The sequence below is a fragment of the Schistocerca piceifrons genome, chromosome X (genome assembly GCF_021461385.2).
Source record: "Schistocerca piceifrons isolate TAMUIC-IGC-003096 chromosome X, iqSchPice1.1, whole genome shotgun sequence".
NCBI classification, from domain to species: Eukaryota; Metazoa; Arthropoda; class Insecta; order Orthoptera; family Acrididae; genus Schistocerca; species Schistocerca piceifrons.
This window is the reverse complement of record NC_060149.1, coordinates 823,801,985-823,946,163: the sequence shown is the minus strand read 5'-3', so window position 1 is coordinate 823,946,163 and position 144,179 is coordinate 823,801,985. Positions and strand designations below refer to the sequence as shown.

Here is a 144,179-nt window from a genome sequence, read left to right as displayed (position 1 = left end):
TCTCAAGCTGAAACTTTACATTATTGGGACATGCGGCTTTTATGATATCCTTATCCTACTGACACATCGTCTCATCACATTTCTGAAGAGATGCGTGCAGGAAGTGAAGTGAATTCAGGAAGAGGAATGATATTTTTGGCGTAATTCGCTTGGAAAAAGAAATGAACATTTCAACGGTATCAGGAATGACACTGACATCATCATCATTCAAGTTGAAATCACCTAAATGCTAAATGAGAAATTGGGCATCGTAAGCATTCCAGAAGTGAAATAAGACAGGTCCCTGCGATGGCGGTTAGTATTTCAAGCTGCATCCATAGTGAGCTGCGCCGTGGAGCCTCCCCGGAAGATGACAATGGTCTCTATTTGGAGTTTCCTCTTCTGTATCCAGTGGCAGCCCACAAGTCTGACATTCAGATACCTGCTCATATGATGCATCATTCTCGTGTGAGTCGGTGATGAGAACCTTGATGCGATAAATCTCCTTAACTCCCAACACAGATTTTTCGAGCTTTTAAAGGAGGGATTGTTATCTTCAGAACGCTCCACAGCAGCTCAGAGGTGCTCAGAGTCAGCATATACAGTGAAGGAATATTGCTCCTTGTGGTGAGAATTCTTAAACTACAAGAACTTTTTATCCTTGGTAGGCATTTCCATACATCCTGGTTCCTAGTCAGTGAGGTGCCTTTCACGATACTCTGTCTTGGTTAATGGCTTGAGACATCTACAGCAAAAATGTCTTATCCCATTCCTTTTACTCAACTGGGCAAAAAGTAGGCGGAACATTCTTTTGATCCACACATAGTGTTGCTTCTCAGAGAATACCAGCAAGTCCACATGTTTGGGTTGCTGACCGGCTACTTTGTAAAAGCAGTGAGATCCAACTCAGGGGCATGCGGTGATATAGACGGTCAAGCGAAATTCGCACACTCAGGCTTCGCAGCGTGGCTCCTCACATGCCAGTGATAAAAAAATGCCTCTCAAAAAATTTCGTGCGGCGAGTACATTCGTCAGAAAATGGACCTTAAAGAGTAGCAATCTAGCAACACTGTAACCACATGTATGGTAACTAACTCTGTCAGCACATGCTGCTTGTGCTATGCAGTTGGTGCAGTGGATAGAGTTTTGGGTTAGTGTGCAAGCGAGCGAGGGTTCGATCCTGGGATGGAGTGCATTTTTTTTATTTCCTAATTTCTTTCTGACATTTCATACTGTAATGTACACCGTTTCTTCGGTCACATGTATCCTAAATTTACAACATTTTGTAACGCTGAACATAACAAATACGTGGTTAGACAAATAAGAAATAGACAGTTGAAACAAATAACCTGTCACGTTACAGAATAACTACAAAAACAATATCAATTTCGAGATGCTAAAGATGATAGCACAGTACAATAATACATCTACTTGTCATTTATACTACATGTAATATGAGCGCTCAGATGTCGCACATTAACAACCAGTGACAATAATAATGTCCATATTAATGAATGCATGACCTTCACAACAGAATATGTTTTCGTCAGAACAACAGATGCTCAAAGCGACCTCCCTGCACGTCCAAACATTACGCAACCCGGCAGATCATACAGCTCTGGATCCTTCGCAGCATGAACATGTGCTGCCAATTCATCTTTCGGGTGTCCCCCAAGGATGAAATCCAGGGGACTTAGGTCACGTGGCCTTCATGTCCGAGCCATTTCCCTGGAAATTTACTGTCCAAATACTATCGCACATTAATTCCAGAGTGTGGAGGTGTATCATCATGTTGGAACTCTATTCTCTGTCGAACATGTATTGGAACATTTTAAAGCATCAGGCAAATAGTTTGAGAGGAATGCATGATACCTTCATGCGGTCCACCGATCAGGCAACGTGTGGGGGCCCAAACACCTGTCGCCCAATATTCTGGCCCAGACGTTGATACCAAAGCGAACTTGATATCCATGGTCACGGGTGACATGCGGGTGAACCTCACACCAATAATGGACATTGTGCATATTGAAGACACCCTCACAAGTGAATGCTGCTTCATCCAACCGTATAACGGTGTTTACGAAGCCATCGTTGGCTTCCTGTTGTTGTTGGAAACATTCAAATGGTTCAAATGGCTCGGAGCACTATGCTACTTAACTTCTGAGGTCATCAGTCGCCTAGAACTTAGAACTAATTAAACCTAACTAACCTAAGGACATCACACACATCCATGCCCTAGGGAGGATTCGAACCTGCGACCGTAGCGGTCGCTCGGCTCCAGACTGTAGCGCCTAGAACCGCACGGCCACTCCGGCCGGCCGTTGGAAACAATCACAGAACTGCATCCGCTGATGGCGATCTGCAAGATGCAGGTGTTGCGTGAAAGCATAATGATAGGGGTGCAGCCCATGCTAGTGCAGCACATTAACGACCGTGTGTTGTGAGACACGCAGCTGCCTTGCTACACTACGTGTACTTCGTTGAGGTTCTTGGTGTATGACCTCCAGAATAGCTTCCTCAGTAACTGGAGTACGGCGAATCCGTGGACGACCTCTGTTACACGATGGTGGAAGGAGAGAACCTGACTCCTGAAGACGCAGCTCCAGATGACGATAACATTTTTATCTGGATGGCGTCGACGAGGACACCGACCAGCATATTCAAGAGTGGCAACACCATCCCGGATATCAGATACAGCAAGCACCAAAAGCATATCCACATATTCATCTTCTGTGTATCCCATACGTCTGCCACACTGGTTTAGACGTTTACAATGTGAAAATTCGATACGTGTACACATGTACATAGGAGGCTGTCACAGGCGCATTACTCTGCTTGCAACTAGTCCCTGTCTGGCGGACAGTGCATACAGTATAAACACACCATCAGTCCTGCGCGCTGTTCCATCTAACGAACATTACCCCTCTGACAGATATTGTTCTGCATGATTCATCCCAGCACCACTAATTGTGAAATGTTCGGTTTCGAATTACACCATTTCCCTAATGGTAATAGACGTTATGTTTCCACAATCCCATCACTAGAATAACAACAACAATAATAATAATACTGCATTGAGATATGTACTACACAGCATGCGGTTACCAGCCTCAGTGCTGACACTCATAATTAGTGGGATCATTGTGATAACACATACAAATAGTAACCGAGTATTACGGCACGACTGACAAGAACGGGTGAAAGATATACAGTAGAAAAAGAATGGGTAGCTTTGAGAGATGAAAGAGTGAAGGCAGCAGAGGATCAAGTAGGTAAAAAGACGGGGGCTAGTAGAAACCCTTGGGTAACAGAAGAAATATTTAATTGATGAAAGGAGAAAATATAAAAATGACGTAAATCAAAATATAATACAAACGTCTCCAAAATGAGATAAATACACTAAGCAGATTCATAAGGATGTAGGTTACAGTGGGTACTGGGAGGTGAAGAAGCTTGCACAGGATAGAGCAGCTGCATCGAACCAGTCTCTGAACTGAAGACCACAACAACAACAACAACTACTCTATGCTACCATTGGAGGAGCATACAAAGAAAACAGGTCTCACATCTAGTAGATGAAGTGGTGCCAATAAATTCACACACACGACGAGGAAAAGGCTTCTTTCAAAGCTGCTCTATCTTCTGTTTCAACGATTGTAGTATGTAAGTGCAAATTTTTTCTAGAGGACACGCTGCAATCGCTGTTGACGATTAAGATGCCAGATACCATACCACCTGGACTACATTTACTAAATAAAAAACATATGCCTCAACCCAGGACCGAACGATTGACTTCCTGCAAGCTACCCTAACACTCTACCCACTGCACCAACCATACAGCACAACCAATATGTGCTGACAGAGGCAGCTACAATACGTGTGGTTACAGTGTTGCCAGATTGCCACTCTGTAACGTCCTTTTTCTGCCGAATGTACTTGCCAGACGAAATTTTGTGAGAGGCTTTTTTATCGCTGGCATGTGAGGAGTCGTGCTACAAAGACAGAGTGCGCTAATTTCGCTTCACCCTATATAATGCTGGATACATTTTTAGCTTTAAGAAAATGTATGAAAAGGATCAGAGATGAGATTCTATTATTCAGACATAACACCATGTTTATTAATACATGTACTTGACAAATTTCAATTAATGAACTATATTTTACAATTATCTATGTAACTGAATTAATATTAATTTTTATTTGTGTGTAAACTCCATTCTTCTTTCTTGCCTGGTGAACTCAATGATTACGTCATCATAGAAGGTATGCCTACTTCTTAGATTGTGAATAACATTCGCTTCTATGGATGGAAGTGCCAAACCAGAAAGACACTGTTGACTCTATATACACCTTTGGTACTATTAAATTCTTCTTAATGCAGAAAAAGATCTTTCTACAGATGCAGTTGTGCTTGGGACAGTGACAAGTAAACCTAGTTTCTACACTTCAGGCAGAGCTGTATCTAATTGTCTGCTCTTCAGCAATTTCACAAGTTCATATGGGTGATCATTACTAAAGTTTTCATATGCATAAAAAATACATAGTTCATTTTTCAGTCGAACGAAATCAAAGACATCCTTATGAGTTTGTCTCAGTTTTTCAAATGGTGATGTAGGGAAATTTGTTCTGTAAGTTTCATACATCTTTGGGTCCAACAAAGATATGAATTCAAGTTAATGCAATAATTCAAACGTTTCTTCAATTTGCACAACTAAATTGTCAACAATATCACAGTAGAGGGACCTTCTTAAAATCGAGGGATGTACATTACAACGCTGCCATTTAGCAGGAGGTTCATCTTCAGCATTAACATGCTGTGCCTGAGTGTCACTTCACACCAAATCAACTGGTTTCTAAGGTTCGGTATTTCCCTTTTCATATCTTGAATCTTTTGTGAACAGTACAGAATATCTAGGTGTTTAGACTGAAGAATATTACAGAGTGCATCTGTGAAACAAAAAATTCTGCTGAATGACGTTTCAGGGCTTGTCATAAATTTCAAAAATCCTTGAGCTGCAGTTACTGTTCCATTGCCCCAATTTGAGCTTTCACCAGTAATGTTCAAATAATTCAACAAATGAGCTTTGCTGATCTTTCACAGCGTGAACCAAACGGGATAAAAAATTCCATCGTGTTGAGGCATGTCTTGGTATTCTTTTTACTGTAAATTCATTTAGCGCATGCATCCTTTTTGAGGATGAGGAGAAGCTCGTGTACAGCAATGACACATAAAACATCAATTAATCTTTTCAGCCCTTCTCTATTCTCCTGGACAGATTCATTATGATTATTACTATCAGTCCATAACTGTGAATCAAGCTGAATATCTACACATATTGTGCCGAAAGTTTTATGTTGCAACATGGATAAAACGTATGCTGAGATTTCTCATGTTTCTGTGTGGCATTGTGCAAAATTTTCAGGTTATTATATCTATTGTTTGACCATACAGTATGTTCTTTTGCAAACAATAAACATTGGCAGCAAAAAAGTTTGTTAAGCATCGAATTCCCTGCAACCCAGTTTGTCCTGCTATATTGAGACATTTGGAAATGTCGAACGTATTTTTGACTTTTGTCTTTATGAGCTGCCTTCAGATTAGGCAGTTCTGGGCAAGGTCTACCAGATTGCACAATTTCCTGTTTTTCGTTTAGATCCCTTTGACGAAACGGTCTTCGCAAAAATTGTTCTTCTATACACTCCACCTCCACCATATTGTAATTAGAGAGAATAAATAAAGATGTAATCAATAAATGAAATTTTTACGATTCCTGAGACATATATCAGTGATATATGTACGAGACTAAAGCAAAAAAAAATAAAATCTTTGCTAATGCCATGATTCGAACCAGAGTCTCCAATTTACGAGCCAGACACACTATCCGTCACACTACCCCCACACTCAAAAACAGTTTTGCATGGAAGGGAATTACAAATTTAAAAAGCTCTGTGTAAATACTAATTTGTCGTATCAGACTCATACATTTAAGACTGTAATTGTTTATCGTATCATAATCAACAAACCAACACAATGAAACGTAAAATAAATAAATGAATACCATACTTACATTACACTGATATTGTGTTCTGAACTTCGAACATCTTCACACAGCAATTCTAATTCAAACTTCTCTTTCACTCCAAAAAAAATTGTTTCCTGAACTTGGAATGTCTTCAAACAATAACTTGACTTTCACTTGAAAAAATTTGCCGCGATGCATTAGCTACAGTGACCGGCACGAAAGAGTCCACAAGGTCACGGCTGCTGCCTGCCACCAGCAGGGGCTGTGGACTGTGATTCACCCACATCTCGGCTTTGCTGCCATGTAGGTAATGTTAGCAGTGCGGTAGGTCTGAGCAGCTGAAAACTCAGTGTTACCATTCTATATCGAGTGTTCATGTCTGATCTCAGTGTCTTACTATCTTTAGAAAGGTGCTTTGATGTGTGTTCGGTGGTGAACAACAGTACAGGAGCAACGGCCTACTTGCAGTACTCTTGCGGTCTGTGTGCATAAAGGGCGGAAAGACATTCGTAAACAATCGAAAATTAACATATCGAATGTACTCAAGTTTTTTGAATCCTGTTCCAAATTGAGGTACATTCTTCATAACTCTTTTTCCCAACTGCCTTTGAAGATTTGAATCCCTCTTAATCAAATGAATGTTCATCAGTATACCTTGTTTCTTGGAGTGCTGTTTTATAAGATTCATTAACGTTTTAAGTTTTTCTGTGATTAGAAGTGAGTTTACATCGAAAGTTGCCATATAGTTTATATTTTGTGTTTCATTTTATTTGTTGCTTGCTTAAGGAAGGTTTCAGGATGCTCTGACTCATCCTTCGTACATTGCTGTAGGCCCCCAGTATCCGAATGCCTACTTTTAATTTCCTTGGAAATTGCAGATTGGTTACTCCCTGGAGTAAAATCTCTTACAAGATGCGTGTCCATTGTTGATTGTTTGTTGGGTTAGGGGAACAAGTTCCCTAAGGATTCTACTCGAGGTTGTTAGCTCCGAGGAACGGTTTTCAGCCGCACCACTGGTGGACAGACGCTGCCCACTTAGCCGCTTGTTCCAAGATAGACGCGAAGTGGATTTTTTTCCTTTGGTTGCCTCTTCCGCTAGTTACGCCGTACCGAGAACTATTCCCTCCCCCTTCACTACCGTTGAGGTCTTCACTGTAGTCCTAGCAAGGAGCCCTTACAAGGTACTACCACCCGGGCCAGATGAACCTTGTTTTTTTTTAACTAGGTTGTTACTCCTATCCCTTCTCCTTCCTCACCTCTTGTGTGGTGAGGCCCCAGGCTTGCGATCGGCGCAGCGGAGTTACCGTCATACATTGTTATTATTTCAGTAATCAATTACACTCATGCTATAAGTAGACCTGAGTAACTCTAAAGCTACTTTCCTCCATTACTATGCGTTTTGGGTAGTACTATGCATTTAGAAAAATAAAATCATATCCATAATTCTCCAGGCCCTGGGGTGTCAGTGTCGCAACACACACAGGACATAGTGTGTAATTTCTTTCAAACTTAGTGGGTATGGCCGAAAGTGCTACCATCCTGAGCCTTTACCCAGAAGTTTTTTCTTCTACCGATATGAATCATCGACTAAACTGTGTTTGATAGGTGGGGGTCTAATGCAAAATATTATCCACCTGTCTTAATTTAAATAAAGTCATTCCAGTCTGACACTTGCTAGCAGCAAAATCAACAGAGCCAGCAGAATCGGCAGAGGTGAATTGCCATAGTGGAAATGATGGTTCACCAGGGCTAACAAGCGATCCTGATTTGACTCCAGTGACCCTAAAGGTATATATTTATGATGATTTTTTTCGTTTTTCCGCAAATTTTGTGCGCTTGTTACAGCTACATTCTGTTGAATAATTTCTTCTTCTTCTATTGCAGGTGTTATGGACATGTGTAAACTTGTAAATGTGCCTGCAACACTACTCCACGACCCGACAAAATGATGTGTTCATCGCCCCAACCCAGTTCTTTTTCAATGTATTCACCATGTCTGCAAACACTACCACAACTCAGGCGATCATCATTATTGTAGTATGGGCTAATGACACCAGATCATTTACCAATGCAGCTATGCCCTGGCACATCTTGCAGTCACTCAATGAGAATGTTGTGATGGACCAGCAGGATATGATGTTACAAGACACCACTGCAAATAGCAATGTGATGAGGAGCTTGTGGACTTATTCGGATGCCATTAATTAAGAAGATCAACAAAACTACAAAAAATGCCTGAATATATCATTTTTAACTGTACATGTTAGTTATTAATTTTTCTTTCTTCAGAGCTGAAATTGAGGCCACATGTGGATGTGGACTTGCATCTCCAGCTAGTACACCCTACCAGACTACCACGAGCTCGTCACCCCAGCCTTGTTTGTCGACAATGTATTCGCCACACTCACTGTCGGTTCTGTCATCATCATCAATGTGGCATGGGCTGATGACACCAGCTTGTTTGCTGATGCAGCTGTGGCCAGGACCATGTCACAATCGTCATGCAGCATCGAACATCACTTTGGACTTACCATCAACAGTACAGCCCCCATCTTCCCTCCCCCCCCCCCCCCCCAAAAAAAAAAATTCTGTGTATAACCAAGTACCTTCTGCAGCCACATTGGACTACTGTGTGATTGGTAACACTTTCAGAAACTGAATCTCACGAACTCATACTAGTAACATGCGTGCATGCTACTGAGATCCTACAGTTTCTCTTGATGCTCGTTAATTTGTTCTGGAAAGGATGCTCCTCAGAATTGTGAAGGATCCACTGTAACCTACCATTAAACGTAACACCTCTCTATACTGTGAGCTCATGCATCCCCCCAAAAGAGTGCAGTCATGCTGGCGAGGAGAAGAGCAGCATCCAAATTTGGAGGCTACTTGGCATGATTTCGTGGGGTGATTCAATCACTGATTGATGTGGAGCTTTTGTCAAGAGTGTCATATTCGGCCATATTTACAACATGCAGGAAAGAGTGTCAGGTGAGACACTCAGCTTTCCACTTATCTCACTATATACTCTCATGCCTACAATCGAAATAATGGGGGTTCCAGTTTCATCCTTCTTACGAAAAGATATTGCCACTTAACAGGCATGTGTTAATGTTTAGACTCTAGATGTTGTTGTTGTTGTGGTCTTCAGTCCTGAGACTGGTTTGATGCAGCTCTCTACGCTACTCTATTCTGTGCAAGCTTCTTCATCTCCCAGTACCTACTGCAGCCTACATACTTCTGAATCTGCTTAGTGTATTCATCTCTTGGTCTCCCTCTACGATTTTTACCCTCCACACTGCCCTCCAATACTAAATTGATGATCCCTCGATGTCTCAGAACATGTCCTACCAACCGATCCCTTCTTCTAGTCAAGTGGTGCCACAAGCTCCTCTTCTCACCAATTCTATTCAATAACTCCTCATTAGTTATGTGATCTACTCATCTAATCTTCAGCATTCTTCTGTAGCACCACATTTCGAAAGCTTCTATTCTCTTCTTGTCTAAACTATTTATCGTCCATGTTTCACTTCCATACACGGCTACACGCCATACAAATACTTTCAGAAACGACTTCCTGACATTTAAATCTATACTCGATTTTAACAAATTTTTCTTCTTCAGAAACGCTTTCCTTGCCATTGCCAGTCTACATTTTATATCTTCTCTACTTCGACCATCATCAGTTATTTTACTCCCCAAGTAGCAAATCTCCTTTACTACTTTAAGCGTCTAATTTCCTAATCTAATTCACTCTGCATCACCCGACTTAATTCGACTACATTCCATTATCCTCGTTTTGCTTTTGCTGATGTTCATCTTATACCCTCCTTTCAAGACACTGTCCACTCCGTTCACTGCTCTTCCAAGTCCTTTGCTGTCTCTAACAGAATTACAATGTCATCGGGGAACCTCAAAGTTTTAATTTCTTCTCCATGCATTTTAACACCTACTCAGAACTTTTCTTTTGTTTCCTTTATTGCTTGCTCAATATACAGATTGAATAACATCGGGGATAGGCTACAACCCTGTCTCACTCCCTTCCCAACCACTGCTTCCCTTTCATGCCCCTCGACTCTTATAACTGCCATCTGGTTTCTGTACAAATTATAAATAGCCTTTCGCTCCCTGTATTTTACCCCTGCCACCTTCAGAATTTGAAAGACAGTATTCCAATCAACATTGTCAAAAGCTTTCTCTAAGTCTACAAATGCTAGAAACGTAGGTTTGCCTTTCCTTAATCTTTCTTCTAAGATAAGTCGTAGGGTCAGTATTGCCTCACGTGTTCCAACATTTCTACAGAATACAAATTGATCTTCCCCGAGGTCGGCTTCCATCAGTTTTTCCATTCGTCTGTAAAGAATTCGCGTTGGTATTTTGCAGCTGTGGCTTATTAAACTGATAGTTCGGTAATTTTCACATCTGTCAACACCTGCTTTCTTTGGGATTTGAATTATTATATTCTTCTTGAAGTCTGAGGTTATTTCGCCTGTCTCATACATCTTGCTCACCAGATGGTAGAGTTTTGTCACGGTTGGCTCTCCCAAGGCTATCAGTAGTTCTAATGGAATGTTGCCTACTCCCGGGGCCTTGTTTCCGACTTAGGTGTTTCAGTGCTCTGTCGAACTCCTCGCGCAGTATCGTATCTCCCATTTCATCTTCATCTACGTCCTCTTCCATTTCTGTAATATTGTCCTCTAGTACATCGTCCTTGTATAGACCATTTATATCCTCCTTCCACCTTCCTGCTTTCCCTTCTTTGCTTAGAACTGGGTTTCCATCTGAGCTCTTGATATTCATACAAGTGGTTCTCTTTTCTCCAAAGGTCTCTTTTAATTTTCCAGTAGGCAGTATCTATCTTACCCCTAGTGATATATGCCTTTTCATCCTTACACTTGTCCTCTAACCATCCCTGCTTAGCCATTTTGCGCTTCCTGTCGATATCATTTTTGAGACGTTTGTATTCCTTTTTGCCTGCTTCATTTACTGCATTTTTATATTTTCTCCTTTCATAAATTAAATTCAATAATTCGTCTGTTACCCAAGGGTTTCTACTAGCCCTCGTCTTTTTACCTATTTGATCCTATGTTGCCTTCACTATTTCATCCCTCAAAGCTACCCATTCTTCTTCTACTGTATTTCTTTCCCCCATTCCTGTCAATTGTTCCCTTATGCTCTCCCTGAAACTCTGTACAATCTCTGGTTCTTTCAGTTTATCCAGGTCCCATCTCCTTAAATTCCCACCTTTTTGCAGTTTCTTCAGTTTTAATCTACTGTTCATAACCAATAGATTGTGGTCAGAGTCCACGTCTGCCCCTGGAAATGTCTTACAATTTAAAACCTTGGTCCTGAATCACTGTCTTACCATTATATAATCTATCTGAGACCTTCCAGTATCTGCCGGCCAGTGTGGCCGTGCGGTTCTAAGCGCTTCAGTTTGGAACTGCGTGACCGCTACGGTCGCAGGTTCGAATCCTGCCTCGGGCATGGATGTGTGTGATGTCCTTAGGTTAGTTAGGTTTAAGTAGTTCTAAGTTCAAGGGGACTGATGACCTCAGATGTTAAGTCCCATAGTGCTCAGAGCCATATGAACCATTTGAACCTACCAGTATCTCCAGGCTTCTTCCATGCATATAACCTTCTTTCATGATTCTTAAACCAAGTGTTAGCTATGATTAAGTTATGCTCTGCGCAGAATTCTACCAGGTAGCTTCCTCTTTCATTTCTTAGCCCCAATCCATATTCACATACTATGTTTCCTTCTCTCCCTTTTCCTACTCTTGAATTCCAGTCACCCATGACTATAAAATGTTCATCTCCCTTCACTACCTGAATAATTTCTTTTATCTCATCATACATTTCATCAATTTCTTCGTCATCTGCAGAGCTAGTTGGCATATAAACTTGTACTACTGTAGTAGTAGTGGGCTTCGTGTCTATCTTGTCCACAATAATGCGTTCACTATGCTGTTTGCAGTAGCTTACCCATAGTCCTATTTTTTATTCATTATTAAACTTACTCCTGCATTACCCCTATTTGATTTTGTATTTATAACCCTGTATTCACCTGACCAGAAGTCTTGTTCCTCCTGCCACCGAACTTCACTAATTCCCACTATATCTAACTTTAACCTATCCATTTCCCTTTTTAAATTTTCTAACCTACCTGCCCGATTAAGGGATGTGACATTCCACGCTCTGATCCGTAGAACGCCAGTTTTCTTTCTCCTGATGACAACGTCCTCTTGAGTAGTCCCCGCCCGGAGATCCGAATGGGGGACTATTTTACCTCCGGATTATTTTACCCAAGAGGACGCCATCATCATTTAATCATACAGTAAAGCTGCATGCCCTCGGGAAAAATTACGGCTGTAGTTTCCCCTTGCTTTCAGCCGTTCGCAGAACCAGAACAGCAAGGCCATTTTGGTAAGTGTTACAAGGCCAGATCAGTCAATCATCCAGACTGTTGCCCCTGCAACTACTGAAAAGGTTGCTGCCCCTCTTCAGGAACCACACGTTTGTCTGGCCTCTCAACAGATACCCCTCCGTTGTGGTTGCACCTACGGTACGGCTATCTGTATCGTTGAGGCACGCAAGCTTCCCCACCAACGGCAAGGTCCATGGTTCATGGGGGGGAGACTCTAGACAAGATATGTATATTGCTTTGCAGTGTTACTTCTGGCTAACCATATAAATTGCCCAAAAGATGCATACAACTTAATACGAAACATCTGATGTCCACAGGCATTACAATTTCCAAAGAATATCATTACCTACAAAACTCCAGGACCTATCAAAATTCGAGCAGCAGAACCCTGATTATTCAGTTCACATATACGACCAGGATGCTGATGATAGCAAGCCAGAAGAAGATGACCATAAGCACACTGTGCAAAATATAAACGTCCAGCATAAAGTTGTTGGACCTTTCACTTTTCCAAATTAGCTGGTCATTGCCCTAAACATGTGGACTCATTGCTGTGCACTGAGGGTGAGAAGCAACACTATGTGTGGGTTAAAAGTATGTCCCACATACTTCCTGCCAACAGAGTAAAAAGAATGGTGCAAGGTTTTATTGCTGCAGATGTTACGGTGTAAAGACAGGGCCAGCACGGTGGAGAAGAGAAGGCTGTGAGAAGAGGTCAGCCAACCGCACGCTGACCGGCCTTCGTCCAGAAAGGCAATGCGACAGCAGCGGTCCCTATGTGAAGACGACATAAGTGCGGCGCCCGACTGGTGGCACTCACTTCAATAGCAGCTTCAACGTCAGTCACTTTGTTAGCCAACGCATCATAGCCTCCTCATTAGCAATCTCTACGTAGCACAGTTAGAGACCAGCAGTCACTGCAGCTCATTGACAGACTTTCATTACTAGCGGTCACTAGGACCAGAAGTGTTACTTGTGTTTGTCTATTCTGAAGAAAGCTGATTACTTTGTATGTCGCTCTTTGCTTGCGACACATCTGTGTAATTGCACTTGTGGATGATCATGTATAAACGACTACAAGAACTCTCAGATCAAAGTTAAGTATTTGTGTTTGTCTTGCTGTAATAAAACTCATTAATACGAGTTATTTTATTGTTTGTCTAGGGAACCGAGTATGAAGGATTCCTAGACACAACAGCAAATGTCTCATCTCATTTTCCAAGCGGGAATAACTTGAGAGGCACCTCATTCACCAAGCCCTGGTACACGAAGAGATATATACTAGAGATAAAAAGTTCTTATAGTTAAAAGATGGCCACTACCAGCGGTAATTTTCGTTGGCTGCATACATTCACTTCAGGTGTCTGTTAGCTCTTGTGGTTCGTTGTGAATAAGTCCCCAGTGCCACCCATACAACTTTCACAGAACAGCATGTACAGTAAATGGCAGTGTAACAAGTGGTATTCTCGTATGACTCCAGTGAGAAAAATTCGAATCATACCTCAGGCACAATCCAGCAAGATAGTTGCTCGCTGAGCTCGAAAACTCGTGTGGGTAGTTGTCTGGATTTGTCACAACAACATTCCCATGAGCGACTCACACGAGCAAGATACATTGTAGGAGTGGGTAGCTGAGTGTCACTTTTGTGGCGTGCCATTGGATAGAGAATCGGCAACTCCGCATTGAGACCACTGTCATCTAACTGGGAAGTTCCATGGCACAGCTCACAATGCATGCAACATGTAGTACCAGCTGCCATGAGTGGTTGTTGCCCAGGTTCTCATTCAGCACTTGGGCGATTTCAGTTTGAAAGATGATAAGGTCAGTGTCATTCCTGATACCGTCGAATAGTACATTTCCTTTTCAAAGCGAATCACGCCAAAAATATCGCTCCATTTCCCGGATTTTCTTCGCTTCTTGCATAGGTCTCTTCAAAAACTTGCTGAGATGATGTGTCAGGAGGGTACACATATCATCTGTGCAAATTTTCAGCGTGAGACAAAAAGGGGTCTTCCATACGATGGAGTGACTCCAGGAATTCTTATTGCTCGACATAACTGCATTCTCCAGTAAACTGACATTTACTGCCATAGTTGATGTGTATGAGCACACGGTAAGTGTATAGCATGAGTCTGCCATCCCTAATTTAGGAGAATAAGCTGGACTCTACATTAACGTTGATGAACACCTGCTTACGACTATTTTCAAGAAATTGTAGAGTGTATGCCTGGGCACATACTATCTGGATCCTGCCTCCTATTACACTATGCCAGGGCTTTCGTGGGCTGCAATGTTAAGAAGAACACGTGTCATTATCGAACAGTTAACCAATGCTGATAAGCTGCTCTTGTTTGAACCTGGGATTCGTGGGGCACTTTGCCAGCGCATTCACAGGTATACCAAGGTGAATAATCAATGATTGAGTGAGAGGGGTGTAGAGGCTACCTGACAATTTAAGTTACATCCTTTACCTGGATGTAAACAACCTCTACGGCTATGCCATGCAAGAAAGTTACCATCTGGAGTCTTCCATCGGATGTCCAAAGGAGAATCGCCAGATCAAGTGGAAAGATTCATGATGAGGCTGTGGAAGCTGGTGGAAGATATGTTCTGGATGTAGAACTGTCACATACCCCCATTTTCATGCTATGCACTAAGACTTGCTGTTGTGACTGGAGCACATTGTCCTGCTAAATGGTTCCATCTCGAAGCTATTGACAAAGGTGGGGAACAAGCAGCAGTATATTCTGCATTACAGAGACCTCCAGCGTTGTCTCAGTTTGGGCATGCACGTTGTTAATATCACCTGGGGCATCTCCTTCAAGCAGTGTTTCTGATTAAAAGAGTATGTTGATGTAAGCACCATACAAAGAGCTCTCGTGACATGTGATATTGGAAAAGGTTTTTACAAGTTAATGAATAGTTCTGATTTCGGAAAAACCATGGAGAATGAAAGAGAAAATTGAGAAATTCATTTAATTTACAGGAAGTGGGAGAGGGGGCGATTGTTTTGGCTGAAGAGATTACATGTCCAGACCGAATTTCGTGGGGATCACCATCTTCAGTGAAGATGGCCAAAGTTTCAGTGCAGTTCACAAAGCTTGAATACATCAGTATATCTTTTCTGGAGATCTCCAAACTCCACATCTACCAACTCCACTAAGAGTCTGCAAAATCATATTTCGCCAGTCCTTAGTTACTTTATGTGGACACAGACTGTTTTACCCACTGGGTGAAAGGCTGTGATCCAGAGAAAGTAATTAGGTACCATCCTGAAACATTCGACACATCTGTATTTGCTGCCCGCAGTTCTTTTGGAATAACACCACGAAACAAGATGGTTATCAGTCTGATGAAATATTATTGGAATTTGTGGGGCTCATATCGAAAATATATGCATATCGTATAAATGAGGTTGCCACCAACAGGTGGCCTCTCATTATCGATGATTATAGGAGGTGAGTGCTCGAGGGCGTTAGACTGCTCCTCATATGGTGTGCCAGGTAATCTTTCAGTCCTGTTACCAAGAGGTACATATTACACTGCAGCTGAAAGTAGGGCTCTCGCTTCATTATGACAAATGGTTAATCTCAAGTAATGGGATTGCCCCCCCCCCCCCTGTGCTCTCACTATTTATAGTGTGACTGAGTGTATGGGGCTGGGTATTTATCTATATGTAAATTGTGGGTGGGTATGTGATTGTGTCTGTAAAAGGTGGATGCACTGCTTGCCGTGGTTCATGTGTGTGAGTATGCATATGTGACTGCACATTATATGTGTATGTCAATAATATATATATTGTTGTGACTTGGCAGGACAGCCAAGCCACTATGAGATAGCCGAAAGGCACGCGTTTAAGCTCACGCAGGCTGGCGTGAGGTCTGGAAAAGTTAAAGGAGTTGAGTCTAGTAAAAAAAGTACGTAGCTTCTGGAATACTTAACTTTAATCCATAATTGGTGAACATCGTTCTGACGGTACATGCATCACAAGATAAATAGCAAATGATAATGGCGCCTTGCTAGGTCGTAGCAAATGACGTAGCTGAAGGCTATGCTAACTATCGTCTCGGCAAATGAGAGCGTAAGTTGTCAGTGAACCATCGCTAGCAAAGTCGGCTGTACAACTGGGGCGAGTGCTAGGAAGTCTCTCTAGACCTGCCGTGTGGCGGCGCTCGGTCTGCAATCACTGATAGTGGCGACACGCGGGTCCGACGTGTACTACCGGACCGCGGCCGATTTAAAGGCTACCACTTAGCAAGTGTGGTGTCTGGTGGTGACACCACACACACACATATATATATATATATATATATATATATATATATATATATATATATATATATATAATGTGTGTGTGTGTGTGTGTGTGTGTGTGGTTCTTTTTTTCTTTGTCTGGTGTTGCTAGTCCCAATTTCCCAACATATTATATACAGAAAAAAACGGTATATAGAAATAAATACCAATACTGTAGATAGAAAGAAAATGTAAATACTGAATTTGGAAAGAAAACACAAATTTTGTTTACAGAACCTAAATGGGAAACAGTATTTAAGTTGTGCTCGCTTTAAGGTGCCTAATACTCATAAGCCATGTGAAAAAAATTACTTTGAATTTGTGTTATTCCCTTGAAGAGCGCATTCAGACTAAACTTCATGTCCATTTTTCTGTTGTTTTTCCTTTACGTTCTGCCCAAACTTCCCTCATTCATGTGCTGTGTTTCTGCTTCCGTTCTTCGGCCCACTTTAGGTCCTGTGTTCTCTTCAGTTTCTCTTTTATCCTGTTCGCCCAGTGTTCCTTCATCCTCTGGCTGTGTTCTTGTCGTCTCTGTTAGCTCGATTGTATTCGTTTGTTGTGTGGTGTCTCTTGTAGTTTGTTTCTTCTAATCAGGTTCCTAAGGAGTGTTTTGTTCTGTATTGTTTCCTGTGTGATGTTGAGTTGTTCCATGTCATTTCTTACTTCATTCATCCATTTGTTGTTTTTCCTTGTGCTAACCCAGTCCAAGATCTGTCTCCTTATCCTATGCGGTGCCGTAAAACTGTAGTCTTCTTTTCCTGATTTGATCTGTTATTTTCTCTGTGTGTTCGTATAGTTCTTCAACTGGCCTCTTTATCCATACTCCGTCTTTTTACGTCGCCCCGAATATTTTCCTGAGTATTTTTCGTTCTGTCTTCTCTATCTGTTTGATTCGTGTCTGTCCTTGTACTACTATGGTCTAGGATGCATATAGTGCTTCTGGTAGCACCACCGTCTCGCAGTTTCGTAGCTTGACCTTTCTTGAGAAAGCTTTCTTATTGTAGTGATTCCAAGTCAGTTTCTAGGCCTTCTCTAGTTTCGCTCTTCTCTCTTCATTAGATATCTTATTTCTTACTGTAATCTGTATTTTTTCTCCTAGCTACTTAAAATTTTCTGTTCTGTGTATTGTTCCCATATTTTGTGTGTAGTGATGGGTGTTTTTGGGTGCTCGTGAACTGTGTTTTCGCGTATTATATCTGTAGTCCTGTCTTGGCTGCAATTTCGTGTAGTTCCGCTATGGCTGTTATTGTTTCTGTTTTTCGTACCGTTACAATGGCTAAATCGTCTGCGAACGCTAGGCACTTGACTCTTACTTTTCCTAACAGGACTCCTTTCTGTGTATTTTCTCATTCTTTCACTATTTTGTCCAGTACTATGTTGAACAGCAATGGCGAGAGGCCGTCGCCCTGCCTGACTCCTGTTCTGATTTCGAATTGTTCTGAGAGCTCTCCACAGAACTTCACTTTAGATGTCGTGCTTGTTAGTGTTTGCTGAATTACAGTTAGTGTCTTCCTATCTACTCTGTATTATTTCAGGATTTTAAAGAGGGTGTCTCTGTCTATTGAGTCGTAAGCCTTCTTCAAGTCGACGAACGTGATGGTGTGGTTCTGTTTGTGTTGCAGTATCATCTTAAGGTTCCATATCTGTTCAGCGCACGACCTGTGTTTACGAAACCCAGCCTGGTATTCCCCAATCAGGTGGTCTGTTTGCTTCTCTAATCTATTTAGCAGTGCTTTCGAAAGTATCTTATATGTGATCGGTAACAGTGAGATGCCCCTATAGTTGTTCGGGTCCAACTTATCCCCTTTCTTGTGTAGAGGACGAATCAGTGCTGTGCGCCATTCCTTCGGTATCTCTTCTATTTCCCATATCTGTTTCGTGGTGTTATGTATGTGTTCTGTGAGATCTGGGTCTTGCAGCTTCCAGAATTCCGCGATGACTCCATCCTCTCCTGGTGCTCTATTGTTCTTGAGGTCCTTGATGATTTATCTTACCTCTTCTATCAATGGCGGTTCGCTGTCTGGGTTTGGTGCGGGTTCCTCTGTGTCCAGTTTGTCTGTTGGTGATTCTGTGTTTAGGAGTTTCTCGAAGTAATTCGCTAGGAGGTTACAGTTGTTCTTCGTATTGGTCTCTAGTGTGACGTCTGGTCTCCTAAAGCAGAGTTCGGTGGTTGGTATTTCATCATGTTTTCCCTGAACGTCCTGTAGAAATTCCTCGTGTTGTTCCTTGAGAAGTCTGCTTCTATCTCTTCTAGTTTGTTTGTCGTAGTTTCGTTTTTATTTATGGATAATTTTGCTTGTCTGTTAATACGTTTTGAGAAATTCTTGCCAGTTTTCTGGTATCTTGCTACCATTGAACTTTTTCCATGCGTTGATTCGTCTTTCGATTGCTAGGTGACATGTATGGTTCCACCAGTTGTGTTTCCTGGTTCTCCATGCTACTGCAAATTTCATGGCTTTCTGAAGCTTTCCTGGTAGCTGTTCCCAGTTTTGCGTTGTTCCTATCTTAATTTTCTCAAGTATTTTCTCTTGGTTGAGTGTTAGACATTCTGTGTCTGGTCTAATGATCTTAGTTTTCTGTTGTTTCTTCTTAGGGATTAGGCGTGCCTTTACCTGTAGTAGGTGATGATCCGAGACAAAGGAGCCCTTACATGTGTTGATGTTCTGGGTTTCCCTCTGTGCTTCTCTTTGTATAATGACGTGGTCGATCTGTAATTCTCTCTTGCCATTTGGGAATTTCCATGTGGTTAATGTTTGTATGGGTTTCTTGAAGTTCGTTGACATGACTTTGAGGACATAGGTCTCGCAGAATTCTATCAAGTGTCTCCCATTTAGGTTTGTGTCATGGTGTGGTGTGTATTTTCCTGCAATGTGTCTGTATTTTTGTTCTTGAAGTCTCCTAGAATAATTTTAGTTCGGTGTGTAGGTATTTTCTTGATTGTCTCCTCCACTGCTGTCCAAGTCCTCAATGGCGTCCGGATCCTTCCTGCTGTGGTCATTTCCTGGTGCGTGTGCGTTTATGATCGTGTATGCCCTGTTTGCCGACTTAATTGTCAGTGTGCTGATTCTTTCGATAGGCGATGTGAAGTCCATTACTGTGTCTGTGATCGTCCTGTGAACTGCGAATCCTGTGCCATAGAGCCTGAGGTTCTTCCTGTGTACCGATCGTTTTCTCTTGTATATTCTGTAGTTCCCTGTATTGAAATGGTCTTCATCTGGGAATCTTGTTTCTTGTAGTGCGCAAATTTTGATCCTGAGCCTGTATAAAGTATCTGTGAGCTGTTTCATCATTCCCGTCTTCAGTAGTGTGTTCGCGTTGAGTGCTGCGATGTAGTGTTTCTGTTTTGTCTTGAGAGAATTTGAGAAGTTCCGATTCTTCTCATGACGTCCGTGAGCCCCTGGAATCCGATGCTCACGACTGTTCCAGTCTACTGACTGGGGCCTAGGGTAGTGAGATTTTCCTCGTTGTTCCATCATGATGTTTAGTTGTTGGATTTTTAGCATGTTGCCGAGCACAACCTGATCTTCCAGATCAGAAGGTTGGTAGAGGTCGCCACTAACATCTGATACAGACGCCTTTTGTAGCAGCCCATTGTGGGGAGCGACGCTACTGATAGTTTTGGTCCACCCCGAGTATTTCATTTTCTCGGTACCGCCTATATCTAGGAGACAGTCCCCTATCCGCCACCTGGGGAGGCACCCCAGGATATATATGTATCTGGTACTGGAAGTCCTTATCTGTGACTCTAAGATAACCCATACTCCACTGATAACCTACTACTGACCAGTTACAGCATTATTATATCACTGGAAATGATGTATCGCATGATGTTTACCAGTGCTTATTCTCTCCTTACTATAGTACTTGTGGCATCTCCTTATCATTCACTGTGATCACTCAAAATCTGATGCTGTTTATACCCCTTATATAGCATTCTAGACTTGGTAACAACACTAAATAGTATCAACACTAATACACCTTGGCTCTACCTGTCACTGATAATAATTGTAACTCTAATCACCTTCATATCCACCAGCATTGTTTATGTGTACGAAGCTATATTGACATCTGCCTGTTTTCTGGGTCCTTCATTTCTTTTACCAGGCAGTCTATCTTAATAAAAATATTTTAATTTTGTATAGAAAATGTCAGGTGGAAGTATATCTGCAACTGGTCATTATTGTGACCTTATTACAATGCAGTAAACTTCTAGTTTTGCTAAGCAAATTATGGCACAGAATCATTCAAGAGTATACAAGAAAGTTATAAATTGTGCAATGTTGCTTAGAAGATTTGGCAGAGCACAAAGTACATCAGTCAGTACTTACACATGATCGAGCTGAGATCTTCTCAGCTAGGAAATGCAATACTTTTCCATTTTAAAGCTGATTGTCTTTTTTAACATCACAAGTGTATTACCATAAATCTCACCGTTTTTTATTGATAATAAATACTGGACGATGACATACCACTTTTTCATTTATTATTAGTAGCTACTTGCCATCCTATTTAAAGCTGCAGTTTATTATTTTGCTGCGTACTAGCGCTACTGAGTGCAAGGACATCCTCAGAAGAAACTGCATCACAGAGCAGATAGGAGAGTGTCTAAATGCTTGCTCAAGAAGTTAATTGATGTCTGAGCTCTCCTTACTTTACCTCACTCTGTGAAATGGTTTTACACAGAATATCTGTTCATGGGTGAAATGTCTGCTTGTAAATAGCAATAGTAAGGGCCAGGCATAACAGGTATGTAGCAATGAGAAGGAGCATAAAACAATAATTGGAATGTATGAGAAAGTTCCATATTCTCAGATAATTTTTCAGAAATAATTGTTTCTATGAAACTGTAAAATCATATTATGCAGGATTACATAGCACATGTTCCTTGATATGACTAATTGTAATATACATTATCTTTCCAAGGAGTAATATATCTTACAATGCTATAGTGCATTTTTGGTCCTCGAGCTAAAGGGTTTCTAATTTTGGGCAAAGTTGTTTCCTAATATTCAGTTGGAAAAAAGAATTGCAAATTTAACTGAAAGAAACGCCCTTCTCACTTAGGTTATTTTCAAGATTATTAGAGTTCATACAAAATCCAAACAAAAAACCTCACAGACATATGGAACTGTATGCATAAAATACTTTAAGTTAAGCTACCATTTGCAACAAATCACATAACTGTATCTAGCATAGTTCCTTAGAAATATATTTTTTTGTAATTGTCGGAAGATTCTACACTCTGTCCGTATATTTCTGAGCCAGAAAGCCAATTTGTGAAAAATAATGAAAGGAATCAATAAATTCAACATTTTTCGAAACCCATTAGCTGCCACTTCTGAAGTAGCACCTCTGCAGTGCATTCATCCCATAAGATACTGAGTTCCCTTGAAAGGATTTGATTCAGCTAGTACTCTAGTTTGTGAGAATAGAAAAGCATGAAAGATTCCATGAAAAAAACATCGAGAGGGTGGAGGCTACGTGTTGTATGAGGGTGTCAGCATACCAATGTGACTCCCTTTTTTCGAATATGAACAAATGAATGTACAAAAGCAGTAGGATTGCCATATAAACTTATTTTTAATGGATTCCTCGGTTTTCTGGCTTTGATTTCACCCCTCCATTTTTTCTTCAGTCGGCGTCACTAATTTTCCATTTTTTTAAGCTGTGAAAAATGTCAGATTTAGCATGGCCCATAAAAGAGGAGACATTTTTCAGCCTGAAATGTGACTATCCCTGGTCAGAGAGGCTCTTTTGTTATACCTGCCAATAATGGCAACAACTGTAAGCAAAAAAAGGAAGATTGGTTAGAAAGTAGCATCCTTCCAGTCCTTGCCTGTAGTGTTTTAATCCCCATCACCACCACTGGTGTTGTTTATATTCTGTACTCACCGCTTGTATTGTGTTCAAGCAAATGCCTGAATCAAGTATACAGTCCTTAATACATGATAATTAGAAATCAGCGATGGTGAGAACGATGTTTCAAAGGCTTCTCTGAACAACAAAGTAAAATCTCAACATCAGCAAGTATATTAGAAGAAGTGGGAGAAGATATATTTTCATAGGTAAATCTGGGGAAAAGTAAATATAGGACATATTTCGTGGTGTGCAGAAAGGATATTCATGGCCCACAAGTGACCTCAAACAACATTCTATATAGAGGACATAAACTGGAGGAAAGTTCAAGTGTAGGCAGTTCTAAACTCTCAAACTGTTTTGTAAGCTTAAATAACAAAAATTTATGTGATGGTGTTGCTGCATATGAACTAGGTTTAGCTTATCATGCTGTAAATCATAATTTAAGTCATTCCAGCATTGACTGTGGGAATAAATTAGTATCCCATATTTTCACCTATTCAACAATTGCTTCAAAACTGAAATGTGGATTACAAAGGCAGAAATGCTTGTGAAAAATGTACTTGCTTCCAAGAATGTTAAAGACCTTTTAGATGGTTTAAACTGTGCAGAAAAGACTGCCAAATTCTTTCCTCTGGCAACAGTTGCATCGAATAGACACAACAGAAATCTGTTTCCAGTATGCATACGCTACTTTAATCCACTGCAGAAAGTTCAAAATAAAGTACCTGATTTTGTCAAGAATGCAGATGAAACTTCTCTAGCAATACTGGTAACTGATTTGGTGCTCCAGAGCTTGGGAATCCATAATATGAGAGTAAATCAGGTGCTGACAATGCACATGTTAATTTCGGAAAAAAGTTCATTGTCTCAGTTTCTGCTCAGTAGAAATGAGAACATTTTTTAGGCTAGTTGTTCTAGCCATATTGTGGAAAGGCAGAAATGCCTGTGAAAATAAATTTGCTATAGATAAATTAGATACTGATGTGGAGAACATTGAACTGAAAATTTATAATCATTTGTGGGCCTCAGCCAAGAGCAAAGACTAGTTGAAATCAGTTTTTCAATTTGTGAATTCGAAATTCTATGCATTATACCCACCAGGTGGTTTTTGTTGACTCCTTCTATAACCAGACTGCTAAACAACTGAGATGCAATTAAAAGCAACTTCCAGGGCACTGCTAATTGTCCTAAGTTATTGTCAACAGTTTTCTGATGGCCCAGAGCAAGTAGTTTTGCCTGAAATTTATTTATTTTCCTTTGGGAATGTGAGAAACCGGTGGGAAATAGGAACTAAACCTCTGGAAAGATGTGATTTAAGTATTTTGAAATATAGAAACAAATGAAACTTCTCGCCACAAAAATTCAACAAAGAAAGAAAGATAGTTTCTATGGCATTACGACAAAAAAAACTCATGAACTGGCTGTCTGTGCCACTGTGAAAGAAGACATCTACATGTTTCACCAGTTTCTACACTTATGTATGAAAGTACTTTGGAGATAAGGGTAGTGTAGTGGTTAGCACATCTGTCTAGTAAACAGGAGACTCAGATTTAAATCCCAGCCTTTGTACAAATATTCATTTGTCACTTGCGGCAGCACATACACATTGTCAATGTTTGAGTCTTGAAAAGCTCTCTGGAACCCTGTAGTTCACTTGAAAATAATACGTATGCATCTTCAGGTAAGATCCTCTGTTTTGTTCAATGCTGAGGTGCTATTCCAGTACACTTGAAGAGGCTCTGCAATGCTGTTCGAGTTTAAGGGGAATACCAAGTACACGGAGGTGTGAATGGTAATTTGGACTGACGAGGGAGGCTGCTAGGGTAATCCGTGCAGTTGCACAAAGCCTCTCAGCCAGAATGGCACAATGATTAGCGCACCTACCTTGTTAGCAAGAGATCTGGGCTCGAATCCTGGGTTTCGTACAAATTTTCATTTCTCACTTTGTACTGCATATACACAACAAAGATGTTTGAGACTTGAAAAGGTCTCTGGAGCCATATAGTTTTATCTGAAAACAATAAATATACATCTTTAGAAGCATTTATGTGTGAAACCAAATTTTCTTTCAAGGTTTCTAGAATGCAATGGAAATTATTCATTTTAATGATCATGTGTGTGCTGGAGATATACATGTATGAAGAGTTCGGCAGTTACAGTGACAGTCTCTCAGAAAGTGTGAACCAGGAGCGTTGTGACATATCAAACTTGCTTCATATTTTCTCAGCAGCACCTGATAATAATGTCCCAAATTGGTTTGAAGTTTTCAGTTATTGGCTTAGTCTCCTGGGCTCCAATGTCTTTGTGTAGAAAGTTTTTGCACCTATGAAAGACAAGCGGAGTGACAAAAGAAACAAGTGTACTGTAGACTTAATCAAAGCAGAATTCCATGTAGTGGTAAATTAGGATAGTCAATCTTGTGAAGAGCTTTTCAAGTTTGCAAAGGATGGTAGAAAATTGTTAAAAGATGTCAAATTATCAACAAAGTATGCCTGAACAAAAGTGGAATACCGAAAAATATCAGGATTTACTCGTATGTTGTAAACTAAATATCGACAGATAACGTCTTGCCATTTTATTGTGTGAAATGATAGTATTTATGTGTTTAGTATTTATCTAATTTTTTTCTTTTCATTTAGTTGTTTACTGAAAAATGTGTCCTGTATTCATGTGACCCCCAAAGAACAAGTATTAATGTCATCAATGTCCCTGCTTTAGTTTATGTGTAACTGTAATGTACCAATGTGAGCTGCGAAGAATGGTCATTAAAAATGCCAATGGAACATTCCTTTCTTTATTTTTGAAAATCTGGCACCTCTAGAGAGAAGTGGCTATCAACACTGTGCAAAGCCACTTATCCAGCTGCTGGTTTCACATTGTTTATTAAATGCTTTAACCATTTGGTGAAAATTGGCTCTCGCATCCTAACCAATGAGTGACATTTGATAAAAGAATCTGTTGGAGTCCATTTCTTGAAATTTTCGTCTATATTATTTCTAGAAAATATTACAAAAAGTAAGACGAAATGGCCAGTTAGTCTCATATTTGTCACAACAGTCTTAAAGAAGATTGAAAAATGAGTTCACTTTCCCTGAAATGATGCTTTGGCCCTGGCAATTCAGAGCTGTTCTGGCACTCAGAAAGTGAGCTCCAAGTGTCATTTTAGAAAGCTATTTTTTATCTACAAAACTTTCATTTTTGTTAAATATATTTGCAATTTTATTTTGTGATGGGAACTGAAATGCTAGATATCTAATCTGTATGGCTCTTAGACCACAATATCATTTAGAGGACCTAACATTCCAAATGTGCTAAGTACCATTTTAAAAATTTCATTTTTTCCTTCTATCGATGCTACGTCCATGAGAGCATACAGTACTAAAGGCAGGTGATCAAAAATCTTGTGTAGACACTTTAACAGCAACTAATGGATGGTGTAGGTGCAATCTCCATGGCGTTTATCAATCTGAAGGTGTCTCGTAATAAACAGTGAGTTTCAGCAACTAAATACACACCCGCACTATCATCTATTCTTATAATCGACACCCAGTTACAGCATTTTCCCACCTTATCTTATTGTTCTTGCCACTTCTGCTGTGTTGTGAATGTGTTTAGCCATGGAAGAAGAAAATGTGCTAAATGCCGTGCTTCTGTGAAGATTAGACATAAAATTGCTCATGTTAAAGACGCAGAATATACTACAACTTCCAGGAAAACAATTCCACAAAAATCAGGAGTACCAAAAGTAGATATTGTTCTTTCGAGGCCAAAAATTTTTTACCGTGAAAACCATCAAACCATTTTGCATGGTCACTTTTTATTCAGTTTGATAGGTAGATTCGATCTGACATATCAAATGTATGCTGATCATGCAAACACTTATTTTCGTGTTTGATAAAGTGATAACAGTGATGGTTAAGGGTGATTACATTTCCTTTACTTTGCTGTTCTACAATGAACCTGTACATGCTGTTATAATGATTTCCTTGGGAGAACTTTCAAGATGTGATGTACTGGGGGCAGGACGTTCAGGGAGAAATGCAAGGGAGTGGAACCCTGCAACAAGGGACAAGAGGTTCTGAGAACTGGCGAGAGGCTGCTCAGGTACAAGAAGAGGGGGGACATGTACACTGTTCACAGGAAAGCAGAGGGCTGACATGGGGGCAGTGGCGTCCACAGGCCAGAGTTTGTGACTGGAACAAAATGAACCAAGGTCGAAAACCACAGTAAAATAGACAAATTCCAGCTAGTAAATGATGCTCTTTGTGGCTGATATCCTGTTAGAGAAAGGTGTACAGCAAGGAATTTGGCGAAACAGATGGTGGCAGTCGGGACTGTGTCAAAACAACAGTCTGTGGGATAAACACCTCTTGGCCTTCCTAAAATACATGAAAACAAGACTCTGGAGAAGTTTAGCTTGCATGTGGCTGACAGGCTGTTGCAACAGGCTGACAGGTTGTTGCCAGGAAATGAAGCTATTTTTTCTTAATTCTTTTCCCACAACCAGAGAAAACGGTGCGAATGGATAAGGAGACCATTCATTCACGGCTGCAGTGTGATGACAGTTTGAAATAACGTTTGAGTTGACTTTTTCGAGAATATAGGATGGAAAACGAGTTAATTGGATCTGACGTTTTACCAGTGTTTGGTGGGAGATTTTTAACAACAAAACAATCACAATATTGTCAGAGAAAATTTCAACTTTTTAAGGAATGGGTGACCAAGTTCTCTTGGTGCAAATGCAGACAGGCTTCTCTCTAACCTCTAAAAATGGACACTTAACTTCTGGTTCTTGGAGACTTCACTCTTAGGTTTCAGTAACTTATCTTTAAGACTTCACTTCATGGATGCACAATGACAGACTTTTAAGGCAGTCCTTCTCAGCAGTGGAGAGTGATGAAGTCCAATGTTTGAATTCACAGCAGTGCACTCCTAGGGGCACATTTCATGGCAGCTGGCCATGCCATCAGTATTCTCCTCGCATTACATCGATAAGTATGGTGAGAGTAACTTGCACTTGGATAAACAGAACTTAGGGATCCAGCGTCATTTACGGTTCAGCCTTCCCATGTTTGAGAGCCCAGTTCCAATTGCAGGTGCAGCTATAGCTTCTCTTTCTAGTCACACAATCGTTATTGATGCATAAACAGGTTCCGATAAATTCATTAGGAAAAACAGCATATCCCCATTCCTCACACATTAACTTTGTCAACTGTTTGTTATATTTTCTCTCTTTCTTTTTATGAGGTATAATTGTGCATCAAGTAATTTCATATCATATCCTTTTCATCTTTTGTGCATATAAACTTTTGGACCACATTCAGTCACACAGATCATAATTTTGATTAAAGTAGTTAGCAAACTCTTTATCATGATCAATGTTTTTGAATAAAAGAATTTTAAACACCACATTTTAAGTTTCACTGCGTGGACTGAACACTTCTAAAGCGTTAATTCAATCCATTCTGCACATTTAATCCACCACTGATTCTTAATGGTGTATTTGTCTCTTAGTTAATTCCAACATATATTCTTCCACACACGAAGTTTCATCTAAATTGACGTTTCTACTGCCAGGCTCGAATTAAAATGGGAAATTCTACAATACGGTCAGGAAATTTAATTATTCAGTGATAAAGTTTCTTTAAATTTCTGAATATGTAGAGCCATGGTATATTTTAAGAACAATTCCTGCCATGAATAATTGGCATATGTCCTTAGTGGATTCTGTTCTACATCTTGTTGATTATCAGTGTCATTATTAGCAGTGTTGCAACTTTTGGAAGAGTTTCATATATCTAAGAGAAGCAGGAATAATGTGTGGAGAGTGTGACTTACAATAGGTTTGAGTTAACTGTTGTGTCTAGGTTAAATAGTTGTATGTGCAGACAACATTAGAAAGGGATGGCTTAACTAAGAAACTTCAATCATGGAAGAGCAATGATGTCTCGGCATGTAGGGCTCAGCGATGAGTTGACAAATCAGAATTCAGGCGACGTGTATAAAAAATTTCGAGAGCCTTGCAAGAAGACGGACGCAATTTACATCCAGCTAGATTTATGCAGTGAAAAAAGATGGGGCATTCTGCTTCTTGAGATCAATTTTTATGGCTAGTTTGCTCTACCTGCCGGAGGTATGGACACCTGGCGGTGGACTGCAGAAACTGCATCTGGTTGGCCAGATGCTATCAAAAACAGATGTAACAAAGGGAACTTGTGACGCAGGAAATACGTAAGGTAGGTGCAGGCTCCTAATGAGCAGACCAGTGTCTATGGTAGAATCCCTGTAGATGCAGTTGCTGCCTACTTTGAAACAACAGCAGCTCAGCATCAACCTTTTACGGTGCAAAAAGCAAGAACACTGATAGAAGGATGTTGTTCAAAACTAAACAGAAGTGAACTATTGCCTACAGAAGAAACAAAACGCTGAAAGAGTGTGAAAAGATGTGCAGACCATGAATAGGTATGCACCACAAACTAGCGGTGTAAAACCCGGTTTTAGTGGCGCAGGTTTTGACGTTGACGACATCAGTGAGCTGGAAACAGACAAAGGTTGCACGACAGGTCGGATAAATATGTCGTGATGGAAGGACAAAATGGACTACAAGTTTTACATATAAGTGTGTAGATTCCAAGACTTTAGAGGAAATAGCAAACTGCAGCACCTGAAGGTCTGGCTTCAAAAAATGAACAATTAATTTCCACCCATATGCTCGACATGATGTTGACTAGATTTTGTGTGCAGTCAGCATGACACTGATGCATTAGAAAAACTCCATCCTATTATTCAGCAATGTTCGTCGGTTGTGGAATTTAGAGATAAGTTTCTACCGCTATTTTGGTCAAGCATGGAGAAGGATAAGAATAAATAGGAAATGAATGACTTCTGAGTTGTAAAAGACACGGATTTCTATAGAAAGGTCAAATTGTTGAACAAGCCAGAGAATAAGAACCTATGTCTTGACGAACCATTCCCTCCAACTAATATCATTTGGGTGTGCTATAACAAGTTTCCAGCGAAATTTAGATGGGCCTTAATAGGGTAAAAGAAAGATAACATGAGAGAATTCGAAGAGCAATTGGAGGAGATGTGGAGCCTACAGCGTAAAGAGAGGAAAGAAAGAAGGAGAGAGAGACACCGTGCCTATCGGTATGATCTGTGTAAATGGGAAAATAAGCAGTTTGCTCATGAAAACAATGAACAGAGTGAGCTCCATGGGGTGGGGTGAGGGGGGGGGGGGGGGTGGGGGTGTGCCATGAAGAAAAGAGTTGGAGAACCACAAGTAGTAGCAATGAAAGTGCTCAGTTTCGAACAGTAAGATTTGACTGGGACACATTGAATAGGCAGATTTTTACTAGGCATCTGGAATAAAACCTACATTGCTAACATATAAAATGGACCCAAGTTCTTTGTACCCAAAATTTAATAACCCACTGATACCTGTTAATAGGAAACATGACCGAGTTTATGCATACCTGAACTAAAATTGAATGGCTGTGCAGATAGTGGTAAACTTCAGTATAAAAGAGAGAACTTCCAACTGCAAAATAAAAACGTCTACTTTAAGACTATAGCTTAACTTGACTTTCCAATTAATGAGTGTAAAAATATTATTTGCTTCAAAATCATAAATCTTTCGCTACAAATTTCAAATTTATTAGCACTTCATCAGATTCAAAATAGCAGATTCCTGAATCTTCACGAAATAAGTGATGGATGTGGCTGCAGAGTGCACCATCAAGCTGTCAAATACAGCCCTACCCTCAAATTAATAGCAACCCAGAATTTAGACATTTTACCCTATCATGCACCAAAGATTTATATATAATTAACCAAACAAATACTTTTCTTTGAAATTAGAGAAAAATAATGCACCTATCCAGTATGCGATCCTTATTGGACAGAATTGATGGAGGACATTGAGAAAGTCAAGAGAAGGGTATTTCGTTTTGAATTATCACGATATAGGCGAGAGAGAGAGTCACAGATAACGATTTGGTGCCATAATGTGACAGCCAGTGTGAACTGACCTTTGGATTTGACTTTTCCACTGAACATGTTATTTAACGAAAATTGTTTCATTGACTTATGTTCTTATCTATATCGGATGTGTGCTGTTATCCTTAAACCCAAAGAGTTGTTCGCTTTCAGGTATCTGACCTCTCTTGTGGAAGAACACTCAGTGGAAAACATATCCAAGTCTTAGTGGAACATTTGTAATTTGTCCAGAAAATTAAGAGCAAAGTAGTAAAACAAAGTAAATTCATAGCTAAAATAAAACGCAGAATAATAAAATACATAATATGAAGCTACAAAATAACAAAATCCAGTACTAGAATGAACGAGCGTCGTGAAACTTCATTAACTTTCGAATGGGAGATTTACCGTTCTGTTCCGCCAAGTGTGAATCAGCCTTCATATAGGCTATTTGAAATTCAACAAATAAGAAAGTGATTTTTCTGAATTTATGAGAACAGTTGTTGCAATTTCACATAATAACCCGATGATACAACCAAAAAATTAAGATCTGAAAATAATTTACATATTTAATTTTCGCTGCGCACGTATCGATGCTGTGTGTTGCACCAGTGTAAAATTACCGACTCCATATTGAAAGGAATAACTTTGGTTGTTCCGTATCTAAACAATCTTTGGCAATTGATTGTACTATTTTTGTGATTGTATTTTTTTGAAAGTGAGATGGAAAACAGTAGCGTACAACCCTCGCGTTGTAGGAAATTCTCAGCCGTAAGAGAATGACTGTGACTGTGCAGCGGGGAAGGAGCCTGTTTCACGATGTGTTGTGCTGTGCTTTAATTTCGTGTGGTTAGTTTTAAGCTATGGCTTCAGATGAAGCAGACAGTTACCCGTTACATGAATGTGTGTTCCGCGGAGATGTTAGGAAATTGTCGGCGCTCTTACGGACCCATGATCTGGCAAAAAAGGATAAACATGGTATGGTTTCCTGATGATATGTTTCTTAGTTTTTATGACTTGTTTCACGCTGTCTCTTCTCCGCAAACTTTGTGTGTGTTGTGTACAAGTATTTCCCACAATTATACAAGTTTTGTATGGATGATTAACTTTGAGGTGAGTGAGTAATAATTAAGTGCTAATCGCAATTGTTCTGAACATTATATAGTGATATTTGGAGGCCGATAAACACTTGAAGTCGCCCCCGATAAAAATCGGAATGTAAGTACATTGCGAGCAAGTCGTCGTTTGCAGAACTACACAGTACACTTATGTTAGTAGCAAGTGAGCAGTTTGCTATTTAATTTGTGCATAGCATAAGCTTGTATATCTTGCTTCAGGGTAACAGGTACAGGAGATGATAAAAAAAATTGCCTGAACTGCACTATGGAACACACGAACAAATTCTCACAAAGGCTCATAACTTCTTTATGTAGATGAATCGCAGACATTTACGAAATATGCTTAGTAAATTAGATTTATATTGTAATTTGGTCTTTAGCCGCGCTGCCGTGGCACTGCTGCCGTCTACATCAGTATCGAGAGCTTGTGCATCGCACATTAAAGTATGTTTTCCTGTTACATTTTAAAATCTTATTGACATTATCACTTCACGTGTGGATCTTACCTTTTAGGACTACAGCATTCATGTATATCTTTATTGTAATTGAGGATGGTTGATGGAATTTTGATTAAGATGCTGGACTCTTGTTTTGAGAACTGAGTTGAGATTTCCATCCAACCATTCCAAATTAGATTTCCCATGGCGCTCCCAAATCACTGCAGGTTAATGCCAGCGTTAAAAACCGTGTCGCCCAGTGCTTGGTCATGTGGAACTTGTGACCAACCTCTAATTATGTCGTTTTGGACAGGGTGTTAAACCACAATCTTAATCGCTTTTGATGTAGTTTGTAATAATTTGATCATTGTTTGTGTTACCTGAAAATATAAGTAACATAGAAACACGTAGGCCAATTTTTTATGGTAAAAACATAAATAAAAATAGTCCAAAACAAATGTCAGGGGAAATATTTTTATTTTTTACTATATTCTGAAACAATCTTTACATTTTCTGTGTTAAAAAGTTTACAGCAATAAACTAGGATGTAAAGATGAGGCTATAGTCTGTGACCAATTTGTTAACTAATGGGCCTAACTCCACGATAAAATCCGGGAACTGTGCAGTGCTTTTATTCAACACGTACTTAATAATATGAGTGTGGGATCATAAGGTGCCAGTATTGGGATGAGATGGTGTTTAGCACAATGACCCCAGCCATGATCAGTGCTGTGAAAAGCAGAGGCATCCACTGAAATATTTAAACAGTACATTTAATTTTATTTGCAATGAGTGGGTAATATTAGCAGTTTTCTACAGCTCAAATGAAAAATATAAAAGAAATAAGAAACTCACAGACTGTACCATTGTGAAGACTGTTTAATGGAAAATCTGTATTGGCAGTGTGTTATTGGGCTACACATTTTAAATTTATTGGGTGTAACACCATCTATATTACTATCAAACATATAAAAGACAATGTGCGAATATTCTTTAGAATGTGCAGTGCAAAGTGTATGACAGAAATTCTTAAAACAGTTGTTATTGGGCCTCCTGTTTAACTTGATAGTGAGTAAAGTAAATATCTGAATAAGGACCTATCACCTCCCTACAAGCAGTGAAGAACTGATTTAGAATATAGTCTATAAGTAGGAAGATCTTCAGAGTAGGTACCTCTGTATGTGAAATTCATGGGCACTAAGAACTTTCTTTGTGGGTATCCAATGCCCCTTTACTGTTTCTCTGCCCTTCATGTTTAATCGGGTTTTTATTAATTGGATCTTCATTTATCACTACTTTGTTAATCTGCAGTTACTTGCAAGGTGTTTCAAACCTATAGGATCAAACATTTATAGTTAGTAGAGGATTATAAAACGTGTACTTGGAGATGAAAAACCAGTGGTTGAAAATGAATATTTCAAGAGAGACAAAGCTTTGAATGAGTAATGCATGTAAATCACGCATTTGCAAACTGCTAATGTTTTTGCATCGGCATTGAGATGACAAGTGAAAAAACAAAGAGCATTGTTGGTAATGGATTTTTGGCAGATTGTTTTTAAATAGCAACCTACAATAAGCCGTTTCCAGAAAAGGTGGTGCATGAAACAACAAAACTGTATAGAAACTAGTTTGTAATGTTGTAGCTATTAGTTTTATTGTACAGCAGATATAAGGGATATTTGAATGTTTGGGTCTGTATTTGTATGTGTTACTGATGTTTTTACGGAGTTTGACAGTTTTTACTTGGCATACTGTTATAAAAGTGTAAGTTGTTTATACCAATAAAATAACTACTTATTCATTTCTGACTGTTAGTTGCATATCTCATAATACTTAGTTCAGCATCATCTGCTAGCTGTATAATTTTGATCCTTAAGGTTTGAGTCGACGTGTATATGGTAGTAAGTATGGATGTGCAGGATATTGGTAAAAGTTACATAGTGGACCCTCTTTGCATTTTTTATAGTTTATGTGCATGAAGTGTATCAGAATACCCATAGGAGACTTGTCCATTGTCTGATATATGTTCTCTGAATTTATGATGAAAAATGCGTTAAATGTGGCACAAATGTAAATATTGGGCTACAATACAGGCCAGTCTCTTACCACAGCCATTACTGGAAATTCATGTTCACTGGCTTTGCCAGTGCAACCAAATCATCTTTCATCCTAACCTAGACCTCTGGCCTAAGCTACAGATCAGTGTTTCATCACTATCAAGAATTCAGGGGTCTGGGGAAGGTATTTCCAATACCACACTCTAGCTGGGGTATCGGTAACTTAAAAATGTATTGTGCTCTATGCTGTGTATATAGTTCCAAAATGTATGTGAGTAATGGAACAAGTAAAAGTAACAAGTCACTGCATAATTGAGCCATTGAATCGTCATTTGGCACATAAACAAGACTGAAAGCATTGCTAAGACTGCAGATGATGTCTTCGATGGCCACATTGCCCTGTCTGGGACAGTGTTTGTTGTTACCTTTACATTTCTCATTATTTATATCCCACCAAGAACTTTCTATCTTTAAATGGAGCCATGTGTTACACAGTGGTAATACACTGGACGGCAGTTAAAATCCCCATCCAGCTATCCAGAGTTAGTTTTTCCATGATTTCCCTAAATCTCATATGGCAAATGCTGCTTCTTTGAGAGAGCATAGCCAGTATCTCCCCCCCACCCCCACCCCCACCCAACAACACACCCACCCACCAACCCTCCAAGTGTGGCTCTTTCTCTAATGATCTTGTCAATGAAATGTAAACCCCTACTCTTCTTTCATCCTCTTATCATAATTCTGTGATCTTACATTGCTGAAGTGTGAACCAGTGGTATGAGATGTAGGAAATAATTCCACATTCTTTAATATGAAGTTAGTAATTATGTTACTGCATTGAAAGTCTACAAGAATTTAGTTTTACTTCTATGTAGGTGAAACATGACAACCTAAGATTTTATTACCCATATAAATTATTTTTAGCCTTTGCATTTGTTCTTAAAAGATTCATCGTCTTTGGTGATTGCCATTTTTAACTGCCCTGCTTATGTTTATACTGATCCATATCATATGTTGTATTCCTATAAGTATTAGGAAATAAAAGAACTTTCTTTTTTTTTTTCAGGAAATACTCCACTCCATTTGGCAGTGATGCTGGGCAGAAAAGGTATGTACATTTTCCAGTAGGCTGCTTTGAACTATTTGTAATTTTAGTCACTAAAGTAACAAGCAACTGCACTTTGTGTATGTGCATAAGTATCAGGCTATTGTGGGTACAAGCAGCTTAATTTGAAGTCCTCTCTCACTTTTTACTGACAATTTAACAGTTTTATAATGGAATGTTCATGAAAAACTGTTTGGGCACTTGACCTCAAAGTACTTAACATTTTCCTAAAATGTTAAAAAGAAATGGAAATGGTGTAAATGAAAAAAAAATTAATCAAAAATATAGAAGTTCTTTACCATTTATTTTATATTTGTATTGTGTTGGCAATTTTATATTAGTTTCTAGTGTCAGATTTAGGTTGCAATTATCTTTCAGAGCATTCTGGAAAATAAAGGAGATTTATTTGTTTATCTAAAGAGTGTGAGTTGTTTTCCTACAACTTTTGACTAATGGTAACAGTGTTACATGGTATCTGTGTATTCCATTGCAGTATCTTGCTAATGACTCTTAAGGCGTATTTTAGAGTGCTCATGATCACTAAGTGTTAAAGCATATTCTTATCACGTAGTCAGTGGTAGAAAATTATAGAAGTATGTGACAGCTGTGAGAATCATTTTTCAACTAATCACTGACCATTTATGTAGCAGTATAATATCTCTTGCATTTTCAGACATATGAGCAGTATTGAAATTTAAATGTCAGTGAGAATAGCTCTCGCAGATCTGTGGCCTGACATGTTGTCCTTCAAATGTATTAACTGCATGCTTCCACATAGTGAAGGATATTGTATTGCTGTATAAGACTGAGATGCAAGTCACACATATTTGTGGAATGTGCATTACAACTAAAGTCTGTTGCTAAACATTTTCAGTTCATATCTGTAATGTTATTGATACATAGTAATTGTGCTAGCCACTCTCCTGTTACTGGGTAAAATTCACCATGTACTGCTCCTTCTGTGACAAAGTAGGTGGAGGAGGAGATGAATCTAGTTTTAAAATTTCAGAAATTTAGTATATTGCAAAATATGAGATGTGATATTGGTATCATAAAGACTACGGGAATAATTTTGAGGAAATTAATGATAATTATGAGGCAGTAAATATGTGAACAAGCAAAAATAGAAAGCTCATGCTTTCCCCACACTAATTTCTTTTTAGTGCAATGTCTTTTGATTAACTGGCCTATGTGGGACCGGATCTCAGACCGGATAAAGAAATGGCTGGTTAATCAAAAAATTTTACCTAACTCACAAAAGAATTTATTTATTTAGCTGAAAGTTGAAGTTTAATACTGCATTATTATTATTATTATTATTATTATTATTATTATTATTAGTATTATTATTCCTATTTCCATATCAAGAACTTCAGATTAAAAGATTGCACATTCACGTAATGACAAACCACAAACTATCCAGACTAAAGAATCAAATTTTCAGTAGAGGTCTGATTTCTGCAGTCTGAGTCGCTTTTTCATTAGCTTTGAATAAATCATTCTTAGTACAGGATTTGTAGAGCTTCGTGCAGACATGAAGCTGGTGGTTGCTTGCTGTTCCTCAACATTCACAATGTGGGTTCGTGGTGATTTATCGATAATGCTTTGTGTTCTGTTCATACTGAATAATGCCACTCCTGCATCTCATGTATGCTACAAATTTCACATTAATATTGTTGGTTTGTCCTACAAGCATTGTACTTCATCTGAGTTGTATGTGGCAAGATTTAGCTTTCTACCCATTGGAAAGTTTCAGTCTTCCAATGTGTTCTTCCAACTAAGGGTTTCGACTGTCATTTTCCTCTTGTTTTTCTTCTCAAGCTCTGCCAGTGTCTGATTTCTGGCAGTGTTATGTCCATAATATGGTACATAATTTTGATGAATTGGTCATGGATTTTATATTCAGGTAAGCTTTCTCAATCAGAGCTGTTTCAATCTGTCTGGCATGAGCTAATCCTTAAAGAATGGTGCTGCATTTGCTGCTGTGGAGAAACACAGAGCAAGGACTGACGTGTAACTAACATGTGGGTCCACATTAGATAATAAATGTGAGGCATGAATTGGTTTGGTAATTGGTTTGACAGGAACTGAGAGATTTGACGTAGTAGAAAATGCAGGAATTAATAACCAGGAGGAGCCCGGTTAAAATATTGGATTACCCCTCTTTATTGAAGGTTTCTATAGTTTGCCAAAATCACTTTGGAAGGATATGTTCATTTACAGCATTGGTGGTAAATGTCTGGAATGTGTTGCATTGTTTAAATGTTTGTGTGGTAACCCTATGAAGCAAGTAGTATGCTTTTGCTAGAACATGTGAGACCAGTATTAGGAAAAGCTAAAAGAATACTAAGAATTTTTGAGAGAACTGCAGGAAAGTGCAATACTTCTATTAGAGAAACTACTTGTAACACTAAATCAACCTGTTCTTGAGTATTGTTCCAATCTCTGGGGGGTCATTGTGATATTAAATAAAGCCTTAGAAGCACGGTTAGGATCATTAACAGTTTGGTTGGTGTGGCCCAGAGGTGGTCTAAACTACAGATCCATAGGTCATCAGTTCAATCTCTGGTCAGAACTAGGACATTTTATCTGTCATTTATCACTTCTTTCACCTCTGGCAATGTTTGTTAACGTGAAAATATCTTGTACCATGGTTCAGAGTCTACATTAAAGTGTAGGTCCCAGTATAACTGGCTGGTTAAGTCAGCCTAAAGGCCAAAGGAAGGCAAGGTCATACCGGCTCCAACATCCATGCTAGTGAAGCACTGTAGTATTGAAACCAATCTTTTTTGTAGCTCATATTTAAAGGTAAATGTTAGACAGATGCTATAGAAGTCTGTTAATGGGACTTGGTGGAAGAAAGATTATATTGTTTTCTATCACACTTGATAAGGGAGGGAATATGAGGTGAAGATGACTAGTGTAAGAAAAAGCAGATTAGAAATACGTATGGAGACATACACGTGGCAGGCAAATTTTAAAAATCATGCCAGTTTTGTTGTACATGTTTTCTTTTTCCTTTTTTTTAATCAGTGTTGGGAACACTAATTGTGAGGTGTGAAAGAAATGCAAAATGATATATCAACAGTTGGTTTTAACTAGCCAATAAAAGCACAGCAGGCATATGACATGTTTTGTTGAAATAAATATAATTTTACCTTTCATGTTCTTACCTGACTGCAACATGAGATGCTATTGCCTAATTTCTTGTAAACCAGGAGAATGTGAAGAGAGACTTCGATGGTCCAGAGCCCTGGAATACTGAGAAATAGAAACATGTAACTTGGTCTGACGAGTCTACTTTTACACAGTTTCCTTCTACAGGACTTGTTCCCAAAAGTAGAACATCAGGAAAAGTATATAACGCAGTCTATGTTCTTCCAACTGTGAAGCACTGTGGATATTTTGTAACAGTTTAGGTAAGTAATTCAGTAGTTTCCAGTGGATTTTATGGTCAGGATGAAAGAAAGTGTTACCTCATAGTCAATGAAACCGTTTTAGTTCATCATATTCATTTAGTTGTGCAGATAATCTTTACAGCAGAGATTTGCATATCCCTACTCACAGCCATTGATGATGTACATGCATCAATACACAAGATTATTTAGGCTTCATTATATCAGGTGAATTTTCATCTTATTTTACCCAACCCCAGTGGAAAGTCAGCTCATGAATGGAGACAGTGTATTAAAAATGCAATAATAATTGAATTCATGGTAATCATATGGACAGTTTATTGTTAATACTTAAAATAATGGAACTGTTAATTGGAAAGAAGTTTACCAGCTCATGTAGTGTAACACACATTGAACTAATCTGTGAGATGTGGAGGTGAGCCAGACCTAAATTGAATCCACGTGTCAGATTAATGATCATGAGTTGGTAATCTGGCCAGTCTGGGTGTGGTTTGTAGGCAGTTTCCCATGCATGTTTAGATGAATGCTGGGCTGTTCCACCCAGTCTGCCTCAGCAAATATGATAAACAAACAGTTGAAATATGAAAATTCAGAGACAGGTGGCACACACAGTTTCCATCCCTTAGGTTACCTTGATGGCTGTGGTACCAGGAGGGGTATAAATTTATCGTATTCTGTGGACCCCTTAGTAGATGGGATGCACGCTAGGAGAAGGAAGATGAGGAAGAAGTTAATAAATAAAGAAGTTTAGACACTGTAGTGGTGGTGAGGAGAAGAGGGACCTGGCATTAGTAGCATCACCCACTTTAATTAGCACAAATATAGCTGAGTATCATGGGGCATGGTGGAGAGATCTGTGTGCGCCATAGACTCCCAAGCTACAAAAATTGTGTAGAACATTAGAATAGTAAGCATATACAAAAGCAGGTGATGAAGCAATGTACAGTAGCAGGCAGAAGTGTACCACATGATGTGACAGTTAAGTGTCCTCCTACCAGTTCTGTTTGTTGTATGTTTTCTCAAAGTATTTCTTAAAATTTAACAAAGTTTTCACATTAATGTATATTTGGTGTTGGCTATTGTGTTATCATAGTATTCATTGTGTATGATAGAAAATATACCTAGTGTTGTACATAAAACAATATTTTTGTTGCTCATTTCTGTATTAATATTTCAAGAGAACACAGAAACAGAGTCTCCATGTGGAGCATGAGCCAGCATTACCATTTTGCTAAGGGTGGAAAACCATCCCAGCATTTGGCTTCAGCGATTTAGGAAAACAACTGAAACCTTAAATCTGGTAGGCTGAATGGAGATTTGAGTATTTGAACAGCTTTCCTGTCCTCCCATATACAAGTCCAGTGTCTTATTGTCTTGCTTACTATGTGCGCTGTGCTGCACAATGAAAACAGCCTATGACACACTTTTGTGTTGTTACTGGATTCATATGTCTCTGTAGTTCATTAACACTGCTTTATGGAGGTCACTGGTAAATCTATTACTGTATGATATAATGTTGCATGTTCTTAATAGAGGGTATGCCAGAGCAGTAGGTTTTTGAATTCCAATCAATATTTGAAAATTATTTCCTTGCTGTAATAAGGAGGAGGAACTGTATGATATTTTCCCTCAGTGATACTGTGTTTGTACGCATCAGTTACAAATATCAGCTTCCAAAATGCATGCAAAAATTTTTCGTGTCTGAGAATTATCATAATCAAAACAGAAAATCAAACTTCCCACAATGGAACTTGTCACCAGTCCACGTATAATTTGCTGTATTTGTGCACCCATTGCAACTTTAAGCATTAGCAGTTGAAAACTGTGTTCCCTCCAACATTTTTTGAGTCATAATATATAGCTCCAGGTGTGGTATTAAGCACCACAGGTAATCGTTAACAGTCATTAATATTAAGAAATGAGCAATCACAACCTTGGAGCAGTTGTAGATGAGACAGTCATATTCCTTGTCCCAGCATGTGACTTTTATAGTTATTAGATACAAAAACTGAAAAGGATGATTCCAGATATTTTTGTAGTGAAAAAATAGCCAGCATTTAGGCATTGCTTAGAAAAACTACCCTGGCTCTGATCTAAACTGGATCACTTGGAAAGCTGTAACTCATCTGTTCGGCATAATAGCCAGGAAGAAATTTCATACATGCAAGTGAGATTTTTCCAAGGAGGGAGAAAGATCATGCCTATGTTATGAAGAGTAGATTGTACAGTATCCCACAAACTGCTCTGGATGTCCTAATGCACATACGGTGGTTGACCTCATGAGTGCAAGGACATGTGGCCAAATTTTGGTCTAATGTTTTATAACTCTACTTCTTATTTTTAGTTTATTGTTTCTCATTTTATATGTATGTAAAATTGTTTTGAAATGTTCTGTACTTATTTTGTATGTAATTGCATGACATCATCTGTATGAATAAATACTGGTGCTAAATTCAGGCAAGGTACCTCATGACATAGTGCCCAGGGTATTCTCAATATGCTCTCACCAGAATAGGAAACATTTCTTTTTGACTTACTCACTTGTCAGCCATGTAGCCAACCAGAAACTCATGCTCTCTCATCTCTAAGCAGCGTTTCTATTTCACCGTGCTTTTAAAAAAAAAAAAAATTGGGATGTTGTTCAGTGCCTATGGCAAATGCTCTCTGATGTCATAAACGGTGTCAAAACAGTATCCTTGCAGCACAGATATTAATTTTGTAATAAGAAAGTCATATGGAGTGAGGTTTGGAGAGTTGTGTGGCTGAGGAGGACAGTTGTCTACATTTTAGCAGGCATCGTCATGATGAAATAATCACAAATAATCTTGCTACAAGTGTGTTCTCTATTTTTGAATTTTCGCTTGAAACCTGTTCAACAATTTGCATAGTAATAATGCTTGAGTGTTTGATGTTTGACGTGAACAATTCCATTGACACTGATGACTGGACTTTTATCTCAGAGTCATAACTGTATTCTCATTCAAAGTGTTCCTGCTGCTCTGTAGTCAACAAATGAGGAATGAAGGCTGTTGAAAATCTATACCTTTCTGAGCAAGGTTGGCTGTTGGAAAGACACTGCACTGGTGGTTTGGATCTCGGTCTTACCATCCAAATTTTTTTCTTAATTCTCACCACATTACACAGTTGGGGTCCATTGTCTTCTGTAAGTTTTCTGTTAGTTATTGGTGACTTGTGTACCAGATCTGTGATTTAATTAATGTGAGAGCTGATTGCTGTGGTCTGAACCGTACCCAACTGAAAATCGTTTTCAAAGGATTGATGACCACATTTTAATTGGGAGAACACTTTGGTCCTTGCACACCACCTTCATATTATTGCTTCTAAAGCTCAAATTTGTCCATAAACATTTTCCTTGCTTTCAGCCGAAAAAAAAATTGCGTTTGTAGAAATTTCTTTCCTTAGGGCAACTATTTCATGTTATCTTTTATTAGAGCATGGGCAGCTGAATTTGTAGAAATTTCCTTCTTTATGACAACTACTTTATTTACTTCATTCTTAGAGGATGACTGGTTTCAAAATATATAATGGCGTAGTTTCTTATTGCTGCTTGAATGATGCAGGCTCATAGTAGAATATGTGGAAATGCATTGCAACAATTGCATTGGCAGCATTTATTTACCATCTAGATATTATTATGAACATAAATCTGAATTGCATCCTGATGTATGCAACGGGTGTAGGTGATTTGTACTCTTTCGGTTACAGTAAGCATAAAGTGATGCGCAGGTGAAATTAAGTTGTGTGTTTCAAAACCAGTCATGCTCTAAGAAACAAGTAAACAAAATATCTGTTGTAAACAAGATGTTGTCAATATGAAACAATGTGGTTACTTGAGGAGCTGTGGTAGATACAGTGCTTTAAATGGCAGTTTTTGATAGATGTCATTTGTGGCATCAGTTGCATTTTCTGCTACAAACTACTTCTTTTTCTGCCCAGCTATATACAGGGTGTATCAAAAAGGATGGCATAAACGTACACGGCTGAAAGTACACAATAATAGAAGCACAAATGTCAAGTAAACGTGGGCTCTAAAACGCATACCTTAAGAGCTATGAGATATTGTTGATTTTCAGTATTGTGAAACAAATCTCTTCTACTGAAAGCTCTTTGCTTTCCATATTTTGGGAAGTGCTAGTATGGCCCAAAACAAGAAAAAATGTCCAGTAAACATGTGCTCTACATTGCATACCTTGAAAGTTATGAGCACTTGTCCATTAGAAGAATTGTGTTCCAAAGTACCCAAGATGAACTGCTGTTGTAGCTGTTAAGATATGCATTTTAGAGCACATGTCAATATTAAACAATGTGGTTACTTGAAGAGCTGTGGTAGATACAATACATTGCTTTCAATGGCATGTTAGTGCTTCACTACTATAAAAGAAAAAGAAGAAGAAGAAGAACAGTTTGTGATAGACTTCATTTGTGATATTAGTTGTATTTTCTGTCATAAACTTCTTTTTTTCCTTCCCACCTATATACAGGGTGTATCAAAAAGGATGGAGCAAACTTACATGGCTGAAAGTACATGATAATAGAAGCACAAATGTCAATTAAACATGGGCTCTAAAATGCATACCTTAAGAGCTATGAGATGTTCTTTTCTTCTTGTTTTGGTCCAGACTACCAGTTCCCAAAATATGGAAAGCAAAGAGCTTGCAGTAGAAGAAATTTGTTTCACAATATTGAAAATCAAGAATATATTGTAGCTCTTAAGGTAGTGTTTTAGAGCCCATGTTTGCTTGACATTAGTGCTTCTATTATCATGTACTTTCAGCCATTTAAGTTTGCGCCATCCCTTTTGATACACCCTTTGTATTAAGTGTTACAGACAGGATTTGCTGCTCAAGCGGCATATGTTAAAATCAGTGTTTCCCAAAATGTTCTGTGGAACTCGGGTGTGCAACAAGTTCTGAGAAACACTGTTAATAATGTGGTGTTCTTTTTTTCTAACATTTTGATGATACTATTTTTTTGTTTTATTATGATTTCTGTGTTATTAGTTGTGATTTAAAATTGAAATAAGCACTGAATAAAATAAGTTTCCCTCATTTTTAAGTATTAATAAAAGTGAACAAAGTGTTCCATCAAAGTGCCCAAATTCTCAAAGTGTTCCACCAGAAGAAAAGTTTTCAAACCTCTGGTCTAAATGTCCATGTATGGGCTGTGGACAGCATGGCTTCTGTGAAGAAAATGGAAGATCCGTGTTTAACCGCCCATTGACACCAAGGTCAATAGAGATGGAGTACCAGGTGTACCGGTATGAAATGAGCGTTAAGATACAAATGTGTCAATAGGGAACATTTGTTGTGAACGAGCCTTAATTTTTTATTTTTTTTGTTTGGTTGGTATGATATCTGTCAAAGATATTTAGTATACATCAAGTCATGGAACAAACATCATCATATGTTTTCATCGTGTTAACAATGTCGAATTTTGTACCAGAAAGTGATGATTTGCGGAAAGCATTAATTTTTTGGTTTTATTTGAAAAAAAGTGGTGCAGAGTTGCATCAAATGCTTGTCGATGCGTATGGTGATCGTGCTCTATCAGAAGCAACGTGCGAAAGATGGTTTCAACGGTTCAGAAATAATGATTTTGATGTAAGAAATGAAGAATGTGGAAAACCACCAAAAAGTTCGAAGACGCCGAATTGCAAGCAATATTGGATGAAGATGATACTTTGAGACAGAAGCAAATGGCAGCAATGCTAAATGTTGCACAACAAACAATTTCTGATTGTTTGAGAGCTATGGGAAAGATCCAAAAGTGTGGAAAATGGGTGCCTCATGAATTGAATGAAAGACGGATGAAATACTGAAAAACCATTTGTCAAATTTTGCTTCAAAGACATGAAAGAAAATGAATTTTGCATCGAATTGTTACTGGCAATGAAAAATGGATTTATTTGAAGAATCCTAAATGCGAAAAATCATGGGTTAATCCGGGACAGCCATCAACATCGACTGCAAAACTAGATCGATTCGGCAAGAAGACAGTGCTCTGTGTTTGGTGGGATCAGAAAGGTGTGGTGTATCATGAGCTTCTAAAACCTGGTGAAACTGTGAATACTAATCGCTACAGACAACAAATTATCAATTTGAACCATGCATTGATTGAAAAAAGACCAGAATGGGCCAGAAGACATGGCAAAGTAATTTTTTTACACGACAATGCACCTGCACATGAAGCTAAATTGGTTCAGGATACAATCAAAACACTTGGCTGGGAGCTGCTACCCCATCCGACGTATTCACCAGACTTTGCCCCTTCCGACTACCATTTGTTTTCATCAATGGGACATGCATTGGCTGAGGAACACTTCGATTCCTACGAAGAAGTCGAAAATCGGGTGTCTGGTTTGCTTCAGAGGCGAACATTTCTATTGGCGTGGTTTTCACAAATTTCCATAAAGGTGGTCAAAATGTATAGAAAGCAATGGTCAGTACTTTGAATAAAATGTTTTTACTTTTCAATTCAAAATTAGTGTTTCATTTTCACAAAAAATGCTCATTTCATATCGGTACACCTGGTACATACTTGGATTTGGAGAAGAAATTCTGCCATTCCGTTTTCAAAGGAACCATCCTGGCATTTGTTTAAGTAATTTAGAGAAACCAAGGAAAACATAAATCTGAACTACCAAATGGGCATATGAGCTGCCATCAACCTAGAAAGAATCCACTGTCTTATCACTGCACCACACCCTGCTTGTTCCTGCCTGCTGCAAGCTCGCCCTGTAGCTGCTCAATGACTTTGACTGTAATGTCTAACTGAATCTTTAGTTTGTTGCTTTCTGTGACCTCAGCCCAATAGAACAACTGTTTCCAGTAATGGGAAAGAGGAAATTGATAAGTGAGCAATGTGATGTTCATTGTGCACGATTCTCGATGATGAATCCTAAGCCGGATTATCCATAACTTTGAAAACAAGAGACTTGTTCATGACATGGCACAAATACCTGTCACAGAAAGATGGTACATTTCGGAATTTTAGTTGTACCGATGTGTGTGATAACTGGAAGTACAGCATCTTCTGTTTAATGTTCTCTCATTTCTTAGCCGGAGTGGTGGTTGGTGATTTTTGTGTGTGTGGGGGGGGGGGGGGGGGGGCGGAACCAACAACACTTGAGAGGCCTTCATAAACTTAATACAATTTGGTTATAAAAGAAAAGAAAAAAACCTCAGAATTGTTGAAATGATCATCAGAAGAACTGGGAAAATTCTCAACACAATTCTAAACAGAATCAAATTGAATCTGTTTCAGTGTTTGAATAAGATGTAATGACTAAAATGGTGTTTCATATTTTATATTTAAATAAATACACCATAAACTGATAAGAAGATGATCTTTGAAGATATGATCAAATAAATCCACAAGCATGTCCAGGAATAAAAATTTAGTTTTCTTTGAAACAAAGCGCTATCAATTGCAAGAACTTGGTTTCTTCTTGTTGTCTGTGTTTTGTTATCTCTTTCTGTTTGATTTATTTGTAAACGAGGTGCTGGGAAGCGATTCTGGTTGGGTATCAACTTATTGTCTGTTGTGTAAAATGAAGCTAGTTTGAATATGCTTTGAGGTATGTGTGTGTCTTCCTCCTCCTCCCCTTTTTCCCCCTTTCCCCACTCTTTACCATCCAAACGCACATTTGCAGCTGTAAACACTGAAATTAGTATTTGACAAACCATTTAATATACTGTATACCACACTTCATGTTACCCCATCGAGGATATGTGCAAATGGATGAGTGAAAGTGCCTATCAAGACAAAATCCTAGTGTTCAATTCTCCATCTCTTACACAAGAGGACACAAAAATTCAGTTTTCTTAATCAGTCAAACATGTAAATAGCTGGACAGTATTTTCCTACATGTTCATTATGTCTTAGCAGACCATGGAGTACACATACATCTATGTAATTACTCTGCTAATCAGAATAAATTGCCTGGCGGAGGTTGTCAATGAACCACCTTCAAGCTGTCTCTCTATGGGCCCTCTATTTTTCCTTGGGGAATGCCAGATACTACTTCTATTTTTCTCGATGACTTTCTGTCCATCACTATGAACTGTGCCCCCCTGTGGATCCGGGGGTTAGAATAGGCCTGTGGAATTCCTGCCTGTCATAAGAGGCAACTAAAAGGAGTCTCTCACGTTTCAGCCTTTATGTGATAGTCCCCTGTAGGGTTTGACCTCCATTTTTCAAAATTTTTCTGAAGAGTGAGCCAATTGGGGAAGGGCGCCTTACATGGTGCATTGTGTCCATCGTGCATTGAGATCCTTAGCCCGTTTTCTCATTGTTGCATTGCAATCCCGCTCACTCTCCGTCTCTTGGGCGAGGATACATTCCTGGGTGCAGTTTTCACAATCCACTATGCTGTGTCGCTTTCTGCACCGACAACGACCATGGACTGCTTTGCACCTGATATCCAGCACGGTAGCCAGTCCGTTGTGGTGGGGTCGCCATATACCCTGTTGGTTGTAGCCCCCGAAACAACACGGGAATCGCTCTGCTGATGCCTGCGCTGTTAACTTCCCATGTATGCCAAGAAGTAGATGCCTATCTCCCTGGGGCGTTGCTATTCCCGGCAATGGCTGTCCTGCCAGGTGGCCGTGCTGCAGCTGGGTGGCACCCGTGGGGAGGGTCCTTGGTCGCAGTGGGTGGCATCAGGGCGGATGACATGCAATGAAGCGTGGCACATCCTCTCTTGCTGGTGGCCAGCCGCCAGCAGTCTTCCAGGGCTCAATTTAATGCAAAGACGTATGACCCCAAATCGTTTCCCACTCTAGCCACACCATGGCAGGAATGAAAGGCTAAGAATTTCAGTGAAGCTTATTTGCCCCGGTACCTAGTATGTGCAAGAGCTGATGGGGAATCCTTTATGTCCATGAAGCCTCAGTTCTTTGTACAGCATTTAGAGGACAAGTTTGGGGAGGTGGAGGACTTGTCCAAAACGCACTCTGGGTCACTTTCGATAAAAACAGCATCCTCTGCCCTGTTATGGGCATTACTCGCTTGTGACAAGTTGGAGGATGTTTCTGTCAGTGTCACACCCCATGAAAGCTTAAATATGGTCTAGGGTATTATATTCCACAGGGACCTTCTTTAGCAGTCTGATGACGAGCTGCATGCCAATTTAGAGCAGTGAGGTGTTCATTTCATCTGGCACATTCATTGGCATCCGAGGGATAATCAGGTTGCCACCGGTGCCTTCGTCGTGGCCTTCGAGGGTGATACATTGCCTGAGGAGGTCAAGGTAATGGTCTACTGCTGTGATGTCAAGCCCAATGTCCCTCCCCCGATGCGGTGCTTTAAGTGCTGGAAGTTCGGCCATATGTCTTCCTGCTGTACTTCCAGTCTCACATGTTGAGATTGTTTATGCCCATCACATCCCAATACTCCATGTGCCCCACCTCCCATCTGTGTCAACTGTGGAGAGCATCATTCATCTTGCTCGCCAGACTGCAGGATTTTACAGAAACAGCGGGAAATCATGGAATATAAGACCCTGGACCGACTGACCTACACTGAGGCTAAGACTCCATCCTCTGCGAATGACTTCCTCTTATGCCACCACTAGAACAACAGTGATAGTGCCATAATTTCAGCGAATTCCAGTCGGTTCCCCGAGCCATAAGACTACACATGCCCCCTTGACCGTGGGGGGCACTACTGTCCCTGTTGCTCCTGCACCACCTACTTCGGGAGAAACACCCCCCGACCCATTGGAGACGTCTGTCCCCACTTCTAAGTCAGAGAAGCGTCCAACTTCTTCGGCTCCTCTTGCTCGGAAGGGGTCCCTTGGGTCCTTCCCCCCTCCCTTCCCAGGTTTCCACCAGTGAGAAAGATGACACCAGCCAGTGGCATAAGTGCCCACAAGCAGCTGGTCATAGGGCTTCATGATCCTCCTCAGTCCCGGAGACTGAATCAGTGAAGCCCTCCCAGCCAGTGAAACCCAAGGAACAGCGAGAAAAGTCCAAGACGAAGACCAAGGAACTTGCAGTGGCTCCCACCCCACCTCAACCTACAAGCTCTGTGTCTGAGGATGGGGTGGATATTCTGGTGTCCACTGAGGACCTAGATCTCGCCGGACCCTCAGACACCATGGAAGTCGATAGCACGGGTACTCAGTTGGTGGCAGCAGCTGATCCAGTGGGGTAATCTGCCTCCTCGGTTCGTTCACGCCTTTTTCTGCCCCCAACAATGTCATCCTCCAGTGGAATTGCAGTGGTTTTCTCCACCACCTTGCTGAGCTCTGACAACTTCTCAGCCTTCACCCTTTCTTCTGCATTGCTCTCCAGAAAACTTGGTTTCCGGCAATGCGAACCCCCGCCCTCTGTGGCTATTGGGGTTAATATAAGAATCGAGCAGCTTATGAGAGGGTGTGTGGTGGAGTCTGTGTCTTCGTCCTTAACTCTCTTTACAGTGAGTGTGTCCCTCTTCAAACACCTTTAGAGGCTGTCACTGTTCGGGTCTGGACGCCTCAGGCTGTTACTGTCTGCAGTCTCTATCTTCCACCAGGTGGTGATGTCCCGCAGCATGTATTGGCTGTGCTGATTGCCCAATTGCCGCCACCTTTTCTGTTATTGGGCGACTTTAATGCTCATAACCCTTTGTGGGGTGGATTGGTGGCAACAGGCCGAGGCACTGTCATTGAGCAAGTGTTGGCACAGTTCGACCTTCCTCTTTTAAATAATGGTGCCTCCACACATTTCAGTGTGGTGCATGGCACGTACTCAGCCACCGACTTTATGGTCTGCAGCCCTTACCTTCTACCATTTGTCCAATGGAGTGTGCATGATTACTTGTGCGGTAGTGACCACTTTCCAATCTTTCTGTCACTGCCACTCGTCACTCACATGGGCACCTCCCAAGATGGACTTTGAATAAGGCCGACTGGGACTCGTTTGCCTCCATTGCCACTCTTGAGCCTCTTTCTCATGGCGCCATTGATGTGGTGGTTCACACGATCACCACTAACATCATTTCTGCCGTGGAATCTGCAATTCCCCGTTCTTCCGTGACCCCTTGGTGGAGGACTGTGCCTTGGTAGCCACCAGAATTTGCTGAGGATCATTGGAGCACCTCATTACCTTTAAACTGCTCCGTGCCCGAGCCCAACACCTTATTCGCCTACGGAAGCAGGAGTGCTGGGAATAGTATGTCTCCACCATTGGCACCCGTACCTCTCCATCTTAGGTTTGGTGCAAGATTAGGCGACACACTGGGTATCAGACATCGGTCAGTGTACCTGGACTTTCACTGACTGGAGCAGTCTGTACGTAATCAGAAACAATTGCAGAACTCTTAGCAGACCATTATGCTCAGAGCTCTACTTCTACGAATTACCCACTGGCCTTCTGCTCCCTGAAGAGCGGTTGGAAAGTCGAAGCCTTTCAGTCCATACCAGCGACATCTCCTCGACCCTTTCAACTGTATCTGGGTTGAGGGTGAGTTCCCCTCTCAATGACAGGAAAGCATTATCGTCCCAATGTTGAAGCCTGGCAAGAACCCTCCAGAGGTGGACAGCTACCACCTCATTAGCCTCACCAACGTTATGTGCAAGTTTCTCGAACACTTGGTGAGCTGGAGGTTGCATTGGCTACTTGAGTCTCGGGGCCTTCTGGCGGCTGGGTCCCAGGGTGTGTTCCGTAAGGGCTATTCTGTCACCGATAATCTGGTCTGCCTGGAGTCTGCCATCTGCACAGAATTTGCGTGCTGTCAGCCACCTGGTTGCCGTCTTTTTTGACATGCAGAAGGTGTATGATACGATGTGGCGTCATCACATCGTCACCACGCTTCATGGGTGGGGTCTTAGGGGCCTGTGCCTGCTTTTTATTCAAATTTTCTTTCGCTTCATTCCTTCCACGTGTAAGTTGGTTTCTCCCATAGTTCCTCCGAAGTCCAGGAGAATGAGGTCCCGCAAGGCTCTGTCTTGAGTGTCTGCCTCTAGCTGCAGCTGTGGGAACGTCGGTATAGGCTTCTTTGTATGCTAATGACTTTTGCCTGTAGTATAGCTCCACTGGCATTGCGGTTGCTGAATGGCAACAACAGGGCGCTATATGCAGGACGCAGTCTTGGGCCACCACGCACGGCTTCCAGTTCTCAGCTGCTATGGTCTGCGTCATGCATTTCTGCCAGCGTCGCACTGTTCACCCTGAGCCATGGCTTTATCTTGATGGTGAACCTCTTGCCATGGTGAAGACACATCGGTTTTTGGGATTGCTTTTTGATGCCCAGTTGACTTGGCTCCCTCATATACGGCAGCTTAAAGAAACATTGTGGCACCATCTTAACACTTTTCATCGCTTGAGTCATACCAGCTGGGGTGCCAATCTGTCTATCCTTCTACGACTGTATCAGGCATTGATTCAGTCCCGTCTCGATTATGGGAGCCTGGCTTTCCGTTCGGCATCGCCTTCCGCATTGCGATTGCTTGACCCCATACTTTACTGCAGGGTCTGACTCCTGAAGCATTCCGCACAAGCCCTGTAAACAGCCTACTTATGGAGTCTGGTGTCCCTCTATTGCGGATGTGGCACCAACAACTACTGTCCACTTATACTGCACATGTATTTAGCTTTCCCGGGCATCCAAATTACTGTCTCCTTTTCACCAACTTGGTCGTCCATCTTCCAGAATGGCAGCCCCGGTCAGGGTGTACGATCGTGGTTCGCGTCTGGGCTCCTCTCTGAGCTCGAGTTGTGCCCTCTACCACCTCTTTTCCAGGCCCATATACATACACCCACACGATGAGTGCCCCGTCCATGCATTCGGCTGGATTTGGCACAGGGTCCGAAGGACTCAGTCCCTCTACCGCCGCTTTCTTTCCATCCTTGCTGCATTTCATGGTTCTGACGTAGTCTATACCGACAGTTTGATGGTTGCTGGTCGAGTTGGTTATGGTCTTACTCTTGGGGATCATTCTGAACAACACTCATTGCCGGCTGGCTGCAGTGTTTTCACTACTGAGCTGGTCGCCATTTCTCACGCCCTTGAGTATACCCGCTCCTGCTCAGGTGAGGCCTTAGTTATCTGTAGTGCCTCCTTGAGCAGTTTATGAGCTATCAATCAGTGTTTTCCTCGCTCTCATCTGGTGATGGCTATCCAGGAGTCCATCCATACTCTTGCCAGTTGCGGCCACTCTGTGGTTTTTATGTGGACCCCCGGGTCATGTCGGCATCCCGGGTAATGAACGTGTTGACACGCTGGCCATACAGGCTGTCGGTGCACCAGCTTTGGAGATTGGCCTTTCGAAGTGTGATCTCCATTTAGTTTTGCAGCAGAAGGCCCTTGGTACCTGGAGTTTTGAATGGCGCACCCTGCCTTCACCCAACAAACTTCGGATAGTCAAGGAGACTACTGCTGTGTGGCGCTTCTCGTTGCGGGCCTCTCACAAGGACTCTGTTGTACTCTGCCAGATGCACATTGGCCACACCTGGATGACACATGGTTATTTACTGCGCCGGAAGACCCACCTCTCTCACTGTGCTTCAGCATTGACAGTGGTCCACATTTTGTTGGACCGTCCACTTTTAACTACACTCAGGCAGATGTTTGCACTGCCTGATACGCTCCCTGCACTTTTAATGGATGACGCTGCCATGGCAGGCTTAGTTTTGAGGTTTATTCATGCAGGGGGCTTTTATCACTCAATCTGAGGGTTTGTCTCTTTCTTTTGTGTGGAGTCTGGCCTTTGTCCTATGGTTTTAGATTGGGTTTTTAGTGTGTCTCTTGGTGGTTTGCTTTTCCTTTTTTTGTTTCCATGGTTGGCCAATCATTGTAACACTCTGTGTGTTTTTAATTCCTCTTTTCTGGTCTTTGTCTATGTCTTTCTTGTTCTCTGTCATCCCTTGTCATCTCCGTTGCTTGTTTTTGTTCCTTGTGGATGTTTCATAATAGTGGAAAAAGGGACCGATGGCCTTTGTAGTCTGGTCCCTTCAACCCCCACAAACAAACCACAAACCAACCATCCAACCACTATGAACTGTGACCTTTATGACAGGAAAGCACAAATCCAATTGTACAACTGAGGCAATATTCCACAGGCACGCAGTTTGGTTAGAAGACACATTTGAGGAACGGTGTCAAAATCCTTCTGGAAATCTAAAAATGTGGAATCAATTTTATATCCCCTGTCAATAGCTCTCATTACTTCATGAGTATAAGGAGCTAGTTGTGTTTCACGAGAACGATGTTTTCTGAATCCGTGCTGACTGTGTGTCAATAAATCATTTTCTTTGAGGTAATTCATAATGTTCGAACGCAGTATATGTTCCAAAACTCTACTGCAAATCAACATTAGTGATATGGGCCTATAATTCAGCGGATTACTCGTATTTCCCTTTTTGGGTACTGGTGTGATTTGTGCAATTTTCCAGTCTTTAGGTACGGAACTTTCTGTGAGCGAGCGGTTCTATATAATTGCAATATTGTTGTGATATTGGTGTCACAATTACTGAGTTTGGTTGAATTATATCTGAAACTTGTTGAACAGTAATGTTGCAGTTAAAATAAGTATTCTGAATATTTTAGCTGAGAATATTCATACTCTTTCAAAACTAAAAGGAAAATTGTGTGACACATTAATGGCAGATCTGTGGGATAAATTACTGATAAAAACATAACCATCTTGCAAGAACACATTTGCTTGTGATACTCTTGAGTTTCAGATGTAAAACGGTGGTGGTAGTGATGTGCACAAGTCTGTTGTGCTCTGACAGATAGCTGGAAATAAAAGGTGTGTGTGTTCATTTTTCATAATAGAATCTGCAAGCAGCTACCGAACTAAGTAAGATGAAACTGAATTGACTGACACTACCAACCAGTATATGGCTGTTGTAAAGAAGATGGTTTATACCTGTCTATTATGTATTAACAAGGGTCGGTGCAACATCAAACTGTCACCATGAAGGTAAAAAAAAGAAAACAGCCGAACATAATGCCATCCCTGTTTTGGGTTTACAGGTGGGAATTGCACCAAGGGAGACATAAGAAAAGGATGACAGTAATACGAAGTTTGAAATAGTAATCATCTGGAATGTGGTAATGAACAGCACATATGGGAAATGTGTAATATCAGTACAAAATGAATCAACAGGAGTGTGTTTGTTAGTCAGGTGAGAAACTGATGAGATACTTGCCCAGACTGCAAATAGTGCGTTAGTTATCATATTAAAGTAAGAACAAGACAAAATGGATTTGTCTACTAGAGTGATTGAACATGTGAAGCAAAATTTTAATGGTGTGCTGAGACCAAATGTTGATGTTGCCCCTCAAGAGAACAGTCACTTTTAAGTTAAATTGTCTAAATTTTGTTGTAATGGCCCAGTTTTAAATGTATCAGGATTTTATAACAACATAACAATAGCTCATATAGCTTAGGATTAAAGGAAATCACCGATCAAAAAGCAGTAGCATTGAGCTGTCAATAGGCATACATAAAAGAAAGAAAACTTGCTATCTTTCAGAGTTGTCCTGTGACAAGCTAGAGTGAAATACACATGACCCCCGACACACACGCACACACACACACACACACACACACACACACACACACACACACACACACACACACCTCTATGTGGTGCCAGAGACAGGAGGCAGCAACAGGGACTGGAGGTGGGTGGCTAGCGGTTCAGAGGGAGGCGGCTGGTTTGCCAGCTAGAAATGTGGGAAGGAGGGCTAGCAGGTATAAGGGCTTGCATGATTTTAGCAGATGGTGGGAGTGGTGTTTGCTGATGGCGACCTGGGTGGTGGGTACGGGGACAGTGAGTTACGGGAGATTAAGGCCAGGGTGATTGTGGGATTGAAGGATGTATTATAAGGATAACTCCCATCTGTGTAGTTCAGAGAAGCTGGTGGTGCAGGGAAGGATCTAGATGGCTTGGATCGTGAAGCAGATGTTGAAATTGACCATGTTGTGATCAGCTGCAACTTTGTTCTTGACAACGGCTTGGTGGTGGGCATTCATCCTGGTCGACAGCTGATTATCAAGGACAAAGTTGACTACCCAGTTGCATAACATGCAGTGGAACACAACATGCTCAATTTATATGGCTGCTTAACAACCCGAGTCATCTCTATCTTCCCCACCACCAACAGCTTCTCTTAACTATGCAGATAGACGTTATCCTTACAACACATCCTCTGGTCATGTAATTGTCTGGCCCTCAATCTCAAGTAACACTCTGTCCCTGCATTCTACACCCAACAATTTCCCCTTCATCTGAACTGTCATCCCCTCCTAATTGACATCCCCCACATGCCAGCCAATATACCTACAACCCCTTCTTCCTGCGTTCCTAGCTGGCAAATCGACCGCCTCCCTCTGAGCCACTAGCCACCCACTCCCAGTCCCTCTTCCTGCCTCCTGCCTCTCTCTATCCCTCTACCCACCCCACTTGACACTACCCCCACCACAACCAGTCCGCTTGCTGCAAAATAGCATTGTCACTGTTAGTCTAGCTGGCACCATATTGGTGCATAGGCAGGTGTGTGTGTGTGTGTGTGTGTGTGTGTGTGTGTGTGTCCCTCTAGCTTGTCAAAGCATAACTCCAAAAGCTAATAACTTTTCTTCCTTTTGTGTGCACCTGTCGAAATTCAGCACTTGTGCTTTTTGGTAAGTGGACTCCTTTCATCCTAAAGCATTTACATTCTGCAAGAACTTTCCTACAACTTTTATAACCTTAGCTCAGCTATTTGATATTATCTTGCTTATACTTTTTATGTGCAGAAAAATAAGGAACAGGACTTTAAAAAACTATAGGAGCCCTGAGAAGTCTTTCATAAACTGATTCAGCTTATATTTTCATTTTTCTCTTGTCTCATTAACCAGAATTCACTAACAAGCACAAACAAGTACATTGCAAATGGCAGAGGGCTTTACCTTACAGTGTCTATGCCAGCCCAGTGACACACCAAATCACCTGCATTGGTGTTGTCTAAATGGATTGTGCTAAATGACAGTGTGACACCTCACTGTCCTCAGTCCATTAAACCATAATGGAATTAAAACAAAGAAAAAAATTGTAGGGACAGGCTTTGTAATGTGTCAGAATGCAATCATGAGAGGATGCAACGGGTATCCCACTTATCTTTTGTAGTTTTTTTATTCTCCTTAGTTTTGTTTTTGTTTCTGTTCTTCAGTTAATCTCTAACTTATGGTTTTCTCATTTTTCATTGCCCTCTGGGACTGTCGTGTTCCAATAATTTTTGCTGTTTGTGTTTGTACTCCACGTGTTGTCCATTTGTTTGTCCTTTTTTTGCACTAAATCCATTCTCTCTGATGAGATTTGCCACTTGCAATGTAATATATGTGTGATTTGCCTATTTTGTCATTTTTCACAGGCATTTACAAATTGCTTACACTTTTTTCTAACTTCCAGGTGAGATATGTTTATTTTTTGATTTTGATTTGTTTATTTGTGAATATAACCCATCTGGCAATTAAAGACAGTAACAACTCCTTAAATAAATGTTTTAATGCTGATTTCTTGTATGTGCATTTCATTGAAAATAGTGTTGCACTACTGGCACTTGTTAAATTATTTGTTTTTCTTTTCTTTTGTTACTTTTTGCTCATGTAGTAGTGTCTTCATCAGTGAATAATTTTACTGTGTTAACAAATCCTTCACATGGTCATTTGTTATACTGGATGAATTTGACAGTTGCATTTTTTGATCATTTTGTTCTATTATCCAGCAAATAACCAAAACCATATTTATTATGAGTCACATTTTTACTGATAATTAATGAATAATTTAATTTTGTGTTGTTTTTTTTTTCTTCCAGAATGTGTTCATTTGCTTCTTGCACATGGGGCGCCAGTTAAGGTGAAAAATATTGCAGGATGGAGCCCTTTGGCTGAAGCAATTAGCTATGGTGATAGACAGACAAGTAGGTACAAGACTATAATGATAGCATTTTAAAATGCAGTAGAGTTTCATGATGATGATATAGTCTTTTTTCAGTCATAAGTAAAATTATTTTGTTTGTTTGTAAAGCTGTAAAGTTTCCAAGGTTCTATCAAAATTTGAACTGGCTCTTAGTTTTCTTTTTGATGTCAGACTACATGTCCTATGGTGTAAAAGTTAAGGTATAACACACAGGTTAATAATAATAATAATAATAATAATAATAATAATAATAATAATAGTTGGTATTTCAGAATTCCAATTACAGTCTTTTAGGTGTCATAGAGGGAATTTAGTAGATAAAACTGTGATAAGGCACCCATGCCCAGAAATGTACCATTTGGATGTAAAATAAGTTTGAAAATCAGATTATTTTCAAATCTCCCATTTAACAGTATGCACATTGAGCTCTGGCGTGTGTGTTCTACAAGAGCCCATGGGAGGGCAATATTTTGAATACTCATTGTTGGATTCTCTTCTCTATGACAAATGAAGTCATTTTCAAAGTTGAGAGTGTAGCATGGCCAGTGAACCACAGTCAGCCCTCTTAGTTGCAAACTTACCAGTTTCTCCGTCATTCTAGTTGGATGGAAATGGTTGTTGTGGTGGTTGTTGTTGTTGTTGTTGTTGTTGTGGTCTTCAGTCCTGAGACATCCTTCTGAATCTGCTTAGTGTATTCATCTCTTGGTCTCCCTCTACGATTTTTACCCTCCACACTGCTCTCCAATACTAAATTGGTCATCCTTTGATGCCTCAGAACATGTCCTACCAACCGATCCCTTCTTTTAGTCACGTTGTGCCACAAATTTCTCTTCTCCACAATTCTATTCAGTACCTCCTCATTAGTTACGTGATCTACCCATATAATCTTCAGCATTCTTCTGTAGCAACACATTTCGAAAGCTTCTGTTCTCTTCTTATCTAAACTATTTATAGTCCATGTTTCACTTCCATACATGGCTACACTGCAAACAAATACTTTGAGAAACAACTTCCTGACACTTAAATCTATACTCGATGTTAACAAATTTCTCTTCTTCAGAAATGCTTTCCTTACCATTGCCAGTCTACATTTTATATCCTCTCGACTTTGACCATCATCAGTTATTTTGCCCCCCAAATAGCAAAATTCCTTTACTACTTTAAGTGTCTCATTTCCTAATCTAATTCCCTCAGCATCGCCCGATTTAATTTGACTACATTCCATTATCCTCGTTTTGCTTTTGTTGATGTTCATCTTATATCCTCTTTTCAAGACACTGTTCATTCTGTTCAGCTGCTCTTGCAGGTCCTTTGCTGTCTCTGACAGAATTACAATGTCATCGGCGAACCTCAGAGTTTTTATTTCTTCTCCGTGGATTTTAATTCCTACTCCAATTTTTTCTTTTGTTTCCTTTACTGCTTGCTCAATATACAGATTGAATAACATCGGGGATAGGCTACAACCCTGTCTCACTCCCTTCTGAAACACTGCTTACCTTTGATGCCCCTCAACGCTTATAATTGCTATCTGGTTTCTGTACAAATTGTAAATAGCCTTTCGCTCCCTGTATTTTACCCCTGCCACCTTCAGAATTTGAAAGAGAGTATTCCAGTCAACATTGTCAAAAGCTTTCTCTAAGTTTACAAATGCTAAAAACGTAGGTTTGCCTTTCCTTAATCTTTCTTCTAAGATAAGTTGTAGGGTCAGTATTGCCTCATGTGTTTTAATATTTCTGCAGAAACCAAACTGATCTTTCGTGAGGTCGGCTTCTACCAGTTTTTCCATTCGTCTGTAAAGAATTCACGTTAGTATTTTGCAGCTGTGACTTATTAAACTGATAGTTCGGTAATTTTCACATCTGTCAACACCTGTTTTCTTTGGGATTGGAATTATTATATTCTTCTTGAAGTCTGAGGGTATTTCGCCTGTCTCATACATCTTGCTCACCACTTTGTAGAGTCTTGTCAGGACTGGCTCTCCCAAGGCTGTCAGTAGTTCTAATGGAATGTTGTCTACTCCCAGGCCCTTGTTTCGACTCAGGTATTTTGGTGCTCTGTCAAACTCTTCACACAGTATATCACCCATCTCATCTTCATCTACATCCTCTGGTATGTGATGTCATAAGTACAACAGGGATTGACGAGGGTGCCATCTTCTCAGTTTATAGGCTTACCATAAACTGATAGATTTGAAAGTGATTCGATCTTCAATCTTATTTCACATCCAAACATTACATTTCTGGACATGGATTCCTTATCAAGACTCTATCTACTAACAACGGAACCACACAGTTATCGGATTTTTTCTTTTTTCTTTTTAGTTGTGGTACATGAAATTCAGAATTCAAATATCAGTCACCCAAAACACTTTAATGTGACTCTCAAAAATTCTTGAGAAAATCAGATTTGAAGTTTTATGAGTGACTTTAGTGAACTAAGGGAAGAACAATTTTCGACAGGCCACATGGCTCTATCAGTAGTGCCCGGGACATAATTGATGATTCAAGTCTTGTTTTGCTCACTATTTGTTTTTTAATTTTTTCCATTCAGTTTGAATACCTATGTCATTTAAATCAAAATGCATCATACATATGATAATTTACACATATTTAGTTATAATTTTGCATGGAAATTGCGTGTGAGTCGAAGGGTATGTGAGACTAGAGTGTGTCTTTATTTGGAGAGAGTTAACAGCACTTGTTATCTGTGTGTGTTTACAAACTGTGTGGAACATGCATTACTATTAGTTGATGATGATGTCAATGCTTGTCAGTACCAAGATCACATGCCATCGGCCCAATGCTTGCCCTAGTGGTATTACCTGCAGTGTGGACCATAGCTTGAACAAAAGATTTCAGTGAATTCCGGAGTAATTGGTAGCGATACAACATATCTTGCAAGGGGCAACTGTAAATGTAGTAGCATTTCAGCATTTGTTCCAGTAGTAATAGATACTACTTTGTGATGACATGTGTGAAAATCTTCTAATAAGACAAGAAAAAGATTGTAATGTAGACTGTGGACAATTCAGTATAAGACAATGTTGTGCAGTGAAGTTTCAAGAGTAAGCATGAGAAAGCCATTTTATATTACAAGCAAAGCCTCACAGAAAATAGTCTCAGTGAACCAACACCATTGGGGGTAATTCCTAAAGGAGCAATGCTACTAGCAGAAGACTTGTTCATTTGTAGATTACAAACTTTTCACCAAAAAAGTTTGTAAAAAATAGAGTTGATTACGTTCCGTGAAGAGGACAAAGAAAATGTTTCTGGTGAACCTGTGTCTGTTCTTGAAGATTCTGTGAAACATTATGAGCCAGAGGACAAAAGGGCAAAATCATACAAAGACAACATTACATAGGATTATGAAAGGAAAGTTTTCAATAGCATTCGAACTCATCTGGAAAGGCACCGAAAAGCTTGGGGGGGGGGGGGGGGGATCAAGGATTGTGCAGTTGCTTGACATGTTTTTTTGGAGTAAGTGCCAAAATGGGAAAAACCTGTTAAGAGTGATGGAACCATTGTTGATAAATGCACAATTATCGATTCATGCACTTACGATCACTTTGAAGGAGGGCTACAGAATTACCGACAAGATATAACCTGTCAACTTGATCTGCAGTAAGCCAATTTGAAAATTTTGATTTCAAAATTTCCAATAGGTGGGTGCAGAAATTGAAACACAGGTATCATATTCACCAAAGGAAAATTGTGTAGGTTTGAATGGATAGAGAAACAGCAACAGTGAATGAATTTCTTAAGCTGTGTCAGTAATTGAGGTGGCCAGTAAAGGCAGTCAGACATCAACATGAAAGTAAAAGATTAATAAGTTTAGTTAAAATATGTAAACGTAATAATAGAGATATACATAACTTTGAAGTGCTGTAGGTACTGTGTGGTGTTGAGTCATATATAGTGAGAGTAGTGTTTCTGATAGAAACAAATAGTATTGAATTCTGATAGAATCTGACAAGACAGGACACTGATAGTAATGCTTAGTTGTGTCATGCTACATTGTAATTTCCTCACTGCAGTCTTCCGTACTAAGACTGATGAATTTGGAGATTCACTGTGTTTTGGGTTGAAGCTCTGAGTGTAGCTGCTTCAACAGATGTGCCAGCCAATAAGTCACAGGCAGTGAGGGCATATGAATTTAGCATACCATAGTAGTGGCTTGTATGCGTTGTGCCCCCATCGGAGACAGTGAGTGATGGAAAGCAAGCTCATTGACAGTGCAGTGCCATCTCCCACGCAGCTGTGAGCAGCATTCTGGGAAAGGTCGACTAAGATGCTGTTGATACTGCATTTTGTTTATTTATCTATCTTTCATTTGTTTTTCAGGGTGTCAGTACCAATCAACTTTTGTCAAGACTTTGATGACAAAATGATCAAAGGTAGTGCTTGTGATGAGGCTGAATATGAATAAAGTTATATGCACTACAAAACTGCACGGTACTGTCAAGTCAGGAACATTGCTTCTCCTGATCTTTGCATATCTGCCAGAAACAAGAAGTTCATTTGGACCTAGGGATCAAAAACTGATCGATGAGTATCTCAAAAAGTACTGAAAAATCACAGTCACAACATCAAAATTGGGCATGTTGACACAAATCTGTATAAAGATGTTTTTTAATCAGTTCTTTAAACCAATACAGAAAAAATTAAAGTATCGCACTAATTGATTCTTGGGGTGGACAAAACAATCCAGTGTTGTATATTGAAGGAAGCATCTCCCTACTTGCACAATGAAAGTAGTTCCAGCAAAATGCACACAATTAGTGCAGCCTTGTGACATGAAGTTTTACCATCAAATAAAAAAACTTCATTAAGCATCTGAAAAATTATGAATACCTGGTTGAACAAAGATGCTAAATTAGTTACAGATAAGAATGCATAAAAATTCATTCAGTTGTTAATCACCAGTTGTCCTCGTGAATCTTTGGTGAACTCATGAGGTGTGTGTTGTTCGCTTTGAAAATTTGTAATAAAAGAGAAATCTTTATGAACGTAAATGAAGATTTCTTTCCAATCGATGTATTGAAAAGATAGTGAGTGTAAAAATTTTAGCATTTGTACATTATGCTTGATGCCATGAAAATGGTTTTTTCTATGTTTTTACAATGCTTATCACTCTGGCTTGTGTTAGACCACGTGTGTGATATAAAGCAGTTCACACAGACCGTTTAAAGGGATTTAATTTCCAATCCAACATTTTTTTCATTTTTATTCTGAAAATTTAATTTGTATTTTTTTTAAATTAAACAATCTTTATTAACAATCATTTCTAAAAGATCATTAATAAGAATGTATGTTTCCAATGAAACCTAGAACATTTGTAGGATATGTAATTAGAAATAAGCAATTAAAATATAAAAAATGTAGCTGCTCTGCTTGATTATTACTACAATAGTATGCATTTCATACAGCATGTCTTCTTATTTCTAATTGTAAGAGGAAGGCAAATGAAAATGAGACAGATGGGGAAAGGATAAGTAAACTGTTTATTATTTGAAAAGTAATGTAGAAAAGTAGTCACAATAACTGTTAATACATGTATCCCACTGTGAGACAAGATGGTAAGTGCCTTCATTGGAAAATGTATGCAATTGCCTACAGAAATGTGATTGTACCCAGGCATGTACCTCTTCATCCAAAGCAAATTGGCAGCTGTGAATACCTTTCTTCAGAGCTCCAAAAATATGGAAACTGCATGGGTTGAGAGTGGGACTATATGGAGGTTTTGTAAGGGCTTCCCAGTGAAACTTGTGCAGCATTGTCGAAACAACCTTGGTAACATGGGCCTGCCCACAGATGTAGGGATATAGAAGCATATATAACTGGGGGAAAGATAGATACTGCTTATAGGAAAATTAAAGAGCTGTTTGGAGAAAGATGGCCGGAGTGGCCGAGCGGTTGTAGGCCGCTACGGTCACAGGTTCGAATCCTGCCTCGGGCATGGATGTGTGTGATGTCCTTAGGTTAGTTAGTTTTAAGTAGTTCTAAGTTCTAGGGGACTGATGACCTCAGAAGTTAAATCTCATAGTGCTCAGAGCCATTTGAACCATTTGTTTGGAGAAAAGAAAAATAGCTGTATGAATATCAAGAGCTCAGATGCAAAACTAGTACTGAGCAAAGAAGGGAAATCTGAAACCTGGAATTAGCATATAGAAGGGTCTGCCCACATGCTGCTAAGATTCTTTTGGCTATGCTGCAGAAGCTCCACTGGGAACCCCTAATGCATCCTCCATGCAGTTCCATCTTGTCTCACAGTGGGATGAATCTATTAACAGTTATCTAGATTACTTTGGAAATAATAAATGATTTATTTACATTCTTCAATCTTCTTGTTTCCATTTGACTGCATCTTACACATATCACACACAAAATTCTAGTTTACATAGCATGTTTTTAAAGTATGAGGCCTTGAATGTTATATTTCAATCGTGATCTACTTTTGTTTTTTCATATTTGTAGATGACTGTTAAAATATTGATTTGTGTTTCGGAGATTTGGTGTATGAATGGCATCAAAGTTTTCTCTGTTATTTGGATCCTTTTCCAAATGCGTGTAGATTTCCATTTCCTCTTAACTGTCATGAGGCTTCCTTTTTCAACTCTATGAAGACTGGAAAGATAAATTTTTTAGGGAGCACATTGTGCTCATGTGGGAGCAATCTTGTTTTACAAGGAAAGATAAATGTTTGTCTACTGTAGAGTATTGATTTTCATGAAGCTGCTTACTAAATGTAGAGAGGTTGTTTATGCTTTATTATTATTATTTTGTTATTGACCAGGTAGGGTCACATAACTTAAATTCCTCTTCATTCTTTATTGTTTTCTATTTTTGTAGTACTTCTTCATCTTTTCCCCATATTGTCTTTTCCTTTCTTCTGTCCATGTTGTTCCCAATTTCTTATTTCTTCTGCATTGAAAGCCCTCTAAATTTAATATTTTATTGTTGAAAATATTTATGTCTGTTATTTCCAATAATTTGATGTTGTTTCTTTCTAGATCTTTCCTTATTTCTGTAATCCATGCTACTGTTTACTGTTGATATCTTCTTCCAAAAATATGGAAATATTTGTTTTGTGAGCCTGTTATCATTCATTTGGTAGAGGTGTCCAAAAAAGATTTATCTTCTTTCAGCCATTACATCTGATATGGTCGCTATATTTTTGTAGATCTCCTTGTTAATTCTTGGTTTCTAACCATTTGTAGTTTGTATTGTACTTATTATTTTTCTAACTAGCCGTCTTTCAGGTACCTGTACTCCGTCCAGCATGCAGTTCATTGTCAGGTATTCACATGCATATAAACATTCTGGTTGTACCGCTGTGGTATAGTGTTTGAGTTTTATTTTTTCTAGAGATGCATTTCTTGTTGTAAATACTCTTTGTCAAACCATATGCTCTTTCCACTGTTTTTTAAACTCCTACATCTGCTGCAGATTTTTCTAGTTCATTCTGTTGTATAGTTTTTCCAAGATATTTGAATTTACTTATGTGCTCTATTTTATATATTTGTGTTTGTATGAATTTTTGGTGCGTTTTTTATATTTGTTATATATTTGGTTTTTTTAGTTGAAGTTTTGAGGCCAGTTCCATTTGCTATTTCTTACAGAAGATTTATTTGAATAACTGTGTCTGTCAGATTTTCTGAAAGTATTGCAATATTGCCACATCATCTGCAAAAGCCAGGTAGTTTACCATAGTTCCATTTGTTTTCCTTCCTAGAATGTTTGGTGTAATTTTGTGATAACATAGCTCCAAATTTCAGATCCTTACAGTTTTTTTCTAGAATACAGTTAAACAATAAAGGTGATAAACCATCCCCTTGTCTAACACCAGTTTTTATCTCAAATGGCTGAGATAATTCTCCCATAAATTTAACTTTGGATACCGTCTTTGTTAGAGTTTAATGAATTGTGTTTGATAATTGTACTTTAATACCAAAATTTCTGATTTTTTTAATCTATTGTCTCTCTGTCTACTGAATCAAATGTTTTTTTATTTTTTTTAAAAGTCAGTAAGTGGTACTATTTTAGGTTTGCTGGCTAACATTCTGTGGTGATTTAGTGATTTTAGGTTAAAAATCTATTCTGTGCAGGCTCTTCCCTTCCAAAATTCTCTGTGAAATTGCTTATCTAAACATTCTGTCACTCTGTCCAGTAGACTTTTTGATATTATTTTTTATTCACTGGGAGAAATGACACTACTCTGTAATTGTAAACATTTTGTTTGTCTTCCATTTTGTGTAGCAAGTAGATTAATGCGATTTTCCACTCCTCTGGAATCCCCTTAGTTTTCCAAATGTCCTAAAAAGCGGTTGTATATCATTTATAAACTTTGGTTCTGATAATTTCAATAACTCCACTGCATTAAAGTCTTCACCACTTGCTTTGCTGTTCTTAGGTGATTTGATGGCTTCCTGGATTTCTTGCTTTGTTGGTGGGAGATCTTCCTTCGGAGATTGTGACATTGCTGGAAATTCCAATTTAACTGTTGAAATTGGACTATTTAAAAGCCTGCTAAAATTTTTTGCTAGTATTTAACAATTTTTTGGTTATTTAATCCTATTTTTCCATGTTCATCATCGAAACAAATACTTGCTGCTTGATACTCTCCGAGTACGTGTTGAAAGGTGTGGTAAAAATGTCTAGTATAATTTTTGGTAAAATGATCTTGTATTTCCTTAAGCTGAGTTTTTTTCTTTTTTCCACACTATACGTTCCACCATGTCCTCTTTTTATTGTTGGCCACTCCTAAAGCTTTCTCTTCTGCTTTCCTAATTTATACCTGGGGTTCATGCCAATCATCTTGTTTTGTTGTCTCAGTTGCTTCTCTAAATTTTTCTATGTTTTCTGTTGTGATATCAGCTGTAGTGGAGTTGCATCTGATAACTTTCTTGGTTGTATTTTTTGTTTTAGATGGGAGAAATCATATTGTAACTGTAGGGAGATGATGATGTGAATCAAATTCCCCATTTCTGATTATTTTAACATTCTTAATTTCCACTATATGCGTTTTAGATATGGCTTTGTTATCCAGCTGAAATTCTCCTAAGTTTAGATTGGGAGATATCCAAGTTTTGGCTTTTCTCGTAAGTTTTAAAAAATGTGTTGACATCAGTTTTAAATGGAACATTTTAGATGTATTGATCAGTCTTTCACAATTTTTCTTTGTTCTTAAGTGTGCTAGATATTCACCTACAATTTTCCTGAATTTCTTTTTCTTCCCAACTCATGCAAGAAGTGTTTTAACATTGTTTTTGGATCTGTACTTAAAATTGGGAGGCTTTTAGTTTAGTTCATCTTTTCATCACTGCAAATGTCGGGACTACCCAGAACTGTTGGTCCCAATGCAGTACAACATGTAATAGTGGATTCCTCATCAGAGTTACCACCTGGGGTGATGCATCCATTGTGTGAACTTTTGATTTCGCCATTTGTAGTTGCAAATTGTAGAGAGTGGGAAAGCTAGGATCATCCTTGAATTCCCAAAATAAGACAAGCTTGTAGCCTGGAATATTACTGATTCAGCCACCACTAAATACGGAACAGACACTGTCAGGGTACCACCGTGAACATGTGGAGTCAATGTGCCCTCTGTCCACTTTACCCTTGGACAGCAGGCTGCCTCTTTTACCAGCTGCACTGTATTGAAGTCCATCTTCAATCTGCATCTGCATCTACATCTACATCTACATCTACATCGATACTCCGCAAGCCACCTGACGGTGTGTGGCAGAGGGTACATGGAGTACCTCTATCGGTTCTCCCTTCTATTCCAGTCTCGTATTGTTTGTGGAAAGAAAGATTGCCGGTGTGCCTCTATGTGGGCTCTTATCTCTCTGATTTTATCCTCATGGTCTCTTCGTGAGATATACGTAGGAGGGAGAAAGATACTGCTTGACTCCTTGGTGAAGGTATGTTCTCAAAACTTCAACAAAAGCCTGTACCGAGCTACTGAGCGTCTCTCTTGCAGAGTCTTCCACTGGAGTTTATCTATCATCTCTGTAATGCTTTCGCAATTACTAAATGATCCTGTAATGAAGCACACTGCTCCCTGTTGGATCTTCTCTATCTCTTCTATCAACCCTGTCTGGTACGGATCCCACACCGGTGAGCAGTATTCAAGCAGTAGGCAAACAAGTGTACTGTAACCTACTTCCTTTGTTTTCGGACTGCATTTCCTTAGGATTTTTCCAATGAATCTCTGCTTTATCGACGATTAATGATCCTGTAACAAAGCACACTGCGAACAAGTGTACTGTAACCTACTTCCTTTGTTTTCGGACTGCATTTCCTTAGGATTCTTCCAATGAATTTCAGTCTGGCATCTGCTTTACCGACGATTAATTTTATATGGTCATTCCATTTTAAATCACTCCTAATGCCGACTCCCAGATAATTTATGGAATTAATTGCTTTCCGTTGCTGACCTGCTATATTGTAGCTAAATGATAAAGGATCTTCCTTTCTATGTATTTGCAGCACATTACACTTGCTACATTGAGATTCAATTGCAATTCCCTGTACCATGCATCAATTCGTTGCAGATCCTCTTGCATTTCAGTACAATAGTCCATTGTTACAACCTCTTGATATACAACAGCATCATCCGCAAAAAGCCTCAGTGAACTTCCGATGTTATCCACAAGGTCATTTTTATATATTGTGAATAGCAAGGGTCCTACGACACACCCCTACGGCACACCTAAAATCACTCTTACTTCGGAAGACTTCTCTCCATTGAGAATGACATGCTGCATTCTGTTATCTAGGAACTCTTCAATCCAATCACACAATTGGTCTGATAGTCCACATGCTCTTACTTTGTTCATTAAACGACTGTGGGGAACTGTATCAAACGTCTTGCAGAAGTCAAGAAACACGACACCTACCTGGGAACCCGTGTCTGACGAATAGTGCGAGCTGGGTTTCACACGATCGTCTCTTTCGAAACCCATGCTGATTCCTACCTAGTAGATTTCTAGTCTCCAGAAAAGTTATTATACTGGAACATAGAACGTGTTCCAAAATTCTACAACTGATCGACATTAGAGATATAGGTCTATAGTTCTGCACATCTGTTCGATGTCCCTTCTTGAAAACGGGGATGACCTGTGCCCTTTTCCAATCTTTTGGAACGCTACGCTCTTCTAGAGACCTAAGGTACACTGCTGCAAGAAGGGGGGCCAAGTTCTTTCGCGTATTCTGTGTATAATCGAACTGGTATCCCATCAGGTCCAGCGGCCTTTCCTCTTTTGAGCGATTTTAATTGTTTTTCTATCCCTCTGTCATCTATTTCGATATCTACCATTTTGTCATCTGTGCGACAATCTGGAGGAGGAACTACTTCAATGCTGTTGAGCTCTTCACCGTAACCCTGGCAAGGCCCCTTTCTTGGTACTATCGGCTGGGCCACCTGAACTGAGGCTTTTTAAAGAGGTGTTACTCCTCTATCACTCCTTTATTTTGGATTTTGACAGGCAACTTTATAACCTTTAGGACCCAAGTTGGCAGAGTTTGTTTGAGCTTTTGTTTGTATGTTCTTTGTATCCTGTTGTAAATTTCCATCGTGTTTGCTGAATTAGAACATGTTACGGTCACTATATCTAATTTTATATATTCCTGATTGATCATATTTTGAGCTTTGTCTGTTCTGTCTATTGTATTCATTCCTTGTTTATTCTCTGTGAAATATCTGATTTTAACATTAGTATTACAAAATGTGTTACTTTTGAGAAATACTTTCTATACAAGGTAGCACCTCCTTACAGACCACTGTACAAGCTCCTGGACAGAACAGCGTACTGTTAATAGTATTGGGTGTTGTTTCTTAGTAATTATTCTTATGGCACCCACTACAGATCCACCACTCAGCATGTGAATATGGATTCTTTCTCGCAGTTACCAGTGGATCCCACTGGACCAGAACCTTCTGAATACCCTAAGTGAATTTCTATCAACAGCACAAGAAGTCACGACGGCTGCAATTTGAGGGTGTGCTTTGTGCAGAGTCATTACAGTGGTCCAGGAGAGATGGTTGACGCATTTTCACGTGAAGTCAGCCCAACGCTCCGGTCATACTTCGAAGGCTAAACATTGTCAAGGATGTCCTACTGCCAGCTGCAGTAATTCAGAATTGCCGAATTATTATTCCATGATCATTGCAACAATGCATTTTGCAAATATTGCATATATCATTAGGGGATGTCTCAAATGAAAGCACTGACCTGGCAACACATCTGCTGGCCGGCAGTTAATTGTGCCATTGAGCACATGGAGTAAGCCTTTTCAGCATGTACTTACAACCAGGTAGCCCGCCACAAAAATTTTTTATGTTGCCTATGCCAGTGCACCCATGGGGCTGGGTGTATTGCGGATTTTATGCAACTAAAAGGAGTCTCTCTTGTTTCGGCCTTTAGGTGTTGGTCCCCTGTAGGGTTTGACCTCCATTCTTAAAATTTTTTCCAAAGAGTGAGCCAATTGCAGAAGGGCACCATACATTGTGCATTGTACCCATAGTGCATTGAGATCTGTAGCCCCCTTTCTCGTCGTCGCATTGCAGTCCCGCTCATTCTCCATCTCTTGGGCAAAGATACATTTCTGGGTTCGGTTTCCACCATGCAGTATGCAGTGTCGCTTTCTACACCGACGACAACCATGGACTTCTTTGCACCTGATATCCAGCATGGTAGCCAGTCCGTTGTGGTGGGGCCACCGTGTACCCTGTTGGTTGTAGCCCCCTGAAACGCAGCGATTGCTGTGCTGATGCCTGTGCCATTAACTCCTCACTTATGTCAAGGAGTACACGCCTGTCACCCTGGGGCATTGAGATCCATGGCAATGGCCATCCTGCCAGGTGGCTCTTGCTGCGGCTGGGTGGCGACCGTGCGGAGGGCTCTTGGTTGGAGTGGGTGGCATCAGGACAGATGACACTCAATGAAGTGTGGCACATCTTCTCTTGCTGGTGGCCAACCAACAGCAGTCTCTTAAGCATTCAACGGCTCAATTCAGTGCACAGAAGTATGACCCTAAATCGTTCTCCTCCCTGGCCACACCATGGGAGGAATGAAAGTCTAAGGATGGCAGTGAAGCTCATTCAACCCGGTACCTAGTATGTACAAGAGCTGATTGGGAGTCTTTCATGACGATGGAGACTCAGTTCTTTGTAGAGCATTTAGAGGACACGTTTGGGGAGGTGGAGGGCTTGTCCAAAATGCGCTCTGGGTCAGTTTTGATAAAAACAGCATCCTCTGCCCAGTCACGGGCATTACTCGCTTGTGACAAGTTGGGGGATGTTCGTGTTACCATCACGCCCCATAAAAGCTGCTTCTTTTGCAGTCTGACGACGAACTATGTGCCAATTTAGAGCAACGAGGTGTTCATTTCATCCAGCGCATTCATTGGGGTCCGAGGGATAATCAGGTTGCCACCAGTGCCTTCATCGTGGCCTTCGAGGGTGATACATTGCCCGAGAAGGTCAAGGTGATGGTCTACTGCTGTGATGTCAAGCCCTATGTCCCTCCCCCGATGCGGTGCTTTAAGTGCTGGAAGTTCGGCCATATGTCTTCCTGCTGTACTTCCAGCCTCACATGTTGAGATTGTTTATGCCCATCACATCCCAATACTCCACGTGCCCCACCTCCCATCTGTGTCAACTGCGGAGAGCATCATTCACCTTGCTCGCCAGACTGCAGGATTTTCTAGAAAGAGACAAAAATCATGGAATAAAAGACCCTGGACCGACTGACCTACACTGAGGCTAAGCAGAAGTTTGAACGCCTCTATCCTGTTCATATTCCCTCCTCTTACACTGCCCCTACAGCTGTTTCGGTCCCATCACCTCCACCTGCCCCAATCACCTCTCAGAACTGAAAGACTACAACTGCCCCTTGATGGTGGGGGGCAATTCCCTTTCTGTTGCTCCAGCACCACCTACTTTGGAGCAACACCCCCCCCCCCCACCCCCCTCCCAACCATCTGGAACATCCGTCCCCACTTGTAAGCCAGAGAAGCGTCCTACTTTCCAACTTTTTCAGCACTCTCACTCGGAAGGGGTCCTTTGGGTCCCACCCTTCCTGGGTCTCCACCAGTGGCAAAGATGACATCGCCAGTGTTTGATGTGACAAAATGCAGCTGGTCACAGGGCTTCAAGATCCTCATCAGTCCCAGAGACTTAATCAGTGAAGCCTACCCAGCGAGGGAAACCCAAGGAGCAGCGAGAGAAGTCAAAGGAGAAGACCACTAAGACTAAGGAACTTGCGGTGACACCCACCCCACCGCTACCTTCAAGCTCTGTGTCTGAGAATGGGGTGGAGATTCTGGCATCCACTGAGGACCTGGATTTCGCTGGACCCTCAGGCTCGATGGGTATCGACTTCTCAGGAAATCAGTCGGTGCCAGCAGGTGACCCTGAGGCGTAACCCACCTCATTGAATGTTCAATGCCTTCCCAGCCTCACGACCACATTATCCACTAGTGGAATTGCGGAGGTCTTTTCCACCACCTTGCTGAGCTCCAACAACTTCTCAGCTTTCACCCTTTCTTCTGCATTGCTCTCCAGGAAACTTGGTTTCCGGCAATCTGAACCCCCGCCCTCTGTGGCTATTGGTGTTGTTATAAGAATCGGGCAGCTTACGTGAAGATAATGTGATTGAGTCTGTGTCTATGTCCTTAACTCTCTTTACAGTGAGTGTGTCCCTCTTCAAACACCTTTAGAGGCTGTTGCTGTTAGGAAGTAGACGCCTCAGTCTGTTACTGTCTGCAGTATCTATCTTGCCCTGGGTGGCGATGTCCCACAGCATCTATTGGCTGTGCTGATAGCCCAACTGTCGCACCTTTTCTGTTACTGGGCAACTTTAATGCCCATAACCCTTTGTGGGGTGGATTGGTGGCAACAGGCCAAGGCACTGTCATTGAGAAAATGTTGAGACAGCTCGACCTTTCTCTCTTCAATAATGGTGCCTCCACACATTTCGGTGTGGCTCATGGCATTTACTCAGCCATCGACCTTTCGGTCTGCAGCCGTGGCCTTCTACCATCTGTCCAATGGAATGTGCATGACGACTTGTGTGGTAGTGACCACTTTCCAATCTTTCTGTCACTGCCCCAGTGTCACTCACCTGGGCGCCTCCCAAGATGGACTTTGAATAAGGCCGACTGGGACTCGTTTGCCTCCATTGCCATTCTTGAGCCTCTTTCTCATAACGCCTTTGATGTGGTGGTTCACACGATAACCACCGGCATCGTTTCTGCTGTGGAATCTGCAATTCCCTCTTCTTCTGCACCGAGCGAGGTGGCGCAGTGGTTAGCACACTGGACTCGCATTCGGGAGGACAACGGTTCAATCCTGCGTCCGGCCATCCTGATTTTCATTTTCCGTGATTTCCCTAGATCACTCCAGGCAAATGCCGGGATGGTTCCTTTGAAAGGGCACGGCTGACTTCCTTCCCCATCCTTCCCTAATCCGAGCTTGTGCTCCGTCTCTAATGACCTCATTGTCGATGGGACGTTAAACACGAATATCCTCCTCCTCCTCTTCTTCTGCGTCTCCTCGGCAGAGGACTATGCCTTGGTGGTCACCAGAGATCACTGAGGCGAGTAGAGATCACAGGCGGGCCCTCCAGCTTCATAAGCAGCACCTCTCATTCGAACACCTCATTACCTTTAAACGACTCTGTGCCCGAGCCCGACGCCTTAGTTGCCGACAAAAGCAAGAGTGCTGGGAACGAAATGTCTCCACCATTGGCACCCATACCTCTCCTTCGCAGGTTTGGTGCAAGATCAGGCAGCTCAATGGATATCAGACACCCGTCAGCTTACCTGGGCTTTCCCTGAATGGAGCAATCTGTACTGAATCACACACGATTTCAAAACTCTTATCATAGCATTATGCTCCGAGCTCTGCTTCCACAAATTACCTGCTGGCCTTCTGCTCCCTGAAAAAGCAGTTGGAATGTCATAGCCTTTCATTCCATACGCACCAGCCCGAATTGTATAAATGTTCCATTCAGTGAGTGGGATTCCCAAAGTGCCCTAGGTGCTTGCCCTGATACGGCTACCGGGCAGATCGCATCCACTATCAGATGCTCAAACATTTCGGTGGACTGCCAGCGGCACCTCCTAGACCTTTTCAACTATATCTGGATTGAGGGTGAGTTCCCATCACAATGGTGGGAAAGCATCGTCATACCAGTGTTGAAACCTGGCAAGAACCCACTGGAGGTGGACAGCTACCACCTGATTAGCCTCACCTATGGTCTGTGCAAGTTTCTCTAATGAATGGTGAGCCGGAGGTTGAGTTGGCTACTTGAGTCCTAGGGCCTTCTGGCTCTGTCTCAGGGTGGGTTCCGTAAGGGCTGCTCTGCCACCAATAATCTGGTCTGCCTGGAGCCTGCAATCTGTATGGCGTTGGCCCGCCATCAGTATCTAGTGGCAGTCTTTTTTGACATGCAGAAGGCATGCGATACACATGGCGACATCACATCCTCACCACGCTTCATGGATGGGGTCTTAGGGGCCCACTCCCAATAATTTTCTGTCTCTTCATTCCTTCCGCAAGCAAGTTGGTTCCTCCCATAGTTCCTCCCGAGTCCAGGAGAATCGGGTCCCACAAGGCTCTGTCTTGAGTGTCTGCCTCTTTTTAGTTGCTATCAATGGGCTAGCTTGAGCTGTGGGAACGTCCATATCAGCCCCCTGCGGGTTCGGGGCTTAGAATAGGCCTGCGGTATTCCTGCCTGTCGTAATAGGTGACTAAAAGGAGTCTCAAACGTTTCGGCCTTATGTGACCCCTCTTGGGTTTGACCTCCATAGTTCCAAATTCTTCCGAAGAGCGAGCCAATTGGGGAAGGGCGCCTTACATGGTGCATTTTGTCCATCGTGCATTGAGACCTCTAGCCAGCTTTACCATCGTCGCATTGCCGTCCCGCTCGTTTTCCATCTCTTGGGCGAGGATATGTTCCTGGGTACGATTACCACTATGCATTGTGCAGTGTTGCGTTTGCTGAGATGATGACCTTGGACATTTTTGCACCTAAGATCCAGCACGGTAGCCAGTCCTTTGTGGTGGGGCCACCATGTACCCTGTTGGTTGTAGCCCCCTGACAACACAGGGATCGCTCTGCTGATGCCTGCGTCGTTAACTCCCCATGTATTCCAAGGAGTAGATGCCTATCCTCCTGGGGCATCAGGACTCCCAGCAATGGCCATCCTGCCAGGTGGCCCTTGCGAAGGCTGGGTGGCGCCCGGGGGCGGGCCCTTGGTCGGAGTAGGTGGTATCAGGGTGGATGACACGCAATGAAGCGTGGCACATTATCTCTTGCTGGTGGCCAGCCACCAGCAGTCTCTAAGCGTTAGAGGGCTCATTTTAAAGCTAACGTGTATGACCCCAAATCGTTCCCCTCCCCGGCCACCCCTTGGGAAGAACGAAAAGCTATGAATGACAGTGAAACGTATTCGCCCAGGTATCTCGTCTGTACCAGAACTGATGGGGAATCCTTTGCATCCGTGAAGCCTCAGTTCTTTGTAGAGCATTTAGAGGACAAGTTCGGGGAGGTGGAGGGCTTGTCCAAAATGCGGTCCGGTTTAGTCTTGATAAAAACAACATCCTCTGCCCAGTCATGAGCCTTGCTTGCTTGTAAGTAGCTGGGGGATGTTTCAGTTACTATCACACCTCATAAAACCTTAAATATGGTCCAGGGCATTATTTTCCACAGGGATCTCCTTTTACAGTCCGATGACGAGCTGCGCGCCATCTTAGAGCGACGAGGTGTCCATTTCGTCTGGCGCGTTCACCGGGGTCCGAGGGATCATGTTGACCTTCGAGGGTGACACATTACCTGAGAAGGTCAAGGTGATGGTTTACCGCTGTGATGTAAAGCCATATATCCCTCCCCCGATGCGATGCTTCAAGTGTTGGAAGTTCGGCCATATGTCTTCCTGCTGTGCTTCCAGCCTCATGTGTCGCGATTGTGGTCATCCATCCCATCCTGATACTCCACGTGCCCCGCCTCCCATCTGCGTCAACTGCGGAGGGCGCCACCCCCCTTGGTCGCCGGACTGTCCGATTCTGCAGAAGAAAAGGTTAATAATGAAATACAAGACCCTGGACCGACTGACCTACACTGAGGCTAAGCGGAAATTTGAACGGCTTCATCCTGTGCGCATGACGTCTTCTTATGCCGCCACTTTCACTCCTGCTCCCGTTCCATCAGCTTCAACGCTTCCAGTCAGCTCTCATAGTCGAAGGACCACACCTGCCTCCTTGATGGTGGGGGGCACTTCACTCCCTGTTGCTCCTGCTCCATCTACTTCAGGAGCAATGCCCCCCCCCCCCCCCCCCCCGCCCCCCAACCATCAGGGACATCAGTTCCCACTTCCCAGCCGGAGAAGCGTAAGACTTCTTCGGCTTCTCTCACCAGGAAGGGCTCCCTTTGGGACCTTCCTTCGCAAGTTCCAACCAGCGGAAAAACGGACACCCGCAAGTGGCTGAAACAACCACCGGTCGCTGGTTGTAGGGCCTCACGATCGTCGTCTGTCCCTGAAACTGACCCAGTGAAGCCCTCCCAGCCTGAATCAGTGAAGGCGTAGTGCGAGAAGCAGAAAAAGAAAAAGGTTCCGAAGACTCCTGACATTGTGGTGGCACCTGTCCCACCACTTCCTGCAAGCTCAGCGTCTGAGGATGAGGTCGAGATTCTGGTGTCTGCTGAAGACCTGGATCTTGCCGGCCCCTCGGATGCAATGGATGTCACTCGTGCGGCTACTGACTCGGTGGCAGCAAGTGACCCAGTGGCGTAATCTGCCTCACCAGTCCCTTCACGCTCTTCTCAGCCATGGACAATGTCATCCTGCAGTGGAACTGCAGCGGTTTCTTCCACCATCTTGCTGAGCTGCGACAACTTCTCAGCCTTCACCCTTTCTTCTGCGTTGCTCTACAAGAAGCTTGGTTTCCAGCAATGCGAACCCCCGCCCTCCGTGGCTATGGAGGTTATTATAGGAACCGGGCAGCTTATGAAAGGGTATCTGGTGCGTGTGCATCTATGCCCTTCACTCCCTTCACAGCGAGTCTGTCCCTCTACAAACACCTTTAGAGGCTGTCGCTGTTTGGGTGTGGACGTCACAGGCTGTTACCGTCTGCAGTGTTTATCTTCCACTGGGTGGTGATGTCCCGCTGCATGTCCTGGCTGCGCTGATAGCCCACTTGCCGCCACCTTTCCTGTTACTGGGCGACTGCAATGCCCATAACCCTCTGTGGGGTGGGTCAGTGGCAACATGTTGAGGCGCCACCATTGAGAATGTATTGACACAGTTCGACCTTTCCATTTTAAATGATGGTGCCTTCATACATTTCAGTGTGGCGCATGGCACGTACTCCACCATCGACCTTTCGATATGCAGCCCTAGCCTCTTACCATCTGTCCAGTGGAGTGTGCATGACAACCTGTGTGGTAGTTACCATTTTCTGATCTTTCTGTCACTGCCACAACGCCACTCTTCTGGGCGCCCTTGCAGATGGGCTATGAATAAGGCTGACTGGGAATTGTTCTCCTCCACTGCCGCCATTGAGCCTCTTTCTAATGAAGCCATTGATGCGGTGGTTCACTCGGTCACCGCTGGCATCATTACTGCTGCAAAATCTGCCATTCCCCGTTCTTCTGGGTCCCCTCGGCGGAGGTCTGTACCTTGGTGGTCGCCTGCGATCGCCGAGGCAATTAAAGATCGCAGGTGGGCGCTCCAGCGTCAGAAGCGGCATCCCTCATTAGAAAACCTCATCGCCTTCGGCTCCGTGCGCAGGCCCACTGCATCATTCGCCAACACAAGCAGGAGTGCTGGGAATGGTATTAATCCACCATTGGCCTCCATATGTCTCCATCGCAGGTTTGGACCAAGATTAGGCGCCTCTATGGCTATGAGACCCCTGTCAGTGTCCCTGCCCTCTCACTGAATGGAGCAATTTGTACTGACTCTGACATAATTTCAAACCGCTTAGCAGACCATTTTGCTCTCAGTTCCGCTTCTGTGCATTACCCACTGGCCTTCTGCTCCATTAAAGAGCGGCTGGAACATCGGAGCCTTTCATTTCACACCTGCCATCCTGAATCCTACAATGTTCCATTCGGTGAGTGGGAATTCCACAGTGCAGTAGCCACTTGCCCTGATACAGCTCCCGGGCCAGATCGCGTCCACTGTCAGATACTGAAACACCTCTCAGTGGACTGCTAGCGACGCCTTCTCGACCTTTACAACCGTATCTGGGTCAAGGGTGAGTTTCCGTCGCAATGGCGGGAAAGCATTGTTATCCCCGTTTTGAAACCTGGCAAGTACCCATTGGAGGTGAACAGCTACTGCCCCATTAGCCTCACCAACATTTCTTGCAAGTTGCTTGAATGCATGGTGAGCCGGAGGCTGAGTTGGGTACTAGTTGGGTACTAGTCTTGGGGCCTTCTAGCTCTGTCTCAGGGTGGGTTCCGTAAAGGCCATTCTGCCGCCGACAATCTGGTGAGCCTGGAGTCAGCCATCCGCATGGCCTTTGCCCGCCGTCAGCACCTCGTCGCTGTTCTTTTTTTTTTTTTTTACATGCGGAAGGCTTGAAGGCTTATGATATGACATGGCGCCATCACATTCTCTCTACGCTTCATGGTTGGGGTCTTCGGGGTCCGCTGCCGATTTTCATAAGAAATTTTCTGTTGCATCGTACCTTCCGCATGCAAGTCGCGGTGTCCCATAGTTCCCACCGAGTTCAGGAGAACGGGGTACCACAGGGGTCTGTCTTAAGTGTCTGCCTGTTTTTAATTGCAATTGACGGGCTCGCTGCGGTGGTGGGAACGTCTGTCTCAGCTTCATTGTATGCTGACGACTTCTGCCTCTACTATAGCTCCATTGGCATTGCAGCTGCTGAATGTCAGCTTCAGGGCACTATCCGCAAGGCACAGTCTTGGGCTGTAGTGCATGGCTTCCAGTTTTCAGCTGCCGAGACCTGCGTTTCTGCCAGTGACGCGCTGTTCACCCTGAGCTGCAGCTATATCTTGATGGCAAACCTCTTGCTGTGGTGGAGAGACATTGGTTTCTGGGTGTGGTTTTTGATGCCCAGTTGACTTGGCTTACGCATATTCGGCAACTTAAACAGATGTGTTGGCGGCATCTTAATGCTCTGCGATGCTTGAGCCACACTAGCTGGGGTGCCGACCGATCTACCCTCTTACAGCTCTACCAGGCATTAATCCAGTCCCGTCTGGATTATGGGAGCCTGGCTTATGGTTCCGCGTCCCCTTCTGCATTGCGGGTGCTGGACCCAATACTCCACAGCGGAATCCGACTTGCACTGGTGCTTTCCGGTCCAGCTCTGTGAACAACATACTTGTGGAGGCAGGTGTCCCTCCACTGCGGTTACGGCACCAACGTTTACTGGCCACTTATGCTACACATGTTTATAGCATGCCCGGGCATCCAAATTATCGTCTCCTGTTCCCTCAGTCGGTCGTCCATCTCCCAGAACATTGGCCCCGGTCGGGTTGTACGATCACGGTCCGCATCAGAGAGCTTCTCGCTGGGCTTGGGGTTTTCCCTCTTCCACCTCCTTTCCGGGCCCCCCTGCGTACACCCCTGCGGTGTGTGCCCCGACCTTGCCTTCAGCTTGAATTGGCACAGGGCCCGAAGGACTCACTCCATCCGGAGTTCGTCTGCCGCCGCTTTCTTTCCATCCTTGCCATGTATCAGGGCTTTGACGTTGTTTACACTGACGGTTCGATGGTTGCTGGTCGTGTCGGTTATGCTCTCACTCTAGGGGACCATTACGAACAACATTCATTGCCGGCTGGCTGCAGCGTTTTCACTGCTGAGCTGGTCGCGATCTTTTGTGTCCTAGAGTACATCTGCTCCTGCTCAGGTGAGTCCTTCGTTATCTGTAGCAACTCCCTGAGCAGTTTACGAGCTATTGACCAGTGCTTCCCTCGCTCTCGTCTGGTGATGGCTGTCCGGGAGTCCCTCCATACTCTTGCCCGTTATGGCTGCTCTGTGGTCTTTGGGTGGACCCCTGGTCATGTTGGCATCCCAGGCAATGAACATGTTGACCGCCTGGCCAAACAGGCCACCAGTGAACCAACTCTGGACATTGGCCTACCGGACACTGATTTGCGAGCAGTCTTACGCCGCAAAGTTTTCGCGCTATGGGACGCTGAATGACGCGATCTGACCACACCCAATAAACTCCGTGCTATCAAGGAGACGACGACTGTGTGGCAGTCATCCATGCAGGTCTCTCGCAAGGAGTCTGTTGTCCGCTGCCGGCTGTGCATTGGGCACACACGGATGATGCATGGGCTCTTATTGCACCGTGAAGACCCACCTCTATGTCGCTGCGGATCCGTTTTGACGGTAGTCCACATTTTGTTGGAGTGTCCCCTTTTAGCTGTGCTCAGGCAGACATTTGCGCTGCCTGACACTCTCCCTGCCCTTTTAACAAATGACACTGCCATGGCAGGCTTAGTTTTGCATTTTATTCGGGCAGGGGGTTTTTATCACTTAATATGAGTGGTTTTATTATTATTATTATTATTATTATTATTATTATATAGAGTCTGGCCTTTGGCCTACGATTTTAGACTGAGTTTTAGTGTGTTTCACGGTGGTTGGCTTTTCCTTTTTTCTCTCTATAATTGGCCAACCACTGTCACACTCTGTGTGATTTTAATTCGTTTTGTCTGATCTTTGTCTGCATCTTTCTTGTCCTGTGTCATCTGTTGTCGTCTCCATTCTTCGTTTTTATTTGGTGTGGGTGTTTGCAGTTCTGGAACAAGGGACCGATGACCATCGCAATCTGGTCCCTTATCTCACAAACCAACCAACCAACCGTCCATATCAGCTTCTTTGTATGCTGATGACTTTTGCCTGTACTATAGCTCCACTGGAATTGCAGTTGCTAATTGGCAGCTGCAGGACACTATCCGCAAGGCGCAGTCTTGGGCCGTAACTTGTGGCTTCCAGTTTTCAGCTGCCAAGACTTGGGTCATGCATTTCTGCCGGCATCGCACTGTTCACCCTGAGCCATGGCTTTATATTGATGGCGAACCTCTTACTGTGGTGGAGATGCATCGGTTTTTGGGATTGCTATTTGATACCCATTTGACTTGGCTCCCTCATATTCAGCAGCTTAAACAAACGTACTGGCGGCATATTAACGCTCTTCGTTGCTTGAGTCACACGAGCTGGGGCACCGATCGGTCTACCCTTCTATGACTGTATCAGGCATTGATTCAGCTCCATCTCTATTATGGGAACCTGGCTTACGGTTCGGCATCGCCTTCTGCGTTGCGGTTGCTTGACCACATACTTCATTGCGGGATCCAACACCCAACTGGAGCTTTCTGCACAAGCCCTGTAAACAGCCTACTTGTGGAGGCTGGTGTCCCTCCATTGTGGATCTGGGGCCAACGACTACTGGCCGCTTATGCTGCACATGTTTTTAGCTTGCCCGGGCATCCAAATTATCGCCTCCTGTTCGCCAACTCAGTCGTCCAGCTTCCAGAACGGCAGCCCCAGTCAGGGTGTATGGTTGCGGTTCGCGTCGGGTCTCTTCTCTCTGGGCTTGAGTTTTTCCCTATCCCACCTCTTTTCCTGGCCCATTTACGTATACCCCTGTGGTGTGTGCCCCGCCCATGCCTTCAGCCGGATTTGGCACAAGGCCCGAATGACTCAGTACCTCCTGAGGCCCTCCACCAATGCTTTCTTTCCATCTTTGCCACATTTCACGGCTCTGACCTAGTCTATACCGATGGTTCCATGGTTGCTGGTCAAGTTGGTTATGGTATTACTCTTGGGGATCGATCTGAACAACACTCCTTGCTGGATGGCTGCGGTGTTTTCACTGTAGAGCTGGTAGCCATCTCTCGCGGCCTCGAGTATATCCGCTCCTGCTCAGGTGAGTCCATCGTTATCTGTAGTAACTCCCTGAGCCCTTTACAAGCTGTCGACCAGTGTTTTCCTAGTTCTTGTCTGGTGATGGCTGTCCAGGAGTCCATCCATACTCTTGCCCATTGCAGCTGCTCCGCGGTTTTTGTGTGGAGCCCGGGTCATGTCAGCATCCCAGGTAATGAACGTGTTGACAGGCTGGGCAAACAGGCTATCAGTGAACCGACCCTGGAGACTGGCCTTTCGGAATGTGATCTCCAGTCTGTATTGCGGCAGATAGTCCATGGTACCTGGGGTGACGAATGCGGCAGATAGTCCATGGTACCTGGGGTGACGAATGGCGCACCCTGCCTTTACCCAACAAACTTAGGGTCATCAAAGAGACTATAGGTTTGTGGCACTCCTCCATGCGAGCCTCTCGCAAGGACTCCGTTGTTCTCTGCCGGCTATGCATTGGCCACACCTGGCTGACGCGTGGTCATTTATTGCGCTGTGGGAACCCACCTCTATGTTGCTGCGGGTCAGTGTTGACTGTGGCCCGCATCTTGTTGGATTGTCCGTTTTTAACTGGCGCTCAGACAGACGTTTGCGCTGCCTGATACACTCCCTGCTCTTTTAACGGATGAAGCTGCAACGGCTGGCTTAGGTTTGAGTTTTATTCGAGCAGGGGGCTTTTATCGCTCAATCTGAGGGTTTGTCTCTTTTGTGTGTTAAGTCTGTCCTTTAGCCTATGGTTTTAGATTTGGGTTTTTAGTGTGTCTCTTGGTGGTTTGCTTTTCCTTTTTTGTTTCCCTGGTCAGCCAACCACTGTACAACTCTGCGTGCTTTTAATTCCCTTTTTTCTGGTCTTTGTCTGTGTCTTTCGTGTTCTTTGTCGTCCCTTGTTACCTCCGTTGCTTGTTTTTATTCCTTCTGGGTTTACACGGTCGTGGATGCAGGGACTGATGACCTTTGCAGTCTGGTTACTTCAACCCCACAAACCAACCAACTGTATGCAGATTTTGCTGATCCCTTCTTATGAGCAATGTCTCTCTTAGTGGTAGACATCTTGTTTAATTTCCCCTATGTGGCTAGGTTGTTCTCCATGACATTGCACACTACAGTTAGTGTTTTTTCTGTTGCTTTCACTATTGAGGGTGGACCGTGTGCCCCATTCGCAGATGATGGTCGCCACTTTGTGCTGGAGAAAAGTGAAGTGTTCTGCCACTGATATGGTATTCAGCACTTGGCCACTATGCCATTGTGTTCAGCATCTAATGCAGAGGTTGACCAGTTGGTCAGGACATTAAAATCGAAGAAAACAATCTCGGAGGTCACTAGAATGGATGCCGTATCCAGGTAACTCCAACCAATGGGCACAGTCTGGCATAGCCATCAGTGTTGTGGTCTCTCTGATCTATTGTGACCAGTGCTGCGTGACCCTGTCCCAAGGATCATGTCAAATGTCATCAAGATTTCACTGTCGGGGTACACCCATTTGGGATGCAAGACACCATGGTGAGAAATAAGGGTGACAATTTATTGCAGTGGGTCAGCAGCACCTGAAACTTGATGCTAACCGTCTATGCCTGCATCACAATGAACAATGGCTGCCACAGCTCAGTAATACAGGCAACATTCTCACAGGCAGGAGGGACCAACTACCCTTTGCTTCAAGCACCAAGCAGTACCTGGCAACATTCTCAATACCTGTGTGTTGCTTGCCAAATAATTTGCACTCTTGCTCTGTAAAATCGTTCACCCAGGAGAACTGCTTGCCACACATGGATCTGCTGGAGGTGGAGTACCTCCCTCTGTCAGTGCAGCAGCCACCATAGGTTGCCTCCAGTCCTCATCGATCTTCGGGCAGAGTATCAGTCTGTCAACATCCTCAGAGTTGTACTCGATATCCCAGCAGTAGGTGCCCTGGCAGAACCTCTGACCGAGATACCTGCTGCCCGAGGTCCTATAACTCAGCAACACTAGCACAGGCCCGGGCAATTTTGGCCCTATGTGCTTCTTGAAGAGTGGTGGGATTTGGTATCCCGACTAGACATGGAGTTGTTCATGGTTGAGAGTAGGAGTGATCCATAGAGCAAGGTGTTCAATTTCCCATTTGGCCATCCAGCTATAGGTATTCCATAATTTCCCTCAGTCACTCCAAACAAATCCCATGATGGTTCCTATGAAAAGGGAATTACCAATTTCCTATCCCATCCTTTCGTAATCCTAGCTTGTGCTCTGTCTCTGATGACCACATTGTCGACCGGACATTAAACTCTAATCTTCCTTCCATTCCTTCGGAGTGACCCACGACTCCACTGTCAGCAGTGAGTGTGTCACACACATTGGGAAGTGTCTGTGGAGTCGTGATTCTCCTGGTTCCACCACACATAGTCCGGAATCAGTCACATACTATTGCTAGCCTGATCCTTCTTTACCGACTCAATGCTCATGTGCTTTTTCATGTTGTTCTGTTAGGTTGACTTGGTGGTGGTTCACAAGTGCCACATTTCGTACTACTCCAATCTCATTCCGAGTGTTAACAAAATGCTGCTGTCTTGCTCTGCGAGACATAACAAGAAAGAAGGAAAAAAAAAAAAAAAAAAAAAAAAAAAGAAAAATTAGGGCCTAATTTGCAAACTGAAATGATGAGTTAACATTAGCAAAAATAGAAAGAAATAAAGAAGGAAAAATTCATAAGGTTACCATATGTGGTAAATATTTTTCAAAAAATTAGTAACACATTTCATAATACTAATGTTAAAATTAAGAGTTTTCACAGAGAATAAACAAGGAATACAAAGGACAATGCTCAAAAATATGATAAATCAGGAGTATATAAAATTAAATGTAGTGATTGTAACACAATCTACATCAGACAAACAGGACGAAAATTCACTAGAAGATACAAAGAATATACAAACAATTGGGAAATCATTCTCTAGATATCAAGTATGTGTTTTCGAGAAAATCGAGAACTTTGAAAATTCTTGTAGGTGATAAAATTCAGAACAAATTTTACATATGATATAATGTCAGTTTTCATTATTGATATAAATTTAATAACAAACTATATCTCTGACATGTAAACTGATATTGTAACAATGAAATTTATTCCTGAAATTCAACTTAACTGTAATACCCATACTACCTTAGGTGACATGCGAAAATTTGTGATGGATTGTGACTCAAACCTTAGTTTCCTGCTTATCACAAGTGGTCGCCTTACCACTTAAGCTGTACGACCACACTCGTCGGATGGTCTCTGTTTATTTCTTCTCATAGAATGTTAATTCATTTACCCATAGTTGGACGCCTCATTATTCCTGTGCAGGTTTAGAAGTCATAGATTATCATTGTCATTTTTGTCACGGGTGTGTCTTTGTCTTATACAGGGTGTTCTGAAAACATTCTTTCAAATTAATACAGGAGGTAATGAACATGGAAACATATATATTTAGCTAATATACATAAGGGCCTTGACTGCAGTTTATGATGCTAGGGACAATTTACACAGAAGGTAGTTAAGCATGGTAGTTACAGCAGTGGTATTCACAGGAACTGCTTAAATGCATGACCACTGGCCTGTATGCATGCAGTACAGCATTAGACCATTGATTGGTGTGTCCATTTCAAGATTTCTGGCACCTCAGCAATGGTACAAGCAATGATGGCAGTTCTAGCATTCAGGTCGTCTTCTGTTTCCACAATGATTTCATACACCAGCTGCTTCATATGCTCCCCGAAGAAGAAATCCACACTTGAGGCTAGGTGACCTGGATGACCAGACTGCAGAGCCACCTCGGGTGATACATCAATTCCCAAAGGTGGCTCTCAGATGATTCCTCACATCAGTGCCAAAATGCATTGATGCCACATCATGCTGGAAGTACATCCTTTGTCTAACATTCAGAGGTACATCCAACCAGTACTGTCAAGCATCCATAGACAGAGAAGTCTATGACTATCATTGTCATTTTCATCACCTAAACCTAAAACCTGAACAGGAATCACGAGATATGCGAATCAGTTAACAACCTACGAGAAGAAATAGATGGGTGTGTGACATGTGGAAGTTTGTGTCAGTCTGTGGAGCGTACTCAGATGGCCTAAGTGGTAGGGTAACCTTGGACTACTCACCAAAACCAGGAAATCTGGTGTCGAATCCTATTCCAGCACAAATTTTCATATGTCATCTTACGTAGTATATATACACCTGTTACTGTTGAGCTGAATTTGTAGTTCATCATCAGATATAAATAGATATTGTAACTGCTATGCACAAATATGACAGAATAAAAGTAGGTCATGACTGAAAAAAGTCATACATACAACCAACATTTGTGTGTGTGTGTGTGTGTGTGTGTGTGTGTGTGTGTGTGTGTGTGTGTGTGTGTGTGTGTGAGATCTCATTACACATATATTCACCTTTTGTTTATGGACACGTGTATGTAAAAGTCATTTCATAATTGTATAAGGCGAAAGATACAGGGTGGCGCACGAAATGTGTTACCAATTGTTTCTTTCACAATTTACGACACGCATTAGATATCCCGCTGTGACCTCTACAGCAGTACCAGCAGAGCTTGGAAAAACAAATGAGCTACAAAATGAACTGCAATTCACGATACTGCCGCTAGGAGACTAGTAAGCAGCAATGGCTGACAATGGAAGACTGACGACACAGCAACGATCAGCAATTGTGTTAGTTTTTCATGAAACGAAAAGCCTTGTTGTGACTCAGAGGTGTTTTCGACAACAGTTTAACACACGATGGGTCCTTTGCTAGAAGACCATCCACAGGTTGTACAATAAATTTGTACAGGAAGGAACAGTATTTGAAGCGAAGCGACCTTGGCCTAAGCCTGTTTGTTTGCCGGAGAATATTGAAGCAGTACGAGTTGCTGTACAGAGAAGTCCTGGGAAATCATGTAGAAAGGCAGCAGTGCAACTGGGAATATCCAGACGCTCTTTTCAACACATTCTTAAAAGTGACCTCCATATGTACCAATACAAGATGACCTGTACACAGAAGCTCACTGAAGAACACAAGCAGCAGACTACTGTTTGGGCGGAGGATAGGGAAGAAACTCTCAACAACGTTTGGTTTTCAGCCGAGGCGCATTTTCATTTAGACGGTGTGGTTAAACAAAATGTACGCTTTTGGGCCAATGAAAACCCACAAGTGCTTCATGAATGACAACATTATGCTCCGAGGATTACAGCGTGGGCAGCAATTTCCAGTCATGGATTTATTGGACCCTTTTTCTTTGAAAAAACTGTGAACAGCGAGCGTTATTTGAGCATGCTTCGCAATAACTTCATTCCACAGCTTCTTGCTACTGCCTCACCCTTCAACACGCAGTGGTTCATGCAAGATGGAGCAAGGCCACATACTGCAAGCACTGTGTTGGAGTTTTTACATGAGCATTTCGACATGCGGATCATTTCACTCAGGTTTCCAGGTCTACATCTACATCTACACCTACATTTATACTCCGCAAGCCACCCAATGGTGTGTGGCGGAGGGCACTTTACATGCCACTGTCATTACCTCCCTTTTCTGTTCCAGTCGCATATGGTTCGCGGGAAGAACGACTGTCTGAAAGCCTCCGTGCGCGCTCTAATCTCTCTAATTTTACATTCGTGATCTCCTCAGGAGGTATAAGTAGGGGGAAGCAATTTATTCGATACCTCATCCAGAAACGCACCCTCTCGAAACCTGGCGAGCAAGCTACACCGCGATGCAGAGCGCCTCTCTTGCAGAGTCTGCCACTTGAGTTTGTTAAACATCTCCGTAACGCTATCACGGTTACCAAATAACCCTGTGACGAAACGCGCCGCTCTTCTTTGGATCTTCTCTATCTCCTCTGTCAACCCGATCTGGTACGGATCCCACACTGATGAGCAATACTCAAGTATAGGTCAAACGAGTGTTTTGTAAGCCACCTCCTTTGTTGATGGACTACATTTTCTAAGGACTTTCCCAATGAATCTCAACCTGGTACCCGCCTTACCAACAATTAATTTTATATGATCATTCCACTTCAAATCGTTCCGCACGCATACTCCCAGATATTTTACAGAAGTAACTGCTACCAGTGTTTGTTCCGCTATCATATAATCGTACAATAAAGGATCCTTCTTTCTATGTATTCGCAATACATTACATTTGTCTATGTTAAGGGTCAGTTGCCACTCCCTGCACCAAGTGCCTATCCGCTGCAGATCTTCCTGCATTTCGCTACAATTTTCTAATGCTGCAACTTCTCTGTATACTACAGCATCATCCGCGAAAAGCTGCATGGAACTTCCGACACTATCTACTAGGTCATTTATATATATTGTGAAAAGCAATGGTCCCATAACACTCCCCTGTGGCACGCCAGAGATTACTTTAACGTCTGTACATGTCTCTCCATTGATAACAACATGCTGTGTTCTGTTTGCTAAAAACTCTTCAATCCAGCCACACAGCTGGTCTGATATTCCGTAGGCTCTTACTTTCTTTATCAGGCGACAGTGCGGAACTGTATCGAACGCCTTCCGGAAGTCAAGAAAAATAGCATCTACCTGGGAGCCTGTATCTAATATTTTCTGGGTCTCATGAACAAATAAAGCGAGTTGGGTCTCACACGATCGCTGTTTCCGGAATCCATGTTGATTCCTACATAGTAGATTCTGGGTTTCCAAACACGACATGATACTCGAGCAAAAAACATGTTCTAAAATTCTGCAACAGATCGACATCAGAGATATATGTCTATAGTTTTGCGCATCTGCTCGACGACCCTTCTTGAAGACTGGGACTACCTGTGCTCTTTTCCAATCATTTGGAACCTCCCATTCCTCTAGAGACCTGCGGTACACGGCTGTTAGAAGGGGGGCAAGTTCTTACGCGTACTCTGTGTAGAATCGAATTGGTATCCCATCAGGTCCAGTGGACTTTCCTCTGTTGAGTGATTCCAGTTGGTTTTCTCTCCCTTGGACACTTATTTCAATGTCAGCCATTCTTTCGTTTGTGCGAGGATTTAGAGAAGGAACTGCAGTGCAGTCTTCCTCTGTGAAACAGCTTTGGAAAAAGGTGTTTAGTATTTCAGCTTTACGTGTGTCATCCTCTGTTTCAATGCCATCATCATCCCGCAGTGTCTGGATATGCTGTTTCGAGCCACTTACTGATTTAACGTAAGATCAGAACTTCCTAGGATTTTCTGTCAAGTCGGTACATAGAATTTTACTTTCAAATTCACTGAACGCTTCACGCATAGCCCTCCTTACGCTAACTTTGACATCGTTTAGCTTCTGTTTGTCTGAGAGGTTTTGGCTGCGTTTAAACTTGGAGTGAAGCTCTCTTTGCTTTCGCAGTAGTTTCCTAACTTTGTTGTTGTACCACGGTGGGTTTTTCCTGTCCCTCACAGTTTTACTTGGCACATACCTGTCTAAAATGCATTTTACGATTGCCTTGAACTTTTTCCATAAACACTCAACATTATCAGTGTCGGAACAGAAATTTTCATTTTGATCTGTTAGGTAGCCTGAAATCTGCCTTCTATTACTCTTGCTAAACAGATAAACCTTCCTCCCTTTTTTTTATATTCGTATTAACTTCCATATTCAGGGATGGGTCGCTGCAATGATGGACAAAATTGCCCCCCCCCCCCTCCTTCTCCTCCTCCTCCTCCTCCTCCCAATAGTCCAGACCTCAATCCATGAGACCTTTTTCTTTGGGGGTAACTAAAGGAAAAAATTTTCCCGAAATGTCCACGTGATTTAATGGAACTCATAAGACTTATTCTTCAAGCTTGCAGTGAAATTACGGAAGACGTGCTGTAGGGTAATCACTAACTTCAGTGTTCGTTTGAAGGAAGTTAGGAAACGAAATGGTGGACATATTGAGCATGTGCTGAGTTAGAACAAATCTCCATGGATGGTTTTCATTGTAGTATATGTTCCTTTCATATTGTATTGACAATAAAGTTTATATTCAAAAACAAAGTGGTAACACATTTCATGCACCACCCTGTAAATTACAAATGAGGACTGATGGCATGGAATGGGATGAGAAATCAGCCTGGTGTGTTATATTTGTTTCATGGTTTTAACTTCTTACTTTAGTTCTACATGAGACATGTTGAATGCTCTGTTCAACATGCTTCTGTATGCAGCCAGTGTACACGTGGCTGGAACGAGCTGTTGTGTTTGCAACTGTCTCCTTTCTGTGTATGTGAAAGACGTATTTGTTGTTTCTGACACAGACACAGAGGTAAAAAACTAAATTAGTAGTCTGTCTATGCATAACTGTGAAGTAAATGTTTAGCTGTAAATTATTAAAATTGGTGCACAGATCTTCTGTTTCATTTCTGTTATCCAAGAAAAGTATTGTATTATCCTTATATCTGTAAAAGGATAGTGTTTTAGTTATGAAGCTATTGTTAGGACAGTGAACTGGATTTTCATGGCAAGTAATGTGTTATCAGGTGTTGAAAACACTGAGTCCTTGTAAATGTAGTTTAGCTCCTTAATGTATCTTACATTAACACAAGCAAAGAGAGGTGACTGGACACATTTTAATATTATTAAATACCCTAACTGAAGAGTCACAGTGACATTACACTCAAATGCAAAAATACCCGTTACAGATCGTAGTCACAAGACATGTTCCGAAAGTAAGTGTAGTTGATTTTTATATTCTTTTAGAAAAAGGTTATTTGAAAAGAATTGCAGAATATTGTTGCTACATGGTCACCATCGCATAAAATGCATGTATGAGCGATGGCATAAGCTTCTTTATACCCTCCTTGAAGAACTCTCCTACAGCCTCTTTTCCTGACTTCAGAACCTCTTTCTGCAAAGCTGGGGCAGCAGCTCATGTCACTCACCCAGTGAAAGATCTGCTTAATGCAACCTGTCACAAACATGTCATCTCCAGAAGTTTTCCAGATGCAGGGCCTGCGAGATCACCTGATCTGAATCCATGTGACTTTTGGCTCTAGGGCTATCTAAAAGAACTTGTAGAGACTGAATGTGTCCCTGGTAAACATGATCTGAAGGCCAGTATAAGGGGACATGTTGCTCAGATTCCATCGGAACTGCTATGAGCAACAGTTGATCACATTGTTCTACGACTGCAGCATCTCATCGATGTCTCCTGTGCTCGTGTTGAATAAACTGTGTAAGCAGCGACTAATAATAAATCCAACATTATACACTTCTCTCTTGTTTGACCTTTCCTGTTCCTAATCCATTACATATGGAAACATTTCTCTGTATATTTCTTCCTTGCATTCACAGCACCAGATTTGCACCTGGTGGCCAAAAATGGGACTATTTTTTTTTCCCTGGTGTAAATCGATTCCAAATTAACACATTAGAGTATCTACAAAGTTTCTCTGTGATGTGATAATTACAGCCTACACTGGACCTTTGTGAGTAGGTGCACTTTTAATTGTAACCACCTTGTGGATATAACTGACGCAATGTCACCTTATTATGATATGATTGTGTCTCATCCAGTAAAGATAATTGTGAACTATTGTCATCAGGTTAATGGTGAGCAAGCACAATGTGGGTTCTTACATGCCTGAAATTAACCATAACTTAACTGTTCTAATTAACTTTGGAGTATTGCGGAAGTGCTGGTAACTTCCAGTGGTGAACAGTTTTGCCTGTACGTATCAAACTGAATTTGTTAAGTGGTAGCACTCATGCCTCTGTGTCTTACAGGAATTGCAGATACAGACCTGCCAAAATAGTAAATACCATTCACCAGCAACTTCCAGGTCGTGGTTTCCGGGCAACAGCACATTAGCAAAAACAGAGTGCTATCAAATTTTGAGAAGTATTCGCTTCCAGCTAAATTCCTTACCAGTTAATCTGTGTTCTACTGGGTATTTATGGTGGCTTCGAAGCCCATGCAGATTCTTATTAATCCCTATGGCTTTTTATCTCGTGTCATAAGTGTTAACTGCTGGCTAGTAGAAATGGGCATAAAATGGTGCACCCAAGAATAGGCTCAAAAAGCTGCCCGTAGGTTTCCCTTAACTTATCAAAATCAGTAGATACTATACTAATGAAGACCATGTTCACATAATCATTTAACTGAAAACCAAATAAATTAAAAGTGTGTGTACTGAATATGGTTGTTGCTACTGGTGAAGTTACCGCAGTTCCTACAAGGCACAGAAACATGAGTACATCTCCTTAAAAAATGCAATTTGATATGTACAGGCAAAAGTCTTTGCCATTTGGAGTTACCAATATACTTCCATATTCCAAAGTTACATAGAACAGGTAATTCAGATGCCATCAACACTACTTCGTAAAATTGGTCAATTGTAACACTGTCATTAAGACTAGGGTTAGATGTGACTAATCTTAATGATCAGATTATAGTATAATCACCAAGTTATCGATTAAAAAGTCAGCATAAGTGTTCAGATTGTGAATAAAAATATCATATAATGATAAGCTACTTGGTTCTGGGAGGAGTGATGATAGTTTGGAAGTACTTTGTAGCACAGAAACCATATTAATCAACATGACAGTGCCTCACCGGGAAAGCCTGAAGAATTACTTTGTAGAAAGTCGCCATTTGTCAAACAGGATCTTCAGTCTTCCTCTAAATCTCTCTTTAAACTCAACAAAACTTGCAAAAGGAGTTGGTGACATTGGTAATGCATTGTGCTGTCTCAGGTGCTGCAGCAGCTCCTGTCGCTTTTCCATGTGCTGTTGTTGCAACAGTAGATGTTGCCATAGTTTTGTGAACACTGGTTCCATTTCATTATTTACAATTTTTTCCGAATTGTACCACTTCAAAACTGTGTGCACATAACTTCAAGTGAGTAACCTCATTGCTACTTTTGTGTTGTACACAATGCCAGTTTTGTTGAAAACACAAGTCATGTATTATGTTGGCACATTATTGGGTTCATGATAAACGCATCATTTTGGAGCAGCTATGCTACATTCAGTACCAAATACAGTAAAACTTGAATGAAGCAGAATGTGTATAATTCGGGAATCTGCCCAAACCATACAGGTATTTCAGTCCCGACGCGTTCAGTATACTTTTACGTGTTAATTTTTTTGTGTAAAGCGTAACGTGCCTAACGTGGAAACTGGTGGATGGTTCATCAAACCACCTTCACAATAATTTTCTGTTATTTCACTCTTGAACAGAGCTAGGGAACTCTGATTTCCCTTATTTTATTATGATGATCCTTTCTCCCTATGTAGGTTGAAGTCAACAAAATATTTTCACATTTGGAGCAGGAAGTTGATGATTGAAATTTCGTGAGAAGATTCTGCTGCAATGAAAAACGCCTTTGTTCTAATGATTTCCACCTCAAATCCTGTGTCACGTCAGTAACACTCTCTCCCCTATTTCTCGATTTAAAAAAAAGGGGGGGGGGGGGGGACAAGCATAGTGTAGGCAGTCTAGTTACTAAATCTGTTGCGTCTTAGGCATGGTCTTTGATTCGCCTTCCCCACATTTCGTGTGAGTTCTTTCCAACTAAGTTGTTCGTAATTGTAGCCCTAGGTACCTAAATTTAATTGAATTTACTGCCTTCAGATTTGATTGAATTATTGCATAGCCAAAGTTTAACTGATTCCTTTTAGCACTCCTGTGGATGACCTCACACTTTTCATTATTTAGGGTCAGTTCCCAATTTTCACACCTAATGGATATCTAAATCATTTTACAGTTGGTTTTGATCGTTTGATTGATGACTTTACTAGATGATAAACGACATCATCTGGAAACAACCTAAGACGGCTGCTCAGAGTGTCTTCTAAATCGTTTATGTACGGTATGTAAGGAACGACAGGGACTATCACTTGTTTTACTCGGTGACTTTCCGTCAATTACTACGAACTGTGACCTCTCTGACAGGAAATCACGAATCTAGTCAGACAACTAAAACGTATTCCATTAGCATACAATTTGATTACAAGCCGTTTGTGAGATGTGGTGTCAAAAGCCTTCTGGAAACGTAGAAATACGGAATCGATTCGAAATCCGTTGTCGATAGCACTCAACACTTCGTGTGAGTTAGAGCTAGTTTTGTTTCACAAATCAGATTTTCTCTAAATCCGTTTTGCCTGTGTATCAGTAGACCATTCTCTTCGAGGTAATTCATAATGTTCGAACACAATATATGTTCCAAAATCCTGCTGCATATCTATGCTAATGATATGGGCCTGTAATTTAGTGGATTATTCCTATTGCCTTTGTTGAGTATTGGTGTGATCTGTGCAACTTTCCAGTCTTTGGGTACGGATCTTTCGATGAGTGAGCAGTTGTATATGATTGCTAATGCAATGGCTCCATATTTGACATACTCTGAAAGGAATCTGTTGATATGCATTGTGGACCAGAAGACTCGCTTTTATCAAATGATTTAAGTTGCTTCACTACTCTGAGGATATATTTCTAAGTTACTCATGTTGGCAGTTGTTCTGGATTCGAATTATGGAATATTTACTTCGTCTTCTTTGGTGGAGGAATTTTGGAAGGCTGTGTTTAGTAACTCTGCCTTAGCAGCACTGTCATCGATAGCATTTCCATTGCTATTATGCAGAGAAGGCATTGATCGTGTCTTGCCTATAGCATACTTTACACACGACCAGAATCTCTCTGGATTTTCTGCCAGGTTTTGAGACAAAGTTTCGTTGTGGGAACTATTATAAGCATCTCACATTAAAGTCCGCGCTAAAGTTCAAGCTTCTGTAAAAGATCACTAATCTTGGCGGTTTTGCGTTCATTTAAACTTGGCATCCTTTTTATTGTTGTTTTTGCAACTATTGTATTACAGTATACAATAGTTATTCATGTTTCTACAAGGACACTACTTTTAACATGAAGACTGTACATCCCTGATAGTGCTGCCAAGTGGCACAAAACCAAGAAAGAGAGTGGACACAGTGCGTCGCTGCGGGTGTGGACATCAAACCGTGCCGCTCTGTGCAACAACGACCAAGTTACACGCAGTGTCGGTAGGTCAAAGGAAACGTCTAGTTCGTGAGCACTCTGTTTGTCGGCATTTCTCATTTTCCATTATTATTCATGTGCGTGGGCGCACACTGGAACATTGTTGCGCACTTACGAACACACCGCTGCAGTCTACACAGTGAAAGAGGTGCATGTTGTACCATTAAAGAATGGTTTTACCTGGCATGGCCAAGAATTCCTAGAAATGCGCTACATGCAATATTTTCTAGCAGTTTCAGTTGAGTCGTAGCACTTCAAGTGATAATATGTCAAATAAAAAGTATATGTTGCTAACACTTAACAGAAAGATTAGGGTAATCGAGGCAAATATAAAGACAAACTCTTTGTGCTTGAAATAATATTGCGTTTGAAATGCAGTAAAACACAGATTTGTGATACTTCAAGAAACAAGCCTAAGATATGGAATGAATGGATGAAAGGGAACAGGCAAATAAAAAGAAAGGCGAAGAAGACGGAAAATGAAAAAATTAAAGAGATAGGTCTGAACCCACATTCCAGAATGAGACTCTGAAAGTCTCTAAAGAGCTTGCAATGCGAAGTTTAAGGAGCCACAGGATGTCTGGACAGTTTCACAAAGTTAGGTACAGCATCTTGTGGAATGAAGTGCATGGTAAAGCTAAGGAAGTGCAGAAAAGAGTACCAATAGAATGGAAGACAATACCGTACAACGTAATTGCGAATTATGACCCCAAAGACGTGTTCATTGTTGTTGAAGCAGGACTGTTTTATCGAGTACTGCCTTCAGAATCTGTAGCAATTCGAGGTGAAAAGTGCACCAGAGGAAAAATAACCAGTGAAAGACTCCCTGTACTGCTGTGTGGAAACATGTTAGGTGAAATGGAGAAGCCACTGGTGATTGCAAAGGCAGTAAAAACATAGACATCAGTAAGCTTCCAGTCACATGGTGAAGCAATAAATAGGCATGGATTGTGAGTGATCTTATGGAAGGTTGGCTGGACCTCTTTCAGTGCTAAAATGAAAAAAAGGAAATTGCCAAGTTCTCCATTTCCTGGACAATGCAACCTGCCACCCAAAAGTCGAAGTATCAGATGTGAAATTGGCCAAGTTATCAACAAGACACTGCGCAAGCTGGTGGTGGTTCCGTAATGGTGTGGGGTGTTTTTACATGGACGAACTGGGTCCTGGGGTAAAACTGGACTGATAATTGACTGGAAATGGTTATGCTTGGCTACTTGTTACCAAACAGCGATGGAATTTTTATGGATGACAATGCGCCTTGTCACCTGGCCATAATTGTTTGCGATTGGTTTGAAAAACAATCTGGATAATTCGACCAAATGATTTGGCCATTCAGACCACCTCACATGAACCCCATAAAACATTTATGAGAAATTATCAAAAGGTCAGTTTGTGCACAAAATCCTGCATCGACAACACTTTCGCAATAATGGAAAGTTATAGAGCCAGCATGGCTCAGTATTTCTGCAGGGGCTTCCAACAACTTGTTGAGTCCATGCACGTCGAATTGTTGCACTATGACAGGCTGAAGAAGACCCTACACAATAGTAGGAGGTATCCCATGACTTTTGTCACCTCAGGGTACAATAAATAAACATCTACTGTGTAGGAGTGAAGGTATGCAAATACGTGCATAATTACAAATTTATGCCAGTAATTTTGTGCATGATACCTGACAAATTTTGTGTAGACTGGTGAGTTTTGTGTAATCCAGAAACTTGACCAATATGGAAAATTATATTAGTCCCCATGTGATTCCATACCGAGCAAGTTTTAGTGTACCATTTGCCCAGGGCTATCATGAGCAGTAAAGAAGTATAGAGACAAATCACAGCTGAATGCCAAAAAATAACCATCTAAATAGAAACAATGGAAATATCAAAAACATGAGTTGGGTTGTTACAGTTAGACTGTTAATGCTGCCAGATGAAGGCTTCTTACAAACAGTGAGCTGCCTGCCATTCACGACATAACTAACTTTATGGATGTGGTTGAGTCACACAGCTTCACTTAGAATACCACTTGTAGTAGCCTCTTGGTTGGGGCACATGCAAGCTAACAGCATCTATGCTAGCCCTTGAATTATCACCTTTTGGCCAGGACATAAAAGGAGTAGCAAGTTGACTTTTTCTGCTTTGACTTTGCTGTTATGTTAATGACGAGAATGAGATTCAAAATGCAGTGATAGAAGACATGAGCGATGTGTGCTTTACATGAGAGGATGATTTTGGTTTTGTAGTTCACTTAAAAATTGCCCACAACGGAGCACATGTTTCAGTATCGAGCTTGCATGGAGACAAAAATTCCAAAATTTGTGTGACACGTTGTAATTTATACAGACTCCGTGATAACTCTTGGGTAGGAGTGAACAGTAGGAGGGAGTAGGAGGCATTACTGAAAAAAATACTGAGTTATGATTTCTTGAAGAATACCAAGACAAATACACTGTACAAGATGATGATGATAATGCACTCGTTCACTACTCTAAATCAGCGATGAACAGTTCTTGCTAGTAGTAATCATTAATAGTGGGCAGTAAATGTGCTTTGTGTCCTTCTTCAGTACCTGCCTTTATTCAGTGTCTCTTGATGTGTTATATTACATTGGTGTTACTTATATTTGTTATAATAACTGTTGTCATCATCATTTTTATCAATTAGTTCTTAATTTTATTTTCAGTCTCCTCACTAGTGCGGAAGTTGAAGCAGCAGGCTCGAGAACAAATGGAAGAGCGAAGACCTTCTTTAGTAGCTGCACTGAATCAGATGGGCGATTTTTATATGGAACTGAAATGGGATTTCCAGAGTTGGGGTATGTACCAAGTGCCTTTCTACTTGTTACCAAATTTTAAGCACTAACAACTCAAGAACGAAATGAGATATCTTACTGCTATTAGTTTCAAACAATATGTCAATATCTTATCTACATTTGATTCACTGCAGTGTATGAGCTAAAATGAACCATACGCAAAGTTTACATAATGGGTTTCTACCTCTTCAAACTCCCTAAAATTTCATGTAATGTTTTACTTAATTTGATGCAGTGCAGTAAAAATAATAGATAACAAAAAGAAATTCAGTTCTTTGTTAAGTGGAGCTATCAGACCACAAGTTTTCATAAAATCAGATTATAAGTATTTCATATCAACTGGAATGCCGCCTCTCAGGACAGGTACCAGCATTTGGCCAGGAGTGCATCCATAACAAAAGCTGCCCTGAGCACAGAATGCAGAGCAGAGAGCACGTCTGCAGCAGCGCAAGGGTTAATGGACCAAAGGTGTAATAATCACATAGGGAGAGATCATGACTATAGGGTGGGTGCACGAGTGTCTCCCTCTTGAGTTGGCATAACTTATGCATTACAACATTTGTGATGTAGGGATGTGCATTATCATGAAGCTGCAGCACCCCACACAGAACTTGGATCACCATTCAACAACGGTGGTTTTCGACAGACATGTTGCCACCACATACTCATTCTTCAGTCTTCAGTGGATGTCTACTGGTGTTTGTCCTTCAGCAGCCAAGAAAAGAATAACAGCTCATTGGGTCTTGTTTTGGGCACAATTGGTAATAATGTTGCCTTACTTTAGGTTTTCACATTTGCTGCTCACAGTTTGGAAGGACATGAATGCTATGCTAATCTCTTATATACCCATATTGGAGTCGCACAACAGACCAGGGGTTTGGGGTGATGTGAGGCAGGGAAAGTTTTCTCTAGATGGCCCATAAACAGGTTGGCATAGAAGCATGCCATGCAGGTGCCCATGGGCATGCCACAGATTTGTTTGTATATCTTCGCTTCAAAGGAAATGTAGTTGTGCCTTAGGATAAAGTTAGTAATGTGTATGAGAAATGGGGTAATGGGTTTGTAGTCTGAAGGATGTTGGGAAAGGTAATGTTCAGAACTGGCAAGACTATGAACATGAGGGATGTTTGTGTATAGGAAAGTGGCATCAGTGGTGACGAGTAGGGATCTAGGAGCTGAAGAGGTGGTGGTGGTGGTGGAAAGTTGATGAAGGAAGTGTTTGGTGTCTTTGACTAGATTTCAGCAATTGGTTGGGAGTGTTTCTCAATGAGGTCCGAAATTCATTCAGTCTGGGCAGAATAACCTGCTACCCCATCCCTTATACACATTACTAACTTTATCCTAACACACAACTACTTCTCCTTTGAAAGGAAACTATACAAACAAATTTGCAACATGGCCATGGACAAGCACATGACGCTCTCCTATGCCAATCTTCTAATGGACCATCTAGAGGAAATCTTCCCAGCCCAGCCCCCCCCCCCCCCCCCCGCCTCCCCAATCTGGTTTAGGTTCATCAGTGATATCTTCATGGTATGTACTCAGGGCCAAGATATCCCATTCTCATTTCTTCACAAACTCAATGTCTTCTTTCCCATATACTTCATCCAGTCCTCAACACCAGCTTGCCACCCACCTGGATGTCGACCTCCTCCCCTCTGATCTGATGGCTCCATCCACACCTCTGTCCACATTAAACCCATTAACCACCAACAGAACCTGCACTTGGACAGCTGCCATCCCTTCTGCAGCAAAAAATTCCCTCCATACAGCCTGGCCACCCGGGAGCAGCATATCTGCATTGACAAGAACCCCTTGCCCAGTAATCTGGTCTCACAGAGGCCTTCACAGACACACACTACTCACAAGACCTACTCCACAAACAGCTTTCCTGTGCCATATCCCCATACACCCCCTATCCTTCCACCAGCTACAAAGAAGTGCCCCCTTTGTCATCAAATACCTCATCTTTTGTCAGGGATCATTTCCTGTGGAAGACCCAGATGCAAGACCACATGTCCTACCCCCACCAGAAGCTGGGCCACCTGTGAAAACAGTCACATCATATACCAGCTCTGTTACAATCATTGCCTAGCTTTTTATATGGGTATGGCTACCAACCAGCTGTCGACCAGGATGAATGGCCACCATCAAACTGTGGCCAAGAGCATAGAGACTACCCTGTGGCACTAGTTGCAGCTGAGCATAACATGCTTGATTTCAGTGGCTACTTCACAGTCCAGGCCACCGGCTCCTCCCCTCCCCTCCACCAACAGCTTTTCTGAACTGTGCATATAGGAGTTATTCTTACTAGACACGTTATCTGCTCTCAAAATTATCTTGACCTCAGCTTACATTCCCCACACCCTACACCCAACAGTTTCTGCCCTTCTGTCCTATCACCTCAACCCTATTTCACGTCCCCTCACCCTCATTATGCCACCCACTGCCAGTGCACTCACCTGTTGTTCCCATTCCCACCTCCTCTCCTTTCCTGCTCTGTCCCCCACTCTCATCCACCTCCCTCCCTCCCTCCTTCCTTCCCACCTCCTTCCCCCCCCCCCACCTCCGTCCCTCCCACCTCCGTCCCTCCCACCTCCGTCCCTCCCACCTCCGTCCCTCCCACCCCCGTCCCTCCCACCCCCGTCCCTCCCACCTCCGTCCCTCCCACCTCCGTCCCTCCCACCTCCCTCCCTCCCTCCCTCCCTCCCTCCCTGCATGAAGGCAGGAATGTTACATAGTACTCTGAACAATACTAGTCCAAGCAAAGTCATCAATGAGTGCATTAATAAACTGCCTAAGAAAGTTTGAGAGGGTCCAGGTATAGCTCTGAGCTGCCAGAAGTCTTTAATATTCTGTCCAGAAATTAGCACAAATTTCCAGAGTTCCAGTGTGCTGAAGGTCTCATCAAGGCCTTCACAGACACACACTATCCATCAGACCTACTTGCAAACAGATTTCCCGTGGCATATACCCACACACCCCCTATTCTCCTGCCACTTTGAAGAACCAGCAACAAAGTAGTGCCCACTTTGTCACCCAACACCACCCTAGACTGGAACAACTGAATCACATCCCTTGTCAGGACTTTGATTATCTATCATCATGCCCTGAAATGAAGGTCCTCCTACCCAAGATCCTTCCCATCCTTCCTAAACTGGTGTTCCATTGTGAAACCAACCGTAACAGCATCCTAGTCCATCGCTGTGGCACTTCCAGTCCCAGCCCCTTGTCAGCGATATCATATGCCTGTGGGAGATCCAGGTACAAGCTCTGCCCAGACGACCAACCCAGCACTTCCTATTCGAGGACTGTCACAGGCTTATCCTACTCCATCAGAGGCCGGGCCACCTGTAAAAGAAGCCATGTCATATACCACCTCTGCTGCAATCATTACAGAGCTTTCTATATTGGTATGACTACCAGCCAACTGTCTACCAGGATGAATGTCAGTGCCTAACTGTGGCCAGAAAAGCAAAGTGGACCATCCTGTGGCATAACATGCAGCTGAACATAACATGGTTGATTTTCACGGCGGCTCCACTCCACCAACAGCACCTTTTCTGAACTGCACAAATGGGAGTTATACTTACAACACATTCTCCAATCCCAAAATTATCTCAGCCTCAACCTCTGGTAACCTACTGTCCCCACACCTTTCACCCAAGTGTTTCTACCCCCTTTGTTCTACAACCTCCTCCCAGTTCACATCCCCTCATCCTCATAGCACCCACTCTATACCAGCGCATTCACTATTGCTTCCCCCTCTCTGCTCCTCTCCTTTTCTGCTCACTGCCCACCCATGTTTCATAGCCTCCTGACGCTGCCTATCGCAGCCTTGTCCTGCTGCCTTCTACTATAGTCCCTGCATGTGTCTCCAGACCGCACTCTTCTCCCCCCCCCCCCCCCCCCCCCTCCTGTCTGCTGTCCATCCGCTGTCCCTGCCACACTCCCAATTGCTGCCTTCGTCCAATGCAACAGTTGCAGTCCTTTTCTTTTCTGAATTAGTCTTTGACTGAAAGCGTAGTGGTTATCAGTTTTTTCATGATGCTTGTATGCAGCTCAACTTGTCATCTTTATGGTTATGGTGAGTAGCAGTCTATCCTTTTTGTAATTGTTGATATTCCTATCTTGACTCTCCATTGTTGTTTAATTACTAATTTTAATGGGGACTGATGACAGTTAAGCAACTGTAATAGAACATTCAGCATTAGAAACTTGATTATGCCCTAATTGACTTTACTATGTTACATGCATCAGTGATTGGAGTTCATACCCCTTCTAGCCATTCTGATGTGGGTTTCCCCTGTTTAATGTTCAGGAAGCCAATGGTTCAAATCTCCATCCTGCCATCAAGATACAGGTTTTCTATGATTTCTCAGAATTGCTTCAGGCAAATACAAGGATTGTTCCTTCCTAGGACATGACTTATTTCCTTTCCCATCTGATAAACACAATCTGAGCTCGTGCTGCATCTCTAATGATCTCATTGTCAAGTGTATGTTAAACACTAATCTTCCTTCCTTACTTCCCACAGTTTGTACAAATCATTTCAGCTAAATTCTGGAATGATGTATTTATTTCTACAAGGCTGTGGCTGATTTCTTTTTTAGGTACTTGTCCAAGTTAGTGCTCCATCTCAAATGACACTAGTATTGATGAGATATTCTGTTCTAAACTTTCCTCCTTCTGGCAAGCAGTATTTTAATCAGAATTATAATGTAAGCAGAGTAGTTAAAAGTTACATGGGTCATTTCATGCTAACAATGAGAAGTCCCCAGTGGTGCAACTGACTCTTTGCAACCACCTATGTGGTGGTGTGGGTTAAGAACTCATAACAGGATTCAAACCTGCCACCTTCAGTTTTTCAGGCTGTTACGCTACCCATTATGGTACAATGGTAGGCAATAACCTGGTGTTAATTTGATGCTCTAGCATAACAGGCAAAATTGTTTTTCATCATTTATACATAAATAAGGGCCCACCAGGGTGAATGGCTTCAGGGTGGGATACCTGGGTTCATAACATACACAACCATATAGGTGGTTGCAAAAAGTTTATTGCCCCACTGGGGACCTCTCCTTGTAAGTGGTCTAGGGGTTCCCATATGACCATAATGGATTTTGATGAGATTTTGTACGAACAATTGCACATGTTCCCAATGAACATTGGTAAAGTTTCACGATCATTAATTCAATACTTCTGGAGATATAGTAATTTGTTTGATCTCATAGTGCAGCTATCAACAGTGCACCTGTGAGTTTTCAGTAACTTCGAGACATAATATCTCCAGTAATATTGTCTTGAAAGAAACAAAACTAGGTCATCTTGCACAAATTTTTGCGTTCTCTTAAGCAAAATAATAAAAAAAGAATTCCTGAGCGATTTGCAAAGTCAGCCCAAAAACCATTAAAAAAAGTTAACTTCAGCTTTTTATATCTCCAAAAATAATTACAGGATACACGTGAAACCTTACATGTAATAACTTACCAATACAAGGTCTTAGAATATAAAGTATCATCCTCCTATTGCTTTCCAGTAGAGTACAAATTGAGGACAAAGTTGATGACCTTTAAAAAAATACAAAAAATGATTATTTTTGACCCACTGCAAACTCTTTTAAACAATTTTCATTTGAAAGACCATGTTTTAAAGCACCTAGAAAACTATATTTGGTTTTGCAGTGTGAGTACATAAGGCCTAAAAAATGATGACAAGGTGGAGACGCATTGAAAATGGTTCCATTTCCACTGGTATTCAAACTAAATCTGACATCTTTTACTATGTTCTACAGTTGTTTAGTACTCTCTAGAAAGTGAGATAAAGTGTGAATAAGTCGAAAAACTTCAAAAAAGGGATGTCTTTCATCACAACTCATCATGACACATTTCAGTCTGTTTTTCTGCTATAACTACACAATCAAACTGGTCGTAAACTTCACAGTCTAATAGTGCATTACCAAGACACAGGAGCTCTTGGTAGTAAAACTGTTCCTTAATAGCTGCAGTAGATATCATATAAACAGCCTGCAGCTTTTACACCACTGTCGTATTGTGTAAGTTTTCGTGAAGTTCATAGTAGTCTTCCTGACATTTTTTGAATGGATTCATGTTATAGAGAATGATTACTGTGTCCTTTTATTGTGTAATGCTATCAGTGTGCTAGTTTAATTCTGGCTGAAGGTCTGACATACTCTGTGTTAGCATTGTTTGTGATTAAGTGGAACATTAGTGTACACATGATAAGTTGTGTAAATGTGTTGGTATGGTCCATAGTTTAGACAAGAAGAGAACAGAAGCTTTCGAAATGTGGTGCTACAGAAGAATGCTGAAGATTAGATGGGTAGATCACATAACTAATGAGGAGGTGGGTAGATCACATAACTAATGAGGAGGTATTGAATAGAACTGGAGAGAAGAGAAATTTGTGACACAACTTGAGTAGAAGAAGGGATGTAAGTTGCAGTAGGTGCTGGGAGATGAAGGAGCTTGCACAAGATAGAGTAGCATGGAGAACTGCATCAAACCAGTTTCTGGACTGAAGACAACAACAACAACAACAACAACAACAACAACGGTCCATGGTGGCTTAACCACTACTGGTTCCTTTTAAAGTGAGAAACCCATCATTCCCATCACCATAAGGGCTGTACCTACTAGCTGTGCAACAGCAGCCATGGGTAAGTTTCTTTACCACAGGTTCTAAAACCTGATAAGGGGTTCTTTACATAGGATCCTAAGCTGATGCTACATTTTTAGAATTGTCAAAGGCCAAAGCTAGAAAAGGTTTCTTTTAGGATCCCAAGGTTATGTTTACTTCAAGCTTCTTGAATTTTTTACAGGTTTCATTACTTTGCTGTAAAAGGTCGTGAGGCAAAACTATACTGCCAGCCAGACAATGTCACCAATGGGATTGCTTGGGGGGGGGGGGGGGGGGGGGGGGGGGGGGGGGAAAGAATGATTGTGTGGCATTGTTGGCCAGGAGGTCCCTTTCGGGGAAGTTCAGCCGCCAGGTTGCAAGTCTTATTTCTGGTGATGCCACATTGCACAACTTGTGTGTCGTAGATGATGAGGACAATACAACACGCAGTACACAAGCAGAGAAAATCTCCAGTCCAGTGGAAATCGAACCCGTGCCCCGTGCATGATACGCAAACATGTTGCCACTCAGCTACACAGGCAGACACTTGGGAAGAAATTTTCATGAGACAGAACCCAAAAATACAATTTTCAAGTGTGATTACCTCAAATATATTAGAGCCACAAGAAAGAGAAAACTATTCTGTATATTGGATTCCTTACTTCATTTCGGTTTTTATAAAAAAAAAATTGTATAACTGAATACTGTAGAGATGTCTAAAAAATTTAAAAAGACTGCTTACTTGCAGTTTTTCTGACTCTAGCTCATTTCCTAGTCATCAGGACTTTTGATATTATCTTCCACAGAGAGAACTAAACAATTGTGAAACATCATAAAAGAGGTCAGATTTAATTTGGGTACCAGCGAGCAGAATATGGGCCCCATCTTCAGTGCACCTCCACCTTCTTGTTCTTTTTTAGGGACTTATATCCTCACAGTGCAGAGCCAAATAAAGTTTATGTGGTTTACAACATGATCTTTCCAATGAAAATGATTTAAAAGAGTGTGCAGAAAACTCCAAAAATAGCTATTTTTGGCATTTTAGAAAAATTGTCAAATATGCCCTCAATTTGTAAGTTATTGGACAGCAGTAAGAGAATGAAATTTTATATTCTAAGATCTTCTATTGGTAAGTTATTACATGCGGAGGTTCAGGTGTATCCCGCAATTACTTCTGGAGATATAAAAAGCTACACTTCACTTTTTGTGAGCATCTATTTATTCTGCCAACTTTGTTTCAAGTTATCCATATGGAAATCACTAAGGAAATCTTTTTGTATTATTTTGCTTAAGACTACGTGAAAACTTGTACATTATGGCCAAGTTTTGTTTCTTTCAAGAAATTGTTGCTTGAGATATTGTGTCTCAAAGTTACCGAAAACTTACAGGTACACTGCTGATAGCTGCAATATGGGGGTCAAACAAATGACTTTATCTCCAAAAGCCACATGAGCTTTCAGCAAAATCCGTAGTGGTCGTGTGAACTTTTTCCGAAATTAGATCACTTGGTGTGGAGTGGCTCACATGCCAGTTTTGGTGTTTCCTCACATTTCATTTCTACATAGACAAAATATAAAAACTTCTGGAAAATTGCATAAAAGGTATAACATATAGCAAATGCCCTTGGTTAAAGACTATGTCACGAAAGTGTGTCACTTGTGTCGTGGATATTTGGTAGATGATAATGAATTGTGGTCTCTTGTTCAAGAAAAATGTTTACTCTACCAGTGTGGAAATAAATTGGGACTTATCCATAAAGGTAATGGTCCTGTATTGTTCTGCGGCTCAGTGTTAATGTTGAGATGCTCACAGCAGCCACTCATTCTTGAGACAAATAGCTAATGTCTGACTTATGGCTGGTTACTTTGCATAATTATAATCTTCAATAAGCTCCTCTGTACATGGTAATTAATACGAGTAACATAGATGTCCGTAAGGTCATAACAATGTCAAGGTTCTGTTCATTCATGTATGTAATTTCAAATATCAATAATTAGCATTTGTTGTAGCACTAGCCCTTCTTTCAATGAGTCATCTGCATCAGAACTCATGGTTAAATGTTGTATCTGGTAAATTACACCTCAGCATCATTTCATTGTATTATCTATTGTTACTGTTTTATCTTAGTTGCTCAGCAAGAACCATGCCCGTCCTTTCAAATGGAGTGAAATGCTCCTGCTTATGTGTAGCAGTTTTCTTAGCACTACTGCAATAACAACATAACCAGTTTTTGTGTTAGTTGCTTTGGTTTTCCCAGTTTTTTACAGTTTATGTGAATTTTTTCAAACTTAGGGAAATGTCTTTGGTGTGTTGTTGCCAAGACAACACTAGTTGTATGGTACTCCATTAACTTTAGTTTTATTATTGTGTTGCATGTTTGAGTTAGAGGGCTTCGGGAAATTATAAAAAAGGCTTCATTCTTAATGAGTGCAGATCAAAAACAGGATGAGGCTATACCTAGGAACGATTGTTCTTATAGTCGTAAATTGTTGTAGCCATGAGGGAAAGAACCAGAGCTCAAAGTACTAATAGAAAGCACTAAAGCTCAAATCATTGCAGGTACTGAAAGCTGGCTAAAGCCAGAGATAAGTTCAGCTGAAATTTTCACAAAGGACCTAATGGTGTTCAGAAAATATAGATTATATATGGATGATGGTGGTATATTTGTTGCTACCAGAAGTAGTTAATCTTGTAGGGAAATTGAAGAAGATATTTCCTGTGAGTTAGTTTCGGTGGAGGTTATACTTGATAACTGGAATAAATCAATACCTGGTTCCTTTTACTGACTCTCCAACATAGATGGTACAGTTGCTGAAAGGCTCAACAAAAACTTGAGTCTCACTTCAAATATGTACTCTGCTCATGCAATCATGGTGGTGACTTCAGTCTCCCCTCGACATATTGGCAAAAATACATGATTAAAGTTGGTGGTAGGCATAAAACATCATTTGAAATAGTGCTAAATGCTTTCTGTGAAATTAAGTTTGAGCAGTTATTTCAGGAGCCCACACAAAGTATAGATGTTTGACTTAATAGCAACAAATAATGCTGATCAAATAGGGAGCATCATGATGGATACAGGATTAAGTGACCACAAGGGTGTTGAAGTGAGACTGAATAATGTAACATTCAACCACAGATAAACGCAAAATATATCTGTTTAAAAAGAAAATAACAATTGGTGTCTTCCTAAGAGACAGTCCCATCTCCTTCCTAACTATGTGAGCATAGACCAGATGTGCCTCAAATTCAAAGAAATAGTATTGATGGCAGTTGAGAGATTTGTACCAAATAAATCAATAAGAGACAGAACTTACCCCCATGGTACACAAAACAGATCAGAACACTATTGCAGAAGCAAAAAAAAAAAAAAAAAAAAAAAAAAAAATGCCAGATTTAAAATAATGCAAAATGTACAGGATTTGCGATGTTCTTCTAAAGCTCAGAACTTGTTGTGGACTTCAGTGTAAGATGCCTTTAATAGCTTCCACAACGAAACTCAGTCCCAAAATCTGGCAGAAAGTCCAAGGCGATTCTGGTCATATGTAAAGCACACCAGTGGCAAGACACAGTCACTACCTTCACTGTGCAACAGCAGTTGTAATGTTACCAGTGACAGTGCTACTAATGCAGAATTACTAAATGCAGTTGTCCAAAATTCCTTCACCAAAGAAGATGAAGTAAATATTCCAGAATTCAAGTGAAGAACAGCTACAAACATGAGAAACTTAGAAGTCAATTTCCTCGATGTAGGAAAGCAGCTTAAATCCCTCTGTAAAGTGAAATCTAGTCCACACTGTGTACCTATTTGGCTCCTATCAGAGTATGCTGATGTAGTAGCTCCATGCTTAATGATTATATGCAACCACTCTTTTGATGAAAGTTTTTTACCTAAAGACTGGAAAGTTGCGCTGATCAAACCAGTACTCGAGAAAGGAAATAGGAATAATCCACTGATTTACAGACCCCTATCATTGATGTCAGTGTGCAGTAGGATTTTGGAACATATACTGTGTTTGAACATTATGAATTACCACAAAGAAAATGATCTATTCGTACACAGCACTGGTTGAGAAAACATCATTGTAGTGAAATGGAATTAGCCCTTTATTCCCACCAATAAGTAATCAGTGCCATCAACAGGGGATCTCAAATTGATTCCCTATTTCTAGATGGTTTTTGACACAATTCCTCACAAACGACTTCTAATGAAGCTGCATGTCTGTGGAGTATCATCATAGTTGCGGTACCGGATTCATAATTTCCTGTCTAAAAGGTCACAGTGCATAGTAATTATCAGAAGATCATCGATTAAAACACAAGTGATATCTGATATTCCCCCAATGAAGATAAATCCCTCTTAATCATTATAAATGGTTTAGGAGAGTGTGAGCAGCCCTCTTAGATTGTTTGCAGATGATGCTGTCATTTATCATCTAACAGAGCCACTGGAATATCCAAACCAATTGCAAAATGATTTAGACAAGATATCTGGCAGCTGACTCTAAATAATGAAAAGTACAGGTCTTCGACATGACTCCTAAAAGGACTACATTAAATTTAGGTTACACAATAAATCACACAAATCTAAAGGCTGTCAATTCAACTAAATATCTAGGGATTACAATTACGAACACATTAATTTGAGACGAACCAAAGACTGCATTTTATTGACATAATACTTAGAAGATGTAACAGATTTACTAAAGAAACTGCCTACACTACTTTTGTCCATCCTCACCTGCAGTATTGCCACATGATGTGGGATCCTTATCAAGTAGCACTGATGATAGACATCGATGAAGTTCATAGAATTGCAACACATTTTGTATTATTGCAAAATAGAGGAGAGTGTGCCATAAATTGAAGCAACAGTCATTAAAACAAAGGCATTTTACATTGCAGAAAAATCGTTTTACAAAATTTCAGTTACCAACTTTCTCCTTTGAATACAAGAATATATTGTTGGCGCACTGGAAAATGACTGTCGTAATAAAATAAGAGAAATCAGAGCTTGTCTAGAAAGATTTAAATGTTCATTTTTCCTGCACAATTGTTCATGAGTGTATAGTAGAGAAGTAATCTGAATATAATTTGATGAACTATCTTCCAGGCACTTAAGTGTGAATTGCAGAGTAGTGATGTAGAGGTACATGTAGCTTAATGAAAGTTTTTGGATTCATTATTGGAAGTTCATAGTTGACTATGGTTGTGCTATGTCATCTCTCAATCATTTAAGACTGTAAACTGGCAGTATTCATGCCCAGGTATGAGGCAGAAAGAGCTATTGCAAGCACTAAACCTTTAGACAAGCGATCATGTTCAGTTAAGAAAATGATTACCGTAACATGTTTATTTTGAGCAGTAGAAAATACTGTCAGCTTGAGACAACGAATACAAAAGCTATTGCTACACTCACACTGTGAGTCATATGGCCATTATAGGAAAATATTACAGGTGGGTCACATTTTTTTTCCTTACTATGCTACAGGAAAAGGTAAATTATACATAGAGGCTGTAGTATGACAAGGTTTTGCAGGTCTTTTGTAGTAATGTTTACACATTACAGTTACACATTGCCCCAGTATTTCTTTTTTATAAGTTGTGAAATTGATTTAAGCACTTGCAATGATATTCTTACTAACATGCATAATAAATTAATGACAAAAGCAATGAAAGGATTTGTAGTAGTAGCATCATCATTGGTAATGAAAAATCACACATAGATATATTTAGTGAAAACAAGGAAAAAGTTTCAGGAAGAATCATAACTAAAAATCATATCCCCGTCCCCTCCCCTCCCTGCCCCTATCCTCTCCCTCTGTGCCAGTAACCAATTTCTTTATTTGATGCACCTTTACAAAAATTCAGTGTTTAGATTGTATTATGAATGGCACTTTTCGGTAAATGTAATCTCCTCACTAATATGTTTCATAGATTGAAACTTAGACATCTTTTTGGTGAAGTAAATCTTTTCCTATAATAAGTGACTGTTTTATGATTTTTACAGTGCCATTGGTGTCTAGAATTCTTCCATCTGATATATGCCGTATTCATAAACGTGGTTCCTCAATACGCTTGGATACAACTCTTGTGGATTTTAATGATATGCGGTGGGAGAGAGGTGATATTAGCTTTATCTTCAATGGAGACAGGAAACCTGGACAATCACTGACAGTTTTAGATAACAAGCAATGCCTATATCAGCGAGTGAGGTATGAGGTATGGTAAAAGATGATATTAAAACTTCTCCTATCTAATTTTTTTAAAAATCATTTTAAATAATTAATTATTTTGTATTCATTTTGTGCTATTGTCACCAGTTGCTGTCCCTCTGAATTAATTTCATGAGTGTGAATATTGAATTTAATTATATTATAAGGGGGCAGTAAAATGAAAATGAGACAGATGGAAAAAAAAAAAGTAAACTTCATTATTTCAGAAATAATAACCATAACTATTAATACATTTATCCCACTATGAGACAAGATGATCAGTGCCTTCATGGAAGAAGTTTGCATTTGCCTTCGGAACAATGATTGTATCCAGTCATGCTCCTCTTCGTATGAAGCAAATCAGCAGCTACGGATGTCTTTCTTCAGGGCTCCAAAAACACAAATCACATGGGGAGGGATTGGTACTGTATGGAGGATGTGCAAGAGCTTTCCAGTGAAACTTCTGCAGCATTGTTGAAACAACCTTGGTAACATATGGTCCTGCCAACAAATGTAAGTATATAGAAGTATACATAACTGAGTGAAAGATATAGTCTGCTTATAGGAAAATTAAAGAGATGTTCGGAGAAAAGAAAAGTAGCTGTATGAATATGAAGAGCTCAGATGGAAAACCAGAACTAAGTAAAGAAGAGAAAGCTGAAACATTGAAGGAGTATATAGAAGGGCCCACCCACATGTTGCCAAGATTTTTTCAACTATGCTGCAGAAGTTTTGCTGGGAAGCTCTAACACATCCTCCATAGAGTCTCGTTTTGTTTTGCAGTTGGATGAATGTATTAAAAGTTGTGGAGATAAATTTGGAAGTAATACACAGTTTACTTAAAGGCTCTGTTTTCACTGACTGAGGTACACAAACATAAAAAGGAAGTAAACTACTTATTATTTCAAAAGTAATCACCATAACTGTTAAGTTATCCCTCTGTCAGACAAAGTGGTCAGGGCCTTCAAGTAAAAATATTTGCAATTGCTTATGGAACCATGACTGTACCCAAGTGTGCACCTCTTTGTCCGAAGCAAGTCAATGATCACAAATGTCTTTCTTGAGGGCTCCAAAAATATGGAAATCACATGTGGAGAGATCAGGACTGTATACTGGATGGTATGGGCTTCTGAGCGAAACTTCTGCAGCATAGTTAAAATAATCTTGGCAACATGTGGGCTGGGAAGGCCATACAGATCCTCCATACAATCCCAGTCTCTCCCCATGTGGTTTTCATGTTTTTGGTGCCCTGAAAAGAAGACATTCATGAGCATCAGTTTGCTGTGGATGAAGAGGTGCACACCTGGGTGCAATCTGGTCCCAAGCTTTTTTACATGAAGACATTGACTGTCTTGCCTCACAGTGGGATAAATATATTAACATTTATAGTGATATTACTTTTGAAATAATAAGCATTTTTCTTACTCTTTTCCATTTGTCTCATTTTCATTTGTCTGTCCCTTACATTAGAGATTTTACATAAAATGCTATTGACTAATGGTAAGTGTTATAATTAAGGGAAAAAAGAAAACAACTTAGGTGGTAGGAGAATTTACCGCTGCCATCCATGCAGCATCATTGGTGTTATTAGGAATAGTGTTATACCATTGGGATATTAAATAGTTAGCACTGAGACACCAAGTTGATAATTAAAGCCAGTTATGTAGTTCAGTTGTATCTGATCTTGGCCAATCAAATAAAATGAAGTTGCCTTCAAGTAATACTGAACATGACTCTACAATGTGCAAGCCCATGTCAACAATGTGCAAGCCCATGTCATACTACTTTCACTAAATCATATTTGAAATGGATGGCTTTTTCTTGTCATTTATCAAGAAGTGTTTCAATTACTTAGAGATGTGTACCATTTTACACAACAGACAATCAGTTAAGCGCGTGGCAAAATTTAAGTTTTTTTTTTCTTTTTTTCCAGTGTAGGGACTTTTTCCACTGGCAATAATAATTCTGTTATTTGTTCTTAAGCTACAATATCATCATTGTCACCACCACCACCACCGCTGATTCAACATTAGCGCTGCAATTATGTTGCACTAGATTTTCATTCATGTGTAGCTTCATATCTACTAAGTGATAGTAGGGGGAGTGGTATACTTTAATGAACTATAGTATTTACTATAACATCGAGTGTGTATAAATTCAGTACACTAATGAATGAATTATGAATATGTGCCCAGCAGTGTTTAGTACTGTTCCACACCCTAATGATGGGTGCTGTGAGTCATTTTATGTAACTAATGAGGCACTAAGAGCTATAGGGGACCATTATTATCAGTGACTGCTCACCTGCTACCCACCACCCACAGAGATCAATTGGAGGTGGGTCCAAGGCAAATACATGTTTCTTTATAGTATCCCAGCTGTGCAAAATATGACTGAGGTCAGGTGGTGTGAGAGTCTACACAAAAACCCTCATATCTGTTGAGTGTTCCTGAAACCAATCTGGCACAGTTTAGGAACAGTGGGTTACACCATTATCTTGATAGAGTTAAAGGTTGCAAGTAGGGAGTTGCAGATGAGCAAATACTTGCACATGATAGTGTTGTATGTTTCCATTTCTTTCACTGTTGAATGACTATGACAGATGTCTCAGGGTACACATTTCATCCTATGTAAGCAGCCCCCATGCAAGAATAAGTCCACCACCTGTCTTAATGGTGCAGTGTTGGCATGTATTGTCTCATGTGGTCTTTGTCAGACTGGTTTGCTGCCATTAGTGTGTACCAACATGCACCATGACTCATCAGTCCAGGTGCCTAATGGTGGTGGTGTTCATGCAACTGTGCTAATCTGTTTGTCCAGTGATGTACTGTTAGCAGAGGTACATGTGTGGGGCATGGTCTTCGGTATTCCTTAGCTGGAGATGGCTCTGGATAGAAGGACTACTCACTGTTTATGTTTATCATTGACTTTGTGAATGTTTTGTTGTGCTGTTGCCTGTCAATCTATTGTCACAAACTTAATAGTTAATTATGACCCCAGCCATCAATACATTGTTGCCTGCAGGAGTTGACTGTGATGGCAGCGGTTTTTCGTGTCAATGTACTCGTGGTACACCCTTGACAGGATGGCATGTAAAAGCCCAGTCCTTGCCTGACCTTGGAGACAAAAGTGTCCAATGTGCCAGGGAGACAAATTGTCCTATGTGCGAGGCTGACTGTGGTCAAATGCACTGACATTGTGCATTTTGCCAACCTACACTTGTTGGTCATGCCTACAGCCAGAAAAAAGGCTTGATGAAATCCCTGTCTTGCTTACGCCGAATAAGAGGTTTATCAGGATCTCAGTCATGTAATACACTGAATCATTTTATTTGTTTTGCTAGAATGAGCACACAGTCTTCAACACTGCAGTTATCCCCAATCCAGCTGCTCATGAGTGTAGAATGGAATACAGAACAGTCATTAACAGAATTTACCAATGTTTAATGTTTACCTCTGTTCTATAGTGTAGTAATGTACTAATCTTTTTCAGGAAACAGAAGTTGAAATAGAGGATGAAGTTGATATTTTGATGAGTAGTGACATTATGGCTGCTCAGATGTCAACAAAATCTATCACTTTTTCACGTGCACAAACGGGTTGGATATTTCGAGAAGACAGGAAGGTAATCTGTGTACTTAGTAGTTGTTGTTACTGACTGATGGTTTTACTTTTGTATCTTCATTCTTGCTGTTATTGTTCTTATTGTTGTATGTGGGCTGGTATTGTGTCTGTGTTTTAAAGTGAAAACTTCGCACCTTTCTTCACCAGTTTGTTTCTTATGTCTCAGAAGATCTTATCAGTTGTTTCACCTTATTTATTGAGAAGTTCAGTCAACGTATAAAAATTCCTCATTTTAAATAGAATGGTAATAAGAAACTGTTATTGTTTTATGCTGAGAGTTATTTTAAATTTGTAAGAAATGTGCAGTTTTCTCCAAACACATTATCATCAAATGCTGGTTATGGCTCTTAATTCAGATGATTCTACTTAAATCCCAAACAGTGTGTGAAATGAGAATGAGGTCCAACAAATGGAAGAGAGAAGCAAAATTTAATTGTTTATAACAATTTAGGTACTGAAATGCAAAGTAAGAGTACTTGGTATAAAAACATTCACAAAAACATACATTACAGTGCTATACCATCAATGACTGGAGTGGAAACAGGTGTCTGTCTATAAATATAGCGAAGGGCTTCTCAAGGCTGAAAGTGAGGCTGGCTGAAACAATAAAAGAAGGTTGTTACTATAATAGAAAGAAAATACCAATATGCTGCAACCAGTTGGTATTGCCATCCCATCTCTAATTATGAAATCATAGTCATTAATCTTCATTCCTTCAGATCAGACAGTTGACAAAAAAGAATGTAAACTAGAAAACTCCATCAAACAGAATAAAAGGTTTAGTTGATGTCATTCACACCAGACAGTGACTACATGAGTGGATAAGGACAAAACAGTGAACCAGGCGACACATTTGTGGAAGCTGAAAGCAAACAACTGTTTTAGTCATATCTGTGTTACTAACAGGCTGTACCTTTTCCAGTTTGACTGTGTTTCAAGTACTCAGAATAGCTTCTGTGTGTAATTCTGACATTTTACTTCTCCCTTTTTAACCAATTTATGCTTTGCAAAGTTAATGGCATTCCTGTTGTATAGGCTATTACTTGCATATGTGGTTCAACACCTCTGTTTCTTATGCACCAAATTGCTTATGTAAAGATTCAAGGTTAGATCTCCCTTTGGACTTAAAATATTTCCTCAGTATTTTGACAACTGTTAATCTATAAAGTATGTGAAAAATACAAACCCAACTCTTGGGATCCCACACTAAAGTTCATGCCTGGTAACTCACTGGTGATTTTTACAGCATATTGTTAGCATTTGTACAGTACCCAGTAAAGAGTTTTGGTAGTAAGACAACTTTAGAGTAGTGACTGCTTTACATGTGTATATTACTTGCATGTAATTTTTTCTTTAAAGATGTACAGGCTGAGGATAAATTACAAGAAATGATCCCTTAGAGGATAAGGAACAAAAAAGGTCATATGGACAGATGGCCGGAAATACATTTAAAGAGAGAGACACCAACTTACAGGTGGAGATAAAAATCATTGACTCTATAGGCTTCAGTGATTGGAAGCACATATATGCACCTAGTAAGGGGGAATGTTTTCTCTCTACTAGTGTTTTAGATCCACCCTCAAGAGGGCAGTAATGTTGTTCAGACGGTGGCGGGCACTCGTGTATCGGTGCCACGGGGCATCTGCTTCATTGCTGTTGCCTGGTGGATGTCTGTCATGTAGTGCAGTGCTTGGAGACAATGACCTGATACACCATCCAGAAACAGGCCACAATGGTCTGTACATATGGACAGGCAAATGCAATAGGCTGACAGCAGCACGACTGTACCAGGAGATGTATCCTCACCATCAGCAACCGCACCATAAATGGTTTGGAACGGTGTTCCATCATTTGTGTTGGACACAGTCATTTATAGAGATGAGTAATTATGAATGGCAGGTGCCCGGTACATACGAAAGGTAGGCTGAAAAGTATGAACACATGCTTGTAGAACACAAGCAAGACAATTTAGGAAGATCAGGCAAAAAGTCCATTTAAGTACAATTCTTAAGCTTCAAAATCGTATTCATTTTTCAAAAAAGTTGCTGTTAAGAATAACACATTACTCGCAGTGTGTAACAAGTTTTTTCATTCTGTCACTGAAATATTCTTGTGACTTTTCTTGAATCCAGGACTTGACAGTTGTCTTCACCTCCTCATCTGAGGTGTAATGATTACCCTTGAGGTCTCTTTTGAGTAGAGGAAAAAAATAAAAATCACAAGGTGCAAGCTGGTAGGAGAAATGAGGGTGTGGAATCGGTTCAAACATTAGGTTTTGCAGAGCCTCTTTAGCTGCACAAGTTGTGTAAGTGAGCGTTGTCATGTTGCAGAAATGCAAAATTATTGGTGCCAGGCTGTCTCCAAGATGACAAACTCAAGATCGGAGATGTTACAGAGTCTCTCTGTACTGAGAATAATTTACCGTTATGTCTTGTACCATATAATCAGTCACATAAACTAGGTGAGCATCCCAAAACAAAGTCAACAGAATTTTTTTCATCAACCATTATGACTTTTTCACAAAATTTTATCACTAAAGGATTTGCAGTAGACCTGTCAACAGCCTTGTCACCATAAACAGGCTTTAAACAATAATGAATCTCACTGGGAATCCCTTCTTTAGCAGGTAAAAACTTGATAACAGCATGTTATTTAACTTTTATTGTTATAGCACTAAATACACTGGATGAATGCAATGCATTCACACTTTTACTTTTCAGTGTACTCTGATACATAGACCTTGGAGGAATAGGTGTTGAACACTGTAGAATATGACCCCAGTATCAGCACCTGGCAGGTGGTCCACCAACATGGGGTGAGCCAGACGACTGTGTGGAACATTCCCCACAACTGCTGCCACTATCCGTATCACTTACATTGCACTTATTACCATCAGACTTGCCTCCGAAGTGATGGTATTGTCGCAGGGTCATCACACAGACCATCATGATGCTGGAATTTCTGTCATCATTCCTGCCCCAGGGAAGTATGATAGGACCAGTATTATTCTCTATATACATAAATGATCTGCCAGACAAGGGGAGCAGCAATCTGCAGCTGTGTCATTCTTGAGGACCTCTAGGAAGATAAAAGATGCCTTAAACAGAATTTCTAGTAGGTGTTGTGAATGGTAGCTAGATGTAGATGTAGAGAAATGTAGGTTAATGCAGATAAGTAGGAAAAACAATCCCGTAATGTTTGAATACAGCATTAGTAGTGTGCTGCATGACAGTCACATCGCTTAAATATCTGGTCATAATGTTGTGAAGCAATATGAAATGAGATGAGCATGTATGTATTGTAAAAGGGAAGGTGAATGGCCATATTTGGTTTATTTGGAGAATTTTAGGAAACTGTGGTATATATGTAGAGTAGTCCACATATAGAACACTAGTGCAACCCATTCTTGCATTCTGCTAGAGTCTTTGGGATCCCCACAGGCTCAGATTAAAGGAAGACATCAAAGCAATTCAAGGTGCACTGCTAGATTTGTTACCAGTAGGTTCAATCAATGTACAAGTATTAAGAAAATGGTTTGTGAACTTGTACGGGAGTCCCTGGAGGGAAGGCGACATTCTTTTCGAGTAAAACTATTGAAAAAATTTAGTGAACTGTCACTCGAAGCTGACTGCAGAACACTTCTATTGCCACCAATGTACATTTTGCATAAGGACCGCGAAGACAAGATGAGTGAAATTGGGGTTTACACGGAGGCATAGAAAGTCATTTTTCCCCTCACACTATTTGTGAATTAAATAGGAAAGGAAATGACTAGTAGTGCTACTAGGTACCCTCTGCCACTCACCATATGGTGGCATTCAGAATATGTTTGTAGATGTAGGTTCACAGATGAGGCTACTTTTACAAGGGGTGGTATTGTCAATCTTCACACCACCAACCTGTGAACTTTAGAGAATCCTCATTGTATTTTGGCAGTGAACCATCAACACTGATTCTGCCTCATAATGTGGGCAGCGATTATTGACCACTGCCTCATGGGATCGTCATCCTTCTACAGTGCCCCACAGGCAAGGCATATTTGCACTTCCTGCTGGTGATCCTGCCTCACTTGCTGGAAGACGTGCCTTTGGTGGTACAAAAGATAATGTTTCTACTACATAAGATGAACATCAACAAAAGCAAAATGAGGATAATCGAATATAGTCGAATTAAGTCAGGTGATGCTGAGGGAATTAGATTAGGAAATGATAAAATTAAAGTAGTGAATGAGTTTTGCTATTTGGGGCATAAAATAACTGACGATGGTTGAAGTAGAGAAGATATAAAATGTAGACTGGCAATGGCGAGGAAAGCGTTTCTGAAGAAGAGAAATTTGTTAACATTGAGTATAGATTTAAGTGTCAGGAAGTCGTTTCTGAAAATATTTGTATGGAGTGTAGCCATGTATGGAAGTGAAACGTGGATGATAAATAGTTTGGACAAGAAGAGAATAGAAGCTTTCAAAATGTGGTGCTACAGAAGAATGCTGAAGATTAGATGGGTAGATCACATAACTAATGAGGAGGTATTGAATAGAATTGAGGAGAAGAGGAGTTTGTGGCACAACTTGACAAGAAGAAGGGACTGGTTTGTAGGACATGTTCTGAGGCATCAAGGGATCACAAATTTAGCATTGGAGGGTAAAAATCTTAGAGGGAGACCAAGAGATGAATACACCAAGCAGATTCAGAAGGATGTAGGCTGCAGTAAGTACTGGGAGATGAAGAAGCTTGCACAGGCTAGAGTAGCATGGAGAGGTGCATCTAACCAGTCTCAGGACTGAAGACCACAACAACAGCAACATGATGGTGTTCCAGTTAACTTCCCAATTTCCATGTACATGTAAGTCGACAATATCTACACTGCCAGATGAATCAAATGAGGTGGTCCAGCTCTGTTACCTGCAAAATCACCAGACTTCAAACCTGTAGATGGCCAGCTGAAAGAAGTTGTGTATGCAGAGCCTATCCCTGACATGCAGACACTTGAACAGTGCATTCATAATGCCTGTGATTCCAATTCGTTCCAGGATGGTACATTTGAATGTGTTCATTAGTCACAGCTCCATTGAGTTAGCACATGCTTAAAGACGCTGGGGGGGGGGGGGGACGAGGGGGGGGCACTTCAGACATCTTGTCTATGTCTACATCTAAATCTATGTACATATTCCACAAGCTACTGTATGGTGTGTGGTGGCTATCCTGATTCACTTGCAAATAGAGCGAAGGAAAAACAATTGTGTGTAAGACTCCGTACAAACCCTAATTCTCTCATTGTATCTTCACGGTCCTTTCGTGCAATGTATAGTGGCAGCAGTAGGATCATTCTACAGTTGACCTCAAATGCCAGTTCTCTAAATTTCCTCAGTAGTGCCTCGTGAAAAGAATATCATCGTCCCTCGAGAAATTCCCATTTGAATGCATGATGCGTCTCCATAATACTTGCATGCTGATCGAATGAACTTGTAACAGATCTAGCAACACACCTCTGAATTTCTTTGAGGTCTTCCTTCAATCTGACCTGGTGGGGATCCCAAATGCTCAAGCAGTACTAAAAATGGGTTGCATCAGAATTCTATATGCCGTCTTCTGTCAAGATGAGCTACATTTTCCCAAAATTCTCCTGATAAAATAAAGTTGACCATTCACCTTACACTCTCATTCCATTTTATATCACTCTGCAGCGTTAAACCTAGATATTTTATGGATGTGACTGTGTCGAGCAGCACACTGCTAATTCTGTATTTGAATGTTACAGGATTGTTTTTCCTACTCATCTGCTTTACCTTACACTGTTCTACATTAAGAGCAAGCTGCCATTCCTCACACCAACTAAAAATTTCGTTCAGAGAATTAGTAGACAGTATACTGCTTGATATTTTATTTTTGTATATGAGTTTATTTTGGCTTTATTGCGTTCATCAGTATATCTGCAAACAATCACATTTATTTATAATTTACATACTATATAATTTACAAAGGTTTTTTCTTTACGTTGGATGTTGTACTCACATCCTGACTTCGTTAACGGACATATGCCAACTGTGTGTGAGTAAACTATCACTGCTGTCTGAAGTTGTTGGATATAATATTTTTTCAGTAATGTTTTAAAGTTTTCCAATATTTACTGTTGCACATATATTAAAATACATTTTCTATTGTTTTGACACTTAGAAATTTGAGTTCGATGGCTAGTTGTTTACTCAAAAATATGTTGTTGTGTGTCATGTATCTAGTGAACTGTATTGATGTGTTTAGGTTATCTGTTAACAGTATATAAAATTTCAATAAATTTTTTCAAAAACTGTGTGTGCGTGAAATCAGTTGGCGTATATGTGTATTTCAAATGCCTCCAAATTATTCATGATTGGAGATTGTGGGATTTTGTGCAGGATTTGTTGTGCATTTTCAGTGTTGTCGGCTTCATATTTTTGATTTTTGTGATGTGTAAAGAAGGTGCATTGGATGTTGTTTGTTTATGTCGTGTGTTCTTTGAATCTCCTTATTTGTCCTCTCTGTAATTAACTGCAATAACTGCACAGAATTTTATATAGGATACATAGAAAGAAATTTCATAGTCAGATTCAGAGAATACGCAAGAGAAACAAATAATAACCAATCTGCCTTTTTACACACCACACAAATCAAAAATACAAAGTTGACAACATTGAAAATGCATAACTAATCCTGCCCAAAATCCCAGAAGGTCCAATCATGGATATTTTGGAGAAATTTGAAATATACATACACACCTAAGATTATCCCTACAATATACTAAATGTAAAAACTGATTTCAGGCACACACAGTTTTTAAAAAATTCTATTGATATTTTATGTAGGGATAACAGATAACCAAATATCTGTTACCCCTACATAAAATATCAATAGAATTTTTTAAAAAAACACCAGAGACTACAAACACATAAATAACAGTTCCATTGATACACAACCCACAACAACATAAATACCTTTGAGTGAACAACTAGCTGTCAAACTTGAATTTCAATGACTCTCAGAATAATAAAAAATGTATGATAATTTGCTGTTGCATGCATATTATAAAACAACTTTAAAATGCTACTGAAAAAAATTCTACATCCAACTACTACAGACAGCAGTAATACACTCCTGGAAATGGAAAAAAGAACACATTGACACCGGTGTGTCAGACCCACCATACTTGCTCCGGACACTGCGAGAGGGCTGTACAAGCAATGATCACACACACGGCACAGCAGACACACCAGGAACCGCAGTGTTGGCCGTCGAATGGCGCTAGCTGCGCAGCATTTGTGCACCGCCGCCATCAGTGTCAGCCAGTTTGCCGTGGCATACGGAGCTCCATCGCAGTCTTTAACACTGGTAGCATGCCGCGACAGCGTGGACGTGAACCGTATGTGCAGTTGACGGACTTTGAGCGAGGGCGTATAGTGGGCATGCGGGAGGCCGGGTGGACGTACCGTCGAATTGCTCAACACGTGGGGCGTGAGGTCTCCACAGTACATCGATGTTGTCGCCAGTGGTCGGCGGAAGGTGCACGTGCCCGTCGACCTGGGACCGGACCGCAGCGACGCACGAATGCACGCCAAAACCGTTGGATCCTACGCAGTGCCGTAGGAGACCGCACCGCCACTTCCCAGCAAATTAGGGACACTGTTGCTCCTGGGGTATCGGCGAGGACCATTCGCAACCATCTCCATGAAGCTGGGCTACGGTCCCGCACACCGTTAGGCCGTCTTCCGCTCACGTCCCAACATCGTGCAGCCCGCCTCCAGTGGTGTCGCGACAGGCGTGAATGGAGGGACGAATGGAGACGTGTCGTCTTCAGCGATGAGAGTCGCTTCTGCCTTGGTGCCAATGATGGTCGTATGCGTGTTTGGCGCCGTGCAGGTGAGCGCCACAATCAGGACTGCATACGACCGAGGCACACAGGGCCAACACCCGGCATCATGGTGTGGGGAGCGATCTCCTACACTGGCCGTACACCACTGGTGATCGTCGAGGGGACACTGAATAGTGCACGGTACATCCAAACCGTCATCGAACCCATCGTTCTACCATTCCTAGACCGGCAAGGGAACTTGCTGTTCCAACAGGACAATGCACGTCCGCATGTATCCCGTGCCACCCAACGTGCTCTATAAGGTGTAAGTCAACTACCCTGGCCAGCAAGATCTCCGGATCTGTCCCCCATTGAGCATGTTTGGGACTGGATGAAGCGTCGTCTCACGCGGTCTGCACGTCCAGCACGAACGCTGGTCCAACTGAGGCGCCAGGTGGAAATGGCATGGCAAGCCGTTCCACAGGACTACATCCAGCATCTCTACGATCGTCTCCATGGGAGAATAGCAGCCTGCATTGCTGCGAAAGGTGGATATACACTGTACTAGTGCCGACATTGTGCATGCTCTGTTGCCTGTGTCTATGTGCCTGTGGTTCTGTCAGTGTGATCATGTGATGTATCTGACCCCAGGAATGTGTCAATAAAGTTTCCCCTTCCTGGGACAATGAATTCACGGTGTTCTTATTTCAATTTCCAGGAGTGTAGTTTACTCAGAGTTGACATAGGCCCACCTTACAAAGTCAGGACGTGAGTATAGCATCCAGTGTAAAAGAACCTTTATAAATTGTGTATTATATAAATTATAAATACATGTCATTGTCAGCAGATGTACTGGGGAAGGCAATAAAGTTGAAATAAGCTTAAATCTGAGAAAAAAATATCAAACTGTGTACTGGCAACCAAATCTCTGCATAATGTTCCATTGTTACATAATATATGCTGCAGGTCCCACAATAAAGAAAAAATTGAAATTTTGTCTAAATCGTCTTGGATTCTCCTAAGTCATTCAATGATGACATCTTACCATACACCACAACATCATCAGCAAATAGCCGTAAATTGCGGCTCACTCTTTCTGCCATATCACTGATGTATCTAGAGAATAGGCGCTGTCATATCACACTTCCCTGGGGCACACATGGTGATAGTCTTCATCACAGAACGTCATGCACTGCACTGCATTGCATTGTACAAGCATGAAGTCTTAATAAATACCTTGTAGCATATAGCAATTTTTCTACATTTTTGCTTCCATGACTATTATGATTATGCTGCCCAGACATATTAATAAATGTAACAGTAAAAACAATGTAGAGAGGTTTTCTTGGGTAAGGTAATTTACACTGAAACTTATTTTCAGGAAATGGTCGGGCCTTTCCATGCAGATTTTTATGTAATCAATGGAATGTTACTTGAATCAAGGAAGAGGAGAGAACATCTGTCAGAAGAAGATCTGCAAAAAAATAAGGCAATCATGGAAAGCCTGACAAAAGGCAGCACGCAAGGGTTTGACAGTAATGGAGAGGTAACTAAAACATTATGACATATGATGATGCAACTAAAAACTGATGCAAAAAACAATAAATTATATAACAAACTTTAAAATCAGCTCTGTAAAAGTAATGACTTTGTAGACTTATTTTGGGCCAACTGTGTATAAAAAGAATGTCAAAGGGCAAAAATGAAAATGATTTGTTTAATGAACATAAAGCCTAACAGTAAAATGTTAATAATGATTGTTCACAGAAGTAAAAGCAAAACCCCTGTAGAAACACGATTTTCGTATTTAATATTTGTTTCTCCATACGGTGTCCTCAGGATATTTTTGCATCAGATCATCCTCCAGTGACTGTAGGTATCTGCCTGAGTAAATCATTACTGTTTAGAGTAAATATTTCAGCCAGCATTTACTAATCATTGATTTTGTGAAAATTCAACAATTAACATAGCTGTTCAAATTACAGTATGCCAAGTATGCAGTATAGACTTTCTCTGGATTCCTCATTTGTTTATTCTGTATTAAAAGTTGGTGTGTAAGGACATAAAGTTCTCAGTGCTTCTGGTATCCTTACAGACACTTTTATCATTGTTTAATATCAACACAGAAACATTTATCAGCATGTTGACCACTCCACCTCTCTTTGTTGGTTTAACTTGGTGATGGTGTTAGTCCTCCTCTACATATTCACTGTTCTGTGTGACACATTTTTCCCAACAAAGGTTGATTTTATGGTGGCTGTTCATGAAATGTTCCATGTTGAAAATTACTTCATTGTCATTATGGAAATGTCTGCCACTCAAATCATTACTTCAGCCGGGGAAAGAGGAAGAAGTGACTGGGTGCCACGTAACGAGGATATGGGGCATGAGGCAAAATTCTATAGCCCAGTGTAGTAACTGGTGCGACTGTCCTGCACAGTATGATCTGGGAGCTGTCAGGGGGGCAAAAACACGCTCTTGGACATCTTCCCGTAATGCTTTGTCTCAACAGCCTCCCTTAACCTTGTCAGGAAACTTTGGGAATGTGCTCCTTGTGTGATATTTCCCTTACAAGTGTAATCTGTTGGCACCATACCATGGCAGTACCAAAAAACACCCACCACATCTGTCACTGATGTCAGTTGGGTCCTTGTCTTTTTCGACAGTGGTGAATCAATGCATTTACAATGTGTGCTTGCTCCTTTGTCTCGGGTAATAGTGGTACACCCAGCACTCACTCATGGTGATTAGGCAGCAAAAGAAGTCGTGTGGATTGGCCTGACATGTCTGTAACATTTCCGCTGCTGCCTTGATTTGGCAGGATTTTCTAATCATTGTGATCAGTCAGGGAACCCAATGGGCAGCAAATTTTGGTGGATTGGCCTGACATGTCTGTAACATTTCCGCTGCTGCCTTGATTCGGCAGGATTTTCTAATCATTGTGATCAGTCAGGGAACCCAATGGGCAGCAAATTTTGTTTAAAAAATTATTGAGGTTGTCATGACCACTAGTTGACATAATGCTTGTTCACTTTTGCCACAGGTTGTTCAGTTGAAGTTTTTTTTTTTAACGTGTTCTCTTGACTTTTACCAGCTGCTCGTGCTGGCAACAGACAGGAAACTTGTTAAACAATCATCGGCTGAAGAACCTGAGGCAGTAGCCAGTGGGTTATACTTCAAACTTTTGCTCATTCAGATGTTGTGCAAGATGTTGAAAATCAGTCCGTTGAGTTATGTTATTTTCACTTTTTACACCATCATCTTCATTTCAATAAGCCAGTCATCGAGCACTTCTCCTGAGGCTCCCAGTGCTTCAGGCTCCCAGTGCTTCACGACAGATAGTCTGTAAATTTGTTTTTCATCATTCAGACTTTTCCATCACACTGGGTACACTTGCACCTCTATTTTATATGTCGGTACATTATTACCATGTGCTTCTGTTAGCTCAGCATAGATTTTTGCAGTGTTGTTTACCTTCAAATGCAGAAAACTATATTCCACATTATAATGGTCTTCATCATTTTGTGTTGACACTTCTAGTGGTACACTCCATTACTTTATTGCAGGGATTTCTGTGAGTGGCGTGACTGCATACATGCACTTCCAAGCAAAACTTTATGATCGTCCCTCGTGTATTAATTTGTATCTAGGTTCTGAACTGTTTCACCTTGACAATTTTAATGTATGTATATACAGTAAGTTTTTATATTTAATGTATGCAACATTTTAAATAATTGTTCTGTAGTTAAATGTAAGTATATTTACATAAATTTTCATGCATGCTCCCACTAGAAACAACTAAGCAGTGTATAACAGGATAAAGACATTTCAATTTCCAGCCAGTTAGAAGACCATCACTGTCACCTCCACCTGAGAGCAAAGTTACCTGGGAAGAATACGTTAACAGTGATGTTGGTGCTCATCCCACATTAGGAAGGGAAATGGTGTATAAAGAAACGAGCAAAGCATTCAAGGCCACAGTGGCAATGGTAAGAAGATTTTTTCATTGTTGTTGTATGGACTTTTGACACCTCTGACTTCATATTTTATGTTTGTTACAGTTTCTTTATAAGAGTTAGTGAATGATCTGTAACTCACAGAATGATAAACGGTTAAATGAACCTGCATTGCGCACAAATAATCTTGTTCCAAATCTGAGAAACATTTCTTCCAATGGAAAAGTTATCAATGTTTCAAAGTAAATTGGCATGCTACAAACCATGATCAGTGCTCCGACCAGATGACTTACGTGCCTCAACAATAGGTTAACATCATCAGAGGTATATTTGTAAAGAGGCCAGACTAGTACAAGGTTCCTGAAGGGGGACAGCAACCTTCCCAGTAGTTGCAGAAGCAGTCTGAATGATGGAATGATATTAATAGTAGTCAAGATGGCCTGTTGGTGTTCTGAATGGCTGAAAGCAGGGGAAATCACAGTCGTTATATTTCCCAAGGACATGTGACATTACTGTATGGTAGAATGATGGTGGCATCCCCTTGGGTAAAATATTCTGGAGGTAATATAGTCCCACATTTGATCTCTGAGTGCATACTGTTCAGGAGTATGTTATTGTTGGGTGAAAAATTTAGTGTTCTGCATGTCGGTGTGTAGAATGTTAGATCCCTTAATTGCGTAGATAAGTAAGAAATTAAAAATAAAAACTGGACAAGTGCAAGCTATGATGATTCCGTACAGGCTTAATTATCTATATTGATGATGATGATGATGATGATGATGATGATGATGATAAATTATTATTATTATTATTATTATTATTATTATTACTGCTATTACTATTATTATTTCGTGTGGCTCAGTAACCTGGTACAAGGCTTTGTATTGGATGCCACGAGAGTTGCATGTCCCTGACCTATCCCAGTTACCCAACTGAGGAAAGAGGACCTACAGTTTAGCTTGGAATCCAAACCATGTGTTTTTTCTGGAGACTCTTCACATGGTTGAGAGGTGGAGGCTAGGTTTAAAGGTAGACTGAAAAATCCGTAGTCCGAGATTCGATCGCACTATCTCTCTGTTTCCAGGCATGCACTTTACCACTAGACCACGTGGCCCTACTTGTATATAGATAGTTCAGCTATTGTTTTTGATGAGTGAGTTCATGAATATCAGAATATGTGACATATATGGCCATGTCTTTTGATTGCATTGACTTAGAATCTTAAATTTTTTACGCCACCAATTGACCGTTGACCTTAGTATTTCACATAAATTTCTGCTTGATACCTCTACGCATTCCAGAGAAATAGGGGTCTTAACAGTCAGACAGACAGACGGATGGACAGACAACAAAGTGATTCTATAAGGCAGTGGTAGTCAACCTAATCCATACCACCTATGAGTGGGCGTTTCAGCTTTCCTGGTGGACGGTAGGTGGTAGGTGTTTTAAGAAAATTTTCATTAGTTTTCATAGAATTGTGACATGAAGCATTTGGTGAGCGGTTAGAAAATTTTACTGTTAATGGAAATACAAAAGTGGGCAGTAGGTAAAAAAGGTTGACTACCTCTGCTAAAGGATCCAGTTTTCAGTTTTCTTCAAATTGAACCACAGAACCCTAAAAATGAATAGACTGAAGTTAGATATAGTGGACATAAATGAAGTGTGGGGACAGGAAAAATGGGGCTTACGTTCAGCTGAGATAAAAAACTTACGAAACAAGAAAATATAAAAATGCAGCAAACGAAGAAAGCAAAAGGGAATATAGATGTCTAAAAAGTGAGAGTAACAGAAAGTGCAAAAGGGTAAGCAAGAATTACTGGGCTGTACAAGTACAGGAAAATTAGAGAAACCTGTGAAGGAACAAAAAGCAGCTCTATGAATATAAAGAGTGCAGATGGCAAGTCAGTACTGAGCAAAGAAGGGACGACTGAAAGCTGGAAGGATTATATAGAAGGACTATGTAAAGGAACTGACAGCGATAGCAATATTATTGAAAGGATAGAGGAAGCGGATGAGGATAAGATGGGAAATAAGAGACTGCAAGAAGTTTTAACAGAACACTGAAAGACCTAAATATAAACAAGGCACCGGAAGTTGATGACATTCACTCACAGTTATTGAGATCCTTGGGAGAAAATACCATGACAAAACTATTCCACCTGCTATGAGACAGCCAAAAATATAATCAGACCTCAAGAAAAATTTGACAATTCTGATTACAAATAAAGCAGTACTCTGAATACTGATATCAATGATTTACAGAAAAACTGAAAAACTGGATCAGTCTGGGTTCAGAAAAATGCAGGAACTTGCAGTGTCATACTGACCCTCTGACTTAGAAAGTAGGCTGGTGAAAGCAAACCTGATTTTATAGTATTTGTAGATTTAGAGAAAACTTTTGACAATGTTTATTGAAATACACTCTTTAAAATTCTGAAGGTGGCAGAAATGAAATACAAGGAGTGACAGGTCTGCTAGTGCCATTGATGTTCTGCTAGGCATGACAAAGGGCTTGGGAAGATCAGTTGAATGGAATGGACAAGTCTCTTTAAAATGTGTTATAGAATTAACATCAGCAAAAGTAGAACAAGGGTAATGGAGTGTAATCAAATAGAATTGGACAGTGCTCAAGGAATTACATTCTGGAATGAGACACTAAAAGTAGTTGAATTCTGCTATTGGGGTAACAAAATAACTGTCAATGGCCGAAACAGAGATGAAATAAGCTGCAGGGTCGTGGTAGCATGGTAAATGTTTGTGAAAAACAGAAATTTGGTAATGTCTTGTATAAATCTAAGTGTTTGTATATGGAACGACGGCTGGTGGTGTCAACCAACCCGCATCCTGACATTCATCTTGCTAACCTCCAGGAATGTTGACTGAGAAACCAAAAATAGGACGTCCATCTAGTGGCATAAGTGGGTGCAGCATTGTCACTGCTGAGGACACAGAAGGCTGTACAGCTCATGCAGGCTCGATGTCTGTGATTGCTGTTGCTGCAGGTGGCAACAGGCATGTGAGGAGTGAGGAGAGAACACAGATGAATCATTAGAAATAAGTAGTTAGCATGCCAGCATTGTAAATGGCTTGGGATGGATAAACGAATAGAAGATATGACCACCCGTTGCTGCAGATGTGCAGATAACCAGGCACTTCCACAGCAAGAATTTTGCAGTTGGCCTCAACCTGACGGTAATTGGCAGTGTGTCCATATTGATTTTGGTGGTCCTTTTTGCAACACACAATGGGTCATTATCTTCAGTGCGTACAGCAAATAACTGTTTGTCATTCCAGTACATTCAACTACTGGTGCTATTATTATCAGTGTCTCTTGCTTGGAAGGTTTACCACAGAGATTTGTTTTGGACAGTGGTCCAGAATTTTCTTCATTGGAATTTAAACAATTTCACCAATAAAATGGAATTCAACATATCCAAATGACACCATTCTGTCCTCAGTAAAACAATGAAGCTGAATACTTCATTCACACTTTCAAGGCTAAGCAAACTTCATGCTTCTTGAGGAAAAATGCTTTGACGTTATTCCAGAGCACCAAGTGTACTATGCCTGCTCACAGTGCTTTACCTGCAGAAACGTTACATGGTCATCATCGCTGCCCAAACGATTCTGCAATACCCTCTATGTTATAAACACATGTTCTAATGATGTGGTAATCAGTGCTCGGGTTTGTTCATAGGAAAATGCAATAAAATTACAGCATTCTGAAGAGAAAGGCTGTCGTGTTGCCCATGGTATTTGCGAACTACTGCATCTGAGATTGATTTTTTATTATGAGGCCTACCTATTTGAATGTAGTTCTTGTGCAGTCATGGTGATTGATCATGTTCAGTAGCTTGCGCGATCCACCGAGAATCAGTGTGAAAAGCTTGCAGCACTTGATAATAAAAATTATCAATTTGATAACAAGAGACATCTGAAGCATCAAAATCCGGATCATTTCCCATAGATAACTGAGATAGTGTGTTTGTGTTTGTGTGCTGTGCCATAGGGTGATACTGGATTTCATATTGATAACTGTAAAGTAGTAGTGACCAGTGTTGCAACTTCCGTACTGTACAATTAGGTACACCTTTGGCCGGATGAAAAAGAGTTTATGATTGACCACAAGACAAAATTTTCTACAACACACAGGTTGCTGAAATTTTGCAACACCATAAATTTCGGGTAAATCTTCCTTTTCCAACTGACTACTTGGCTTGGGCCTCGTTCAACATCTGAGACGCGAACATTGTGGGGGTGTTCCATGTTGCCAATCTTGCGAGATAAAACTGCCACTGTTCCTTGTGATGATGCATCAACTGGAAACACTACTGGCTTTTGCGGATCAAAATCAGTAAAACAAGGGTGACTAAGCAATGTATATTTCAGTTTCTGAAAAAATTGTTCACATTCTCCAGTTCATTTAAAAGGAAAGTTTTTATGCTAGGGCCAACGCAAAGGAACAGCTGTTAGCAATGCATTCAAAATAAATTTGTTGGATTATGTCATTTGCACATTTGTAGAGAATGCTTAATCACAGAACGAATGTCATTTATTTATTTATTTATTTATTTTTATTTAATCATATGGCTAGGGTGCCGGTCTTTCAATTTGACGCCAATTCGGTGACCTGCAGTCGATGATGATGATGATGATGATAGGATGATGATGATGATGACAGCACAACACTCAGTCCCTGGGTGGAGAAAATTCCCCGACCCAGCTGGGAATCGAACCCGGACCAGAGGATTGACAATCCGTCACGCTGACCATTCAGCTACCAGGGGCAGACATGTTCATCAATGATATGTTCCAAATATTCAGTTTCAGTGTTGAAAATGAATATTTCTGTGAGTCCTTTGTCAGTTAAAACTTGAAAAGGAGACTCCATATGTTTGAGATGCTGTTCCCATGTTTGTCCGGATACAGTGATGTCATCTAAATAATTTGAATAGAACAGAACTTTTGACATCACTTGTTCAAGAAAGTGTTGAAATAACACAGGAACAGAGGCGCTTCCGAAGTGAATGCACTGGTATTGATACAAGCCGGTTTCCTCATCTAGGGGAAATTGAAGATAAGCATTGGCTAAATCAGTTTTTGAAAAGAATTTTCCACCTGCTAGGTGATCCATAATCTCATCAGTACATGGAATCAAGAAAGAATCAGTAAATGCTTGAGTGTTAACTGTAGCTTGATCATCCTGTTCACTTTTCTTGTGTTCACAGGGGGATATGGCCATAGATTTGCAGAAATCCATGTCAAAACACCAATATCTTCTAATCCGTTGAGTTCAGAAGCAACTTCATCACAAATGGTGTGTGTGATACCACACAACTGCGCTAAAACTTAGGTTTTGCTTTGGTCTTGAGCATAATATGCATATTGAAATTCTTTGCGTATTCTGGTTTGCTGTCAAACAAATGTTCATATTTTTCAAACAAGTGATGAATACTGGCATGGGAAGTTTTTGTGTCAGTATCATGCACATTGCCCTGAATATCTAAACCAAGTAAACCACAAGAATCCATGCTAAAAACATTGGGATTAGAACGTGTCTGAATGCTGTGAAAGGCACTGATGATGTAGTCATATTTCTATATTTGGCTTGCAATGTGCACTCTCCGAGACCAGAGCTACATTCATTATCATGGGGCGTGAGATGCTGGTGTGATTTTTGTAGATGAGGATCTGAAGTGCTAATAAGTATTTTGATTAATTGGTGTGACTGAAGCACCAGTGTCGAACTGAAACGGTACAGATTAATTTCAAATCTGCAGAGAGATGAACAGTCTGTGTGTTTCATCTGAATGTTACCATTTGTTCTGACTTCTGAAATACTGTCTTTGTCTGAATTGTGATTGACGAAGCATTTACCTGCACTTTTATTAGCGAAATCATTAGAATGAGGCACGTTTTGAACTTTGCATTTCACTGTGTGATTCCATTGCTTTCACCCATGGTTCATGAGCACAGATTCAGAATGAGAGACCATATTTATTTCCATTTTGTCAAATTGAGATTTGTATGGAACAAAATTACTTTGTGTTTCCTTTACAAGTACACTTGCTGTGTTTGTCCTCATCTGTGGCAGTGTTGGAATTCCACATGGTAGAGAAAGCAGTTTTTGTTGTCATAGATTACATAACATTTTACACAAGCCTTCAGAAGGTTTGAACTAGTCAATGAAGCAGCTGAGAGTGTCAGACTGTATCTATACTGTTGCTTGAGAGAGCCATTGTTGTTTGCCCTGTCAAACAGGGGTCACTTCAAGCTTGCAACTTTGCAAGAACAGCCACATTAAAGTCATGTTCGGTGAAGTCTTGAACTTCCTAAGGTTTAAACACTTAAAGCATGTCATTGAGACCAGGGTTTCAGTGCTTTAGAACCTCAGCTAGTATTCTAAGTGTATCACCTTGAAATGAGACTCCACAAGAGTAGTTGCATTTACAGTTCCTAGTCATGCCCTTGTGTTCAGCTATCCTTTCCATGTAAGACTGATTATTATGACAATGAGTATGAAAAATTTTGAAACTAGCATCGACTAAATGAATCTGAGCTTCAGCGAAGTCTTCTAATGCTCAGATAATATTTTTGTGTGGTAAGGTTAGGGGTTCTAGCTGAGGGAACAACTTTTGACGCAATCTGGAAGTATGCACATCTAACCATGGGAAAAAGGAGGAGGAGGAGGAGGAGAAGAAGAAGACGACGACGATGAAAATGCGTCATGTAGGCTTACAAATGCTGCTTGAGCTACTGGCGGTGCTCCATCCATTTCTCATGTTGTGTATCAAAATAGTGGAAAGGTGGAGGAGGTGGCACCTGGCTGCTATCATTTTGTGTTTCAGTTGTTGTAGCTAGCTGGGTTTGTTGAGCTTCAATCAGTCAGCCAATAGCCATTAGTAATGAGGTAATATGTTGACTGAATAAGTGCAGTGAGTAATTGGTCTCCAGAAGTTGCCATTGCATACTGGGATTAAAAGCACTTGAAATGGATATGAATAATTTTAATGAGGTCTGAGCACTGCCACTATAAAACCAGACTCGTCACCACTTGCTGTCTGATGGGTTGGTATCATCGGTGGCTAATAGAGACAGTCTACATTTACAAAAAGATAACACATTAATAAGTTTATTTACACTATGTAAACTTAATAACTGAGATAAACATAACTTTGTATGGCTCTAGCTTCTTTTGTGGTGCTGAATTACACACAGAGAGAGTAATGTTCTTGATAGAAAGAAATAGTGTTGAATTCCAATACACTCTGATAGTCTCTAAATATTAGTAATGTTTAGTAGTGTCATACTGTGTTGATGTATTGCTCCTCATTGTAGTTGTCCATGCAGCTGTTGGTCAGTCTGTAGATGCTCTGTATCTGGGGTGAAGCTCTGATTTGTGGCTGCTTAAAAAGATGCAGTGGCCAATCAGTCTTGAGTAGTGAGGTCATGTCAGTTCTGTGTCCTCTGGTGGCATATATGCATGGCACTCCCCATTGGAGACCACGAGTGATGGATGTGCAATGTGCAAGCTTGCCCAGCAGCACACTGGTGTAAGATTTAGCCGTGCCCTCTCTTGCATAGCCGTGAGTGAGGTGTTGGCTGCGGTTGACAAAGATGCCGTTGTTACTGTGGGACGGTGGCGGGGGGGGGGGGGGGGGGGGGGGGGGAGCAGTGGAACTGCTGTAGGGGGAAAGAGAGGGGCAAGTGTAAAAATTGTAATGGGAGTCCAAGGGTTGATGTATGCAGATTCAAATTGACATAGATGCAGTAGCTACACAGAAATAAAGAGGAGTGTACAGTGTAAACTAGAATGGAGAGCTGAATCAAACCAGTCTTTGGATTGAAGACCACAACAACAATATTGTAATGAAAAATTGTGGATGATGATGCAAAATAAGGATGAGCATTGTTCAGACCTCAATGATGAAGATCAAAAGCTTTGTGTGTGCAAATGTGCACTCATCCATGTGTGTGCCCCCCCCCCCCCCCCCCACACACACACACACACACACACACACACACACACACACCACTACTACTACTACTACTACTACTACTACTACTACATTGTCTCAACAATGCACTGTAACTGGGCCAGTATTTTGAATTACTTAGCTCTGAAGAAAGGCATATTCTGAAAGCTCAGTAACATTTCAGTTTTGACATGTTTCCCAGTGGTGTGCTCATCTAGGCAACTTTGACTCACAGTCATTTAGCTGTTTTTCTGATGTATCACCAGTACGAATAGCCAGCATTGCCAAGGTTCACCCTCAGTCATTGGTGGGCAAACTGGAGGTGAGCCCATGGTCAGGGTTTCACGTACTTAGAGTGCCAACCTCGGACGATCTTTCGCTGGCCATTTTCGCTATAGTTCTTCACTTGGTACCGACAATGGTCATTTGCTGCAGGGGGCGAATCCAGGCTCCATTTATCTAGTAGCTTTCATTTTTCTAGCTAAGCTGTTGTCATGCCTGTGAGTTTTTATGGCTTCTCTGAGCAAATGGGCACAGTTGTTCTTCTGCGCAGTGAGAATCTCCTATCTCCATGTCAACAAATTTTATTATATTGTCTGTCTTATACAGTGCATGATCAGGCAAAACCGATTTCTGCACATGTCCCAACATTTGATGCTGTTATTGTTCAGTGATCCTGGTACTGCTGGATCATACAGTCATTTAGACAAAGACTTTTCCACTTGTACATGTCATGTGGTATATTTTGGACATTGCAAAAGCTCTAACAGTTTTCAGTCTTGTTTATGTGCCTATTGAGTATTCAATGCCTCACCTATACAGTGAGAGGTTATGTTGACTCCTTTCATTACTTGTTTTCCTTGCATTACTTTAAAAATCATATCAGTAATGAAAATCGTAGAAAAGATTCATTTCCAAAGACCTGTAGCTCACTACCAGCATTGATATCTGATTAAAGAAACAAGGTCAAGTAGTATATACAGATGTTCTGTGGCCTCCAAATTTCAAGTTTTTTATGCATTTGAACATCTGTGAAAACAAATTGGTCACTCTATTCTCTCTGTGAAGCCTCTACACATGCATCATCTGCTTGATACAGATTGGCTGTTGATACCCGTGGAGACCTATTGACTCATTATTTGGATCACTACACTGCTGCATATGTACTGATGGTAGTTGCTGTGGATATTAATTAGTGCTCATACTAATGTGTATTGGCAGCATACTGTATGACATTCTCTACTCCCATTTTTCGTTGTACTTATTTGTATGTCACTGAGTGGTTAGTGTGACTGACTGCCATTGGAGTATCGGGGTTCAATTCCCAGTATTGCCATGGACTTTTCCTTAGTGAAAGGACTGAAATGGGATGCACTTAGCCTCATGATGCCACTTGAGGAGCTACTGGTTGGAGTAATGGTGTACTTGGCTCACATAAACTGACAGTGAACAGGAGAGCAGTGTGCTGACCCCACACCACTCCATACTGTATCCAATGACATCATTGGCAGAGGATTATATGGCCATCAGTTGGTACCCATGGGCCCATCAGGGCCTGTGGGCAGAGTATGTTTTCCTGTCTTTCTCATGCTTCTTATCACAGTATTGTTCAGAATTCATAATCTGTGTGGAAATGTTAATCAGAAAAGAGAGTTGCATCCTGGTTTCCATGTATTTTCAGTTTAGTGATGAGATTGATGAGTATCTGCTTAAGCTAAAGGACATTTGTCACCTAAGATGAATTAAGCCTCTCATGTTTGCCACTGATGCAAATGCAAAATCAGTATTGTTGCGTAGCCACCTGTCTGATGACCGTAGAAGATAACTAGAAGAAACCGTTAAGGAACTCGGCCCACAGGTATTGAATACACCTCACAGTCCACCAACCTATGATGAAGGGGGGGGGGGTCAGAGCAACATCAAATATGGACGTCACTGTGGCGCACTGTGGAAAAGGGTGGAAGGTTTAAAACATTGAGTGATCGCAGTATCATACACTATACCCTCACTGGAAGGGAAATTGAGGATACCACGAAAAACATGTGCATAAGGCTCTAATACAACTTCCAAAAGGCTAACTGGGAAGAACTGAGGAGGATATTTCGGTATCCAGGAAATCCACCATTGGGTGATGATGCAGATCTTAAATTACAATAACTGTCAGGTGCTATACATAGAGCAAAGAAAGACATCAATATCTATCAGGAGAGGTCCTTACAGAGGAGTACCTTCCGTGTATCCTGGGGTGGTGCAGAAATTAAGATGTGAACCAAGTAGAGCCAGGAAGATATATCAGAACAGCATGACCCAAGAAGAAAGTATCCAGTGGCTGCATAGATACAGGTATATTAAACAATATTTTTAAGGAAGAGTTATGGAGAACAAAAGTGCAACAATGGAAACAATTTGTGGGGAATAAATAAGAAACCGATCCCTGGTGAATACCATGTAAAATTGTCTATGAGAGTATACGATCACCAACAGTCATGTCCACACTCAAAAGAAATGATGGGGGTAATAACAGAAAGTTTGGAACAGTCAGCTGCCCTGCAAATGGAAACAAAGCTTTCAGATGACAAAGTAGGAGATGAGACAGAAGATCAGCATAGGTGTTATATATATAAAGGGAAGACAGTAGACACTGCTGAAGTAATACAAGCCTTATGTGATTAATTAGATATTTACTTGCATGAACTATACAATGAGTGTATCTTGGAAGGAAGGGTTCCTGCACCATAGAAGACTGCTGAGATGGTGGCAAGACAAGTATCTGGTGTTATCCATGTTCAGCCGACCAATTTGTCTTCTTAACATTCTTGGCAAGATATTTGAAAGACTATTACGCAAGAAATCACAAGGTCATTGACTGCTACATGGGATGAGCCCTCATCAGTTTGGGTTTAGAAAAGGCAAGTCATCTGAAGATGCAATAAATAAGTTGATCTTGCTAACAGCAGATATTCATTCTATGTACCCTATAGCTATCATGATCAATATTATTGGCACTGTTAATAACCTATGGCAGCTGTCTTTCTTTGGTTGCTTTGTGGAGTTAGTGTCCAGAAATCCTGTACAACTGCCCAAGAGACCTTTACTGTGGGAGACATGCACCTCTAAATAAGCCCAGGAAAGGAAATAATGAAGACAGTAATAATAGGCAGTCCGCTGGGATCAGTGTGTGGTCCAGAGTTTTGGGATGTAATACAGGAGCCCATACTACAGAAGTTACATGAAAATGCTAACACAAGTCAATAGATAGCTTTTGCTGGTGACATTTTATTCATTGTATCTGGTAACCACAGAAGAATCATAGGACATAAATGTAATGCAGCACTCCATGAACTTGAAGGATGATGTCAAAATATCAGATTGTCACTAACACCTCACGAAACCATATACCTCCTGCTGAAAGGGAACCTAGCAAGAAAAATAAAATTAAACCAACATATAGGAGCATAATTAAATACCTCAATACTTGTCATGAACACACACACACACACACACGACACACACACACACACACACACACACACACAACTTCCCCAGTGAGCATTAGCATATAAACTGATGGGTAGGAGAAATGTAGGAAGACCTAAGAAGAGATTGGCAGTTAGTTTGTGAAGACAGATCAAGCTTAAAAACTACACCATGGAAACGACGAAAAAGAGTAAGAGGTGACTGGATTGTGACTTTCATGAGGCTGTGTGGATTAAGAAGATTTTAATGAGGAAAGTGATCACGAGAAAAGTATATTTGAAGCAAGTGCTGAAGAAGAGTCATGTTAATATATTAACTTCTGCCAAATTACCAGAAGGCAACTGTATGTGGAAGGGATTCAGTACTCTTCACTGTTCAACCAAAAACTGGATTAAAATATTTCCAGCTTTTACCCAAGAAAATTTATTAGTAAAATACCAACTACTATGAATAAATATATACAATGGAGAAAATACAGAAAATGATGCAACTTAAATGGAATACTCAGTGTGCTCCTTTAGAAGTATGTCTGTTAAGAATGGATGAAGACAGTTGTGAGCATAAAATTATGAACATGACTCAAGATTTGAAGACCTAAGTAGTGAGTTGACTGTTGTGCTGAAGTTTGTAGAGCCAGAATACCATTCTTCATTGATGTTTTGATCACTGTTTCTTCTACATGTTTTGAATCCTGCATTTAAAAATATAAAATGATTAGTGTTTATCATCCTGCTAGTGAGGCCATTAAAGATTATTTTAGCACATACTCAAGGAAAGAATGTGAGTGATGCCAGTGTCTATACTGTCAAGAAGTGAAAAAGGTTCCAAGAAAAATTAAGGAAACTCATTAGATCAAGTGAAAGAAATTAACTAAAAGAAGTCTGCAAAATGGGTCCTTAGAATCTCTTATAAAATTGCATGAATGCAGCTGTATCTAATAAGGAGACTCATTGGATATGTCTGTATTCCTCTAATTTTAAAGACAAGACAGTAAGTCATGAAAATATGAAGATTCACAGAGACTGAGAATATTTGTCTGATTCATAAAATGGTTACTAGCTCATATTCAGATGTGGAATAATTGTATCATCATCATGTATTTTAAATTTAAATATTCCTACTGTTGTTGTTTTCTTATAATAAAGTATAATTTTGCTCCTGCTTTTTTGAAGAAATATTTAGAAACCATCGGGTTATTTTTGCATTTTTAAGATCATAAGCAAAAATTTTCTTCCACAGTATCATTATGCCTTGTAATAAAAGTGACTATGCTGTAACCTACACATATTTTTATAATTTTCAGAGTCCAGATTTCCCATTATCAGTGGAAATGCTTTTAAATGTACTGGAAGTTATTGCACCTTTTAAACATTTTAGTAAACTTCGTGAATTTGTTTTAATGAAACTTCCACCTGGATTTCCTGTTAAAATAGGTAAGATACCTTTCAGCTCTCTTTTGTTTGTAAAATTGTTTCACTGTATTAGATATCTTTATTGCAGAACTGTAAATTTATGTATAATTGCACTGCTTAAAGTAGATGTTATTTCTTAGCTGGAAATGGATGAGAATTTCTTTTATAATATTAACATGGACATTCTGAGAAAATATCCTTTGTTACACAGTAATTTTCATTGCAAAATACTCTGGTCACCTTGGAATGGGATGACCGCTCGTCAGTGTTACGAATGAGTGCTTAGGGTTAATGGAAATCGTGGAGTGCAGAGCACAAGATATGTAACAGACAATAGAGCAATAGAGAAACCAATTGGTCATCTCCATTTTCAGAAAATGTGAAATAATGCTAGGAGCAGATTACGATTATCCAGCAACTGCCAGTGAGTATTACAGAAATACTGTGATCATAGGATGGTAATGTTTTGCTGTTGATATTGTGTGTGGCAAACCATTATTAGGTAAAAGGTCATTCAATGTCCATGTCACATTCAAACATCAGACACATCCCCACTCTTCTAAACAAAAAAGGGTCACAATATGTGCCATGGCATAACTGTCGAGAGTACCTTTCAGTGGTGCCACACGTACTTTTAGAGCGCTGTGTACATCACACATTATTAAAAATCAAGTTCAACCAGAGCCTGTATTTGTCCATTGATGTAGCGCAGTTGTACCACAGAAGAGTGAAAACAAAAACAGCTTTATGAAACCAGTGAATTATGCTTCTTGTTACATTACATCAATGAGCATAGCATGTTCAACATTATCCACAAAAAACCTGGTAAACAAATACTGTGAAATGTGTACAGGTCATTGGTGGCAGAGTATGCTACAGGAAAATATTCATCTGAGTTTTCTTGGGACGTGGGGTTAAGCTTTCATGTGCCACCTCCAGATTCTGTGGCTATTTACCAACTGAGGTCATGCAGTGGTTAAGATAATGGACACTTTGTGGGAAAACGAGTTTCAGATCCACATCTGACCATCCATATTTAGATTTACAATAGTTTTTCTTGAACTGGTTAAAGTGAGTATGAGGATGGCTCCTTTGAAAAGAATACAACTGATTTCCTTTCTCATCTTCATGCTTTGTGTTCAGTGATCTCACTATTGCTGCGATGGAGTGCCAGCTTAGGTCTCAGTTACCACTTCATGACAATCTACAGGAATAGTGCACATCTTTCCCTGTCAGCCTCCATCCACCATACTAAGGACTTTTTACAATTACGCATTGTCACATGAGGTGATACATTAGTTAAAACACTGGCTCAAAGTGATTAATTTTCTAGCAAATATTTAGTATGATTTGGGTTTAAATTCCCACCTCTCCATCTGGATTTAACTTCCTGCAATTTTCATCAAAACACTTTAAACAAAAACTGTGATGGTTTCTTAAGGGAAGGCTGCATCCAGTTTCCTGGCTCATCCTAATTTACTATGCTTTGGAACAAATACATTTGCAAGTCCATGTCCTTTCAGAATTTTTTTCAGTTGTCATTTCTGTTAAAGGATGATTAGTGTCCCATTTTCAGCATTATGCTATTTTTTTGCAAAGTATTAAACAGTTGTGATCTTCTTCTTCTTCTTCTTCTTCTATGCTGCTGCTGCTGCTGCTGCTGCTTTTCCCATTTTTCTCCAAGGTCAGCATTTTTATATGGGTTCAGACAATGGTAGTGGTAGTGATGGCCGTATGCCCTTCCTGATGCTATATTAAGCAGTTGTTATTGATCAGATTACTTTTAATGCTTGCATGATCTACATATTTATACACAGTTATTTATTAGTTATTTATTTTTGGCCATGATTGAAATTACTGAACTATTAATGTAATAATGTGTTTGTAACTACTGAATCAATCTTACAGAACACAATGTCAAGTATAACTTTTTAAGATAGGTCATCTATTGATTGAGGCCTAGGGCTGGCCCATTAAGTAAATACATTCCATGCTGTAGTCAAAAGAAACTAATGTTTTTTCACATCAAAGTGACATACCAACTTTTGATATTAAAAGCAATTTTTCAGAAATAATGATGTTGCCTAAGGAAGATAAGGTACAGTAAATAGGTCTGCTTGGTATGACAATTAAGAGTTACATATAAAGTTTTCTAAAAAGGGAAGAAACTGTTGGGCATAGTGAATGAATGACTACATTAACTGACTTCTACACATTGAAAAGTGAGAATTTGTTGATGGTTGATCAGTATTAAAAATAGTGACATGCATCTTTCTTTTTAGATATTCCAATTCTTCCAACAGTTACAGCCAAGATAACATTCCAGGAATTTGCATTTAGGAATGACATCAAAGCAGAACTTTTCGAAATACCTTCTCACTATGTAGAAGATCCTACAAGGTAAGGAATATGTGTGAATAGTAGTAGTTTTCTTTGTAACTTTCCTCTTGCATAACATTTACTTGTTCCATTTATGATAAGTGTGGTAGAGGTACAAGATAAATGTGTTGTTTCCCAAAATTTAGTATCTGGGATTTTTAAGTAAAGGAAAATTATGTTACAGATAGAAATCTCAAGTTCTGAAATACATCCTTTCCCCTAGATTTGTAAAAGTGTTAAAAAATTTTTGGTTCATTTCATGTAGTGTGTGCCAAGGAAATTATATGTACAAATGTGTTTCTCATGCATTATTTACAATTTTAGAACTAGAAGAGACGTAAATTTAAAAAAATGATCAATTAGAATGGATTTTATTTCATGCCACTCAGCTTCGATTTTTGAGGCTGGATTTTTTAACTGTTGATGATGCTCTGGGTTCCCTAAATTGCTCAATGCAATTGCTTCAATGGTTCCTTTGAAAAATAAACAATCCGTTTTCTTTCCCATGCTATATTCAAGTTTGAGTGGCTCCATCAGTCTCCTGTAATTAACAGCCATGTAATAATTTCAGTTATCATGATAGATAAGTATGTTACAGTACAAAAAAGCATTGTAAGTTACTTTAAGATGTGTATACTAAAACTGTCAGAGTGTAAAATGTCTTAATCACTACGTTGCTTCCACTTGATCAATTCAGCCACAGAAGTGTAGGTCATGTCAGAGATTTTCAAAATTTTGGTTGTTTACTGAGAACATCTTAACAATGATAGTGTCTTACAAGAGTTTCTAATTTAGTGATGTTCATGAAGATTTATTAGAGTAATATTTTATTTGAAGCAAAAACGTTTTTTACTGTGAATCTTGTCTCTTAGAATTTTAGTGAAATTCAACAGTTACCAATTTGTAATAGTATTAACTTGTGTGCTAATAATATTGAAGTGCAGCAACTAAGATCCTGGACTTAGAATGAGAAGATCTGAATTCGTGTCTAACTGTGCTAAATTCTGCTTTTTATTTGATAATGTTCCAGAAATTGTTTCAAATGAATAATGGCTGGGACAGTTCATTATTTAAGACAATTTCCTGTTCCCTGCCTTGTGAACTGTGAATCAGATTTATGATTATTTAAATAATAAAACATTTTGTTTCCATTCTTAGGAAATGTATTTCATATAATGGTTTCTATTTTCCAGATTTCCAGAATTATGACACCTCGACCAGATAATGTTAATTGAAATAAATTACCGAAATCCTTTGGTTAACAACAACACCAACAAACCTAATCATCATAACAGTGCTATGCCCACTGAAGAAATCCTAATAAAGGCACACCCATCAGCTTCTGTGTTCAAATCATCTTCAAAGACTTTATTTAAAAAGAAAGACTTTGAGTTCATTTTTTATGAAAGTATAACATCTAGATTAACTGACATTGGAAATCAGTTCCGCAGAACTAGTGAACCAAGTAAAAGTTCAACAGAAGAGGAAGAACATCATGGTAAAGATATTGTTGTGCTTGTCAGTGAAAGGAGTAATGAAAATAAAATTTTTAATGAAGTACAAAATGCTGTTGCTGTACCCAATAATAAAAACCGGTTACCTACTCGTAGAACTCTGTGTCCATCCACAACAGTCAACAGCATACTGAACCCCAATGTGACAGATTCACAATCAATTGCTCTTGAGTTTCCATTACCATTTAACTTAGGAAGTAGTTACTCCAGTCACTGTACATTTTATTTGGAAAAGTGTGTATCACAAAGGTAGGGGGAAATTTCAAGTTTCTTCTCCAGTGTAGAGCTCACTGCAAGTGATTTTAGTTTTGTATTGTCTCCAAGTGATTATGTGTTTCTCACATAATCTTTAGAAACAAGTACTCACAAGGAACAGATATTCACCAAAGGAAGCCTACAACACTCCCAGAGTCCTTGATGGTATGGTGTTAAATTGGATTATTTACATGGCTGTGTTACTCATGAAAGTTAGGCAATAAATTTCTTAATCAAAGATGTGAAAATGAGAAATGGATGCATGTGTGCGCGTCTTGTGTATTTATTGGGAATTTATTTTTTGAATGGTTTTGTGACAGATTTGTACAGTTATCATTTTATAATAAATTTAGGCTGTTAATTAAAATTGAAGTCTGCACTGAAAATGATAAATATTGTTTAGTGTGTTTTGTATTATCAGTAAGTTTATTAAACTAAACAAACATTTTATATGACAAATTTTGTTAACTTCATATTTTGGTTTGGAATCTTGTATAATTGTATAAATACAAAAAATTATTAGGTGTATTAAAATATTTGTTATTTTGAATAAAGTGATTGCAGTGTGTTGTTTCTATGCCTTAATCACATGCAGGGATACATGATTTATTTTTACCTGTTCACGTTTACATTTGTAAATTAAACAATAGATGACTTTAAGACAGTGAAACAATTCTGCAGTGGAAACTATACTGTGGTAATGAGACAGAAGTGAAATGAAGGAAAGAATGGGTGGTTCACAAGAATGAAGTGAAGGTGAGAGAACAACAAATCAAAATTGTTCCCAAGGAGGATACCTGTGATGATTTTTTTAAGAACTATAGTAATGGAAAGCCCTTGGTGGAATATCAGGGTGTCCACCACCGTGGAAAGTGGAATTTTTCTGTCCTGGAAAACCTGGGGGAAGCTCAGGTAATTTTTGCATTTTGTTTAAAAACCCTGGAGAAGGCGTGGTCTCTCTTGATTTTTGGTAGAAGCATTTGCTTGCCTTCTGCGTTGGTTTGATGCAGTTCTGTGCTCACTGTTCACCTTTGGTGCTGCGAGACTGCCCCCCATCAGGGTTTTGGGATTCCCCAACCCTTGCCCTCACTCAATTCAGTGCAGTGGCCAGCCGATCAGCCCGGCCTGCGCGAGTCCAAACAAGCTGTGGGGAGTTTGTTGTTGTTGTTGTTGTTGTTGTTGACATGAAATGGCTTGCACGCTTGTCACTGCAGTGTGGGTGTACTATGCTGGTATGTTGTTGTTGTTGATGATGATGTCGGCGGCATGATTTTGTGTTTTGTGACACAATGTGACCAGCAACAATCTGTGATGTATTTGATGTGGTTTACATTTACATCCGTTCAAATGTGCTGCTTTATTTCCTAATACAATGTTATCACAAAGACGTGTGCTTTCAGAGGAGTTTGTGACATGGGGACTGAGGTGACTCTTTGTGTCATTTCCATCCTCAATGGCCAACATTTCTGATGCTGCTGTGGGTCTTAGTCAACATAAACTATCTTAAATTCCGCACATACAAGGAAGGTTTGATTGCCTTACACTGGACCCACTCTGGGAGAGATGTAGGCAAGAGGGTGGGGCAGAAGTTGCTTATAACAAGGAAAAAAGTGCTGATTGCAAAATTTTCTAGTGGCTTACCTTCTTTGTGAACTCTTTTCCACATATCACTATATTGTGTAGATGTGATTCTGTGTAATGCATGTGTTATATCAGGGCTTACTCAATGGTCTGGAAATATGCTTTCAACACCCACTGGACTGAGAATCCAGAATTTTGGTGGATCGCAGACCACACATCTGAAAAATTCCGTGTTTGGTTCATGCTCTCTAAAAGCAACTTGTCACTCAGCAATATAGGCAAGTAGGCCTTGGCCAGTCGTTCAAGGGAAAGAGCCATACTGGACTTGAGGCTATTAGGAAGATTACATTGTCTCTATCCATGTTAATCGCCACAAATAGCCACGTATCCAATGCTGCCATAGATCCAACGCTGCCCGCCACCTCGGGCTGCCGTCAGCTGATTGTCAACTCCGACAAAGGAAAGGACAGATCTGATGGTGCCATGATTTGGCAGGTGCACTGGAAAATAAAATTACCAATTTCAGTGAAGAAAAGTAGTATTTCTAATTATTCTTTGAGTATTTTTAATCTGTCACAACATGTGCAGGGAGTGCATTGTGCAGTTGTGGTGTGTCTCAGTAACCACATGTTCCCCAAGGCAGTCACATCAAGAACCTACTGCAGGAGCTCCTGGATGACGGACGACAATGCTAGGTTAAGGGCAGAGGGATGCCATGATGAAGCCAGAGGTCCTTCTGTATCAGTTGGCTGCTGTGAGAGACAATCTTCGTGGGACAATGGCAGGATACCAGATGTGTTTCCAGATAGTAACATTGCTTCAGAAATGCATCTTGAATAGTCAACAGTAAATTATGGCATTGTGTTCACACTGGAGATGCTGTTCATTAAATAACTACAGGAGTAGTTGCTGCCTGTGATATGGTAATGATTAAGTTTGATCTGTTACGCTTTTAGAACAGCATGTTGGACCAGGTTTCGAGCAAGTACCTCACTTCAGTGTTTTTGAGAAAAAGTGCTGCTAAAGATTTAGTTGAAGAAC

At 40.7% G+C, this 144,179-nt stretch overlaps 1 protein-coding gene across 1 annotated transcript; it reads left to right on the top strand.

Moving 5' to 3' along the window:
• The first annotated feature begins 31,232 nt into the window (after positions 1-31,232).
• Positions 31,233-141,118, top strand: LOC124721420 (ankyrin repeat domain-containing protein 13C). The gene is made up of 11 exons (XM_047246392.1): positions 31,233-31,533; positions 35,234-35,275; positions 56,497-56,601; positions 96,162-96,293; positions 108,940-109,151; positions 112,637-112,768; positions 121,970-122,134; positions 124,428-124,577; positions 137,301-137,430; positions 139,692-139,809; positions 140,982-141,118. The coding sequence occupies exons 1-11, from the start codon at positions 31,419-31,421 to the stop codon at positions 140,995-140,997; spliced, it is 1,317 nt and encodes a 438-aa protein (XP_047102348.1). The 5' UTR covers positions 31,233-31,418; the 3' UTR covers positions 140,998-141,118.
• Positions 141,119-144,179: the final 3,061 nt, after the last annotated feature.

Coding starts and splice junctions, on each gene's coding strand:
- LOC124721420 (XM_047246392.1), top strand. CDS start 31,419: ATGGCTTCAGATGAAGCAGACAGTTACCCGTTACATGAATGTGTGTTC. Junction 112,769..121,969: donor TATTTCGAGAAGACAGGAAG/GTAATCTGTGTA, acceptor ACTTATTTTCAG/GAAATGGTCGGGCCTTTCCA. Junction 122,135..124,427: donor GGTTTGACAGTAATGGAGAG/GTAACTAAAACA, acceptor TTCAATTTCCAG/CCAGTTAGAAGACCATCACT.